Source organism: Lethenteron reissneri, chromosome 41, assembly GCF_015708825.2.
Source record: "Lethenteron reissneri isolate LAM-NWPU_2019-01 chromosome 41, ASM1570882v1, whole genome shotgun sequence".
In the NCBI taxonomy this organism is placed as follows: Eukaryota; Metazoa; Chordata; class Hyperoartia; order Petromyzontiformes; family Petromyzontidae; genus Lethenteron; species Lethenteron reissneri.
This window is the reverse complement of record NC_083819.1, coordinates 1,347,266-1,469,161: the sequence shown is the minus strand read 5'-3', so window position 1 is coordinate 1,469,161 and position 121,896 is coordinate 1,347,266. Positions and strand designations below refer to the sequence as shown.

At 46.1% G+C, this 121,896-nt stretch overlaps 2 protein-coding genes and 1 long non-coding RNA gene across 3 annotated transcripts; 1 reads left to right on the top strand and 2 right to left on the bottom strand.

Annotated features, from left to right (window-relative positions):
* Positions 1–14,246: 14,246 nt before the first annotated feature.
* LOC133352710 (uncharacterized) lies at positions 14,247–19,247 on the bottom strand. Its single transcript, XR_009756290.1, has 4 exons — positions 19,114–19,247; positions 16,716–16,798; positions 15,627–15,774; positions 14,247–14,763 (listed from the first exon to the last, which is right to left on the bottom strand). It is a non-coding gene; the product is annotated as an uncharacterized LOC133352710 (long non-coding RNA).
* Positions 19,248–19,454: 207 nt separating this feature from the next.
* On the top strand, positions 19,455–22,972 carry SIVA1 (SIVA1 apoptosis inducing factor). Its single transcript, XM_061568355.1, has 4 exons — positions 19,455–19,676; positions 20,230–20,457; positions 21,311–21,458; positions 22,584–22,972. Exons 1-4 carry the CDS (start codon positions 19,559–19,561, stop codon positions 22,630–22,632), a joined length of 543 nt encoding a protein of 180 aa, XP_061424339.1. The 5' UTR covers positions 19,455–19,558; the 3' UTR covers positions 22,633–22,972.
* Positions 22,973–25,819: 2,847 nt separating this feature from the next.
* LOC133352571 (neuroblast differentiation-associated protein AHNAK-like) lies at positions 25,820–96,569 on the bottom strand. The gene is given in 14 exon segments (XM_061568300.1): positions 25,820–29,587; positions 29,590–32,077; positions 32,079–32,744; positions 32,746–41,577; positions 41,579–42,550; positions 42,552–45,751; positions 45,855–46,551; positions 46,939–47,055; positions 48,128–48,498; positions 49,187–49,402; positions 51,097–51,173; positions 93,860–93,990; positions 95,964–96,102; positions 96,444–96,569. Coding segments are annotated over 10 exon segments (19,395 nt in total). The 5' UTR covers positions 49,356–49,402; positions 51,097–51,173; positions 93,860–93,990; positions 95,964–96,102; positions 96,444–96,569; the 3' UTR covers positions 25,820–27,704.
* Between the last annotated feature and the right edge of the window lie 25,327 nt (positions 96,570–121,896).

Below are 121,896 nucleotides of genomic sequence, written 5' to 3'. Positions count from 1 at the left end.
TCTGAAGAAGTGTGATGCAGTGACCATGTCGCCAGTAGGGGTTGTTTGACCATACTTCATCGTGCTGTTTCATCAGGGGCTTGTGAAGCAGGACCTGGTACCGGATCAGATATTGTCCTCCACTGTTTCTGCACATTGCTGGTGATCAAACGCAGGTGGCCACATTCCGGTTAATAGCACAATGCATTCAAATCCCCTGCCCCACCGCAGCACCGCTCCACCAAAGAGAATGTGGCAATCACTCGTTAAGAAGGTGGGGTGGGTGGCCGTAGTGGTTCGCACACGTGTGGCTTGACAAAGTGGCCTGTTCACACACGAAGGAATTGGTCAAAAATTCCAAATGCAGGACCTTCCTCCAAACGTCTTAAGGTTTCCCTGGATAAGTCATTGACATTATTATTGCAACAAGATTTGTAGCAGTGTTCAAATAAACAAAATCAATTATGGAGGCAACACATCATCTCTGAAGTCCAGCGTCTCTGGAGACTCCTGATATTGTGTGTGCTCCTCCATCGTCTTGACGGGATAGTTCGCAGGTGCCCTCTGCCCGTTCTGGTGTTGGAAACCTTTCAATGCCGAATATGACCACCCACCCACACCTGTGCCGCCCAGATTCAGTCTGCGCTGGCTGCCGGCTCACTGCATCATTCATGCAGCATGCTCATAATGAGGTGGCTACCCAGGATGTGCTCCCTTTTAAGTCTGAAATTGCAATGCTGTGATAACACCACTACTACTGCATTGTAATGTGCAATTCTTACACAACCTCCGATGAATAATCATCGTCATCAGCCAATGTTGTCTGAAGGCCTCCCCAAGCCTTTACCATCTCTTACAATCCTGCACTGTAAAATAATCCACCTAGCACCTGCATACAACATAATTTCATCGCTCTATTTTCCTGGTGGACCTTCTCCCAGATGCATTCCATTCCTTCGCTACCGCACCGTTACTATTCTTGCTCAACAGCCACCATCCCTTCTAGCCGTGTGATGCGTCCTTCACAAGGGCACTTACTTTTTTTTTACATTTTGAATTACGTCATTAACCTGCATATGTTCGCTGATCCGTGTCTCCCTCTTTCTGTCTCTTAATGTCCTTGCACGTCTAAAAATCCTATGAAAGGAATGCGGCGCTTTGTACAGGACGCTTAACCCTGTGGGTTTAAAATTGCTTACAATTAGTTCTCTATAATGTCTTCCCCTTGCTGCGTACGGGCAAAAAATGTCTGGATTGCTACCCCGGATGATAAATTGGACCGCGCTCATTTCAAGCCATGGGGATGTCAGGCTTCTGGATTCTACATTCGACTTGTTGGTGCTGCTTTTCGGTCGAGTGCTCCCACAAAATCCCAGCGTCATGGATTTTAAATATAGTATTTTACCACCAGCAGCAATTTCTAAACACCTGGGGTTTCTTTAACCTTATGTTTCGTCCCTTGTTGCTGTCCTCTCTCTCTCTCATTAAAGCAGAAGGCACCGTGAACATCCTGAGTGTGCAGCTCAGCCCAGACACGGCTATGATTCCTATCTCGCACTCACCATCAGGTTTGAACAGATTCATCCTCCTGTGATAATGAATACAAGCTCTGGGTTAACACCGTAAATCAAGATCAAGAAGTCACCAAGGCCTAAGCCGTAGGAGTTGCCACCGCACCTCGCCAACGCTTTCTGCCCTCCTCCGGAACCTGCGGCTGGAGCACAGTAAACACGCGACCTCCCTGGTCTGCCCTGAACGTCTCCCACTATCTGGCCTAAGGTCGCCGGACTTGTGGAGATCATTCCAATGCCTGTCTCGGTAGCTGGCCCTCATAAACCCCTGCGCACATGGCAGGAGTTTATGAGGGTAGTAAGCACAACAGCATATCTAATAGTTGTACAGTGATTCACAACCAATTATAATGTACAGCCCCATGTCAAGCCACTTCTGGATGAAGGTCTCTCCACACCGCATCAGACACGGGGGTTGTTTTACCATACTTCACCACCCAGGTCAGTACAACTTGGTGAAGGATACAGATATCACTCTTCACTGATGTTAGCCGTGTTTGAGACTTAAACTCAGTTTACCGGGTTCATAGCACAGTGAGATTTTTTTTTACTATAAAATAAACTGTATTTCTTTTCACATACAGCACGTGTTTGCTTTTGCGTGTGTCAAATTTACCACGTATTTGTTTGTAGATTAAGCAAACAAATTGCACCCTTGCAGGTCCCTGCTGGAATGGTTCTCTGGCTTAAAGCGACAATTAACATGTGCGTCCGGCAAGAATGCTTGCCAATTTATGTATTCACCTGTTCTAATCCCACCTCGCGCAATAACACCGACATAATTGCGGGGGTGGCGGTGCGGGCGGTGCCGGCGTGCGGTCAAGCTGCTTACTTTGGCAAGGCAGAGACAGCGAGAGTGAGGAACAGCCTTGCTATCAGGTGGTTTGTGGCTGGCGGCGAAGCGTGAAACAGCTGTCAGAGCAGATAGCCAATGATATGCATCACACCAACCCCGTAGCGTAGCACCATCGCCCTCCTTTCCCTCCAAAGCATGGGCGCACACGCGGGCGCGCACTGCAACACGGAGCGTGCCGCATAATCGACTACATGAGCGCTACAAGCACCGAGGGTTCAAGATGAGCCCGCGGATGGACAGCGATACAAGGACGAGCTCGATATGTGTGCGCTGCGTGAGCACACGCTACTGCAGCGGGCGTCTTGACGTGTTGTTGGAATTCAAATCGGGTTACAAGGGAACAAATAGGTTATCTCGCGGGTGGCTGGCTGCACGGGGCCTATTTGGCCAGGTTTAATAGTGAGCGCGTGCCATCCAGTGGTTTACAGGAAGACATCTTTGCCGGATTAAATTTGGCGAAACTCCGAGGCATGGCTTCCGGCCTGCAAATAGCCTAGGAGATGCGTCCTACTGCGGGATGGTTGGGTTGTACCGCATGCACGGGCTGATTGCATCGCTCCGTCTACTTAGGGGCCGTCCATAAATGACGTCACGAAATTTTGGACGATTTTTGACCCCCCCCCCCCTTCGTCAATAGGCGTCACAAAAAGGCAGACCCCCCATCTAATATGACGTCACAAAGCTCTGCCCCCCCCTAAAAAAATATATTAAACATGCTTCAAGTCGCTTTAAACTATTGTCATTGTAGTGCGTATTTAATGTGGCACTCTGATGTTGTAGGAGAAAACATTTATTAACAAGTAAACCCGTAAAAACAATATTTTTCACTCTAAATCCTTTATATGCGTGGCGGCTAGAGTTCTCTCGTCCTCTGGCTTGAGATGGCTGCAATCTATGGGTCAGATGATTGTCTGCCAGTATTAAGCAATTGGTAATTAAATATTTAATTAGTTTTCCCTAAACAGTGTAAAATTTTGGAAAAAAAAATTCACGAAAATTAATTGTCACACACAACGAGTCTGTGTGGAAAATGTCAGCTCGATTGGATCACGGGAAGTGGGTTAAAAAACGAGCGAAAGATTTGCACGGTCCTAAGCAAGCAAGCGAACTTAAATATAAAGGATTTAAAAATATATTCGCCTGTGGAGGACGCGCGGGATCGATCCCGCGACCTTTGGCATGGGAAGCGAGGGCGCTACTAACTGCGCTACTCCACCACGGCCTGTGGAGGGGTTACGCTCTGGGCTCTTGCACTGTGATGTTCAGCCAAAGCTATGAATGCGTTCTATTTGAATATATGTAAAATAAATTTTTTTTGCCTAAAAAGTGTAAACTTTTGGGAATTTTTTTTCACGAACAATAATTGTCTGACACAACGAGTCTGTGTGGAAAATGTCAGCTCGATTGGATCACGGGAAGTGGGTTAAAAAACGACCGAAAGATTTGCACGGTCCTAAGCAAGCAAGCAAGCACGCGAACTTAATATAAAGGATTTAAAAAGTATATTTAATTAAGTAGAACGTGTTGTTTATACAGTATTTATTTAAAGTTGCGCATTTTGATGTGACGTCATATTTCTCACCCCCCCCCCCGTCACACATCGTCACAAATGTCTGACCCCCCCCCCCCCTAGGTGTGTGACGTCATTTATGGACGGTCCCTTAGTCAACGGAGCGATCAGAGACATTGTATCCCTTGGCTGTCACTCCATCATTACGATGGACCACCGGCCATCATCCATTTTAACGATTCGTCTTGCCAGAGCCTAATTAACATTAGAACGACTTCCTCATGCAGCACCGTTTCAATTTCAGTTACAGTCATTTAAACAGGGAAATACAATGCTTTTGTTTTCGTCATTCAAATGTTTGAAAGTCAGAGCAAATCTAATTTAAAATATCTATATTGATGTTGCTTACATATTGTATTGCTTTGCTCCAATTCTGCTTGCAATATTTAATATATTCTGCTCAGTGGCATGACATGGCTTTTTCAATTTCTGGGTCACTGGCCAATTTTTTAACGGAATAATTTTCTCTTTAACCCACAAATGCACATGCACAGCCCTTTGACAATCCACTGCTGGACAACGGGCCTCCCAAATCCCATACGGGTCGTGCGGGTTATTTGACCATATTTCACCATGCTGGACAGTGTTGGTCCATGAAAGAGTAACAACAAAGATGTGCGCGCATATAAGAAGAGTACAACAATGTATTTGCTGCACTGACCTGGTCACATTGAATGAAGTACTAACAGTACTTGTACTCACAGTCTACTCCAAAGCAACAGACCTTCTTATCGATTGTTTTTTAAATATATATATATTTTCTGTGATGGGGCCCAAATCAATTCTGGGAAAACATAGGCAATGTTGTACGATGACATTTGCAACCGCCTAAGAACAAAGAGAAAATTGATAGCGTCTAGGCAGTTCGTTAAGGCACAAGCCAAGCTCCTTCGGAGTGTTGCTGAATGAACGCCTGCAATTCACTACGCTGATTATATTGTCCGATATCGAGGCTGCATTGACAAATAAATAAATAATTGCATCCATTCATGCACAAAGGGCACGCAATGCACAATCCACGTCCTGTGCTGTGAACTCGGTGACCTGAGTTAAATTCCTGCCGATGATTAATAACAGTGGGGTGTGGTATAATTTCCCCTAGGTTGACTCGCATTGAGTACGTGGTGCAACGTGTAAACATTCACACCAGGCTCAGGGTGATGCTGGCCACACCACCCCCTTGCACTCGTTAATAGTCTCTATAGGCTGCTGGGGGACCTTTGCCTTTGTTTAGGTGAGTCTATGCGTATGCTAATGTGTGTGCGTGCGTAGATCTGTGGGGGTCAAATGTTGTCTTTGGTGGGGTGTAAGCCGTGACATTTTAAAGACTTATTTAGCATTTCAAAAATAAAGGATGACTATTAGCTTGAAATAATTCGGGCTGGATAAGGCCCAATACTTAAAAAAATACCTAACCTGGTAAATATTTTTATTAATCTTCACATGGTCTTCTTAAACATCCACTCAAAATATGATGTTTCTACTCAGCCAACTGTCGCACATCCGCGTTAAATCGCGTGACTTCATGAAACCTAATAACAGAAAAAATAAAACGAAAATCATTCCCAATACCCATTCGCCTGCACGGGGAGCATTCTATAAACACCTCTACAACGCTCGACTACGATCGGAGAATATGGAAAAATGCCACGACACAATTCGCACGTGCTACCGCGGGTGTGCATCACTACGCTCTCAAGACGGCGCACAGCCGATGAGCGGTCGCTTTTCCGCGAGGCGCTTCGGCTATTATGGGGGCAAACACAAAGGTTATGAATTGTTTTCATTAAAAACATAACAAAAATGCCCCGCAACTATACATGGCTCCCCGGTGGTGCATTGTGAACCTGCTGAGCGCAAGCAACTGCACGTGGACATACATTTGAAAGGTACAGTGTGCAATAAGGTTATTTTTTTCGGTTGACATAAACAAACCTGTCCAATATGCCTCAAGCTAATGCACTGCTGTTGTAAGATATATCCGTACACAAGTAAGCGGCCGATATTTCAGGCGCATGCAATGCATATTAACAAAACTACCTATACATAGGAACACACACATATACACATATATACTGCATGGACATGTAAGGCCCATTTTGTCAATCCACTACGAAATGAGTACATTCCCAAATCTTTCCAGGTCGTGGGGACTGTTCAACCACACTTCTGGTTAGTGGGAGTCAGTGAAGGTGGGGAGCAGAGATGTTGGAGTAAAATTATCATTCGTCCGTTCGTTTCTCAGCCGGCTTGTCCTGGTGAGGGTCGTGGCAGCAGCGTGTTGAGTAGTGGTGGTCCACACCTCCCTTTCCCTGGCGACAGACTCTAGCTCTACATTACTATACACTACTACACTATACACTGAACTGCTATACAGTACACCACTATACACTACACTATACACTACACTGTTATATACAGACTCCAGTTCTTTCTGGGGAATTCCCAAGCGTTCCCAGGCCAGCCGAGCAATAAAGTCCCACCAGCGTGCCCTGGGCCGGCCCCGGGATCTTCACCCAGTGGGACGTGCTGCTGCTGCCCAGTAAAGTTCCAGGGGGAATCTACCGGGGGGCATCCTTACAAGGTGCCCGAACCACCTCAACTGGCTCCTCTCGATCCGCAGCAGCATCGGCTAGACTCTGAGGCTCTCCCGGATTCCCGAGCTCCTCGCCCAATCACGGAGGACCCTCAGTTTGGTTCCTTGTACCCGTGACGTCATCCTGTCGGTCATTACCCAAAGCTCATGGCCATAGATGAGGGAGGGAACGTAGTCGACCTGTAAACCGCGAGCTTTGTTCGAGAGCTCAGCTCCCGCTTCACAACCACGGGGCGTTACAGCGCCCGCAACACTGCGGACGCCGCACCGATCCGCTGGCCGATCTCCCGCTCCCACTGACCATCACTCGCGAAAGAGACCCAGATATACTTAAACTCCTCCACTAAGGGCAGCCGTTCCCCCTCACCTGGAGAGCACAATCCACTGTGTCCCGAGAGTGAACCATGACCTCAGATTCGGAGGTGCTGATCCTCATCCAAACAGGAGAACATCGTCGTCTTCAAAAAACAGCGACGCCATCTCCATGCCCTCGTGCTGGATATTCTCCACACCTCGGCTGCGCCTTGATATCCTGTCCATGAACATCACAAACAGGAGTGGAGACAAGGCGCACCCTTGGTGCAGTCCAACACCACAATAAACACAATTTATAATGCGCACATATGTCGCAAATCCCACTCATTGTTTCGATCGAGAACTCAGAGGCAGAACTTGTACTCCAACTGGTCCCTCATGCCAGCCTGAACAGGTGAACCTTGGGCAATATACGGCAGCACAACGATGGATGGATATTGCTGCAATGCTGCCATCTGCGATCAAGGTAGCTTTGCAGTAGCCGACAGCACCCATTCTATGCATGGCGGTCACCCATCCTAGCACTATCCAGGCCCAGGCCTCCTTAATTTCCGAGATCTAACAGGATCGGGCGAAGTCCATGTGCTTTGGTCCTGGGCACGCATGTGAGTATATCACATCGTAAACATACACATCATCATTGTGGCCACCTCATTACACACGTAACGAACAGCGGTCATTACTGTTTTCGAAATAAGATAGAAAAATCTATCTAGTACAGAACTGCATTACAATTATTAGAAGTTACACCATTGTGTACTTTATATAAGTGTAAATTAATGTTATTAGAGACTTACTATATATTTACGTATTATGTCGAAAATAAAAAAATAGGGTACCTTGATGAGTATAATTGGGACACAATTGGAAGAAAACAAATCTCACAAAACTGGAATAAGCGGAACTGCATGTGAACTGCATTGTCTTGAGTAGCGTACTATTACACAACTCACAAAAAAGTGGACTTTTATTGTCCCAGGAATACTTGCACATTTTCCAAGATGGCTGCCGCTCCGGGATAGCCAGGACAATTGGAAACATCTCGTTACCACGGGAACCACAGCTGACTCCTTTCACCTAGATACATTTACGTACGTTGTTGAGACGTGTCAAATGTAAATCGATATTCAGTGCAGAATCCTCCTAAAAAGCATCTTAACACGTTAAGAGAACCATTCCCATATTAAAATATATTATCGTTATTATTGTCAAATAATAACACACCCACCCATATGGCGGTATCAGGGCAGATGGCAACCCAATGAGTGTTTTTATTTTACCATAATTTCTCTCGATAGCTGTGATCATTTACCTTACATATGTATACTAAATAAGAGTGGGTTGGTGTGCTCTACATTGGACCACTCATCAACACTGCATCTACAAAACATCATTGCGCTTGGCCTAACCTCACGTGCATATCGCTATGGCAGCTGCTTGAAGGCAGGGCAGCAGAAGTAGATGGGACATTTGTTAGCGGTGGGTCAATCTTGACACGCGGTGGAGACATTTTATGAGACTTAGTGGGAGAGTAAGCAGTTTATGCATTTGAAATGCTTTCTGCACCTCTTGGCTTGGAGCAAATCTGTGTTATTATTGTCACAAGGCAGTCAGACGGGACGGCTTGGGACGTTTCTCCCGCTGCTTATAAGATTTTCTGTAAGTTGCTTTCATTTTGGCTGTTGGAGCCTTTGGGATTTACTGTTATCATCGTAAGAATCTTGAACAGGTTCGGTGTGATTTAGGGTAAATTGTAGCGGAGCAGAGTCATTTAAACACACTGGCTGCGAAGGTGTTTAATTCGCTTTCTTGAACGAATTATTATTGGCGGTATTATTACTCGGGCGTGGCGTGAAACGCATTGAGCACAAAGCGCCAGACGTGCCATCGCTCGCCACCATCATGCAATCGGCAGATTCTCGTGTTTTTGTTGATGTCGCATTAATATGGGGGGTATCCACGCTTTACCCCACCAAACGCGACCTGTCGATCAACTAACTGTGGGAACTCGTTTACAATGCCGAATGGACAGAGGCGGGTGGGGGTGGGCATTTAATCTGTCAAACCATTGATTCGATTGCCGCGCCAGGAGATTGGAGAGACGTTGAGAGGAGACGTTGAGAGTATGGGGAGACGTTGGGATTGAAAGTTCAGTACGCTGACCACTAAACAACGGTGGCATCCCCGATATATTAACAGCTGCTGTTCATGTCTCTAATTACATTGTGTAAACATCAGTAGCAATTACATTTAAAACTTATCCATAGACTCCCTATGATTAGACTTATATCATATATACGGGAAGGAAATACATTTTAATTTAATGTTAATCCCAAAAAGACCTCTTGTCGTGTTCCAAATTGAGCTGAAAATGTAACTTTAATGTGCTTTTCTCTTTGGTTGGCAATGCGTTTCAGGATTAAAGCACTCTTCTCTGTAATCCGATTATATTGATGAGATGAAGCAAGCTTTTACATCTTAACATGACATGCTAACTTGTGTACAACCTATAATTGGCTAAGAATAGTAGCCACAGGCAAAAAAAAAATCATTCGTGTGGTGCAGCCAGACTAGTTAAACTAAAGCTCCCTTCCATCCAAGGAATTAATTTATATTATAAAAGTAGTTTATGACCAATAATTCGTTTGGCTATCATTTGTGGTCAAGCCGCTCCTGAAAAGGGGATTTTTACCTCATTGGGCCTTGCCTGGTAAAATAAAAAATAATTAAATAGTTAGCTTGTTATAATTAGTCTTGACTCTATAATCAGCAGTGATGCAATCGCCACGTATTCATTTCAATACAAGACGACCTGTCGGAAGGGCACATCAGTTTCAGTTCAGATACGAGTCAAGTAGCAGGTCGCATTTGGCAAAGTAAGGAAAGTTGTAGGCGTGAAAGAGTAGGCCAAAATCACCTCTAGGGAGGCTCTTCACTCAAAGGACTATTCAGAGCGCTCTCGATTGGAGGTCTGTCTGCTAGCAGTGGCGTAAGAAATACGTTTCGGGGATGCACCTTTAACTGTATCCACTGACAACAGTGCATATGTCCAAAAATTGCACTCCGCCTGCAAAAATTGTAGGACATTGCACTCACCACACACTAGGTTCTCACATACACGTGCACTTTGAAAGAGACATCACTGTTCTTTTGTGACCAATTATATTCAGAATCACGGGCAAATCCAGCTAGAAATCCCACACTTTATTTCTCTTTTGTATGGTTGCAGTTTCATGTAATGTGTCGGTGAAATCATGACTTCCGCTATGATGAATATGCATTAGGGTGTATTGCAGCGTGCCTGAGTCGTATAAACAATTCCATGTGATCACAAATACTCACGTATAAGTGTCAGTATGTCCTTACCTGTCCTCTAAAAGCAATGACATTGTTCTCACTCCTCTATTTTGTGACCGTGTCTGGATCAATAAGCCATGGTATGGAACATATTTTATTTACAGGGTTATTTCATTGTCACCCAGCAAAATAGGCCAATGTTTCTCTTGCTTGGTGCTTATTGAGTGTGTCTCTTGTGTGCCTATGGCTGCCATTAGGACCCACGTGAGCTTTCACAGTGACCCCCAAAGGTCATATTATAAAGGCTCAGCTGTGACACCACTGATTTAGTTTGCAAAAATGAAACCTGTAAATTTAACATGCTTTTTCTCCATCATAAAAAAAAACTAAATAAAATATTGCCATGAATTTTTAAACGGAAGGCAATGCAAGGGGGGATAACAGTCCTTTTGATATGAATGCAAGAGCGCTAAATGTCATTGCTTATTAGCTCATTCACATGTAGTGGACTGCAACTTGTGCATTGTATTGCCTCGGTGACCTCATTTGAAAACAAAGAATGGAGCAGTTTATTTTGGGACTGCTAAACAAATATTTCACTCCCGTCAATGTCATTCTGCACAAAGACAAGGATTCATTTTTTTAGGATGGCGAATTAACACCGGGAATGCAGTCACGTGAAAGCAGTCACGTGACTACAGTCACGTGAATGCAGTCACGGTGTCATGGTTAGCACAACTTGACTTGCAATCCAGAGGTCATTGATTCGATCTGCCAGCACGGCAATTGAAATGTGCAGGTTTCTTAAACCTCCCCACCGTCTCTGTGCCCACCCAGCAGCAATTATGGGTACGCTGCAGTTAGTGAATCGGCAGGTCGCGTGCGGTGGGGTAAAGTGTGGGTACTATTCTCTCAAAGTGTCTGGCCAGGGTCCAAGAGAAGGTCGAATGCTCTCTAGAGGGGTTCTCTAGAGCTCCCTTTTGTGGAGGCCCTTCTGCCAGCAATAGGTGTTGGCCAGCAATTGCAGGCTGCACACTTTCCACCTCTATCTTGTCAGGTGACCAATGCGTGACACGTACACACACACAAAGGCAATGTCTCCATGCAAACAAGGTGGTGTCCATGACAATTAGTGTTGCTCATTTATAAAATCCCATCTATAATTTTTAATGTTTGTACCTTATATCCAACACAATTGAATTCAACTGTTGAATGCTAAGTCATTGTTTGGATCGTTTTCCGTTTATTTTATTACCACGATAAACATGAGAATTCTAGCAATATATGCGAAGCGCCGAGCGAATTTTCTTACAATCAGATTCACACAGGCATGTTTAATTACACATGTAATCGGTTAATGGTGGAATTATCTATGCAGCATGTACAATAATATATTGGTGCATTAAACAACGTTCAGATACGAATCTCTTATCATTCCAGATATATGAGCAGACATAAATAATGGACATGATTGCTGCTAAAAAAAATAAAAATATATACAAACCTGATGCACTCATTTCTCATTTCATATGGATGTGTAATAAAAAAAATGGATATATTAATGATACATTGAAAGATTAGCCATTTCTCAGTCCAAAATGCGGATTTATTATTCCATGCTGTGTGCATAATTGTGCATTAACGTATTTACATAAATAATGTTAATGTACCGCCCTGTGTCAATTTATCACTGGATAAATGCCTTCCTATGCAATGTCAGTCATTATTTGACCATATCTTACCAAAACAGTGAGTGTGGGCTGGTGAAGGTATTTATATATTTAGTGATTAATAGCATTTTGAGCAAACTTTTTCTTCATGTAATGAATTAAACACGATTATTAACAATTACAAATACAATGCAAACTAAACTATGTATACCACATTCGCCAAAAAAGGCGATTCACCGGTTAAAATAAATTATCATGCTCACTCTACGTAGAATGTTGCAGTTAAGAATCAAGTCATGATTCATGCGAATTCTATGCAAATGTTAACTTTAGTATAATAAAATGAATGAAGCACAACAAGACAGATAATACAAACAGGGCATGCAAAAAAAAAATCTATATTTGAATTGAATTGTGACCCTGAATAGTGACAATCGATTGAATTGAAAGATAATTTAATCATTATCCAGCTAATATTAAGTATCACCGACTGTGTATGTGCATATATACGTACTAAATAAATAGTGTATACAAACACCATGCATAATTTACATGTGCAGCACTTTCACAGGAGACACTGCTGATATACAAAAAATATATTACAATGAGGCCCCGATGATGGCAGTGTCACCCTGCATATGCCAGCTACACAATACAGATTTTAATCAAGTTCACCAGCATTTCGACACACGTATGCCATACAATACTAGGCAAATAAACATGCACATGATATACCCAAACATATATGTCCATTCCATAAAAAGAACACGGCAATATTATTAATGGAATAGTGCCAGAGTGTGAGCTGTTGAATGGAACGGTTCTGAAAGGAAGTTTACCGAGGAGATAGAGTGATAAAATCAGCTCGTATGCAGAAGTTGACTCGATTGTGGGAGATGGTGGTGGCTTTGGGAGACCTTCATCTGGCAGTTGATTGATCATAGCTGCTGCTGATTATCAGTAAATGGTTCGGCACCCCATGTCACATCGAAAACATATGCCAACATCCTGCCAAATTGACTAAGCCTCCTGCAGGTCATGACCTTTAGTGTGGGGTGCATTGTTATGAAGGCATGCCCGCAGGTCCATTCAAGCTGTCCGAACGATCCCAATAACATGGGACGATTCGTCATGGCTGTTCACGCATTAAATGGGGAACCCGAAAAAAGGAGTGCTTGAAAGAACTGTTCATTGCCACCTTCTTGCTCATAAAGGGAGTAACCTTGTGTGTTTGTCTGTACACGTTGGGATGAGTTCATTTCAGTGTTTCCATCATGGTGCTGGGATAATGTGCCAGGTCGAGGGGTTACCAGCCCCTCGCACACACTAATGAGTGGACTTGCCAAATACTGGTACCAGCTGTGTCAAGATTGGCCTCTATGGAGAAGGCTCGTGAAAAATGCTACTGGGCAGTTGGAGGCAGTCGTCCTCCAACAAAAACGGAGGACAGAGTAGTGACGCTGACAACGAGCAGAGTTAACATTCAGCAAGGTGGCACAACAGGGGCCACAGCTGGAGCATCTGCCAGTCATTTTAGTCAGTCAACCGACGGCACTTTGGTCTGTCCCGTGATCTCCTGTCAGAGAGCCTTCGACACTTCACGTGGCCTTAAAGTGCACCTGGCCTGGCACAGGCGCCGTGGTGATGTCACAGCCACTTCGTGGAAAATGGCAGCTGTTGTTGTTAGGGTGAGTTCTAAAATCAAATTAATCGCTGGTGTTTTGTCTTCGATGGTCAAAGTCATGTAAATTTAGAATGATTTAAGGCACAAAGGTGGCATTGAAAAAATCCTATATTTTTGTCGTGAAAAAAATAAGAATTTTTAGATGGAAGATTTAGCATTTTAAATATTCTTCTTCAGCATTGCTGTCAGTGCCTCTTCATTTTGGACCTGTAGCTACACATCTTTGACCTGTGACATTGTGGAGACAGTGCTCACAGCAGATGCTCCAGCCTCCAGGATGGTTTGATATATGGGACAGCGGCTAGACAGCAGGGATTTCATCTCACTCGCCGGCTTCCAGAATTAACTTTTAGGATGTCTCATGCATGGAACAGTGATGGGTTTTCATATTTCAGCAGCTCAAAAAAGGTGAATATGTTTCTACTGCAATGGGATATAATGTGACTGATACGGGGATATCAATACCGCCCCACGATGTTGAGAGCTTGAGTGTCACACCACTGCCACCTCCTGACAGATATCAAGAAATGCATGATAAAGCACACCAGCAACTGTTGTGTATGCCCCAAATAAAACACTGAAAATGTTGTAGTCTTTAGGCATGCAACATCTTTGTAAATGTAACATTTCATAATAATGTATACACTCATATTCCGGGAAACATGAGCAATGTGACTCAATTATAATAAAACAAATTTACAAATGCGATTGAAGAATATCAAGGGATTGTTTTAATGTGCTTTTTCAAACATATTGCAGTGTAAAAATCAACAACTGTTATTTACCATGTATGACTGCTGATGAGAATCAGAAAGGTGAAACTGGTTCAGCGTTTCACAAAAATGCTGCTGTAAAACATCCAGAAGGCCCATAATCATCCAGAAGACCGATCATATGCTATTCAAAGTGAAAATGCCCCTTTACAATAATCAAGTTGCGTAGATTTCTGTGGCGTACCAACAGCTTCATAAAATAATGCAGAAAGTGGCACTGCATGTGACTTTCCTTATCTCTTATTGCATCTGTATTTTAAATTGTTGCTCATTATTTTGCTCCACAATTAACAAAATATCTCTACAGCTAAAGTAAACGGAATAGTGTATGTATAGCAATGAGAGCTTTCACTTTAATAGTATCCTAAATTGGTTATGAATTATATTTAGGTTTGACAGCCAAATAGCTCATCCATGAACTTATTATGATAAGTGCTTCGGTTTTAATGTCCCTGCAAACAAACAAAACAAAGAGGTTTTTTTAAATGTTTACATCAATTACACTGCATAACACAAGCATGCAGATATCTCGACACAACACAGACAATTCACCAAGTCATATTAAGTTATATCATCATCATCAGTAATTGACCATCCATTGCTGGATGTCCTGAGTGACAGTGTAGAGATGAAGGCCTCCATAGGCTGGCATCATCCCTCATAGTTTTGCGATGCCACAATCCGGCTTGAGATATTCAATCACTCTACCATCACAGTAGTCATTTTCCCAGGCTCTCTCTCTCTCTCTTTTGGCTGCGATTCTGTCACCATGTTCATCAAGGCATCACAGCTGCTCGCCATGTGTTCTGCCAAAGTCCACTTATTTAAGAGTTTAATGACATTTCTGATTAGTTTGTTCCTTTATCCATTTGTTCCTATTTCGGTCTCATATTGTACGATTTGCATCTCTCCAATCTTCTAAGCAGACTTTTTTTTTACTTTAGTTCCATTTTATTTGTCAAGTGTCTCTGATTGCGGTGTGCACTAAAACACCTCAAGGCACAATGGCATGCTCCTTTTCATTATAAAACTCCCGTTTTACAAAACTCCTAATTGCTCTCATTCACGTGTATTTCACTATTTCAACCGCTATATACTTTCAATAAATGTCTTTACGTATCATATTTTTCCCAATGTTGTCTGCCCAATAATTATAAACTCGTATGTCACCAAGATGTAACTTTTTATACACAAAACATGCACACGTATGAACATTGAGTAACGTCATCACGAACATTTGTTACACATTAGCAGTGGTCAAATCGGCAAAACTAACATCAGCATTATGCCTGCATTGTTGTAAAAGACACCACACCTCTGTGTGTGGCATGTAGGCTTCTCGGTAGGTGGTGATCCAGCGATAAGTGTCCAGGATTCCGTACACATCTGGCTGGGGGGCACTGCGTGGCTCAGCACGTCCCAACACGCTTGGGGTTTTGGGGCCCCCATTCACCTGAGCAAACCTACAGCACAATACACACCACTCATGTTTTGCTACTGTATTTCTACAATTATCTATTACATTATAAACATTATGTTTATATATGTTAAAACCTTGTAAAACTTTTTAGCATGCACTATAAACAATGAATCATGTATGCAAGCCACAATCTGTAAACACATTTTAACATTGGCCACTGATGTAGTTGTTGCTTATGCATGTAGGGCAGTATATGGGAAAACCAGACGAGTTAGTGGGCCACACAAACGGCCCTCCATCACTTCAGTAGGCCGTGAGCTTGACACTGTGCTTGTGTACTCATTGTGACCCCACGCATCTCCCCGGAGACACGCCGAGACCAGGCCACCACGAGGGGCCCCAGAGCCTGCACGCAACCCACGGGCCACCACTGATGTAGGGTATTATCCACACCATGCCCTATAAACCTTACAGGTGTTTATTAACGCCCAATTAAAGCCATTACAAGTTATTGGTCAGCGACCAAGGGGAAATATCATAGTTGGGATTTAAAGAATGTGTTGTGATACATCACATTGTAAATACTTGGGGAATAATTACTCATAATCATCATTCTCACACAAGCAATTTTATGCAAGTATCGTGAATAATCTAATAATAAAAACAAATTAATTAATCCATGCATTATTACCCCTACTACTAAAGAATTACAAAAATATATACAAGTGTATGAACTTGCTGGCTGCCATGTGCTCTAGTTGTCCTCTAGATAAACAGGCCCTGACCATGGAAATTTGACATTATACCACTGACTGAGGACTACCAACAGACATGGGCTCCAACTTATATTCATTGAGAATGTGCAAAATATTCAACGTCTTCGATTCCCACTGTTGTACAGGAGGGCTGCAGCAATTACGAATGAGTGGAGTGGCTTGTGTGCAGAATGAATGACGAGGGTTTTGAAGTATTGCATGTCGGTACCGGTTGGGAAGCATGTACGAGGGGTGGGTCGCCACAAATTTGTTCGGAATGCACTTTCCGGGCTCCATGCTCCACTGCTCTGTCTGTCAGAGGGCAACAGGTCTGCAAGATTAATATTTCACACGTGAAGCGTGGCCGCTAGGTCCTCGCACTGGTGCGAGGTTAACAGCACTTGTTGTTTTTCACAAATGTATTTTATTTATTCTTCAGTGGTATTTCTTTGGGATTTATGAAAAAAAATAAAAATGTTTCAATGAAAGCACAAGCATGCTTGGTAATTCACGATGCAATACTGCAGTGCAGTGGATAATTTGGAATTTAAATTTGTACATGAATCACAGCATGACATGCAGAGAATGCAAGCTTGTTCTAAGGTATAATTACGATATTTCTGAGCAATAACACACTCATACATGTGTTCATTTATTCACCACGGTTGCAGTTCAAACAGCGTTGGAAACCGTCATATTATGTTCTGACATTGCCCTTACAATGTGCTGCTTGCTTCAACTCTGACTATATTATGTTTACATACTGTACAATAAATACTTCAGATGTATAGTGTATGTGCAAAATAGTGCATGCATTACTATATTACTGGTAGGAACCTCCTGGTTACACCAGCCCACAGTGGATTATTGTGTCCGTCCGTCGTGCAGGGAGGGGCTGGGTGGGGAGGGAGGGGCTGGGTGGGGAGGGGAGGGTGGGGAGGGGCTGGGTGGGGAGGGTTGGGATGGGCTGGGTGGGGAGGGTGGGGAGGGGCTGGGTGGGGAGGGTGGGGCTGGGTGGGGGGTGGGAGGGGTGGGGCTGGCTAGGGGAGGGGCTGGTCACCCCGTGGTGCTCTTATAAAACTCAACGTTTAACCTACTCACGCCGGCTTGACCCTGGCCATTGACCGAGCAACCCAACGTTCCTACCAGCTCCCTCCGCAGGAATGTGTTAATACATTAACAAAATCTAAATCGTAAGCCTGGACATCTAAAAATCAGTTTTATTACAATATATTGTATATTATTGGTTCTTTCTTGGTTATTTCGGTAAAGTCACGTAACTTTACCGAAAGAACCAAGAACATGAATCCCTGCAGTCACGAAAGCTTTAAATCGAAATATATTGTATAGTATGCAAATACTGCACAGGGTGGTCCAGACGTCCTGTGGCCCCCATTTAATTATATAAAACGTAATATATTTGTTTAAAGTATTGTATATTCAAAACTGAAATGAATATACAAAACATTGTTGGAGGTCAATTAATTGCGGGTCACAAGACATCTGGACCATGCTGTACAATGTCAAGATGTAGTGAGATGCCCATAATCGAGGTTTGTGGGTTAGATCGTGTAAGTATAAATGTTGTGTCGAAACCCTCCACCACCCGACACAGCCAATTAGTAAGGGATTTGCCACGTAAACAAAACGCCAAATAGTTACTACTTCAGCCCACCGGTGTGTTGGAGAGTAAATCCACAACATTTACGTAATATTGGTCGCGAAAGCCTACGTGTAGTGAGATGTATTGATAGTTTATTCTGTTCAAATTAAAGCAACAATATAAAATACATTTAAATATTGAGCCATTCCAATTTTAATATACACCACAAAGTCAACCTTTGCTGATGACGGCAGGACGAATTCTTTAAGTATTGTATTTACGTGATGAAGTACTGCACTGAACTCGAAGCACCACCTAAGTGCCATGGGACAGCAGCCCATGATGAACAACGACTGTGCATTGAATATGACACCACTGATTTTCCTGCACATTAGCACTAGTTAATGATATAATTGCAATAACAATGATAATAAGTAAAAATCAACGACGGACACATTGACCCATGTTCAGGACTGGGTCTACCTGTTCCGTCTAACCCACAGGACTCATCTTCTTGGTTCTTTCGGTAAAGTCACGTAGAAGGGAAGTAACAAAATAATAAAAATAAAACATAATAAAATAATTCTCACGACGTTTCGGCCACAACGCAAGCAGCCGTCCTCAGGTGAAGAATGAAACACCACCAATCTTGGAGCGTATATTTAAGCTGGTTTGGAGGGGTGGATTGAAGAGCGCCTTGACAAAATAATTTGCATATCAAGAGGAATTTTAGCATATTTATGGCTAATGCGTAGGAGGTGAGCGGGGGGTATCAAAGTCATATTATGCCCGTGCATTATGCAGGATTAGCAGCATCAAAAGTACTCAACCACACTATACTGCAGGTCACAACTCTTACCAACACTGATGACGAACTTACCCCGAAGTCAATAATCATATTAACCAGCAGTGGATCGATCACGGCTGGCAACACAGCTTGTGAAACTCGATCAATATTAATGACAGTGACACACAAACAAGCCACGTAACAGAAACAATGTAACGCGCACAGAACCGTACTTACAAACCAGCTGTCGTTAATAAACCAGAGGGTAAAAAATAATAATTAAGTTTTAAAAAGAGACAACCATCGATGATGTGCACACACGTGAAGACCAGCGGACAACAAACGCACGTGGTTGCCCGGGCAACGGGCGACCAATCAGAAACACAACTTATTTTCAGCATCTGTCGTCAAATGACCCCGTGTCTTCTTGCCACCTCGGACACTGAATTGCGGTTGGGAAAACTCGGAGCCGTGAGCTTTCAGACGCTGTGGTCCACCGGCAGCGAGCAAATAAATAAATAAAGCGCCCACAAGCGTAGGCGGGGCGACGGTGACGTCACGACGTTAAAGTTATTTTTCGCGGGAGACGCGGAGCCACACGCGCCCCTGACTCAAGTTTACAACAACAACAACCACCGACCATCATCGCGACTCTTGACGCGCTCAGCAGCGACACGACGCGATGCCAAAGCGGCCCAATCCGTTCGGAGACTGCGCGCCGCTCCAGTGGAAGACGCACGTGTCGCAGAAGCAGCTGAACGAGGGCGCGCAGTCCCGCCAGCGAATGCAGGCCGTGTATGGTACGCGCACTGTACGCGCACTGTACTAATGTAGTGCTAAATCTGATGTTATGGTTGTTTTCTCGCGGCTTTCTTTCAGTATCCCCTCTCTGATTAATATGAGTTCGCGCGTTAAATGCTGCCGTGGTGTGAATAACCAGCACATCCGAAGGTCGGCGGTTCTACCTCTGGTAGCGGAAGTTTAAATAATCGGCAATAATCTTCCATCTCCCCCACACCGTCTCTAACCAACCAGAAGTATAAAAGTTTTCTTGGTTCTTTCGGTAAAGTCACGTAGAAGGGAAATAATAAAATAAAGCAAAAAAATAACTCTCACGACGTTTCGGCCACAACGCAAGCAGCCGTCCTCAGGTGAAGAACAGTCGTTCACCACAGTCGATCGGCAGATCAATGTGGGTACTCCCCACCTGTTTGGAGACGTTTGGCCGGCGTGGAAGACTTAAGCCTCGACAGCTCCCTGTATACGTGACACTTGCCGGCAAGCGACGCGACGAGCGAGCTACAGATCGCAATGCCGCATTCACCCCCATCCCCCCCATTACTTTTGTTGCAGAGCGCACCAAAAGCCTCCTCTTCGCCGGGGCACAGGCGGCGAGTGCGGATCCTCCCCTGGCATCCGCCGGGGGGGTCCCAGCGTCCCCGAGGGAGAAGGGACACTGCGCCGCGCCTGATGAGAGTGGTGCCACTGTGCCGCGACCCGGGGATGCTGCGACCCGGGGCCAGATGTACCTGGGCAGCAGGGGGCAGCTTCTGCTCAAGCCGCCGGTCGACGCCCAACAGAGTGAGTGTGGGTTGTTGGGATTGTGCGAACGATGAAAACGTCGTGCAGAGAAGCTGCGTTGAGTCGCATGGCTTTGGACAATTCGGTCACAGTTCCCTATGATCACTGTTTCATTGCTTTCATGGCTTTGTTTTGGTGATTTTCGGAAAGTTTTTTGGTTTGGCCATGTTTGTTGTAGTACAGAGTTAGACTGATGGTCTCAAGCCCTTAATCTAAGTTATCTTGTGGTTGTTGTTGTTTGACTTGCATCCCACTGGGATTTTTGCACACAGTGTTGGTGTACGGTGCTTTTTCTGCAATATTTTGCTGTCTTTTCTTGGATTTTCTGTTTGCACTTAGTCACTTTAAGATGTTTTCTCGTTCATGTTTTTTGTTTGTTGCGGTTGCACCCGATTCAAGAGCCGAATGGCTCGCAGGGCTATACCTAATAAATACACTTGCACTTGTTTTCGAGGGTGCTACGTCGGGGATGTTTTGGCTAATGACCGAGATTACTGCCCCTGCTGATGCTGGACCAGCAGAGTGGCCGTGAGGCACTGCTGTTCCGAACTTCAAATCCGATGCCCTCAGCCCTCGTACACAAAAGAAAGAGAGTTCCTTCATATTTCATCAGCTGAAATCTCGCTAAGTTTGAATTGGAAGGACTGCTTTTGGGTCGGCACAATGCAAAGAATGTCTGTTATGGGGAGAAAAACTATTTTGGAATTCATTAGTAGTGCCAGAGCCTGGATGATGATGAAAAGTGGCTTGTCATTGTAACAACATTGTTACAAAGAGTGTGTTTTTGAAATGGACCTGTACCATGCTCACCTGCATGTTTCCCGCATCTCTGACCCCTTGTTTGCGAACACAGCAAGCACGCACCTCGTGTGCAGCACGTGCACGCGGACCGACGGGGTTCACGGCCGGTGCAGCCGATGCGACCGCCGCGTGTGCCGGAACTGCTCTCAACTGTGCATCGGCTGCGCATCGACCTTCTGCACAGTGTGCTCTGCCGTCGAGTCAGTTGCTACGTAACATTTTCTTTATTTCTGTGTCTTTTATATGATGTAGCATCCATTCAGAACTGTCACAGAGCGTTGCAACTCTACATGTCAGCAAATGGGCGATGGAAGCAGGTTTCACGGAGGTGCCATCGTGTGTCGGCACTGGTTGTGTGCGGCGTCTTGACCCTACCGTCCCCTTGTGCGTTTTGCTGGCATTAGGAGCAGTTTAATAGCGGCACATGCTTCATAAGTGTAACTGGGCATGACAGTTCCCGTGGTTTGACGTGGAACAAGAGGCCAGGCCGTTTACCCATTTTTCAACTGTTTGACAGACGAGGCAAGTCGTATGCAGTGCCTTCTCAAATAAGTGTTTAAGGGCCTCCCTTTGACCCCCCCCCCCCACCATGGATGTCTCGTAAAGCTTTACCAAATACGAAGACATTTTTTTAAGAAGGATCCTGCATTGGGATGTTTTACCAATTCTTTGGAGAAGTGTTTTTAATGTGGGAAGAAGCTGCATTACTCAGCGAAAACCTGAATATACGAGGGGTTAACACTGAACGCTTCATACTCACGAGTTCATGTACCCAGATGCAATGCTGCTACCTCCTGGCCACCCCCCGCAGCCCAGCAGGCTTAAGTTTCACAAACGTACAGAATCCACCCAACCATTGCCTCTAAACTGCTGGATTATAGGGATGGACACCATTCCACGTAGCTATAATCGTTCTCACCTACCTGCTCGTATGTGTGTATATACATGTAACGGTGTACAACTGCCATTAAGCAAGTAATGTCAATACTTGTCACCAAATCACCCACAATGTGATAGATCCCACAAGCTCTCAAAGTTTCCTCTACTGCCCACTTTGTCACCCTGCTACAGGACCACAAGGTGGGCAGTAGAGGGCAGTGCAGGAGAATCCATTGTTGTACTGTACTCCCCCCGCCCCTCACCAACCCACATTTACCGGTGTGGTGATGAATGGTAAAATATGCCTTGTAACCCGCATAGTGTGGCCGAGATCGAGCAGTGGATTGACAAAGGGCTGTACATGTGTGTCTGTGACTGAATTTGTGGTCGTGCAAGCAATGTTTCTGATTGTCTGACATGTTTTTTGTGTGTGTGTGTGTGTGTAGCTATAACAACCACTGCGATGCTGTTTTCTGCTTCGACTGCCGGCAGTAGAAGAGACGACAAATTGTACAATTATGAAAATCCATATTGGAGGAACTTTTGATAGTCGCCTTTATTACGCCTTCTAACTTAGGCAGCCATACACTTTATTCCTAAAAGGAATGCAATAGCGTGTTCTGACAAAGGCTAAATGTTAAAATTAACTTGTTTTATTCAAAGTGACGTAAAATTCACGGGATTATGTGTAGGGACTATATATTAAATGCTACTTGTAAATATCGGCATTGAATAAAAGCTATTTTTGTATGTGCATTATGTTAGATGAAGATAAAACTCAAGGCACTGTTGTGGAGAAATTAAAATTGAGTCATGTTGTGGACTGGTTGTTTGAATAAAGTATATTTCACAATAATACTACTTTGCATTCTGTGAGTTTCAACTCATTTTAACTAATTCTGTTAATGAAGCATGAACTTAACTTTAAATAGATTAATTAATAAATTGGAACCTGGTCTATTTATGGAGGGAATGGTGGTGCAGTGGTTTATGCAATAGAAACGCATTTACCTAATTTAAATCCTGGCTACGGCTACCATCAGTTCCAAGAAGTATCTGAATATCCTTGCCAACCAGCACTGATTGTAAATGGGAACGTGTGTGATTATCCACATGGCAAACACTGGCCACGTGATGTTATCGATTCAAACCGTCTTAGGATTGTTGTGATCCATTATCTTGCAAGGAAGATGTAGATGCTCTACACCTGTCGAGGGTTATTTTTTGCTCTATAAACCTGGCGACCATTCAATTCCCAGCCCCACATGAACCTCATCATTTATATTTACAACAACCTGTATGGTTCAATATAGCTACATACTATGACGTGGCATGGCGAGTACTGCATCCTGGAGTTGATGAACACGGAGCTGAAAATGGTGATTTATTGATACATTTCTTCCTGTAATGTAATTCACGTAGTATTATTTGGGAAATAAATCGTATAGCTTTATGCGATTGTGGTCATCCTGAACTAAAAGACTGAACATGACAAGCAGGGCAGTTCAGTGTGCTGTTTCTCCCATTGAATACGAGTTGGGCGTATTGCATTTTCATAAAAATACTCTTGTGCGATGTACGGGTACGTTAATGCGCAGTTAGCAAGCGGATTCGTACGTTGACACCTTTGGCATACGTGGAATAGAAAGATTTGCACCGGCCTGGGCCCTAGAGCTGGAGCAGTTTGGCAATTTTTGGTGTCTTGCTCTGGAGATTGGAGCCGGAGGCTGAGATTCTGGGTGCAACCCTGGTCCTTGCTCTTGGTGTATTAACCACAGGAATAGGAATATCACGCACCGTCTGTTCCAGACTCGATGTGATGTCACGGTGCACAAAGCACACGGTGATAAGGGGCCGTCCATAAATTACAGTCACGCACCTAGGGGGGGGGGTGGGGGGTCAGACATTTGTGACGATGTGTGACGAGGGGGGGGGTTTGAGAAATGTGACGTCAACATAAAAATGCGCAACTTTAAATAAATATAGACAACACGTTCTACTCAATTACATAGAATTTTTTATAAAGGTTTTCTCCTACAACATAAAAGTGCAGCGCCACATTAATACGCACTACAATGACAATAGTTTAAAGCGATTTGAAGCATGTTTTATTTGGGGGGGGGGGGGCATATTTGAGGGGGGGTCTGACTTTTTGTGACGCCGTGTGACGAGGGGGGGGGGGGGGTTCAAAAAGTGTCCAAAATCGCGTGACGTCATTTATGGACGGCCCCTAAGTGCACTGAATAAGCGGTCAGGTCCGGGTGCACAAAGCGCACGGGTGTTCACAGCACAGCGCGGTGTCGTCACAGAGGCCAGAACACGCTGTGAGGTCACAACACACGTGGCAAGCTATGCTCATTAAGAGTCCACGATCTCAGACCAGACATCAAACCCTTGCCGGTGCCACCCGAGGAGGTGGCATACCTTTCGTGGTTCCAACATTGTGTGGCCAACGGTGGTGAATTACGTGATAACCATTTTAGGAATGGGTTATCAGATAATTTACTCATAAGCCATATAAATAATTGAGTACATTAAATATCGGTACCAGCCAAGGTGGCACAACTTCAATGGTGCCATTGTATTTGTTACACCAACAGAAGTAAAATAATACATAACCTTTGCAAATGAGCAGCTGTTTATTTTTTTCTCGCAGGAAACCTGTTTTTGCACCTATCGCAATCACGCCTGTTTGCCCAGACGTTACAAATAGAACATTCCAACACCTCTGCTGTTCATGAAGACAATACATAACTTACAAAATGGATGTTTGTCCCCAAGGCATGTATTTCATACAAATTCTTGCATTTATTCACGCTTGTTCTTCAATGTCAGTGACTTAGTTAAGTCTGGAAGAGATTGGTGCCATCTGTTTTCCTTCTGTTTCTAGCAGCTTGTCTGCTCATGATCCTTTACTGGCAGGTGAGGCAAGTATTGGTGGTTCTGTATTATTTCTGTTCAGTAAAGATATCTAAAGTGCTAACTTTACCCTCAATGTATTGTTCATTGTACCTGTTAAGATTATTATTTCAGGCCAGCTACTACAGGCAAAAATAGTTATTTTGTTCAGTTTGTCAATTTTTTTTTTTTTATATTTTGCTTCTGTAAATTGTAAACTTTCATAACATGCACACAATTATTACCAATAACTTTAATAATTGATTAAATAATAAAAACTTTTTTTTCTATTTAATAAAGTTCGTTTTTACGATTTTATACAAACTTCGCAAAGTAAACAAAGTTTATAATATCCAAGTAGTTCCTTACCTCACTATGGTATTCCTTATTATCGTGTGTTTTCATTGTGTATTTAAACCAATTAAGACCAGTTCGTGACCTAACTGGCTTTGGTCTCGGTAGTTTTTCAGTCATAATGCCCATTTCATCGTTCCGGACGCCTGTCATAGGATATGGGTATAAAAGTCATGGTAACTGCAACTAAGCTGCCACTCTGCAAAGGTTATCATATCAGAATATGTCTCACACACGTGGAGGATTACAAAAATCATTACTAGACTTTGCCACCTCAGGTGGTACCAATAAGTGATTTTTTTTTGGGTAAAAATAAATAAAACGGTTGTAACAACGTCAGCTTTGGCCCATAAAACTATGAAAGGGATTTCTCAATTAAACTACCGCGAGATGTGTGAACAAGTGTCAACAAACAGACAATACAGCAGTGTAATTATGCTTCTCTTTAATGGTAAAGACCCCAATACATGAGTGATGCAGGAATATTTACAGAAAATTAATTACAGAGCCACCATTGAACACCAGCATTAAGGCCACGTTGGACATTCATAAAAGACACCTCCTTACCGACTGCAACTGCTTTAATTGGGTGGAATATTGGACGTCACATAAAAAAAGTCGATTAAAACTACATTATTCAGTTAAGAAAAATATAACAAGGCAAAATACTTGTTTCTATTACAAAACACCATACACCCCAATGTCTTATATTGTGATTTGGTTACTAAAAATGTTCCATAAAGCGAATATGAAAGAACTTAAAAAAATATACGTCCAACCATCGAAGCAGTTCAAGAAGCAGTAATTTAATAAACAAAGTGCAAATATATATAAACAAAAAAATAATAACAAATAAGCATCCCCATTACACAAACAGTGAAGAGCTTACGTAATAAGCATTTTTTTTATTAATATTAAAAGTGAAAAAAAACATTGTTCTGTCGATCACATTTAGAAATAAAAACCGATCAAACGTGCCACTCGCCTTATCCTTAGACTTAAAACTTTCGTGAATGCAGGAATTCATGTTCTTGGTTGTTTCGGTAAAGTCACGTAATAGACAACAACAAAATCTAAATTAAAAGCAATAAAAACCCCACGACGTTTCGATCGCAACACAAGCGGTCTTCTTCAGGTGGAGAAGACGGCTTGTGTTGCGATTTTTTTTGTCTATCACGTGACTTTACCTAAAGAACCAAGAATATACTTATCCTGTCTACAGACACCTTCACAACATCCATGGACACCAACAAACTAATCTTTTAAAATTGTGAAGTGTACAGCCTTAAATTGCAAGGATTTGTTTGGACCGATATTTATTATTCTAAAGTTAAGAATGTATGCCAAAGTGTAGGTTTTCCAGGAAGAACACAATGTTGCTTTTAAAAATGAAGATCACAGTATGAAGACATCTTTGGAATAAGCCCTTGGCAAATCTATCAGCGTGACCCACTACATTGAAAAGGTCCTCGTATTATCGGGTGGATCCACTCAACGTTTCACATGTTATATACACCCTTGCTTTCCCCACCCGCTTTGCATGGGAGTAATGTTGCAACAGGTGGAGAGTTCTCATTCGTCTCTTAAAAGGCAGAACTAAAAAAGTAGATACCCTTGGGCTGGAGGGAAACAGTAGTCAAGGCCTTGTAAAAATAACCCTTTGCGTTAAGATACATTTTATTTAGCATCTGCTGAGACCCAAGTTGAAAGCTGCTTTAAAAAGGGTTTGTATTTTCATCCAACAGAACTGCCAAAACACACCTGCGAAACAGCTGTATTAAAAGTTATTCGTAGCAAAAAAGACAACATTATTACAATATATTGTACGAGTAGGTGATGTTAATGTGTTTTGCGAATAATAAAATGTAACAAGTCGAATACTAATCATCCACGAAGAAAATCTTAGCATGTAATAAATGTACAAACTTACTTTTCTAAAAACTACACTACATTACCAACTACAGCCAATAATAAGTGGACCATTTGTACAGGGGTTCTGTCTTCGGATAACTGAGGCTCCCACATTTTATTCTTAGAACTAATCACCCTCGCAGTATTTTCTATTATTCAATTACAAAACAAATTCATAGCTTGGACAATACAACGAAATTTTATTTATAGATTTGTGAGTACGTGAATTGGTGTTTAAGAGGAAAAAAACTACGATAACTTAACAGGTATGCCGATACTTATAGATTTTTCTGTATTTACAAATTGATTTATTAGGTTATCAGTTTCTCCAAATGTAGACAAACCAGGACCAGATGAGCGCAAGTAACCCTATGCTATTACTACATTTTCAGGGGAATCACTGCTCATTCCTTTGGCTTCTTGAAGCCAATCTTTGGAAGGTGCAGCTTTGCTGAACCTGCCGCACCCGAATCGGAGTCGTGCTCGGAGTTTGACGAGGACATTCGGACTTCCGGCGCGCCAAAATGGAAGGAACCGCCCTCTACAGATCCGTCAAATTCGCTGCTTCCAGAGATGTTTGCGGAGCCCTTTTTCTTAGTTCCAAACGAAAATCCTGGCAATTTTATTTTACCTTTGCCTTTCCCGTCGGCATCATCTTGGCCATTGCTCGATCTTGCAGCGAGGTCCGAGCTACCGGAATGTACGCCTAATAGTGTGGGGTCACACTCGGCACCACCAGATGCATATCCACCGATGGTATAGGAACCCTTAGAGGAAATCCCAATACCTGGACTTTTTGAAGTGGGCGATTTTACCGATAAATGTGCATCATCAAAACTACTCAATGACCCATCACCTCCACCCTTGACTTTAGGTCCTTTGAATTTTACTCTGGAGGATGAAAATTCTACTTCTCCTTTAGCTTCTGGCAAGTCAAGATCTACATCTGATTTTGGCTTGCTTGTTTTTCCATGAAATCCAAACTTAGGCATTTTCATTTTGCCCTTTTTCACCTTTCCTTCTGCACCCTCAATGTTAAAATCTGGGGAATCCATACTGACATTTACATCTGGCATATCCACATCACCTTTAAATGATGGTCCAGAAAAGTCCGAACTTTGGAGGTCAACATCAACTTCAGGACCTTTTACTTTGGGCAGATTAACATCAAATTTGGGAATTTTAATTCTTGGCATTTTAAGCTTTGCATCTGGCCCTTCAATATTCACATCAGGCCCATGTAAATGTATTCCACCTTCTGGGGTTTTAATTTCTCCTTTCACTTGACCAGATACATCTATATCATGTGAGCCAACACCTACCCCTGCTTCTGGTTGTTTCACTTGTGGAAGGTTTATTTCAAACTTTGGTAATTTGATTTTTGGCATTTTCAACTTCCCTTCAGGACCTTCAATATCAACATCAGGGGCATTTGCATCAAATTTAATATTTGTTCCTGTATTCCAATCACCTTCAATATTTGAACCGGATATATCAATACCTCCCTTACCTTTTGGCATCTTAAGATTCACATCAAGGTTTTCACCAGATATTTTGGGCCCTGAAATTGCTACAGAAGGCATGCTTACTTTTGGACCTTTGAATTGTCCTCCTCCTCCTTCAATGTTCACTTTGGGTGCTTCAATGTTCACTTTGGGTGTATCCCCATGAAGGTTTGGAATTTTAACATCGTAATCTCCTCCTGGTGTAGACATGTCAAATTCTCCTTTTGGAGGGCTGAAGTCTAAATCCACAGTTGGGCCCTGAACTTTGGAGCCTGAAAACCCAAGTTTTGGCATTTTAAATTTAGACTTTTTGGATTTAACTTCAGGTCCTTCAATAGTTAAATCTGGCGAATGGGTATTCACACCAATGTCTGGTGCTCTGACATCTCCTTTTATTTCCAGACCAGACACATCGGCACCACCTTTTGCCTTTGGCAATTTAACATCCACATCAAGATCTGGGCCTGATATATTTGGTCCAGAAAGATTGAACGATGGCATTTGAAACTTTGGGCCTTTGATTTTTCCTCCAGGGCCTTCTATATCCAAATGCGGTGCACCAACATCACCCTTCACTTTTGGACCTTTAACGTCAATGTCTATGTCACCTTTTGGAAGACTGAGGTCCACATCTACATTTGGACCATGAACTTTAGGACCTGAAAAACCAAATTTAGGCTTTTTAATTTTGGGCATTTTAAATGTTGCATCTGGTCCTTCAATATCAACACCAGGTATGGAAACATCTCCTTCCAGTTTTGGCCCTTTAATGTCAACATCAGTTTTGGTGAAGAAATATCAATGTCAGTTTTTGGAATGTTAACATCCACATCCACATCTGGTCCTTCTAATTTTGGACCTGAGAAACCAAACTTGGGCATTTTCATTTTGGGTAGATGGAATTTTGAATCTGGTCCTTCAATGCTTATGTTAGGTGCATGGACATCAATACCCATATTTGGAGACTTAAGATCACCTTCTACTTTTGGTCCAGATATGTCCATACCCCCCTTTATCTTTGGCATTTTAAGACCCATATCAATATCTGGTCCAGAGATCTTGGGTCCCGAAATATCTATTGTAGGCATTTTAACTTTTGGACCTTTTATTTTTCCTTCCGGTCCTTCAATGTCTACACTGGGTGCATCAATGTCTCCTTTAACTTTTGCTCCTTTAACATTAAGGTCTAGCGAAGGTGCAGAAACATCAATGCCACCTTCTGGTAAGTTTAGGTCAACACCTACATCTGGTCCATGTATTTGAGGTCCTGAAAAGCCAAACTTGGGCATTTTCATTTTGGGCAGATGGAATTTGGAATCTGTGCCTTGAATATTCATGTCAGGTGCATTGACATCAATGTCCATATTAGGAGCCTTAATGTCACCTTCTATTTTTGGTGCAGATATGGCCATGCCCCCCTTCATCTTTGGCATTTTAAGACTCAAATCAACATCTGGTCCAGATATCTTGGGACCTTTGATTTTTCCTTCTGGTCCCCCAATATCCATATGTGGACCTGCAATGTCCCCATGAAAGCCTGGCCCTTTAACTCCAATATCTACTTTAGGTAGAGATGCATCAATCTCACCTTTTGGAAGACTAATGTCTACATCTGGAGCATCCAATTTGGGCCCTGAAAGCCCAAATTTGGGAAGTTTGACAGTAGGAAGTTTAAACTTAGCATCCAGTCCTTCCACATCAATATCAGCAGCACCAACATCCAAATCAACACCTGGAACATTAATGTCACCTAATGCTGGTCCTGACACATTAACACCTCCCTTTATCTTTGGCATTTTGACATCCATGTCAAGGTTAGGGCCAGATACTTTTGGTCCTGAGAATCCCAAGGTAGGCTTCTTTAACTTTGGACCCTTAACTTTTCCTTCTGGGCCCTCTATGTCTACATTGAGTCCTGAAAATTCCCCTTCAAATTCTGGCCCTCGAAGATCAATGTCTAATTTTGGTGCATTGAGATCAACTTTTGGAGGACTAAGATCAACATCGATGTCTGGGCCTTGAACTTTGGGGCCTGAAAATCCAAACTTCGGCATTTTAAACTTGGGCTTTTTCAATTTATAATCAGGACCTTCAACATTAATGTCTGGTAACGAAGTGTTCACTGCAATATCTGGACCTTCAAATTCCCCTTTCATTTTTGGACAAGATAAATCAGCTTTTGGGATTTTAATGTCTCCTTCAATTGTTGGAAATGCAATGTCAACATCCCCTTTTGGCAAGCTCATATCTACATCTAAGGTTGATCCTTTGACTTTGGGGCCAGTAAATCCAACTTTCGGCATCTTGAACTTAGATTTTTTAAGCTTAAAATCAGGCCCTTCAGCCGATAAATTTGGGGACTCTACATCAAAATGTCCCCCTGCTGTGCCAGACACATTCATTTCTGGGAGACTTACATCTGCATCAAAATCAGGAGATTTTAGATCCATGTCAATATCAGATAAGGAAGGTTTTTTACCAGACAGACCAAACTTTGGAAGTTTGAACTTAGAACCTTTAGCTTTCACATCCGGTCCTTTTAATGATATATCTGGTGCATCAATATTTATGTCAGGAGCTCTCATGTCACCTTTAATTTTTGGTCCAGATATATCGATGTCAGCTTTTGGAGAACCTACATCAAGGTTTAAATCTGGGCCTTTAATTTTTGGAAGATTTACCTCGAACTTTGGTAGTTTTACTTTGGGCATTTTAAGGTGGCCTTCGGGACCTTCAACATCGACCGAAGGAGCATTAATATCAACATCACCCTGCAATTTTGGCCCTTTGAGATCGATATCTATCTTAGGTGCATCAATATCAATGTCACCTTTAGGGAGACTGAGATCCAAATCTACATCAGGCCCATGAACTTTAGGTCCGGAGAATCCAAACTTTGGCATTTTCATTTTAGGAAATTTAAATTTAGCATCTGGTCCATGGAGATCTACATCAGGCACTTCAACATCCATATCAACATCTGGCACATGCACATCTCCCTCTAGTTTTGGGCCTGACACATCAACCCCTCCTTTAAACTTTGGCATCTTTACATCTAAGTTAAGGTCTGGAGCTGATATTTTGGGTCCTGAAATATGTGGCATTTTTATGTTGGGACCCTTAATTTTCCAGGCTGGACCTTCCATGTCTACATCAGGAAGAGATGCATCTCCCTGCAATTTTGGGCCTTTAACATCAATGTCTACTTTTGGAGCAGAAACATTGAGATCACCTTTGGGAAGATTGACATCTAAATCTAGATCAGGTCCAGTGAAGCTTTGGTCCTGAGAAACCAAACTTTGGCATTTTCATTTTAGGCATTTTAAATTTAGCATCTGGTCCATGAAGATCTACATCGGGCACTTCAACATCCAAATCAACATCTGGCACATGCATATCTCCCTCTAGTTTGGGTCCTGACACATCAACCCCTCCTTTGAACTTCGGCATCTTTATGTCCATGTTCAGGTCTGGAGCCGATATTTTGGGTCCTGAAATATGTGGCATTTTTATGTTGGGACCTTTAATTTTCCAATCTGGTCCTTCAATGTCCACATCAGGAACAGATGCATCTCCTTGCAATTTTGGGCCTTTAACATCAATGTCCATCTTAGGAGCGGAAACATTAAGATCACCTTTGGGAAGATTGACATCTAAATCTAGATCAGGTCCATGAAGCTTTGGTCCTGAGAAACCAAACTTTGGCATTTTCATTTTAGGAAATTTAAATTTAGCATCTGGCCCATGAAGATCTACATCAGGAGCTTCAGCATCAAAATCAACATCTGGCACATGCATATCTCCCTCTAGTTTTGGGCCTGACACATCAACACCTCCTTTAAACTTTGGCATCTTTACATCCATGTTAAAGTCTGGAGCTGATATTTTGGGTCCTGAAATATGTGGCATTTTTATGTTGGGACCTTTAATTTTCCAATCCTGGTCCTTCAATGTCCACATCAGGAACAGATGCATCTCCTTGCAATTTTGGACCTTTAACATCAATGTCCATCTTAGGAGCGGAAACATTAAGATCACCTTTGGGAAGATTGACATCTAAATCTAGATCAGGTCCATGAAGCTTTGGTCCTGAGAAACCAAACTTTGGCATTTTCATTTTAGGCATTTTAAATTTAGCATCTGGTCCATGAAGATCTAAATCAGGTGCTTCAACATCCAAATCAACATCTGGCACATGCACATCTCCCTCTAGTTTTGGTCCTGACACATCAACTCCTCCTTTAAACTTTGGCATCTTTACATCCATGTTAAAGTCTGGAGCTGATATTTTGGGTCCTGAAATATGTGGCATTTTTATGTTGGGACCTTTAATTTTCCAATCTGGTCCTTCAATGTCCATATCAGGAAGAGATGCCTCTCCTTGCAATTTTGGGCCTTTTACATCAATGTCCATCTTAGGAGCGGAAACATTAAGATCACCTTTGGGAAGATTGACGTCTAAATCTAGATCAGGTCCATGAAGCTTTGGTCCTGAGAAACCAAACTTTGGCATTTTCATTTTAGGAAATTTAAATTTAGCATCTGGCCCATGAAGATCTACATCAGGAGCTTCAGCATCAAAATCAACATCTGGCACATGCACATCTCCCTCTAGTTTTGGGCCTGACACATCAACCCCTCCTTTAAACTTTGGCATCTTTACATCCATGTTAAAGTCTGGAACTGATATTTTGGGGCCTGAAATATGTGGCATTTTTATGTTGGGACCTTTAATTTTCCAATCTGGTCCTTCAATGTCCACATCAGGAAGAGATGCATCTCCTTGCAATTTTGGGCCTTTAACATCAATGTTCATCTTAGGAGCGGAAACATTAAGATCACCTTTGGGAAGATTGACATCTAAATCTAGATCAGGTCCATGAAGCTTTGGTCCTGAGAAACCAAACTTTGGCATTTTCATTTTAGGCATTTTAAATTTAGCATCTGGTCCATGAAGATCTAAATCAGGTGCTTCAACATCCAAATCAACATCTGGCACATGCACATCTCCCTCTAGTTTTGGTCCTGACACATCAACCCCTCCTTTAAACTTTGGCATCTTTACATCCAAGTTAAGGTCTGGAGCTGATATTTTGGGTCCTGAAATATGTGGCATTTTTATGTTGGGGCCTTTAATTTTCCAATCTGGTCCTTGCATGTCTACATCAGGTAGAGACATATCTCCTTCCAGTTTTGGCTCTTTGATATCTCCCTGCAATTTTGGGCCCTTAATATCAATGTCCACTTTAGGAGCAGAAACATTAATATCACCTTTGGGAAGATTGACATCAAAATCTACATCAGGTCCATGAAGCTTTGGTCCTGAAAAACCAAACTTTGGCATTTTCATTTTAGGAAATTTAAATTTAGCATCTGGCCCATGCAGATCTAAATCTGGAGCTTCAGCATCAAAATCAACATCTGGCACATGCACATCTCCCTCTAGTTTTGGGCCTGACACATCAACCCCTCCTTTAAACTTTGGCATCTTTACATCCAAGTTAATGTCTGGAGCTGATATTTTGGGTCCTGAAATATGTGGCATTTTTATGTTGGGACCTTTAATTTTCCAATCTGGTCCTTCAATGTCTACATCAGGAAGAGATGCATCTCCTTCCAGTTTTGGCCCTTTGACATCTCCCTGCAATTTTGGGCCCTTAACATCAATGTCCACTTTAGGAGCAGAAACATTAATATCACCTTTGGGAAGATTGACATCAAAATCTACATCAGGTCCATGAAGCTTTGGTCCTGAGAAACCAAACTTTGGCATTTTCATTTTAGGAAATTTAAATTTTGCATCTGGCCCATGTAGATCTACATCAGGCACTTCAATATCCAAATCAACGTCAGGAACATTGATGTCACCTTCAACCTTTGGTCCAGATACATCAACTCCACCCTTTAACTTTGGCATTTTTACATCCAAATTTAGGTCAGGACCTGATATTTTAGGCCCTGAAAATGAGGGCATTTTGAATTTTGGGCTTTTTATTTTTCCCCCTGAACCTTCAACATTTATATGTGGTCCTTCAATATCTCCCTCGATTTTGGGCCCTTTAACATCAACATCTACTTTAGGTGCAGCAATATCAATGTCACCTTTTGGTAGACTGAGGTCTAAATCTACATCAGGCCCATGAAGCTTAGGTCCTGAGAATCCAAACTTTGGCATTTTCATTTTAGGAAATTTAAATTTAGCATCTGGTCCATGTAGATCTACATCAGGCGCTTCCACATCCAAATCAACATCTGGTACATGCACATCTCCCTCTAGTTTTGGCCCTGACACATCAACCCCTCCTTTAAACTTCGGCATCTTCATGTCCAAGTTAAGGTCTGGAGCAGAGATTTGGGGGCCTGTAATATCTGGCATTTTTATTTTTGGACCTTTAATTTTTCCTTCTGGTCCATCAATGTCTACATCAGGTAGAGACATATCTCCATGCAATTTGGGTCCTTTAACATCAATGTCCACTTTTGGTGCAGCAATATCAAAGTCAGCTTTTGGAAGACTAAGATCCAAATCGACATCAGGTCCATGGAGCTTAGGTCCTGAGAATCCGAACTTTGGCATTTTCATTTTAGGAAATTTGAATTTAGCATCTGGTCCATGGAGATCTACATCAGGCGCTTCAACATCCAAATCAACATTGGGAATATTGATGTCACCTTCAAGCTTTGGTCCTGACATATCAACTCCACCCTTAAACTTTGGTGATTTTATGTCTACGTTAAGGTCTGGACCTGATATTTTTGGTCCTGAAAATGAAGGCATTTTGAATTTGGGGCTTTTAATTTTTCCTCCTGAACCCTCAATATTTAGATTTGGTGCTTCAATATCTCCTGCTATATTTGGCCCTTTAACATCAAGATCTACTTTTGGTGCAGCAATGTCAACGTCAGCTTTTGGAAGACTGAGATCAAAATCTACATCAGGCCCATGAAGCTTCGGTCCGGAGAAACCGAACTTCGGCATTTTCATTTTAGGAAATTTAAATTTAGCATCAGGTCCATGGAGATCTACATCAGGCGCTTCCACATCCAAATCAACATCTGGCACATGGACATCTCCCTCTAATTTTGGTCCCGACACATCAACCCCTCCTTTAAACTTTGGCATCTTTATGTTCATGTCAAGGTCTGGAGCTGATACTTTGGGTCCCGACATTGAAGGTAGTTTCATGTTTGGGCCTTTTATTTTCCCTTCAGGTCCTTCTATATCCAAATGAGGTACATCCACATGTCCTTCCATTTTTGGCCCTTTCACATTAATATCTAATTTTGGTGCAGCAATATCAAAATCTACATCAGGCCCATGAATATTTGGTCCTGAAAAACCAAATTTGGGCATTTTTGGAAATTTGAGTTTACTCTCTGGTCCCTCAAGATTAATATCAGGACCATCAACATTCACATCCACATCTGGTACTTTCACACCCCCTTCAATTTTTGGTCCTGATACATCAACTCCTCCTTTCAATTTTGGCATTTTCACATCAAAATCAAGGTCTGGGCCAGATATTTTGGGCAATGAAATTGAAGGCATGGATATTTTTGGACCTTTGATTTTCCCTTCTGGTCCTTCAATATCCACTCCTGGAACATCCAGGTCCCCATGAATTTTTGGTGCTTTAACATCTATCTCTAAATTCGGTGCAGATGCACTAATTTCACCCTTTGGGAGACTGAGATCTAAGTCTACATCAGGTCCGTGAAGCTTAGGACCTGAAAATCCAATCTTTGGCATTTTCATTTTGGGCATTTTCAGCTTAGCATCTGGACCTTCAATGTTGACATCTGGTGTCTGAATATCCAGTCCACCAGCAGATCCTTTGATATCTCCTTTAAATTTTGGAGAAGACATATCAACATCAGCTGTTGGTAGATTCACATCAACATTTGCATCTATATCAGGACCCTGAATCTTCGGTCCAGAAAATCCAAACTTTGGCATTTTGAATTTAGGCTTTTTTATTTTCATTTCTGGTCCTTCAATATTGACATCAGGTGCACTCACATCAATTCCTGCACGTGGTCCTTTAACTTCTCCTTTTATTTTTGGAGAAGGTAAATCAATGTCAGGTTTTGGAATATTAGCATCAATATCTACAGTGGGACCATGAACTTTAGGACCTGAAAATCCAAATTTTGGGAGTTTAAATCTAGGCAATTTGAATTTTGAGTCAGATCCATCAATATCTACATCAGGTCCAGATAGATCAGCTTCTAATTTTGGCCCTTTTATGTCCGTATCTAGTTTAGGGGAAGAAATGCTAACATCAGCTTTTGGGATATTTAGATCTACATCTATATTAGGACCTGCAAATCCAATCTTTGGATTTTTCATTTTTGGCAATTTAATTTTCCCCTCTGGGCCTTCAATGTTGACATCAGGTGCCTCAATGTCCACGTCAAAATCTGGAACATTTATATCACCCTCTACTTTTGGTCCAGATACATCAATTCCACCCTTAAATTTTGGCATTTTCAAATCTAAATTGAGGTCTGGTGCAGATATATTTGGTCCTGCTATTGAAGGCAACTTGATCTTTGGACCTTTTACTTTCCCCTCCGGTCCCTCAATGTCTATGTCTGGAAGAGACACATCACCATGCCCTTTTGGCCCTTTGAAAGAAACTTCACCTTTTGGAAGACTGAGATCCATATCAACATCTGGTGCATGGATTTTGGGGCCTGAAAAACTGAGGTCAGGCATTTTCATTTTAGGCAGTTTAAATTTAGCATCAGCTCCTTCTATGTTCATATCGGGACCTTTGATATTTACATCAACATCTGAAACCTTAACATCACCCTCTACTTTTGGCAAAGATGTATCAATGTCTCCTTTTAACTTGGGCATCTTTAAATCCAGGCCAAAATCAGGACCGGAAATATGTGGTCCTGACATTGATGGGATCTTGAATTTCGGAATTTTTATTTTGCCATGTTGACCTTCAACATCTATATCTGGTGCATTAATGTCTCCTTCAAACTTGGGGCCTTTTACATCAATGTCTACTTTTGGTACAGAAACATCTAAGTCGCCTTTTGGAAGACTAAGATCCAAATCTACATCTGGTCCATGAAATTTAGGTCCTGATATTCCAAAGCTAGGCATTTTCATTTTGGGGAGCTTAAATTTAGCATCTTTTCCCTCAATGTCCACATCAGGTGAATTCAAACTCACATCAACATCAGGAACATTCATTTCCCCTTCTATTTTGGGCACAGATACATCAATACCACCCTTTACCTTTGGACTTTTAACATCGATGTCACCTTTTGGAAGGCTTACGTCAAAATCCACATCTGGTCCATGGAATTTTGGGGATGAAAAACCAAACTTTGGCATTTTAAATTTGGGGAATTTAAATTTAGAATCAGACCCCTCAATGTTCAAATTTGGAGCTTTAGCATCAACATCAACATGGGGTCCTTTAATGTCACCCTCTAATTTTGGACCAGTCATATCAATGCTACCCTTTACCTTCGGCAGCTTAACATCTAGGTCACAATCTGGGCCAGATATCTTTGGCAATTGCACGTCAATTGATGGCACACTCACTTTTGGGCCTGTAATTTTCCCTTCAGGACCATGAATATCTACATGTGGCACATCAACACCACCATGAAGTTTTGGAGCTTTGATATCAACATCTACTTTTGGTACAGAAATGTCGATATCACCTTTAGGGAGATCTACATCTACATCGGGTCCGTGAAGCTTAGGTCCTGAGAAACCAAACTTTGGCATTTTCATTTTCGGAAATTTAAATTTAGCATCTGGTCCATGAAGGTCTACATCAGGAGCTTCAACATCCAGATCAACATCTGGAACTTTAACATCTCCCTCTAGTTTGGGTCCTGACACATCAAACCCTCCTTTAAACTTTGGCATCTTTATGTCCAAGTTAAGGTCTGGAGCCGATATTTTGGGTCCCGAAATATGTGGCATTTTTATGTTGGGGCCTTTAATTTTCCAATCTGGTCCTTGCATGTCTACATCAGGTAGAGACATATCTCCTTCCAGTTGTGGCCCTTTGATATCTCCTTGCAATTTTGGGCCCTTAACATCAATGTCCACTTTAGGAGCAGAAACATTAATATCACCTTTGGGAAGATTGACATCAAAATCTACATCAGGTCCATGAAGCTTTGGTCCTGAGAAACCAAACTTTGGCATTTTCATTTTAGGCATTTTAAATTTAGAATCTGGTCCATGAAGATCTACATCGGGCACTTCAACATCCAAATCAACATCTGGAACTTTCACATCACCCTCTACTTTCGGTCCTGACACATCAACCCCTCCTTTAAATTTTGGCATTTTTACGTCCAAGTTAAGGTCCGGAGCCGATATTTTGGGTCCCGAAATATGTGGCATTTTTATGTTGGGCCCTTTAATTTTCCAATCTGGTCCTTGCATGTCTACATCAGGTAGAGACATGTCTCCTTCCAGTTTTGGCCCTTTGACATCTCCCTGCAATTTTGGGCCCTTAACATCAATGTCCACTTTAGGAGCAGAAACATTAATATCACCTTTGGGATGATTGACATCAAAATCTACATCAGGTCCATGAAGCTTTGGTCCTGAGAAACCAAACTTTGGCATTTTCATTTTAGGCATTTTAAATGTAGCATCTGGTCCATGAAGATCTACATCAGGCGCTTCAACATCCAAATCAACATCCGGAACTTTCACATCACCCTCTACTTTCGGTCCTGACACATCAACTCCTCCTTTAAACTTTGGCATTTTTACGTCCAAGTTAAGGTCCGGAGCCGATATTTTGGGTCCCGAAATATGTGGCATTTTTATGTTGGGCCCTTTAATTTTCCAATCTGGTCCTTGCATGTCTACATCAGGTAGGGACATATCTCCTTCCAGTTTTGGCCCTTTGACATCTCCCTGCAATTTTGGGCCCTTAACATCAATGTCCACTTTAGGAGCAGACACATTAATATCACCTTTGGGAAGATTGACATCAAAATCTACATCAGGTCCATGAAGCTTTGGTCCTGAGAAACCAAACTTTGGCATTTTCATTTTAGGAAATTTAAATTTACCATCTGGCCCCTGGAGATCTACATCAGGCGCTTCAACATCCAAATCAACATCCGGAACTTTCACATCACCCTCTACTTTCGGTCCTGACACATCAACCCCTCCTTTAAACTTTGGCATTTTTACGTCCAAGTTAAGGTCCGGAGCCGATATTTTGGGTCCCGAAATATGTGGCATTTTTATGTTGGGCCCTTTAATTTTCCAATCTGGTCCTTGCATGTCTACATCAGGTAGGGACATATCTCCTTCCAGTTTTGGCCCTTTGACATCTCCCTGCAATTTTGGGCCCTTAACATCAATGTCCACTTTAGGAGCAGAAACATTAATATCACCTTTGGGAAGATTGACATCAAAATCTACATCAGGTCCATGAAGCTTTGGTCCTGAGAAACCAAACTTTGGCATTTTCATTTTAGGAAATTTAAATTTACCATCTGGCCCATGGAGATCTACATCAGGCGCTTCAACATCCAAATCAACATCCGGAACTTTCACATCACCCTCTACTTTCGGTCCTGACACATCAACTCCTCCTTTAAACTTTGGCATTTTTACGTCCAAGTTAAGGTCCGGAGCCGATATTTTGGGTCCCGAAATATGTGGCATTTTTATGTTGGGCCCTTTAATTTTCCAATCTGGTCCTTGCATGTCTACATCAGGTAGGGACATATCTCCTTCCAGTTTTGGCCCTTTGACGTCTCCCTGCAATTTTGGGCCCTTAACATCAATGTCCACTTTAGGAGCAGAAACATTAATATCACCTTTGGGAAGATTGACATCAAAATCTACATCAGGTCCATGAAGCTTTGGTCCTGAGAAACCAAACTTTGGCATTTTCATTTTAGGAAATTTAAATTTACCATCTGGTCCCTGGAGATCTACATCAGGCGCTTCAACATCCAAATCAACATCCGGAACTTTCACATCACCCTCTACTTTCGGTCCTGACACATCAACTCCTCCTTTAAACTTTGGCATTTTTACGTCCAAGTTAAGGTCCGGAGCCGATATTTTGGGTCCCGATATATGTGGCATTTTTATGTTGGGCCCTTTAATTTTCCAATCTGGTCCTTGCATGTCTACATCAGGTAGGGACATATCTCCTTCCAGTTTTGGCCCTTTGACATCTCCCTGCAATTTTGGGCCCTTAACATCAATGTCCACTTTAGGAGCAGACACATTAATATCACCTTTGGGAAGATTGACATCAAAATCTACATCAGGTCCATGAAGCTTTGGTCCTGAGAAACCAAACTTTGGCATTTTCATTTTAGGAAATTTAAATTTACCATCTGGCCCCTGGAGATCTACATCAGGCGCTTCAACATCCAAATCAACATCCGGAACTTTCACATCACCCTCTACTTTCGGTCCTGATACATCAACCCCTCCTTTAAACTTTGGCATTTTTACGTCCAAGTTAAGGTCCGGAGCCGATATTTTGGGTCCCGAAATATGTGGCATTTTTATGTTGGGCCCTTTAATTTTCCAATCTGGTCCTTGCATGTCTACATCAGGTAGGGACATATCTCCTTCCAGTTTTGGCCCTTTGACATCTCCCTGCAATTTTGGGCCCTTAACATCAATGTCCACTTTAGGAGCAGAAACATTAATATCACCTTTGGGAAGATTGACATCAAAATCTACATCAGGTCCATGAAGCTTTGGTCCTGAGAAACCAAACTTTGGCATTTTCATTTTAGGAAACTTTAAATTTACCATCTGGTCCCTGGAGATCTACATCAGGCGCTTCAACATCCAAATCAACATCCGGAACTTTCACATCACCCTCTACTTTCGGTCCTGACACATCAACTCCTCCTTTAAACTTTGGCATTTTTACGTCCAAGTTAAGGTCCGGAGCCGATATTTTGGGTCCCGAAATATGTGGCATTTTTATGTTGGGCCCTTTAATTTTCCAATCTGGTCCTTGCATGTCTACATCAGGTAGGGACATATCTCCTTCCAGTTTTGGCCCTTTGACGTCTCCCTGCAATTTTGGGCCCTTAACATCAATGTCCACTTTAGGAGCAGAAACATTAATATCACCTTTGGGAAGATTGACATCAAAATCTACATCAGGTCCATGAAGCTTTGGTCCTGATAAACCAAACTTTGGCATTTTCATTTTAGGAAACTTAAATTTACCATCTGGTCCCTGGAGATCTACATCAGGCGCTTCAACATCCAAATCAACATCCGGAACTTTCACATCACCCTCTACTTTCGGTCCTGACACATCAACTCCTCCTTTAAACTTTGGCATTTTTACGTCCAAGTTAAGGTCCGGAGCCGATATTTTGGGTCCCGAAATATGTGGCATTTTTATGTTGGGCCCTTTAATTTTCCAATCTGGTCCTTGCATGTCTACATCAGGTAGGGACATATCTCCTTCCAGTTTTGGCCCTTTGACATCTCCCTGCAATTTTGGGCCCTTAACATCAATGTCCACTTTAGGAGCAGACACATTAATATCACCTTTGGGAAGATTGACATCAAAATCTACATCAGGTCCATGAAGCTTTGGTCCTGAGAAACCAAACTTTGGCATTTTCATTTTAGGAAATTTAAATTTACCATCTGGCCCCTGGAGATCTACATCAGGCGCTTCAACATCCAAATCAACATCCGGAACTTTCACATCACCCTCTACTTTCGGTCCTGACACATCAACTCCCTCCTTTAAACTTTGGCATTTTTACGTCCAAGTTAAGGTCCGGAGCCGATATTTTGGGTCCCGAAATATGTGGCATTTTTATGTTGGGCCCTTTAATTTTCCAATCTGGTCCTTGCATGTCTACATCAGGTAGGGACATATCTCCTTCCAGTTTTGGCCCTTTGACATCTCCCTGCAATTTTGGGCCCTTAACATCAATGTCCACTTTAGGAGCAGAAACATTAATATCACCTTTGGGAAGATTGACATCAAAATCTACATCAGGTCCATGAAGCTTTGGTCCTGAGAAACCAAACTTTGGCATTTTCATTTTAGGAAATTTAAATTTACCATCTGGTCCCTGGAGATCTACATCAGGCGCTTCAACATCCAAATCAACATCCGGAACTTTCACATCACCCTCTACTTTCGGTCCTGACACATCAACTCCTCCTTTAAACTTTGGCATTTTTACGTCCAAGTTAAGGTCAGGAGCCGATATTTTGGGTCCCGAAATATGTGGCATTTTTATGTTGGGCCCTTTAATTTTCCAATCTGGTCCTTGCATGTCTACATCAGGTAGGGACATATCTCCTTCCAGTTTTGGCCCTTTGACATCTCCCTGCAATTTTGGGCCCTTAACATCAATGTCCACTTTAGGAGCAGAAACATTAATATCACCTTTGGGAAGATTGACATCAAAATCTACATCAGGTCCATGAAGCTTTGGTCCTGAGAAACCAAACTTTGGCATTTTCATTTTAGGAAACTTAAATTTACCATCTGTTCCCTGGAGATCTACATCAGGCGCTTCAACATCCAAATCAACATCCGGAACTTTCACATCACCCTCTACTTTCGGTCCTGACACATCAACTCCTCCTTTAAACTTTGGCATTTTTACGTCCAAGTTAAGGTCCGGAGCCGATATTTTGGGTCCCGAAATATGTGGCATTTTTATGTTGGGCCCTTTAATTTTCCAATCTGGTCCTTGCATGTCTACATCAGGTAGGGACATATCTCCTTCCAGTTTTGGCCCTTTGACATCTCCCTGCAATTTTGGGCCCTTAACATCAATGTCCACTTTAGGAGCAGACACATTAATATCACCTTTGGGAAGATTGACATCAAAATCTACATCAGGTCCATGAAGCTTTGGTCCTGAGAAACCAAACTTTGGCATTTTCATTTTAGGAAATTTAAATTTACCATCTGGCCCCTGGAGATCTACATCAGGCGCTTCAACATCCAAATCAACATCCGGAACTTTCACATCACCCTCTACTTTCGGTCCTGACACATCAACTCCTCCTTTAAACTTTGGCATTTTTACGTCCAAGTTAAGGTCCGGAGCCGATATTTTGGGTCCCGAAATATGTGGCATTTTTATGTTGGGCCCTTTAATTTTCCAATCTGGTCCTTGCATGTCTACATCAGGTAGGGACATATCTCCTTCCAGTTTTGGCCCTTTGACATCTCCCTGCAATTTTGGGCCCTTAACATCAATGTCCACTTTAGGAGCAGAAACATTAATATCACCTTTGGGAAGATTGACATCAAAATCTACATCAGGTCCATGAAGCTTTGGTCCTGAGAAACCAAACTTTGGCATTTTCATTTTAGGAAACTTAAATTTACCATCTGGTCCCTGGAGATCTACATCAGGCGCTTCAACATCCAAATCAACATCCGGAACTTTCACATCACCCTCTACTTTCGGTCCTGACACATCAACTCCTCCTTTAAACTTTGGCATTTTCACGTCTAAGTTAAGGTCCGGAGCCGATATTTTGGGTCCCGAAATATGTGGCATTTTTATGTTGGGACCTTTAATTTTCCAATCTGGTCCTTGCATGTCTACATCAGGTAGGGACATATCTCCTTCCAGTTTTGGCCCTTTGACGTCTCCCTGCAATTTTGGGCCCTTAACATCAATGTCCACTTTAGGAGCAGAAACATTAATATCACCTTTGGGAAGATTGACATCAAAATCTACATCAGGTCCATGAAGCTTTGGTCCTGAGAAACCAAACTTTGGCATTTTCATTTTAGGAAATTTAAATTTACCATCTGGTCCCTGGAGATCTACATCAGGTGCTTCAACATCCAAATCAACATCCGGAACTTTCACATCACCCTCTACTTTCGGTCCTGATACATCAACCCCTCCTTTAAACTTTGGCATTTTTACGTCCAAGTTAAGGTCCGGAGCCGATATTTTGGGTCCCGAAATATGTGGCATTTTTATGTTGGGCCCTTTAATGTTCCAATCTGGTCCTTGCATGTCGACATCAGGTAGAGACATATCTCCTTCCAGTTTTGGCCCTTTGACATCAACGTTCACTTTAGGAACAGATACATTCAGATCACCTTTGGGAAGACTGACATCTACATCTACATCAGATCCATGGACTTTAGGACCTGAAAAACCAAATGATGGCATTTTTACTTTGGGCAATTTGAATTTACCTTCTGGACCCTGAAGATTTACATCAGGTGCTTCAACATCTAAATCGACACCTGGCACTTGAACATTACCTTCAAATTTTGGTCCAGATACACCCAATCCTCCTTTTCCGCTTGATTTCTTAAATTCGAGATTAACATCTGATCCAGATATTTTGGGCCCTGAAATATTTGGCATGTTTAATGTTGGGCCTTTGATATTCCAATCTGGTCCCTCCATGTCTACATCAGGTACAGAAAAACCCCCTTGCAAGTTGGGGCCTTTAACATTCATGTCCATTTTAGGAGCTGAAATATTAACATCACCTTTGGGGATATCAATACCCAAATTTGCATCTGGTCCATGAATTTGAGGACCAGAAATGCCAAACTTTGGTAGCTTGAATTTTGGCATTTTAAATCTTCCATCAGAACCTTCAATGTTGACATCAGCCCCTTTCAAACCTGCATCAGTGGTAGGAATTTGAATATTTCCTTCCTGTTTAGATCCAGACACATCAATACTACCTTTTACCTTTGGCAGCTTGACATCTACACCTTTAGCAGACACATCGGGTCCCGTTATGTGTGGCATCGTAATTGTTGGACCCTTGATGCTGCCTTCTGTTCCCTTCATTTGCACATTTGGTGCTTTGACATCTCTGTGAATTTTCAGTCCATTTGCATCAAAGTCCAGTGTTGGTGCAGATACATCAATGCCTCCTCCTTTAGGAAGATTGATGCTGAAGTCTCCATCTTGTCCATGTATTTTCGGATCTGTGAAGATATAACGGCATGTTTAGTTTGGACACGTTACATGAACTACTGCATGTTCAAGTTTCCTTTTTGAGTTGCACGAATTAACAAAAAATGTACGTACCCTTGACAGTGCCTTCAAAGGCTGCAGACGTTCCAGCGTCAGCTCCCGATCCTTTCATTTTCTGAAAGCTTACTTCATACTTTGGTATTTTCATTGTGGTTATGTTCAGGTTTCCAGGAATTTCCACACCAGGAGCATTCACATCCACTTGGGCCGACTTGGTCTTGGCATCTAATTTTGAATCGGCTATCTCCATACCGCCAGTTACTTTCGGCTTCTTCACATTCAGGTTCATATCTGCGCCAGATATTTGGAAACTCGAATCTCTCACTTCCGTCGTCGTTATTTTTGTTCCAGAGACTTTCCCTCCCAGTGATCGTGTATCAAAACCGGGGAGAGAGAAGTCAACACCCTTGCCGTGGGCATCAGTCTCACGTAGACCAGATGCATCGGTTTGAACACTTGGGCCAGAAATGTTCAATGTCTTGGATGTAAATGAAAAGCCAGCATCTGGTCCTTTTATCGTTGGTCCGCTGAGCTTAATGCTGTGATCACCGTTCTCTGCTTCCTGTTTTATTTTAAAGTCTGGACAAACTCTTCCACCGTCGCTGCTGAACGAGTAGCTGGATGAGCTAATTCCACTCTGGAATGTGTGTTCCATGTTTGGGTCAAACTCTCCTGAGGTCCTTGAGCCTCTTTGGCCCTTGAAGAGTACAGTGGTTGCATGAGTGGATGCTCCTTTATGAGATGTAGAAATCTGAAATGAAAACACAAACGTACTATTTTCATATGCTTCCACATTTAACTAAGCGACTGTTAGCAAGTACAGGAATTCAAGGACCTTGAGTGTAAGTATGTAATTGTAAACTCATTGTTCAGAATGTAACAATCATTGCACTATAAATACAGGGGGGAAACCCCACAACTAAAATATTGGCATGTAAAAGGTAGTGTAATATTCATCATTTACAAACTTGGAACAATAATTAGTAATTGCAAATAACCGTACTAATTGTTATTCTGCCTTCTGTGCAGCGTAGTAGTCGCGCTATGCCACTAGGTGACAGCGCCGCTGCGTTTGCCATTTGTGCGCTCGCTTGTATACTGGCCGCGCCGACGAAGCGGCGAGTCTCATGAATCATACCCCGTGCTCAAACGCCGATCCGCCTGTTGGACCCCCACTCGCATCCAGATCCTCGAAGGACAGACGAGGTTTGATCTTCTTCTCGAAAATCTTTGTATACTCTTCATTGTTGGCACTCTGCGGAGGGCGGGGTAAATGGCAAAAAAAACGACGAGGGTGTTCACACGGAGCCGCACAAACAGTTCAAGCACAGGGGTATACATAGAACTTCTTTCGCACCATACGTAGCCAACCGTGCTAATCGGAGGTGCGGCGGAAGGGCAACAAACTAAACACAAAAATGTAATGGTGAAGCCGTGCATGCGCCACACGATTGTAAAATAACTACATTTTAATTACATACAAAATGTAGTTGACACCCAAGGCAAGTAGTTCACATACCTTAATGACAATCAACTAAATATCTACAATTGAACCGTGGACCCCTATGCGACCACCACTATTGTGAACATCATCTCGCACATTCCCCTTCCCCCCGCCGCCCCTCCAGAGACTTGCACGTACCCCGGGGATAGGCGCACCATAGGTTTGGGGACCCACTGACCCACTGGCCTAGGCACTATGGTATATCTGCAAGTGTGTGGGGCTTCTTCACCGATTTATTATTGCACGCATGTGTGGCCGTTTTTATTCTTATCGTGAACGGGGGCATCCCACACACGTGCGCGTGTGTGTGCTTGAATATACTATTTTCATTACGTTGGGGAAAAGAACCCTACCGGGCCGAACATGTGCACCGTGAACTTATAAAACCTCCACCAGGCCATGTGGTTGTCTACGCCAACAGCGGATGTTACGGATCACATGATATTCTTACAGTCGGCCACTCGTTTCTTCAATTTACGGTATAAAACCAAATTTATTCAATTTGACCAAGTAGCAACGTAGCCCCCTACTGGCAGACTCATTTGTGAAAGCAAGCAATTTCGTGATATCCTTATGCTAAAGAATGGCACGACTAGAACACGTGCTCGAAATAATAATTATAATCGCCACTGCACAGGTATCATGTACGTATTCGTGTTGAACTTCCTCCGCACCGTACGTAGCCAGCCGTGCTAATCGGAGGCGCGGGGGAAGGACAACGAACCGAACACACGTCTCGTAGCTTCGCGAGGACGCCCCATTATCGGCGACGTGCACAGCCACCACGGCGCTCAACCTCCGCGCGCGACGCCGGGGCACCCACCCCTCCCGTCGGGCTCATTGAGCCAAAGTTGAAGTCGCGTGCCGTCGGGGACGTGGACTCGGCGCCGCCAAACTCCAGGTGTCGCGGGTGGCCGGCTCCGTGCATGCTGTACTCCACGGTGGTCGCCGTGCCGCCGCCGCCGCCCCCAATGCCAACGCCCCCGAGCGAGCCGCCCTCCAGCGAGAAGCCGCCCGCCACTTTGCGGGACGGGTGCTCCAGCGTGCCAGTGGGAGAACCGGCGGGCGAGGTGGTGCCGGAGGTGCGGCGCAGGCGCAGGCCCGTCGTGTAGTGCTCGGAGAGCGACAGGAAGCGCACCGCGTCCTCGTACTTCATGTCCTTGAAGTAGACCGTCGCCGAGATGATTTGGTCCCCTGCAGCGTTAAGAGAGTAAGAAAAAGAGAGCGTCAGTTTTGCTGATACACGGGGAAGCGATTAAAAGCGGCGGTTACATTGGGGATGAATAATGTAAATAAATGAAAATCCAACAATGCCGACCATTCCCGATCGTGACTCATCTCTTGCCATTTCCATTATCATCAACGTTGTTGTCAATTGTCATTAAGGTCATGTTTTGTGAAGTTGCATAAAACATTTAATGATTTAGTCATCGGCCTGTGGAATTTCCACATCAATAATATTCAGTTTAATAAGCCCGGTGATGAAACCGGTCCAAAGCTTTCTTCCTTAAATAATATTATGGAAAGCAAATATAAGCCGAGCGGCGAACGCCTATTTTACTTGTACGCGGATCGACATGGCTCGCACACGGGTGAGACGGTTTGCTGGATGGAGGAAGAACCTCTCAGGATCAAGGCTGCGAAGCCGACGACTCAAGTTCCATTCCCAGCCACGGCTAACAACGCACACCGGCGGCAAGTGATACGGAGCGAGCTCTTAAAAACTTTTTATATTTTACCAGCCAAGCTCCACCGAGTTGTATGTAGCTCTTTTTCAGAAGCCACCTGGCCACAATGATAGCTCAACAAAGTGGCTCATCAGGCACGATGGGAATTTGCACGCGGCAAGAGTTCAAGACGGCCGGGTCATCGTCGTCGTCACCTTCGGCGAGGCGAACTTTCTTGGCGAGCGGAGACTCCTTGTCCAGCTCCTTGATGTAGATGCCGCGCTTCCCGCCGCCGTCGATGCTGAAGTCGCGCGACGACACGCCCTCATCCCCCTCCAGGAGGATCTCCACCACGCTCTCCGAGCCGTCCCCTCCCTCCGCCATCGTGCCGCTCGCTGCCCACGAGGGCCCCGCAGGGCTCCTGTAGATTCCTATCCACGCACGCACGGGTGAGAAGGAATTCTGGATTTATGTATGTTGAACTTCTTTCGCACCCTACATCGCCAACCGTGCTAATCAGAGGTACGGATGAAGGGAGAACCTCTCCAGGATCAAGGCTACAAAGCCGGCAAACCAAGTTTGATTTCCAGCCACGGCTAGATATGGACGAAGCTATTAAAAACTATAAACTATTATTATTTTACCAGGTAAGGCCCACAGAGCTATATATCCCTTTATCAAAAGTTCAACGAAGTGGCTTATCGTGTTAAGATTTATAGCAAATACTCTACAAATGACCACAAACCACCGCGTCCTCCTCCCACCCTCCGCAAATTCACCATCCTGTACCGACCAGCGTGGTGAAGTATGGTTAAACAGCCCCTGTGACCAGCACCGAGCATTGCCTTGTGATGGTGTACCTCGTACACAATTTATACACGTTCCAGGTAAGCCAAGGTCTGTCGTTGCAAATACGGTGTGCGTTTAAGCGATTAGCGCTTAGCGCTTACACGCATATAGATGCAGCAGCAATGCGTGCCTGTCTATGTGTGCGCTACGTACAAAATCTTCAACGCGTCAAGCGGGAGCTCGCTCAGTGGCACGCTATGCGCGGATGTCCAGTTAACATGACTTGCGTATATATGCGAGGGGGGTTCAAGATAAATATGAGTCAGGTGCAACAAGAGTTTGCTAAATGACTGAAGAGTTCGACCGAAGGGACAACTGGGAAAACCCATACGAGTCCACGCAGAGGGATATGAGGGCAGGTCGGAGTGCTGCTGAAAAAAAAACTTAACTTAACAATGAAAACGGCAATAAAAAAGAGGGTGTTTAACCAGCGTACATTTACTGATATGACACAGGAATCAGAAACATGGACATCGACAACAAAAATAGAGAATTGAAGCTGAACAGTGCATGAAGAAGCAAGGATAGGTGCATGCTTGGCATTACACAAAAACAGGAATTAGCAGGACATATCCGTATTCATGTTCGCACCGCACGTAGCCAACCATGCTAATCAGAGGTGTGGGGGAATGACAAACTAAACACAAATAGCAGTTCTAAAGAAATGAGCGCTCAACCTAGATCATTTAAAAGTACATAGCTCCAGTGGCTTGATAATATTGGCAGGAAGAGCATTCCAGACGGCCGCAGAAGCGCACGTGAAAGCGCGCGATGCAGTGACCGTCTTTGTCCAATGGTTAGCCAAAAGCCGCATGCTAAATACGTTACACTAACTTAATAATGCAAGGGAATGGAATGAGGCCGGACAGACGTCACGGGAAGGGACGGTGTCCCGGTGGTCGAGACCCAGGAGGCATTGGCAGCCCAGGGGAGATCATAGGCTGACGACAATGCGAAGAGCCTGTACTAAATCCAATTAGTACATTTGAACTGCATTTTCAAAATGAAGCCAAATCTCGTTAGATGTGTGCACATCCTTTTTTTCTTTTTTACGAAAAAAAAATCCTATTCTCAAAAATCCTTCTGCTGCCATTTGCACGGAAGGGAAATGGATTACCGTCCACTTCTGTGCATCCACATCTCCAGGTCACCAACTGGCATGACCCTCAACCACAGTACACACACACGTAATACACAACAGTGCGGAACAATTACTGCAGCTTTGCATACGGCAGCAGCAGCAGCGAGAACTGAATAAAAACGTATTTATTATTACCTTAAAGAACTTTGACAGTGAAGCAGCCTAGGATTCAGAAGTCCTCATATCTCGTCCCCAGCATCCACTTGAGTTATCTGTGAGGCAGACACAGAACACATCCAACTTGGCACCGGCGAGACCAGAACTCCTCCATGCACGCACACACAGCAGCACGGATCGCTCGCGTCACCACCAAACCTGCCATCACGGGCGTGGACTTGCAGTCGGTGCAAATTGAACTTTTTAATAGCGGCATCGCTCGGGGCTCAACCCGCCGAAGACGTCTTTGAGCAATCGTGTCTCCCTCTCGCTGGCGATCGAGAACCTGAACTGGCCGAGTCACATTTTTCTGCATCACTTTGGCGTCTCGGTGTGTCTGGTGTTGCACAGACAGCGACCGGTCACTGTTGGCTGGGATGTTTGCTCGTTTTTTCAGCGAAGAGTACGGGCGCGTGATGTTTTTGGGGGCACAAAATCCATTCGCTACAACCGTGGGACCTTGCTACAAACAACAAGAAAAAACCGAACTCCCGCGCACACAGTAGCGTTCATTGATTGGGGCCGACTGAGAAATGGCGATCGCTCCAATTTCACCGCGCGCGAGGGGGTGGCATATCCTCTGAACCCGGGCTCCGTCACGCACACATTTTTGTGAAGTCACGGCAGCGACGCATGTTGACCCGCCGCCATCTGCGTTCCTTCCGTGCCTTATTAACTTTATGTGGTCCGTGCGCGTGACATATCGTTGTGGAAACACCGACGCTCTTTGTTGCCGAGCCCCCATGCAAATGCTGCGATCCGCGTCAGCTCGATATGCATCTGTTTCACGTCCAATTCTCCGATGTATTTATAAGGTCAACACAGACGCCGTGTTACATCGCAGTTTGCCGCCAGAAACATAATCAAATTAAATCTTTAAAGGGCGTATAGTTATATTTAACTCCTTGTTATGTGCTACGGTTGGGTATGGATGATTCCAATTCCCTAAATTATGACCAAACCCACATCGCAATTGAAAAAATTACGACCGGCTGGAAACAACAACGCATACATGAATGCATGTGCAGGCCAAGAGCTTTTGCACTCGCAACGAAAACCTTTCGTGCGTTGTTAATGTTCAAGGTGTTTGTGATCACACGAGGCTGATAACTCTTTTGTGGAATGCGTGTTTCTTTACGTACACACACACACATTCACGTGTGCACGAATGCACGTGAGAGACCCATGATGCGGTAAAACATTTTGCACTTTAAAAAACACGGGTAATTGACAACGTGAAAAATTTTTCGTTCCATGCGAAAAAAAAAACGAACTCTCGGCATCTGTGTAAATTGTCCATCTCCAAATAAGTCTTTTGCGTCTGGCATCCCAACTCTTTCCTTTAATAATCAGCCGAGTGAAGCCTGTTAAAACTACATGTGACAACTGCCCGCTAAAACTGCCGCCTTATTGCTCAAGTACAAGATGAAATTTTCCGCGGTTAAGTGTGCGCGTGCACAACATATATCATCAGGAACAAATATAATATGAACCTGACCTGGGTCGCCCCAATGTTGACACGGTCTAAAATATATTGGAATCATTGCATTAGATAGAGCTCACTTATTACCGGCATTTTGTACAATCTACAACAGTCGATAGAAATATATTTGAAGATGTACTGGCATTGCGAATACTACTTCGCAAATTGAGAGTTTAGTACAGTAACACCTCGGTGGTTTACATCGAGGGAGAATGCGTTCCCGAAAGGTGCGACGCTAAATATCGAAACGACGTCAATCAAAGAAGCGATGTACAGGGTAATAGTTAGTGGGTGGCGGTGGTGGTGGCGAAGGCTGAGAGGCGATGGACAACGAGAATGGACGGACGATGCCGTCAGCGACATGAGCATGTGTCGAGGCGACGCAAATTGGCTAGCGGTGCGAATAATAAAGTGGCGACGTATTTGCAAAACGACGTTAAAGGGAGTCAAATCGGGGTCATCCCTCTTTTACGAGCCACGGATTAAAATGTGAGAATTTCCAGGGAGGATGACGACTGTACCCAGCAGAGGGTGCTGTGTAATCACTCGGCAGCTGCCTGGGTGAATTACCGACCGCTGGGTCAGGACGAGACCCGCCCAACAGTTGACAAGAGCGGCTTGCCAGCCCCACCTTTTCATAACCCACATGGCACATTCATCTAAAGTGGCACCCTGCATTGGCAAAAAAAAAAACCTCAAAGCGCCACTATACTCTAACGTGAATAATTTCAACTTCTGCCAGGGTCCAAAAGCCTCCAGAAATGTTATAATTTTTTCCTACAAAACAGCACTCGCATTCTTGAGTAGTGTGATAATGTGCGTGCATAAATGGCAAGCACTTGAGGAATGCTGTTTACGTGTACAGTAGTGTGGAAGAGTAGGCAGAATACCCTACAGAGCTACCTGTATAGCGGAGGCCCTTCCACCGCCTGCAGTGTGCGCGAGTAATTAAAGGGCAGCACCTGTACCTTTTATATACGTGTAATCACACAGAAATGTATCAATTATGTTCACAATACACAGGGAATTGCCGGTGAGACTCAAGAAATTACAATGTTTCCACACTCTACTCTTTGATTCTTTCGGTAAAGTCACGTAGGTAGAAATATTTTTTATTTTATTTTATTTCTACCTACGTGACTTTACCGAAAGAAGCAAAGAGTATGGATTCCTGCAGTCACGAAAGCTTCAAATCAATCTTTCCACACTATATAGAAGAAGACGATATGTGAATATTACATTCAGGCTAAATGGGCTTGCAGAACGGCGCAGAAAAATCGAGTAGCAAAGACGGCGGTATCCAAACAAGAGGGGACAGATTCCCAAACTGAATCGCGACACCGGATTGCGACGATTCATTTGGGACACGAGTATGATTGACATTCGACACACTGGTTCCCAGACGATGTTGCTGCTTCAACGTCGGCTACAAACCTCATCTCCCTAAGCACTGTCGCTGCACGGCGCCCAACATGGTCCCCGCAGTATCATTTGCAGTATAAATTGAGGTGATATTTGTAGTGTCGGCACAGTCCAGTGTAGCGCAAAAAGTCCTTTAAAAATACCGGTTTGTTTTCTGAGTCTCTTCGATGATAATAAAATTGGTGCCAAGCCATTACCTGTTAATGTTTAAACTACCTTACAAACTGCCACTTAAGTCTGAACATTTACACAATCAGCCCTGGAATAGACAAACAGTGCCCAAATACGTGAGCCAATTTTGAAATCTGCCCAGTATTTGTTTTTGGCAGTGTTGGGCAAAAAAAAAGGTTCCTTGTAAAAACACAAATGAAAAAAGTGCACACGCAAGCACAATCAAATAAAACACGGGCTGCATGAGCAGCGATGCAGTCCCTCGGTCCACCTGCAGGTTGCGTGTGGTGGGGCAAAGTGTGGGCGCTCCTGCATCTTCCAAAGTATCTGCCCATCCATGGGAAAGTAGGCCAAAATACCCTAATCGAGTGGTGGCCCTTCTGCCAGCAGTTGTGTAAGAAAGTAATAAAAGGCACGTCATTTATAGTAAAAAAAAAATGGTCCCTTATGTTTGGGATTAAAGTATGGCCATCCAAATGGATCTTACATTTTCAGAACATTTGTCAAAAGATGCAGCACTTACATTACTAATGCCTTTTATTTACCCATGAAAGCCTCACCAGGTGTCGAGACTCATTTTTCCAGGTGTGTCCTAAAAAGTTTGGGATGTTTGGTCAATTCAATCAACGAATGTTTTGGCTTCACGTGTGAGGAAACTCAAGTATCCCAATGAAAACCCACGCAAGTACAATATTGGGGCAATCGAAAGGAAGAATCGACTTGCTGTACTGCCATCTCCCTGACGAGCAAGTTTGGGAGGTTCACAAGTCCACACGATCTACCCCCCAGGCCTTGTTGCCTCCTAGGCGCTCCGTGTCACAGAGGTGTGCGCAACAACCACACAAACGTCCGGCATGCAGCAAACATGGGCAACCAATCCAAGGTAACTTCTGGGCCGCGGATCTTTATATATATTTCGTGAAAATAATGTTCATAAACGCGGAGACGGTCTATTCATGCGTCTAGGTCCACACAACGGAGGCGGTAGAGGAGGCAAAAAAAAAAACCTGTCCTTGTTTACACCACGCCGTGTGAACAGGGTGAGGTAGCCGGCCTGCAATCTGTGAACAATGCAGTCGTTTCTTTTCATTCCACGTCCAACAACAATGCCAGCCCTGAGAACTTTCCTGCGGTGCTTTCCTCATTCAATTTTTTTCGCCACCACGAAGGACACCCATTACGGTCGTACGCTGCCGATTTTGATATTATTATTATTATTATACACCACCGTGTCCTTGTGATGGTGCCGTGGCGTAACGGTCAGCACACGAGACACGCAATCAGTGCAGGGGTCGCCGGTTGAATTCCATCTCCTTGGCGCGCGGTCGCATAATACATGGTATACTACTAACAGTTGATAGGCACGGCACGTCGCGTCTCCCGGGGTAACACGGGGGTAACCCAACTCTTCTTCCAGGATGTATGGAAGAGAAGGCCAAGTACCCTCAAGTGGAGTTCCTTCTAACAGCGGTGGCATGAGCAACTGCAGAACGGCACTTTTGCCTTTTCCTTTCTGGATCCTTCCATTGTCCGCTCACTCTGCCTCCTCGTCCCATCTCTGGGGTATTGCATGACCGGTCGTGGGCATGTATCCTGTAAACCCCCTTACTAGCTGGCTCTGCAGGCATCGTGTCACGCTGGGCCACACCAGCGTTCACTTCTGCTGGCGCTCGTTAAGACTTGCACAGTGCCGCTCGGAAAGTGATTTGGCACGAATCTTTCACGCCGAGTTGAGGGGGGGGTCAGGGGTTCATGCTTAATTGCAAGTCGGCCAAGCTGAAATTCGGCTCACGCAAACGCCTGAGGGATACCCCAGTAAAAAAAAACTGCCTAAGTTGTCACGTGCTTGGAACTGTTAGACCAACGTTTGGCCGATGAACCGCGCTTAATAGGAAGAAGAACCTCACGGTTTGTGGAACGAACGGCAAGGAAAGAAGGAGTTTAAAAAAAAAAGCCACACATCTGCGTATGGTTGCAACGCCATTTTGTGAGACAAGGCACGCTGTGGAGTGCTGTGTGAAATGGCGACTGGTATGCATGCATACAGCAGAAATCTTATAAAAAAAATAAAAAAAGACAAACATCACATGTGCGCGGATGCCTCTGGGACATTTTCCGATGAATGTCAGGATCTCTGGGATTTTATAAACAGCGGGCGTGGCTCAAGCACGAGTCAGTCTCCAACGACCACCACCACCACAACCCTCACCACTCACCACCACCACAACCCTCACCACTCACCCCCCCCCATCACTCACCCCCACCATCACATCCCTCACCACTCACCCCCACCACCACACACTTCTTACTCTCCTCCAAAAACTTCTGATCTCTCCCAACCCCGCTCCCTGCGAGCTCTCTCACCACCCTCACAGTCCCACCCCAAGCTCACCACGGTCCACTCCTCCCTGTAGCCTCCACCGCCAATGCACAACACATTTAAGACTCCCGCAACGGGGGGAAGAAAACCAGCGGGGGAATAAAACCAGCGGAGAAAGCACGTGCGTAAAAAAATGGTTCGATATCAGTGTAAAAAACCTATTTGTTCCTGGATAGTAAGTGTTATTTCCGAATTGATTATGCTTCATAAGTACAGAAAATAGCTATTATTCCCCACAAACTTTGCTTTTGCGACCAGGACATTGATATTTTGAAATGTACCTATTTTCAATGAGAAAACGTGCATTTGTGTCATTCCTTCACATAAAGTCCCGGTCACAAAAGCAAAGTTTGTGGGGAATAATAGCCATTTTCTATACTTTTGACGCATAAACAATAAAAAAATAACACTTACTACCCAGGGACAGAAATCGTGTTACATCGTGTAATCTCAAAGCTCAAACCAGTTCCTCTGGCCTTGTTGAAAGGGAGAGAATCGTCACACCGCGATTCTTCCACGCCGCTCTCACTTGAGAAAGTAAACAGGGTGGTGGACACGAACGGGAACGACTTCAATCCCCCACTGCTGTATCCAGGACATCCCCATGCCGTGCAGGATCGTTGTGGTTATTTCTAACCACGCTTCACCACACTTTTGCCCAGCAGCAGATGCGACGTGACTATCAACTGCTGGTTATAGGCCATTTATTATACCACTGGGCACCAATGAGATAGAATTGATCCGGCGATCCTCTGCGCCGGATTTGTTCGCGCTGCTCTTGGATGCCCACAACGTAGCACCGCAGCAGCCCACAGCACACTGCTCCATGCATCTTGGCACTATCCAGGCTCCGCTCTGCTTAGCTTGCGAGATGTGACGATATCGGTCGCATTCCAGGTTGATACGATCGTGGGCGGAAATCAAACATTCAGCCTAATTTGCATTAATATGTTTGCGAGTTTAAAAAGTGTAACCCGTAATTGCATGACGTCCTAAGATTAGACGCCAAGCAAAGTAAACATTCGTTATTAACCCGTTGACGTAAAAATGATCATGTCTTAATTCAACTATTAAAACATCAGTCAACCCCATGTGTATTTTACATGCGGAGTGCTGGGGAAAGTCCACGCACATGAGGAGATAATCTAAACAAATACAATGGACTGGTCGGAAAACCTACCCGCCATATGTACGTCGAACTTCTTTTGCACCATACGCAGCCAACCGTGCTAATCGGAGGTGCGGGGTGCCTACTACAGGCACATCTTTTCACCCCGGGTGGATGTGGCTGCATCATTACTTGACCCACCAAACCTGTCTGCGAATAACCAGATTGCAAGCACAATCAAACAAGGGAAATGTGAATCTCTGCAACTGCTTGTTAACACCACTGCTGGTGGCAGGGACTCCACTAGAGGGAGCATCTCGGCCCACTCTTGGGCGATCGCCAGACATCTCGTACGTACGCTGAACTTCTTCCGCACCGTACGTAACCAACCATGCTGATCGGAGGTGGAAGAGATGGGAGCACACCCACACTTTAGCTCGCCACGCGCGCGACCTGCCGAGCGGCGAACCGTGGTTTGCCCGTTTATAACGCTGGGTGGACAGTCAGGTGGGGACGCAGGGGATGCAGAAGGGGGGGGGGGGATAGTGAAGAGTATCGCCCAACATTTAATCTACCGCGCAAGTCCATCGCTCAAACAACGACGACTCCACGGAAGCTCTCCCTTACAAAACACAACACTTGCAGTAGCCAACCGTCGGCCAACGAACCATGCAGACCTTTCTGGACTCCTTCCAAAATAGCAGAACACCAAACGATTGCTCGTAAACGTAGTTTTTCTTCTTTTTTATGCTCGTAGATTCTAAAACAAAAGTTTTAATAGCAGGTACTATAACAATGTTGTTTTAAGCCTGCTGCAAGTTATATATTTTTTTTAAGGAGCGTGTATGCGTCAACTGTGCCATGTGGCAGCATGGCGCGCGTAGGTCGGGCAAAACATCCTGTTCGCATTCCACGATGCTTTACAATCGAGTTCTTCGGCCGTAAACGCACGCAGCTAGCCTCGGTCAGGAAGTCCCCGTGCGTGTGCCGACTCCAGTGCCGCCTTGCGCCAAAACGCACTGAAGAACAACACGCGGCTACGAGCGTTAGTCGCGGTTGAAGCCGTCGGTCGCCGTCTCGTAAAACCGATTCCCCAATCGGGCACTCCAACCTCTCCCCAACATTGTCCCACCAGCGCACAAGAGGACGCCAAATTGCCCTCCCACAGGGGCTCTTTCGGGTCACCCGGAGGCACTTCCGACAGCAGTAGTACGAGCAGCAATTGCAGGGCTGCACCTTGACCTTTAACTGCACTGTAATTAGCTGGGTGACCGCGGTGCATTCCCTCGTAGGGTAGACATCTCCACACCAACCAGCACTAACCAGCTTGGGGAAGTATGGTCAAATGGCCCCAAAGCCCGACCAACTAAGATTACGGCAATCCACAAGTCGCGGCATGGGCCAAGAAGGTGACGGAGGAGGTACAAAGAATCACGTGGTAGGAGGCAGGACATCCTCTGGATGGAGGACGTCCCTCTCGACTTGTCGCGGCAGGGGGCAATGCTGCTGTGTGCAATCCCAAGCGAGTCATTTGGAGGTAATTTGTCACCGTTGGAATGTTTGGCCGATGACCAGTTGCAATCCACGTTTTTTTGTATTGAAATATGGGAGGAAGCCCGTGCAATACAGGGGGAGAACTTACAAATTCCACACTCGCTCAAACAGGTTATATTATGACCTACAGTTTCACTGGACTTTCAAGCAACAGCACAGAAAGCGACAAAAAAACAATGATTGGAGGCACCTGCTCATAAAGCAGCAACAGCTCTGCCTGAAGCCAGGCAGCTGCCCGCCACGAGTTCTAATCAGGGATTGGGAACACCTGCGTCACCTGTGTACATCACCTGTGTGCGTCAGCTGTGTACGCAGTAGCAATTTCAGAAGCTGGACAGGTGCGGCTGGGGCCAACTTTGCAGCATTTTGTCAAATGGGCCTCCCGAGCGAGAAATCTCAGGAGTGTGCGCGCATGTGGCCGCTAAGGTTGATCCACAGCGTGATGTTTTTCGGCATTCTTTCGTGTTGCAAGTTTTGGTGTGCACGCCTTTTAGTTCAAACAGGACTTGATAATAAGTCAAATAATCACGGCTCTGTGTGCCAAGCTGAGAAGCGTTTGAAGAGGGATGAATGATTGGCCATGTGACATCTTGCTTTCTTGTCAGTGGGCCAAATACCCAGCTGTGCCACACGAAGAACCGAGTGTAAAAGGGACGCAGTAAAAGCAGTCAAGGCGCAGCCCTGCGATTTCTCGCTCACGCGACTGCTGGCCAGAAGGGATTGCACCAAGCGGAGTGCCCACTGAGGGCCAGTTCTGGCCTCGACTCGTACAAGCCTTGGCCTGATGGTCTCGGGAGAGATGGAAGGACTCACACTTTACTCCACCACCACCACGCACGACGACAATGTCGATAGACGTTTATGCTGCTGGGCAGACAGAGGCGGACGAGAGAGCTCGTCACGCACTCGTGTGGAATTTCCTTCACGTCGTGTACACACACACGCACGCACGTGTACACGTGTGTGTACACGTGTGTGTGTACACGTGTGTGTGTGTGTACACGTGTGTGTGTACACGTGTGTGTGTGTGTACACGTGTGTGTACACGTGTGTGTGTGTGTACACGTGTGTGTACACGTGTGTGTGCGTGTACACGTGCGTGTGTGTGTACACGTGTGTGTACACGTGCGTGTGTGTGTACACGTGTGTGTACACGTGCGTGTGTGTGTGTACACGTGCGTGTGTGTGTACACGTGTGTGTGTGTGTACACGTGTGTGTGTGTGTACACGTGTGTGTGTGTACACGTGCGTGTGTGTACACGTGTGTGTGTACGAGCTACTTCTAAACAACCACAGAGGTGTTTGGGGGGGGGGGGAGCTGTTACGATTGGTAGTTTTGCAATCACGATGAACAAGGGCTGCGATATGCGACTCTTACAAAAGAAAACTCGTTACGACCAAAGTTGCAATGTAGTCGCAATGTACGTATGCAAGTATGAATGTTGCACTTCTTTCGCACCGTACGGTAGCCAAGCTAATCGGAGGCGCCTAAATGACATCGTGTGCAAGACGTTACTTGCATGTGTGGCGACGATTAATCACTCGAGTCTCAACACATAGGTAAGCTGGCTGTCACAGATGCCCCGAGGAGCGAGTCACAATAGCAGCAGGCACACAGGGTGTGGAACTTCTAAGCATCCGTGGCGGCCACACCCAGTGTGTGTGTGTGTGCGCACACGATCATTATTGCATGGTGTGTGTAGGGGGGGTCGAGGGCATTCGGATTGTAAGGCTGCACCAGAGCATTGTCAGCCCTACTGGTTCGGAGGACAGTATTTCGGATTTATGTGTCTCCCAGTGCTTCAAGTTACAATTGGCTCATGCAGCAAGACACTCAGACGTGTAATAAACACGCACATGCACGGTTGGGGAGCGGGGGGGTGGCAGTTGTTTTGGACTCCGCGCGATGACTGCACGCAGGAAAACGCCCTCTCATCCGTGATGATGTGGGGGGGGGGGCGATGCCACGGATCCCATTATCCGTGGGGTTATTATCCATTACTCATCCATAGAAATCCGACGAGCTATGAAGCTCTTTGTCATACGCGTCCAGTCGGGGTGGGCCAGAAGGTAAGCAGCTGAACATTGCATACAATGTGCAGGTGACTGGAAGAAGATGGTTGTGGGACATGGGAGTTCTCGCGGGGCCATACAGCTCTCGCGGATAATAGGGGTCGCGAAAATAGGGCCGACGATGAGAGGAGTTTGAATAAAAAATATTTGCAGTTATTTGTGTAATTCTGATTGGTCAGACACTCCTATTAATACGGCATTCAATTATGCAATACGGTCTGCGCTTGCGATGGCGGTTCAAAATACGATCTCAAAGTAAAAAAACATATTTTATAGTTTCTTAACTTAATTATTGGACCATTGATGAAGTAATATGTGATCTGTAACCCACACGGAAGACTATCCACAAGGAGATGGGATACTGCATTTACATGGAAAGATAACAACATGGGCGGGGCGGAGTGGTGGTGTCATGATCGGCGGCGTAGTGCGTGCAACAAACCCGGTTACCCGAGTTTGATTGTCACCCATGGGCTAATATCAGTGTGGAGTGACATCTGAACCGGTTCTGGTACCCCCTTCACCAACTCACACGGACCAGCGTGGTGACGCAGAGCCTAGACAGACACAGCGTGCGAGGCCTTCATCCAGCAGTGGAATGACAAGGGTGACACGGTGCCGATATATTAACTAGCTCGCCTGGTGCACAGGAGGTTGTGGGTTCGATCCGGACCCTGACGCCGGCTGTATATTTGTAATCTGCGTGTTTCTCTCCCCGTGGTCGTGTGGATGTTTCTCCGGGTCCTCCGGCTTTCCCCTCCACATTTAGAAACATGCATTGAGAGTATTTGGCTGCTCTACATATCCACGTGATAATAAGCCACTTCGTTGAGCTGTCATTCGTGGCCAGGTCGCTTCTAAAAACGAGCTACATAGCTCAGTGGGCCTTAGCTGGTAAACTAAAAAAAATGTTTCGTTTATAGTTGAGACAAAGGGCTGAACATTAGTAATCGTTATAATTACAAGCGCCACATCCGGACAGGTGGCGCTGTTGTTAAAGCCTTCGACTACCAATCAGAAGGTTGCAAGTTCAAATCCTACATGGGGATGGACTCCAACTATGAACGCTAAAATGAGTATCACTCTGTGGAAGATCACGAAGCGGTATAACTATGGACAGATTGCCCATAGTCACGCTAATGTGTAATCCCACCATCGGCTCATGGTGACCAACTGCACAAAAGTGTTCATTAGGAACAGGGAGTCCGACTTGCATTTTTTTGTTACTTTGGCTTCACGTAAAATATAGCACTGCATATCATTTGCATTCATCAAAAACAGTGCTATTTTGAACACAAACACAGGACTAAAATTGTTAAGTGCAATCCGCATGCCTTTGTAGAACCAAGATGAGCCCAAGCGACTAAGCCCCACCAAGTTACCCTGAGCAAAACATAAACACTAAACTCCTGACCACAGTTTTTCACATTTCAACCTTTGCCAGCTTACTGTTTATCAAGCTCTGTTGTCGACTGACAGCTGACCTTATCATAACACTTTTTTTATAGCCCTCTGCAGGTCACGTAATAGATGAAGGCCTCTCCCCCCGTGTCGAACACCAGGGGGGTTTCGTTTGACCGTATTTCTCCACGCAGGTCCACTGCGGGTTGGCGAGAGCAGGGGAAAGCCCAGGAACAGATCAGACATCAACGCCCGCCACTGATGTTAGCCGCTGATGTTAACCGCGATGTTAGCGGGGATGTTAGCGGGGATGTTAGCCGTGGCAGGCAAAGCCGACTCACAGCGAAGAGCACAAACCACTGCCCTACCGCTCCCACCGCTCCTACCATGAGCTCATTTTACGATCGGGCACAACAGTAGTGCACCGATACAATCTACACCGAATGAGCGGATACCCGACAAGTTACATCTCCCTTAAATGCAAAGTACCGCACAGTCAGTTTACACGAGACAATTTACCACCGCTATAAGCGACAGGAACACAAGACGCCGTTTCAATCTCGTGCGAAACACCGCGCCCATCCCGCTCACCTTACAGGCAACAACAAGCACGCAACAACAACAACAACACTACTACGGAACCGATCTGCACGCGGCGATAGAAGTACCGCCAACGTGGAGAACAGTCTCCAATCTTGGCGGTGCGGGTGTAGCCCAGCATGCATAAAACACGTTGCACAAAAACGGTCTAAAAAATCGAAACATGTTTGCAAAGTTTCCCTTACAGGTCTTTGGTGAAAAATGTTAAAGGCGCCATCGCCGCTTTGAACGACGAATAATGCGACTACACTAAACAGCTATATTGTAAATCGATGCATGAGTAAAGCATGCAGGTAGAGGCGCAGCCCTGCAAGTATTTGTTCACACCAGTGCTGGCAGAAGGGCCTCTCCCACTGCAGCGAGAGCCCCTGTGTACGGGCCATGAGATCACAAAGCAACGACAGAAACCGCTTGAGAGGACACGAAGCATTCGTACGCAGACTTGATGTGCCTTAGTGCACTCTACAATATGTTTTGCGACGATGCTCAGGCTTTAAAGCGTACAGCAGTCTAACTCCAGACGAATCGCATTCCTAGGCAGACCTGTCATGCCCACGCGATTGCTTTGGGACTGGGTGTGTCCTCTCCTCCACCACCACTGTTATGCATCAGCTCCCGTGGAACATTGCCTAGTCTCTCGCTGCGCTTTGCTTGAAGAATTAAAATAAACAACTAAATATAACAATGGCAAGACAAATCTAGTCACCCATGTGGGGTCGTGCAAGTCACATTTGAGTGACAAGGAGCGATTAGAAGACGACAAAAATGAATCGCAACCTAAGGAATTCGCTGGGTGGTTTCGAACTCAGACAGAGACACAAAAGTGAGATTAGACTTGATTTATGGCACGGACTACGTGCTACGTGACGATGTGTACCAGGAAAAGGGGAACGTTGATCTCCTAAGGCAAAGTGGAGCTTTGCTTCTTTCTCATCAAGATGAGCCACTGGGCCCCAACTGCCACCACGTGGCCCAAGATGGTGCCGAGAATTGTGGCGTTAGGCACGTGACACAATGAGCCACCGATTTACTCCGGAGCTGGGCCATCCGATTATTTAAGCAACCGATTACCCGACCGATTACAATGGTCCAACACTCGACTGACCGGAGAACAAGGAGAGAGAGTTTCACTTCCATTCGCACATGTGTTGCTGGACGGGAGGTAATGTGTGGCGCTTGATGATGATGACGTTCTTCACGACATTATCATCAGATGAATCTCGCTTTCGAAGGTAGCCATCAGTTTTAAAGGAACCCAAGTAATGAACCACAAAACAGAGTAAATTTAAATTGTTATCGATTCCTTCGCTCCAACTCCAAGTTATTGATTTGTTACAATCACGACGCACGTGTGAAATGGCAATTTAGGGCTCATGCCAATTTTATACGGTTACATTTTAGACAATGCTGAGAACAAAACTGTACAAATATGGAAAAAAAACATGACTATATAGACGGGACACTTAAATGGAATTGTGACTCCAAATCATTACAATCAAATTGGTGGGGGTGGTATAGGGGCATAATACGACATGTCGCGTGTGTGTGCATGCGTGTGCGTGTGTGCGATTGCACGCGTATATAATCCAGTCAACCCGTAACACCAGAATCTGTCCCGGCACCTCCTGCCAGCAGCGAACCCTGAACACTTCACGTGCCCTCAAAGTGCACCTAACCTGGCACAGGTGCCGTAATGACCTCACCATCACTTAGTTTTGCATGACCGCTGTTGTTCTTGTAAGCCAGTATGCACACATGAACATGGAATATTTTTCACCAGTTTCTTATCCACTCATGGGTGATTACCACGTCTAAACTATGTTGGACATTGGTGCACTATTGACTAAGACGGTTAACTGAATTCAGTTCAACTGCACTTTAAAAACACGACGCATGAGAACATTTAGCGAAATCAATGAGCAACCACTAGCAACTGTGCGGCATGGCCGGAAGGCTGGGCCGCACGCTCGTGTGGGGAGGACTGGTGACAGATTGTCCCCTGGGGTGAAGGGCTTGCTCTGCCTGTCTGGTTGGGCGTTGCTGGCCACACTGTAGCCATCGAGACAGTCATCGTGACACCCAGGCGTGTGTTCCTGCGGTCATACAAAAACACAGTGGTGGACTCAAGGCTGGAAGATCGCTGAAATCATTCTTTGTCAAACTGGGGGACGACGCAAGAGTTCCCGAGGATATTTTGTCAACAGGTTCCCCGATTGTGGTGGTTTTTTTATTTTGGTCAAGACCGTTGGATTATTATTTTCAAAAAATGTTTTAAGAGAGAGGGCAACCAAAAAACGAACTTCCTGAGAAAACCGCCACAGCAGAGTTCACCTGCTGGGATCGCTGCCCCCTTACAGGCAACTATCTTGTCTTACAGGTAGCAAGACGGTGGCACACACAACGACCGCCCACCTCCCCATCTATTTGTGATCTCACAATCCCACATTCAAGTCACTGGATCACCAGGCATTGTGGCCACCTCTGCCAAACATGAATACGTACGAGTGTGACACAGGGCCTCATGCTCTTTAATATCCACTGCCGCTTGCTACGCCCATAGGCTTCCTGCGGTTGTGCTGCGCAGCTCTTGTTTGTGTTTTAGGGGTTTTGCCGCGTGTCGTTCGGCAAGATGTCCGACGTTTCAGCCGACGTGCTGGCAGCTTCTTGAGGAACTCGGGAACTCCAAGTTCCTCAAGAAGCTCCCAGCATGTGGATGTGTAGGGAAACGTCGGGCATCTTGCCGAACAAGCGAGCGGTACGACGGCAGAAACACATCGGTAGCGCTTACACTGCGATTTAGTTTCTCCAAAAGTCAGGCAAACGAGAAAAACAAAACCGACACTTGTTTTAAAGTTGTTCATTTGATTATATAGCGAGACATTGTATCTTGCATTGTGATCCACATTTTAAAAGGCACACCAAGTGTGTGAAGAGGAAGCAATTGGCTCGAGCGTTTTCCCTTGCGGAGCTGCTGGGCACCATGGCACTCTCCTTTGAAGTGTGTTAAGTATTTGGCATGATGTACATCCATGAGGCATATTGTGGCAAGGTAGAGAGAGGCGCGATTCTGCCTCCGTATAAAACGTAATGGGTTTGAGTGAACGGAAACAACAACTAAAAATTGTATGAATAAGTATTGGCCAGAGGCAGACAGAGGAACGAGTCGGTAAGAAGGTTACGCGAGGACTGCGCCGTTGCGCAACTGCAGCCCCCCCCCGCCCCCCATTAATCACCGTAAGACTCGAGACGCATTGGAACCATACGAAAGCACCACCTGTTGACAGGCACGCGATTATTGTACAACACGGAGCCAACAGCCACGGCGCGTGTGCAGTTTATATATATATAAATTAACTGGAACAAGCAGCACAATGTTTCAGAGGCAAAAAGGTATTTAAGGACAATTTGGGCTTTCTGCTGCCGAGGTTCGATTTTTGCTTGAAAGTGCGCGGCGCTGATGAGGGGTCCGAGAGGGGGCACGCGTGAGAGCAGAGCGAGAGAAGCCGGGAGGGAGTCGGGGATATTCGTGGAGTGACAGAGGGTCAAGAGGAGCTGGGACACTGCCAGGGAGAATACAGGAGGAGGAGGAGGAGGTGGCACGAATCTCTTGACTGATTACGAAAGTCTCTGCTACGGCGGGATCCCGAGGTCACTGACGAAGCATTCCCATAAGTAGAAATGCTTTGCATTCCGCACCTAGAATTTAAACCTCAAGTTACACTGGGTGGGAAATTTAACCCCATTTCAGTTGAGTCAGACACTGCACCCTATTAACCCCCCTACCCCGCCACACCCCCCCGCCACCCCCCCAAAAAATGAAAGGCAACTCCTCGGTAAACAAGTGGGTTGCTTACAACAGTAGACCTATAATTGCCATCCCTGCACCTGCAATAAAGGAATATTAACATGAAGCACAATCGTCACTGTACGGTGGAAACTGAATACGTGCTGTTGACGAAAGTCTCACATTGCTATGGCACATGTGACACACGGTGACCATCGTGATCACCGTCCGCAGAGTCGATCGCGTTATTGCTGCGACCTTCAGATAGCGGGAGGGCATTTAAATGGCATTTGTTGGTTTTACGATGTTTGTGGGCCAGATTTCCCAATTGCTTCGCGAGGCGAGTAACCTCTCCTTCTGCTGTGCACACAAAGCGGTTTCCAAGGTCTCTCTAGAAGCTCTCAGACTCCGAGGTCAACCTCCTCCCTCGCTCCGCCAGCAACTCCTGTTTTACCTCAACCCCTCCCCTCGGCCCCTTTGAGTAAACACATTCAGCTGTGTGAGTTTTATTACGAACGTACATTAAACAAGCACCCAAACAAGTTGTCCCGATTGCATAAACCAAAAAGATCTTAAAGCTTCCCTGCCGCAATAATTAACAAAACATATTTGGAATGACAGTCAACAGGTAGAGATCATTCAAAATGTGTGACTGCGGGACTAATGACAGCCGAATAAAGGCACCAACTTTCCCCACGTACCTAACCACTTAATAAGCGCGTAGGGACAAACGTGTGCACACTCCAAAGTGGAAATTAGCGTGCCACGAGTTCGTTCGTATCGGTGAGGCCGTTACAACCCCATGGTACGTCCGTTGGTGACACGCACAATATGCGCGCTCGTATTCCATCAACTACTTACACTCGTCACGCGCCGTGCCGACACCAGCGTAGCCTTACAACTGCTTGGCACCACAGGTGAGCACACGCACCAGACATGCATGCACTGCAGCCCAAACACAAGAGACCACCTGACACGGATTTACAAAGATCCCCCATATAGCCCTAGATTACTTTTGGGCCAAGTGCCGTTGTAGCGAGCACCTATGAAAGCCGGCATGGCACACTGAGGGGGTTGGGGGGTGGATGACCGGCACCACGCCCGGCCGTGGAAAGTTCAACCTAAAAAGTAGGAGCAGCATTTGTTGAACAGGCTACATCCTGCTGATGATACTCAAGTCGAAACAAGCAAACGCCACTGGAAAACGCCGATGCGGAAGACCGACTTCCGGCTGGCAGAATTGAGTGTCATTCTGTTTCTATGTGCCCGAGATACGCACACACACGCCCAGAGCAACGGTTGTTTTACAAATAATTTTCATCGCCCGAAATTCACGAATGAAATGAACGTCGCATCAACGTCGCTACAACAGCGGTGGCAGCGGCGTCGCACAGCCTTCCCTCCCCTCTGTCTGCCACCTTTTCTTTCAGGTCCATCTGCGGCCAAGCACCGCATGCACAGACTCATGCTCATGCTCATGGACAGAGACCGGACACGCACACAGCCATCGCCCCAAACCCCCCTCCCGTGCGCTGCGACCACCCGTCTACTGCTTTCATCTGCCAAGCGCGCGTGGCCGGATCGAAGAACCAGGGCCAGGCCTCGCCCAGGCCAACAAAAAGCAAGGAATGCCAACCACCACCGAGCCCTGTTTAGTCGCAGTTTAGTCAACGTGTTAGAACGCGCGATGCCACCGTATCACCTGCCGCGGCTGTGTCGCCTGACTCTCTCTCTTGTGGTTCCACCGCTGTGCCGGTGTCCGATGTCTGCCCGAGCAAAGGGAGGATGTGAGCCGCTCAATGCATTTGCCAAAGAAGCTCCCGAGCACGGTGGACCGAAACATTAAAAATTGCGCGGAGCGACACGCGGCACCACCCTGAACCACGCCAAAGAGCCGTGTTAGAATGAGTCATCGGCGGCAAAAATGTTTTCATTCAAACTGATTATTACATAAATTTATTGCATTCGGCCAATTAGCGGTACAGTACTCTCGTTCAGCCCTCAACAAAGCACTCCATTTGCTCAAGGCCATTGGCATCAAAGCAACGTTTGAAGAAATGGTGAACACTACACCGCCCGTGATTTCAACGAGTGGCCCATATGGTGGAGTGTTGAGAGAGAAAATGAAATGTGCCAACGGGGTTGTTTTTTTTGTGGGGCGATTTTGGCTGCCGGGTGTTCCCAAACGCAGCAATGTGCCCATCGGTTCTTTGTGTTTGGACGTGATGGGTCAGTTCGATTGTCACTCCTGCAATTCATGCCACTCAGCAAAGGCCTTTTACCGGCAGCAAAGTTGGTTACCAGCCATGCCTACACCATGCCCCATTCAAAATGCCAATGCTACTTGGCAACATCCCACAGTGATCAGAACTTGTGACATTGTGCGCTCAGAATTTTATCGAGGCTGCATATGCGGGAGACACGTTCTTGTCCTAGTAAATTGTGCGTGTTCGCAGTCACATGGTCGAACCGATTTCCGACTCAAATGGGCTTTGAGGCATACGTGCTCATCTCCTGCCGATAGTCCTGAGCAAGTGGCGGGTACTTATCACTCCTATGGCGGGGACGAGTCTGTCCATGACAACCACTGTTGAAAGTGGAACTCATTGATGGGCCGAGTCAAACCCCAACCTGGATTGGAACTCGCGACCTTCAGCATCGCGAGCCGCTCACTCAACAAGCAGAGTGTTTTGTGTTTGTATATTAATGACCTGCACATATTCATGAGAGAAATATTCACTTCAGACAGACTCGTGGTGAGGAAAGGGAAGCAGCAAACGCCTCATTGCAATCGTCACCATTTCTCCACATTTCTTCGGACATCAGAGATTCATCGATCAACACCAACCACCCACGTCCCCTGCCATGGGGGCACAATTCTAAAACCACAAACCTCGTTCCGTCAACGGTTGCAACTCTTCACGCGGAATTTCAGCTAAATTTTTCGTCAAATGAATCCTTTTTCGTGGCCATGTGCATCGCATTAGGAGCCAAGAACAAACGGCGATGCGGCATATGGTTTGGATATTCTCAACCGTTTTCACGAAGTCCATTTTCTTAAAGGCGTATTTTTTCTACGGTGCAAGCCTTATGAGTGTACACCCACGTGGCTGATTCGATGGTAGAAAATAATAAATATTTCCTTCCAAGCAAAGCAATGATTTTGTTACTCGCTGTGCTTCGACGTTCACTACCGCTCGCTCGCCACATTCCACAACTGGATAACGGATGCACGCGGAAAGGTGAACCGGTCGCCGTCAAATGGGAAACACGGGGAAATGTTTTTCGCTGCTTGCTTTACACGTGCAAAGATCCTTATATTTCATAGACATACTAATTAAAATCGACGCAAAGCAGGTGCCACGTGGAAAGCAAATCACTTCACAGATACATACGGATTCCATGTTCTTATTAAAGAGTTTGGCAGAATTAAAGTTTTATCAAATTGTCTCAATGGCGCGATAACAGGCAACACAGGTCAAATAACAAGCGTATATCGCCATGCAGTGTACGTGACGGATTCTAACATCGCCTATCGTTGCCGACTCTCAAACGGACTGGGAAAACAACACGGCTCACGTTTTCTTCATAATGCGAACCAAACAAGGAATGCTGTTGATTCACACGACCCTGTCGTTGATACATAAATGGATGCACTTTAACGTGCAGAGCTCCCCATTGTAATTCACGTAACCATTAGCATAGGTATCTACACGTTCAGCCATTTTGTCGATCCACTGCTGGATGAGAGCCTCCTCTGCACGCGACGCAGTGGGTGGTTGGGATTATTTGACCATACTTCCCCGAGCTGGTCAGTGCGTGTTGGTGAAGGCAGGGGGAGAATGGATTCTGCTCAACTGCTCTCTGCTGCCAAGAAGTGTGGAGAGATGCAAGTTTGGAATGTTACAGAGAGAGGCGTAGAGAGGGACACTTGGATTAGAAGACACACAGGTTAAAGGCATCATTAAAAATGTTAATAAAACAAAGCGGGCTTGGGGCAGGCCACATCGCTGGAAGAAGCCAACCCCAATCGTCAAGAATTTATGATGCAGTGGCTACCAAGGAATGGAACGCGACCGTTAGCACATCTACAGAGGAGATTGAGTGATGAGGTGGGTTTGTTTGCAAAGTACTAGTGGATTGTTAAATCGAAGGATAGTGAGCGATGGTGGCAGCTTGAGGAGGCCTTCATCCAGCAGTGGATTAACCGTGGCTAATGATGATGACCGGCCTAAGGCTTTGTCTATTTCCTTCACTGCATGTGTGCAAACACCTTGCGGATGAGTGAGAGATGGGGTTTACTTTACACGAGTCATACAGCTCACTCATCGGCCACACCCGAAAACCGGAGCAAAGCCTTTAAAAAAAAAACCCAACGCTGGGCACATTTCAGCTAATCACAGAGGAGGCTTCAGGGCTAAAGCCTCACAAATATGCGCAGTTAACAAACTCTTGCAAGAGTCAAGCAAATCGTTGCTACAAGACCCGAAAGGCCCCAACCACCGAAGCCTGGCCCTCGAGGCCTGCGCACGCTTCGTCGAAGCGAGCTAACAAACTGCAACGAAATGTAAAATGCCTTCGCCACCAAAAATAAGCAACATATATTTAAAAAATCTATACTTCTGGAAAATGCTTTGTTTCCACGTGGATCCCATTTGGGGAGCAGATGTGCATACTTTAAGCCCCATATAAACAGGTTAAAGGGGCTCTGTGCAATAGGCACCTCCTACATAATAATCACCACAGAAGCACGTGTGGACCCTGATATGGCCTACTTTCAGCTTATTTTCTCTTGTGCCCCCCCCTCCTGCTTTCTTTCCACTACCATCTCCGCACCCCGCATCCTCTTCTCCCTCGGCCTGCCAAGTTGCTACGCTAAATGGAAATCCAACAAACGCGTTGCGAAGAAACAACCCTCCCCCCACACACACCGCGGGGTGACTTGTTGTCGCGGCGTTGGCACGCAGAGCCCCCAACCGAATTGGGGGCGATACGCAGATGGAACGAGGTGGCCGCGGCCTTCAACAATGCAGGTCAGCCGTGCCTAATCAAGTTTTCCTCCGATCACAGTTTGAAGGCACTTTACAGGAGTGGCTGTAGAAACGGGAAGAACCACCCCGACTCCAACCTCGCCTTGTTAATACTGATTCACATCGCATAGCGAAAACATCCACCCCGGACAATACACAAACAATTAGAAGAAAATCTTTCGTAAACAAATGGACACAGAATTCACGGTAATTGCTGGCTCCACGCCCACGATTCGTGCCTCGTGTTTGGGGTTCACCCCCACCCCCTCTCGTTGGGGAGTGCGGCATTCCAGAAAGGTCACCGCGGGTTTTTCTCAAGAAATATGGCTGCGGCGGGGCACGTGGTGCGACTACGCATCAAGGATTCCTTGGTGGCTCCTGCCAGCGATGGTATCTCCCAACTGCACGAGCGTGCGCCACTAAACCCCCGTTCCAGCCAGATACACTTCAGAAAGCCGTGCGGCGGTGGCAGCACCTCCTCGACACGTTACACCCCCCCCCCCCCACCGGCATCTCTCGAGCGTGACCTAATCGCGCTCTTATAACGCCACTTTTCGACGCAGCCTCCCAAATGCCTCGTGTGCCTGCGTTAACGGGACCCGTTCCGACGTGTGTACTACGCATGCATGCGAACGCACGCGCACCATTGGGCACGCCCGTACGCGGGCTGCAACAACAACAACAACAAATAATAATTATTTGTTATATCTACGTGGCTTTACCGAAAAACCCATAAAATATAAAAACAAATAATAAAATAATATATTTCCTTGCGCGCGTGCACGCCCGCACGCACACGCGAGACGTATTATGACAAGGCGATTGCGGTGTTGGCATGCCAAGCACCCGTGCACGCGGGCGCAGAGGTGTCGAAGTGATGAGCACACGCAGACACTTTAGTGCGCACAAAGCCGGCACACAGAAGCGAGCGGCGGGTTCCGTGCAAGCTCGGAGCGGGCGCAAGCAAGCGGGAGGACGACACATCTCGACTCAACACGCGGCGATAAGGGCGAGGCTCTTGACAAGATTGGCTTAGCTTCTCTTACTGAGCAGGGACTGTAGAATCTGTAATAGCCACAGAAGCTCTGTATCTCTCTCTCTCTCGCAGCTTGCAACTTGCTGCATGAGCCACAGTGGATTGTGGCGTGGTACTTTGGGTCAAGTTTGTGAAACTTTTCCCCGACACACCGTGCACAAAATCGGGCTTTGCTTTTGTACCTCCCCACACGTTGCATTTACAGCAAAAGCCAAACCTTAGAGATTAACTGCAATGACTGGAATTGCTTAACCTATTCTAGAGGCAGTTACATGACCAATGCTGCCCACCCCTCTGTATTTTATTCCACATACTTGTTTAAAAATAAAAGAGACTTACGAGGTCATGTGCAGCCGTGCGCTCATACATCACGACACTCACAAACCGAGTTGCACACTCACCCGCACGCCTACACTCAGGGAGACTCCCTGACGGACCTCGCACGTTCACTCACCAAGCCGCCGCACAGGCCACGGCCGCGTGGCACGGACGCACGCCCTCCCACCCCCCCCCGTTGCGTCGTGCACTCGCAGCGACCCACACTCGTGCGTGCCCCTGCAAAGCTCCACCCCCCCCCCCCCCCCGGTATAGCCTCGACCGACAAATGGGGACAGTTTCTGCGAGTGAGCAGCTATGAAGAAGCCCGGTTGGTGCGGGCTACACCACCACGCCCGGCCGCCTAATCTTTGTTATTGCATGCCAAACCACATACACGTTTAAGTCTGAGTGTACCTAAGAGAGCGCCAGAAAACAGTGAAGATAATCACCACTGTTGTCCAACGTGGTTGGAAATGGAACTCGGTTCACCGGGTTCGTGGTGCGTTGCGCGAGACGCAACAGCAGCGGCCCCCTCCCCCCATGCACGGGCACGAGCCCCCGGTGAGAGGGACCCCCCCCCCCCTTCACGGCTTCCCCTGCACTGGCAGCCCCTTGGGGAAGTGAGCAGCGAGCGTGGCGGCTGCCCCACGGTGGTGCGTCGCTGAACTCGGGAAGAAGTTGGCGTGTCTAACCGGGGCCTTCCCACCACCGCTAGACGGGAAACGAAGCGCTCCTAACAATACACGTCAACGGCTCCCACACGCGGCACTACATCACACGCACGGTGCAGGAAGCGCCAAGCAACGTACCCTCGCTTCCTTTTCCACATTAAAAGAATTTGGATGGAATTTTTCCCCGAACAATGGGCGATTTTTTTCATCGTGGCTTTCTTTAAAATTTACGACGGCATTTCATTTTGCGTTTCCCCTGCGCTGCTGCTGGGGTTTTTTTTCAGCCCGATTGAAGATGGCGATATATAATTTAAATGTTTTTATCTCTCTTTTCTTTTTACCCCATTCCAATCGGCTCCTCTTTGTTGTGTGTAGAGGAGCTGGGTAGTGGCGAGTGCAAAAATGTCCATTTTAAAAAAATGCATCGGAATCGTGAATGGGACTTACATTGCTTTTGCTCAATTGGCAGAAATTCATTATCCACCGCAACTATTCTAAAAGGCAACGCATGATGGATAGGTGAACTTAAAATTTGCCAACAATTCATTAAAGCTCGCATTTGCACTCGATGGGCCCGGATTTTTTGGCGATCAAAAGCATTTTAGTGCCACGGGCAGTTTTCACAAGCACATTATTTCACGTCATGCACGCACCCAGGTGCGTTCACAATTACTTGCATATTTAGCACCCCCTCCCCTTTTTATCCTTGCAAAAATGTAAAGTTTACCAGCGTAGGACAGTGGCAGTGGGACAACACTTGAATCGGTGTTTAATCCCCGATATGAAAACAGTACACTTATATGTAATCAATCACTCGCATGCATACATGCAGTCACCCACTGGTTGGTGTCGTAGCAATGCTTCTATTGGCGGGGGTGCGGCGTGTTATTGGGGTACCATGATATCCACTAGGGGTCGGGGTGGTGGAAGGTGAAATGCAAGGTAGAGGAGAGGGCATATCCAAACGGATTGGTCGTGAGTTTGCGTCCATTTAACCCTTTCGCATTCCGATGACGTACGTGTACGCTATAATAGAGTGCGGTCGTGTCGCTACACTTCTCCGCGGTGAGCACAATGTCTTTAAAAACAACGGCGCTACGCCTCTCTAAATAACATCAACGCTGAACGGCTCGCAGATTCGGCGGTGAACGGGGGACACACCCACCCGGCAACTTGCAGACGTCTCTGAATGGGGAAGGGTTGACGGCCTACGTACAGGCCAAAGATGTGGTGACATATAAAAGAGCATAACAGCAAGTACGCGCACAATCTCATTGTGCCCTCCCAAGTCTCCAAATACAACTTAAAATATGATATTATCATAATTATTTTGGGATTCGCACACCAATATTATCAAGCAGAATTTGTGTAAACAGGCAAACTCTGTACTGGTTTTGATCAACAAGCCTGACTTTGCTGAACGCACAGCAAGTAGGCCGACTAACCTGTGTGCATTGGTATCAATGCATGTGTTTTAGTTCGGCAACCGGATTTCTTGGCACACGAAAAAATATTACTCAAAAGGAATTGGCCCACATGCTAAAAGTCGGATCCCTCCTGGAACAGTCGAGAGAGCGAGCGCAGGATTTGCTTGGTATGAGGAATATTGTTCTTACCAAACATACCGGGGCCCCATTCTGGAGTCTATTCGTTTTCTCACCTTTATTTTCTCTCAACACAAGGTGAATATAGAGACGTGGTGTGCAGTTGCTGACGTAGCCTTAGTGACGTAGTGTCATTGCAGCAATAAAATCAGATGAAATTACTTTAAGCTTAAATAACACTGACCTGTGCATGTTTATGGACTTTATTGCAGAAAGGTAAAGGTGCGGCCCTGTAATACCTTGCTCATGCCACTGCTGGATGATGGGCCTATACGAGAGGTTATTTGGCCTACTCTTCCATGCTGATCAGGCGTATCCACACATTAACCCACCACACGCGACCAGCCCATCAACCAACTGTGGTGTCTCCATTTATACTGTTGGGTGGACAGGGACGGGGGGTGGTGCGGTGGTTGGGAGTGGATTTAAGAGACCTGGACCGCTGTTTCAACTGCCGCGCCGGGAGATCGAATCCAACCGCCGACCTCTTGAGTTGCGAGTTCAGTGTGCTGAGCATCACACCGTGCCAGTGCCAACCGCTTTGTGTCCACTGTTAATACCAACAAATATCTGCTCCTTCTCTAGAATGCGCAGTGTGGGGGTAACCTCTGAGGATATAACTGGAGCATGTGCAGAACAATGCGGCCTTCAGGAGGAGCCAAAATGGGAACCAATCCAGTGAACGGCATTATATAAAACCGTTTTTTTTATTGAGCCACTGCGAAGCACTTTCAGAGCGTCAATGCCACGTGGAGAGTAGAGACCTTTGCAAAGGCCCGTCGTGGACGTGCGGCTGCTATCTTCTCGTGCGTATTTCTCGCACTGCTTTCGGCCGGAAGAATTACAGCCAGACGCTTTCTGTTGAAAGAGCCAGTCGCTTTTTGGAATCCTCCCCGAACTACGGAAAAAATGGAATTTCAACTACGCCAAGCAGGTGCGCTTACCAAAGTCAATGTTTGTATATTGCAGGGGGCGGGGGGAAGCCACCACTGCCGCCGCCACCGCCACCATCGCCACCACCATCGCCACTTTTCTTTTTTAAAACCAAGTCGGGCGAGCACTGGCCCAGAGGGCCCACAACTTCCAATCGCCAGCGATCGACGGCACAAATTAAAAGTTGTAGTTGGTAAGAGTTGCATACGGGTTTTGGTATAAGAGCTTTAAACAACAAAATTATACAAAGATCAATGGGCAAAACTTCAAAACAGCGACGATATTATCAGGCTCTTTACTCAAATTATGCCATCTTAAAGAGAATGCACACAACACGCCACCACAGCTATCCTGTCAGAAACCTTACTTGCTGTACTGTATTCTCAAGTTGGGCAGTTCACAAGCAACGTGCGGTTTCCGCCTCCCACCAAGCCCACTTCTCCAATCCTCCGGACTGAAGTCATGGACACTGCCGCTACGAACTTCACGACCGCATTTACAAAGGGCCCACACTGGCCATCGCAACAAGCGACAGAGTTCAAGCTACGCTTCATAAGGAGACGGTTTGTACGGGGGGCTTTTACCTGGAGACTCTCACACGTGGGTGTAATGTCGGCGTCTTTGAGATCCCCCATATCAGCCTCGACGATAATATCGCTCTGCAGGTAACGATACATGCTCGCAGAGGCGGGAGAGGCTAATCTAGAAATCTCCTTTGCTTCCTTTGCATAACAAAATCCAACTGCACTTTTGTCGGAAGGCGAAGCCCATTGTTGTGGCAGTACACTGGCCGAGTCAAGAGATACGTTTTCTTTTTAAAAATCGGAATGTGTAAAAAATGTCAAATGAAAAGTTGCCTTGGGTCAACTCTCATTCAAGTAATGCTTCTGGGCCAGTGGCTCACAACTTATTTCTCGCTTACAAGACCTCCCCTCACCCCATGTGGTCAGCGTAAACAGCGGACCAGAATGCCCACTTGACACAAACATAATGAATGTGCAACTCCACGAAAATAAAGCACGTTTTTCGCATTTACATTGAGTTGCAAAACCACTGTTGGATGAACACATCCCCATGCTGCGTTGTTCACGGGGATTGTTGGACCATACCTCACCACGCCCGTCTCTGTGCAAGTTGGTCAATTGGAGGCGGGAGGTCCCGGTCCTGCCCAGATATCACTCGCCACTGACACTATAGCCGTGGCAGGGAATCTAACTTGGGTCACTGTGTTCATAGCGCAGTGTGCTAATGACTGCGCCATAGCTCCACCCCGTGGCTTTGCATTACAGTTGGCTAATGTTTGTTGTATTCTATTCGATTGCAAAGATAATGAAGGGTTAGCACAGGAAGATGTGGGCATTGTGGTAGATAGCGCATGTTGGTGATGGATGTGATACAGAAGGTCGCCCGTTCACATCAACAATAGAAGGTATGCTGCTACAAGTTATATATAAATATACAGCTATGGCATGTGAACAGGACAAACAAGATCAGCTCCAAATAACAGTCAATTGACCAGTGTGGTGAAGTATGGTCAAAATCCCCAAGGCCAACAGGCATAGGGTGACCTTCATCCAGCAGTGGATAGACAAAGGAGCTGCACAAGACAGAACTCCACACCACGTTACTTTTAAGCCACTGCAAAAAATGAGTCAATCGGTTGTCGTCCGAGTGGGAACTTCCCACTTTCCAATCCCGACCCCGCGCCCTCCTCTGTCAGCGTCCAGATCCACAAGCAGAAGGCAGCGTGTTAACAGAGTGGCGATGCAAGCCCGGGGGAGTTGCGGGACCCTAACCGCCCGGGCACTCGCCATCCCGCCGACCCTCCTCCGCCGAGTAGGGAACAAGCGCGAGATGTGCGCCGCTCCGCTCAAGCCAACAGCCTTTTCCACACCCGCCCACGCGCACTCCGCCACGCCACCCCCAGGCCCCCCGCCAGGTGATCCCATACCCTCTGCGGAGGGCAGAATGGAATGTTATAACTTTGGCGAGCTACGATTTTCATTTCATTCCTACAAATCTCACTTGCGAGCGCTAAAATGGAGAGCGCCCTCGCCTGAGATGCGGTGCGGAAGTGGTTTCGCACGACGGAGTTCACGATCCGGAGGTCGCCGGCGTCGATTTGATCTCCCGGCAGCGGCAGTTGAAATGGGTAACGGCAAAGTCGGTCTATCGGCAGGTGGCGCGTGGTGGGGACAGTTGTGGGTACTTCCGCATCTTCTACAGCCCCCCAAAGTCTAGTGGAGGCCAATCCACCAGCCATGGTTTAAGCGAGACACTGCAGGGATGCCCCGTTAACTTGCGGGTGTTTAGGCAAGTTCAGGGAGGGGTTGGTAGTTGTTTTTGTTGTTGCTGCTGTTACGTTTGTGTAAAGCGTGGAAGCTCTGGGTTTTTTCCCCCCTTTCAAACCTCCACCAATTTTCCATCCCGTCAGACCGAGCGCAAAACTATAAATCCATTGTTTGTTTATACTCGAATGGTTCGTGCTATAAAAAGGGCGAGTGGGTTTTTGTTTCCCCATTTCCATTTTCTATTGCAGACTGAGGTTACAAATCCCACAGAGCCGTAAAACCACCGGGGCGTGTGCGTGATGCCGCACACGCCCCTCGCTCGCACACCACCGTGCCCGAGACTTCCGGCCAAACCCGGGAGAGAGTCCCGTACGATCACGCGTCCCCTGCGCCCCAAGCCGCAGCCACCATTTCAGCTCTACGCAAACACCCCCCCCCCCTCCCAGCTATCTTCTAAACACAGGAAAGGGATTTTTGAATGGGTTGCTAGGACCTAATTTTCCCCATTTAAAGATAAAAAGGTGGGAGGGGTGGGAGAGTGGTGGAGCAGTGGTTAGCACAGTGCGCTCGTGAACCCTGCACATTCGTTAGCGGGTGACATCTTGAGCAGTACTGGATGCCCCCGGCCACCTGCAACACCTTCACCAACCCTCACCGTTACAAATGTGGTGAAGTATGGTCAGACAATTCCCAGTGCTTACAGGCGTGGGGTGGCCTCCATCCAGCAGTCGACTGACGACAAAGGGGACCTGGGCGAGATAAAGAGCTTCATCCGATTTTCTCGCCGAGCGCGACCCACGGGAAGGAAGCTGCCGCGCGCTCCAACAGGGCCCTCTCTGTTCGCCGAAATGGGAACTTGAAACGTTCACCACACACGCAGCCGCCGGTGTGATTCGAGTGGGTCTGCCCCCCCCCACCCCCCTTCCCCCCGGTGGTGCTGCCTGCACCAGTGGGCACTCATTGCCTGGTAATTTTGCCACTTGATAACAATGGGATGCATTGAACGAGGACAAAAAAACACACAAGAGGTCTAGAATTAATTGCAGGTCAAGGTGACTGGGCAGACCTCAGGATTTTGTAAATGCTGGAACACAGCCCAGGTTATCTTACAGCGAGATGAGTGTACCAACCTCTAATCCCACACTTGGGATAGATAAATAAATGTGGTTCGTTACCCCCCTCTTGTTCGTACGACGAATGAGGGCGACACATACGTTGGTGTCGAGTGGACGATAAAAGTGGTGGCATTGTACCACCCGTGCCCTGTTCATGTCCCACACAACTTCTTCCCACGCACACAAGCACACAAGCGTACACATGCACAAGCAGCTGCGCTCGCCGTTCCTCTGCACAGTCAAGGGCCAGTGTGCGTGTACGACTCGCCGCTGTGCATTCCCGCTGGGCTTCTCTCTCGGTGGCATTCGCTATCATCCGATGCCAGGATTTCTGTCCCCCTGCCCCAACCAGTTCCAACTTGTAATTCTTTCATGCCGCATCCAAAGGGTTACCCGAGGGGGGCCTTTCATACTTCTGTGGTTAACCACCCCAGCACATCGGTCCCCCCTGCACCCCACCCTCATCACGTGGGTTGTCCCCCCCCCCCCGACTCCCCAGACACCACACCCACTCCGAACACTTTGGCCAAATAAACTGCCACCACCGCTGCCCCATTACGAATCGTGATACAATTTCCTTTTGCAGTGTCTCAATCGGATGACCCTCGATTGCAAATCTGGGCGACCGGCACGACAGTACGTTGCGGCGATGAGGAAAGTTGGCACATCACTTGCTCGCTTAATCCCAACCCGTGGCACGTTTAGGTCACATCCATTCCCCGACGTTTCCAAACACGCTGCCCCTAATCTACGCTCTCACGACAACCAAACCCATTCCCACCAACGCTCTTTTCCGCTCACCCTCTCCGCAATGTGCAATTGGCAAAACCGTGGCTTTTCTCAATGGGTAGCGACATTTCACCGCTGTTATTTCCAAGGACAATGAGATGCCCATTTAGACCTCGGAAAGGCTCCGTGCACTATCATCACACCGCATTACCGGCTGGATGCAAATTACGCCATGAAATTGCTTAAAATTGCCATGAGAGCAATGCACAATTGTGGTTTTACGAGCTTCAAATGTCAAATACTCTGTGGGTAAAAAAAGGAGAGCCCGTGGGTTGTGCGTGGTTGTTCTTACAAAGGTTCTGCTGGCCGTACAATGCCGTGTCAACGGTGACCAAAGCTGGAGATGATGTTTCGTGTCTAAATGGACAGCTGCATACATGGGCTTCAACCAAACTAAATGCACCGGTGCTGGTGGGCTGCGTGCCAAACGCGTAAACACTGGCACGGGAAATGCTCACCATTCAAAACGAATGTACCACTGCCCATTTCAGTGACACTCTTCAAAGGCACATCGCATCACTCGCTCTGAAACCGTGAAAACAATATCCCTTTTGTACATCGGCGTTACCGCCGTGAAAAAGCGTGTGCTTTTGGAGTGCGACAAAGGCGTTGTACACAAACGCACATTCGCCCTACTGGGTTGTGTTTTTGCAGTTTCGGATGCATATATTGATATTTTACAACTGGGCTCAACTCAAAGTCCCCCCCCACCCCCTCAAAAGGAGATATCCAAGGCAGCATGCAACACAAAAACAAAGCCAAAATAAACACATTCCGAATCCCAGCTCCCAAATCATTTTGTGCACAGATGGCCCCAGCTGCAGCTGACATGCATAACGTCTCGTTAAATTGTTTTCGTTTCGTTAAGGTAAATGGGAAAAAGTAGATATTAATATAAAATCCCATTCATGGCGTTTATGGGGCACCAGATTGATTCCTCACCCCCGCGGCCACTTCGTTGTGGTGAGGGGGGGTGCTGTGAGTTGGTCCGGGAAAGAGGGCGGAGGAGAGAGAACCAAGTCTGTACGTGCATTGGAGTAGCGTGGTAGATTGATGGAAACGTAATTTGCTTTCTGTACAAAGTCCCCACAGTATATACATTTCAGGACAACTCAGAATGTTTACAAGTGTGTATCAAAACTTTACACGGTTGTTATAATAAGCCTGGGAAAGGCACGTCAATGCTACACCTCCCATCTCCATGTGGGACCCATGGATACCTTCAAGTACACAGACACGCGCACACGTGGCGGAGCCAGCAAAGCGGAGAGACGAAGCAGTCTCACAGTGACTGACGGGAGATACATTGCAGACGCACGCAAATGCTCTGATCGCTCAAACCAGCGTAGAGATTCTTGTATGCAAGCAATGAAGTGATATATAACACAATTTGAAGGCCTTTATAAATCCACTGGTGGATGAACGTCTGCCAATGCCTTTCAGTCATGGGGGTTGTTTGGTCATTCTCGTCACTATACTGGTTTACTGGTTGATTATACTTCACGATGACAATCAATGCAGTGTGCTTTTTAAAATGTAAATAATTTACACGTCTCTGTCATTCCCGCACCCCCGATTCGGGCGTTTGGCTACGTGCGGTGCGAAAGAAGTTCAACATACATACAATCCACTGCTGGACCGAGGCCTTCTCACACCGTATGACCATGATGGTCGGTGTAGGTTGACGGGGGAGGGGGGCTGCTTCAGTTATCACTTGAGACTGATGTGATCTATGGCCAGGCAGCCAACTAAGGTCGCAGTGGTTTCTAGTGGAGTGTGATCACTGAACCCGATACCTCGTATACACTCAACGTCTTATTTATAGCCTTTAACATTCACACAGTCGAAGCACTGCGCCCTGCTAATGTAACCTTCGTGATTACCCAATAAGTTGGCAAAGCTGAACATCCACATCTCTCGGAATTTGCTCTTCAACTCAACAGCAGCAAGAACCTCAACCACCCAGCCCCCTCTCACGTCCCTTCGCTAATATTTGTCCGACTCCAATCCTCTCTTCCCTCCCCGTCCCTTGCCTATTCCTGGGAGGAGAATGTGACAACAGATGTCACCCCGAGCGCACGAGTGGGGCCATCGGCACCAATCGTGGACGTTCGTCTGGACGGCCCCATTTTGTTCCACATGGAAGAAGCTCGAATTTACAGATCCGTGCCACAGTGGCGGAGTTGCTCGTGGCGGAGTTGCCCGTGGCGGAGTTGCCCGTGGCTGAGTTGCCCGTGGCTGAGTTGCCCGTGGCGGAGTTGCCCGTGGCGGAGTTGCCCGTGGCGGAGTTGCCCGTGGCGGAGTTGCCCGTGGCGGAGTTGCCCGTGGCGGAGTTGCCCGTGGCGGAGTTGCCCGTCGTGTGGCAGTGCGGTGTTTTCACACGGCCACGCCCCAGGCCCTTTGGCTGACTGTGTTTGTTTTTAAGTTCTCACCAGAACAATAATAATGGTAGAAACTTACTGGGGGGGGTGCGGGGCGAGAACCAAAATGAAAAAAAACGCACGAAAAAAATCGAGTGAATATTTTAAACATCCTCTTTCAAACGTACACTTTCTGCGCATTTGTGTTTGTGCGCGCAACGTTTGCAGAAACGTCGCCGGCGCGCACGTTTGTACCGCGTTGCTGCTAAAATAAAACCTCAATCGTACTTCTAAAGTCGACACTTAAGTTCGGCTTGCGCTTCAGTGGCATCCATTAAGCTGGTCGTGCTGCACACTGGGACCGTCACGGAGCAAGTTGGATGTGACATTGTGCTGTTTTGCACTGCATTGTACTAATTAGGCTTTCGTGAAATTGCTAAATTGTATATAGTTTATCGAAGAGGTATGTTCACATGCATTACTTTTTGTAAAAAAAAAACGACTCCTAAAAAGTTAATATTCACCCTGGTAACTTATTTTTAGGACGCTTAAACTATCCTGCAAGCCGTTATAGACCCCGCAAGTCGTTTAGATGTTATCTCCCTCGCCTGGAATGCAGCAGGTTATAGGGGGGGGGGGGGTGATCCCGCCAATGATATCATCCATTTCCTCGATGAGCTACCATGTGTGGCCAGGTCACCTCTGAAAATATAGCTCAGTGCGCTTTAGCTGCTAAATAAAACAAATAGTTCACGTATCCATTAAGAATGCCCCTTCCGAAAACATTACTTGCAATATTTGACTCGCACAGCATGATGAGGCCTTCAATCAGCATCTGACTGACAAAGGGCTGCCATATGCTAAACCCAAATGGCTTTTGTTAGTGAAGAGACTTAGGTTATGCAAGATATTATTGCATTTCTAAGTGTGCCGAGTTAATAGTGTTACGTGATGGGAGCTTAATATATATTTAAAAAGACACATCACATGTTCATATTTAATACACCCAAATATTTTCGGCGAACTGCAATTCCAAAAGGAAATTGAAAAGCAAACCACGCAGCATCTTCTAGATATTTGTGGCCATATTCACACTTTCAGAGAAACAAAGAGAATGAAAACGAACCACTTGCATCTGCTGTGTGACCAGACATGGTCTTCTCAACGGCATTTGGGCAACTATCTTAGTTCTCGCACCATTGGCAGGATTCTGGCAATGATTTGGGGCGGTTTTTCCCTACCTACAAATCTTAGTAATAACATTAACCTATTACTTTTCCAGCGCTGTAAATAATGTAGATTGATGTTTCAAATTTGTCGCTTTTCGATTTTTCATAATCTACAGCCTTACACAAACAACCTTCAATACAATTCATATTTGAAGACGGGTCAGCCCTAGGGCTGAAGTCTCGTTATGAGACTGTGTCTTTATTTGATGTATATATATAAACAATTATATTGTGAGGCACATCGACGTTTGCTGCATGTTGCAACATTGCAGAACAAGTGCGGGCACTTCAGCGGCAGGCTAAGTGACAGAGCCAACCGAACGTTCGTGACATTTGTACGCGCTTCTGGTGTCATCTGGCCCTACACCAATGGGGACTAGGCTCTAAAGAAAGCCGTCTCGGGTGTGGGCCAATCAACTTCAAGGACAGTGCATATTATCATCCTTATCAGAGTTGCTTCTTTTTGTTTGCTTTTTTGACTACTTGTGTTGTGGTCATTGCAAACATGATGCCTTGAATAAAGGTGTCAGTTTTGTACCAGTTAAAAGGGTAAAAACCTACTATTATATTTTGCCACTGGTAAAAGAGATCTCATAGTGTTCGTGACATCATTTCATAAAGAAAAATCCACAGGGATAATTTACAGAAAGAGCACCAAGACATAACTCTATAAATCCACATCGGTATCAATCAAGTACATCATGCAAGTTAGCTTTAGACAGTTTCCAGACCTGCTTGGAATGGGAGAAGTTTTTGTATTCTATATTTTCTAAAGCTCATTTCAAAACACAACCTGGCTATGCTGAGAATGCTCTGTTGTTGCCAATTGACCCGCACTCCTAATGGCAAGCGTTTTTAGGCAACAGAAAAGCGGTGTGAAAATGTGAACAGTCATGAGCAGATATTCTATCTGCAGCGAATATATCCCTGCACTGCGCACGAGGAATTGAAAAAATGTCCACGAGGGCGATTGGGCCCAAATGAGGCAGCTGTGTCCGTTGCTCACAGGCTCTCCATTGGGCCACTTTGGTTCAATGATTTCATTCCCATGGCCACCCGGTAAAGCTGTGGAACATTACCAAAGTGCATTGTAACGCAAAAAAAAATACGACGGTAAAACTTATGTTATCCGCGAACCACTAATAAGGCAGTTTCTGTGAAAACGACTATTATCCACACTGAATTGCAATTGCATTGTTTTTGCTGTATTGTGTTACAGACTAAAGTCCTGGTTACAGACAGCGTGTTTCATCAGGTGCTGCTGAAATAATATTTACATTAAGTCCATCAAATGCGACGATCGGGCAGAATCTATTTCATCGCCAAATTTCTGGCCCAGTTTTGACTTTCAGCGTCTCATCAGGAAGGTACGGCTGTCAAAAAAAGATGCTGCTCGGTTGCCTGATGTCACGTACAGTAAGGGGCCCTCCCTTTGATACCGTGAGGTCTGTTCAGCGCAGTGGAGCAAAATTGTACAAGACATTACATTACCGTGGCTTGTTCGATGGCAACGTGATGTCATTAAGCGTGCAAGTTAAATAAATGTAATGCAATTGAGCTGCTTGACACAGATTGCTGCAGCTCAACCAGACAGGTTAGGGCTGGACAGTACAGACCAGTTCTGTCACCCCACACCGACAAGGTGTGGTGTTGTCTGCGCCATACCAAGGGAGGATTAACTACTGTACCAGTGGTGGGTCAAGCACACAGACACGTGCGGGAGTGTCTGGGAGTGTTCCGTTTACAAATCCGCGTGTCTGTACCCGCAAGTTAAATGCAGACACCGCAGCGGTACCGACCGCGGTTGTAGCGCGGTGATGGCACGCTGCGCTATAAACCCGGCCACCCAAGTTCGACTCCTGGCCACGACAAACATTGATGGTAATTGATGTTTGGAACGGTCCTTGGTTGGCTTGATCAACCCGTGCTGGCCAGCACGACAAAGTACGGTCAATGAACCCAATGGCCAATATGACATGTGGGAAACCTTCGTCCATTCGTGGATTGAGGACGGCAGGAAACGGGTGATCTACCGTGCTCTAAAAGAAAACAAATATATGATCGGCAAGGATTCGGGCAATTGCCCTGCTTCATAACACACGTGCCAGAAATGTCACCTATTATATCTTTGTTTCTGTAAGGCCACAGTGTTACCACCAAATTGTGTAATATTATATTTCTTGAAAACGTGTACCATTCAACCAACAGAGGCTACAGACAAAATGGGTGGTTGAGACTCAGTGTGGAATGTGGACATGCTGGAATGTGCTATCTGCTACTGGCTTCGATGTGTTATCCCAATGCCGAAGCAACACAAATCAAGGCATTCTGGGAGATCCGATACACATTCCTCTGGGACACCCTTATATAACAAAAACAACTAAATTCACCCTCATATGCAAATGAAGCATAAAGTGTACAACTGAATGCAAACTTTGATGAGAGGCAGAACTCGGCAGCAGCACTTGGTATGCTAGAACTTTGCTGGCTTTAAATTTGTGTTGCCAAGTTAAGTCCAATTTGTGGTTTGTTAAAAACTTGACCATGTTTGGCCTTTTATCTGTATTTGGCTATACCTGACAGTTTCTAGCATGAATACATATTTTTACGAGTATTAATGTTCGGGTCAAGTTTCTACGCATGAAGTTGCCGGGAGAAACTATATCTGGGCGGCAGGAAAAAAACTTTAATTCCTTTTGTGTGGTTGGATTTCAATTTCCTGGCTTGTACATCAGATAATAAATATAGCACGCCATGCCAAGTGATGGACAGCTATTGAATTCCATAATTTTTCGGTGGGCATGATCATCGTCTTGGTATTCCCATGCACCCTATGGTTAAAAAGGAACCCGGCTCCTGAACGACTAACAACAACATGGAGTGTTCTTCTTAAGGCGTGTGTAAAGCGAGTGCACACAAGCCTTTGTGTGGAAAACAAGTTTGCAAAGATGTAAGAGACATCCATGCACCAACACACTCACAAATGCGGAGTATATTTACTGCAAGTCTGCTCTTATTTTAAAATGGGTTTGCAGGGGGGGGGGGGGGGCGGGGAAACAACTAATTGCTGCACTTTTCCAAATGTCAGGCAAGGAAGCCGATAGCTATGGAATTTAAAATTCAGAATGTTTATGCGACCCATGTCTGAGGCCTGTGGGAGGGCTTCCTGAAGTTTTTTTAATGTCGAGAACCAATGTTATTTATTTATTTATTCTATATCAAAAATTCACTTTGTAAAGGTTGGGGTGCAACTCTGGGGTCTTGCTTGCTCCCACCATTGCTGGCGGAAGGGCCTCCACTGGAGGGGGCTCTAGAGCGGCCCTCTAGAGGGGAAGTTTGGCCTCCCTCTTCCACGCTGGTCAGACATCCTGGAAGAGCTGGCAGGAGTATCCACGCTTTCCCCCACACCACGCAACTTGCCAATCAACTACATGCGGTGTTGCCCCAATTAATCTTCTGGTTGGACAGAGGCAGGGGAATTGAATAACACTTGCACCGCTGTACTCATCTGCCACGCCGGGAGATCAATCCGGCAACTTTGAGATTACAAATCCAATGTGACAACCATTATACCACGGCAGTATCCCTCCCTCCTCCTCCTCCTCTCCATAGTATGTGAATACAGTGCTCTTTGCTGTCTTGCCAAGCTAACTTCACTTACCGCAGCGACAGGCAAATGGGCACCGCACACCAATGTCGGCAGAAAGCTTGAACCTCCGGTTAAGCATGGTTGGCTACGTACTGTGCGAAAAAAGTTCTATATACATACATATGTAGTGACATACAATCGGTCACGTAGCAGCACAGCGCGGGCTGCTGGCAGGGGAGGGGAGCGCCAGCTCACAGCAGCCCTGACGGACAGCAGGCCACGTGATAGACCCGAGGGATGTTCGGGAAAGGTCACGTACGGAAGGGTCACAACGAGAACCCGCTAGACGGTTCCAGAAGGGAGCATGGCCGATGGCGGAGCCAGGCCACGTGACAGTACAAGAGGGGCTCCGGCAGGGGAGCTCGGGGCTGTCGTTTGGAGTGGGGGGATCCCCGTTGTGCTGCTGGGGTCTTCACCGTCTCGGCGTCGCCAGTCAGGCAGCCTACCAGCTGTCCTTACTGGGAGCCGTAGTTACCAAGTGTTACCATCATGCCGTGTTAATAATCAAGAGTGCCTCCTACTCGTAGTGTCTCTACACATACACAGAAACAAGCACACAGCCAACAATCTCGAATTCCAAGGCTTATCTCTATCTCTGGAACCAGCACCCCAACCCAATCCGCGAAGAAGCAACGACGGATTGCATTATAATAAATTACTCTTCGGTACTCATTATACATTCTGGAATGCACTAACGTGTGAAAATGTATTCATTGCGAGGTGTAAGTCCCATTTTTTTATGCTGGCGGGTTTGGGATGCATAAAATGGCATTCCATGTGGATACTGGATTTATTTTACATTTCAAATGCTATAATGTACTGTCTGTACATATGCATATGAATAAGTCTACTGGTAGGTGGGTGGCGGTGAGGTAAAGTGTGGACACTCACACCTTTTCCCGCACCCCCGATCGGCACGGGTGGCGACGTACGGCGCGAAAGAGGTTCACACATACAGTGCGTACGCCCAAGACGTCTTGGCCATTGTGGAAGAGTGAGCGGCACCTCCGAGAGGGGCTTCTCGCCATCAGTCGGCGTAAGAAATTGTTAGGGCTGCACGAGGTACTCGCAGACTTTACCGCAAATGTGGCTCTGCACCTGCAATTTTTTTTTCCTCCACCGCCGATATTTTACGACGCAGCCATGGAAAGTGATTACAAACACTTGACGCCAATGCGGGGACAGCTGATGAATTACATTGCCCGTGTAAATCTAGAGCTGGAAAACACAATTCCCTTAGGTGGGGGTTTGGGGGGCGGGGGTTGCGTGCTGGGGTGGGGGGGGTCTCCATGAATCTATCACTTGCGCACGGCTTTGTCAGCCGGGACACCGAGGATGTGCCCCCGTTGGGGGCGAACCGCTCACGCAATGCCCAAGTTGGAACGTGCGGGAGACTCATCAATGGGCACCGACGACGAGGGTCTGGTGACCGCGGTGTTGTTCTTGTGCAAGAGCGTCAGGAACGCAGGATGCTTCAAGCGAACGGAATGATTTGGGTCATGACAACCTCGCACGCCAGCTCATCCTGTGGCCTTGCCATAGATATATCTTATCCGCCGCGGTGGTGTTTACAAGAATGTTCAAGTATACAAAAGTACATGACAAATTGACTGCCCGCATCATAGCAAGTAAGACGAATACGCCAAATGCATGGCATACCTGAAGAACATATCTTACTCCTTCGTGCGGTGTGCGGTACACTAGCAGGGCATTTACAGGGGATCTTTTCCTGAACGTTTAATCTAAAGAAGTCTCTGTTAATTATTCATATGTCTCACGGACGTATTTCTTGTCAAGTCAAACTTATCGCTCTCTGGTCTTGCAATGCTGCACACATCTCGCCAGCAAAGGAATACAACGAATTGTCTTGAAGGGCCAACTAATTAGCCCTTCAAGACATTTCTCTCAATCCCATCTGCAGATCTCATCCTGCAATGCCGGATGAATCATGTTTAATTAAAGCCACTGATTTTCATAAATCCAACAACTTGTTTTCAATCAGGGATATTTTTTTCATTTTACTGCATTTCATCGTTCTCGTTCTGCTGAGGTTCAACCGATTATCAAAATATATTTGCTTTCAGGTCTGGAATTATAATCTGGCATTATAATCATCTATTTTAAAAACTCCTGCATAAGATTGTAAAATGGCACAAACACTATACTTGGTATTTTATTTCAAAGACCCCGCACAAAATAACAATGTTACGTCCATCCACATTTTAAACCGCACTAAAATCTGTTCACTGTCCAACGTTTTCAAACTCTGAAGCATAACTATTTACGTAGCTAAGGGGGGATTATTGATGCTCCGATATACACGTGTAAACACACGTGCAGCTATGCAGTCAGGACATGACTTGACCAAACTCACGAAATAAATAGTTCGCAATAGGTTTAGTTCATTCCAGAAAGGTCTTTAGCTGAGCCATGGCGCCGCGTACACTATGTGCAGTTTACATTTTTGTCCACGTTACATAATTTAGAAAATTTGAGCACAACACGAGCTCATTGTGAGAGGCCAGGGCTGTAGGCGGGGGGACGAGCGAGGAGGCTCGCCACAGTCTGTCACTACCACCACCAACAACACACCACCACCAAACCACCAACACACCACCACCACCACCACCAACACACCACCACCACCACACCACCCCACCACCAACACACCACCACCACCAACACACCACCACCACCACACCACCCCACCACCAACACACCACCACCACCAACACACCACCAACACCCCACCACCACCAACACGCCACCACCACCACCACGCCACCACCACCACCAACACACCACCACCACCACCAACACACCACCACCACCACACACACACCACCACCACCACACACACACCACCAACACACCACCACCACCACACCACCAACACACCACCACCACCACACCACCAACACAACCAACACACCAGCACCACCAACACACCAGCACCACCAACACCCCACCACCACCAACACACCACCACCACCAACACACCACCAACACCACACCACCACCACCACACCACCAACACACCACCACCACCACACCACCACACACACACCACCAACACACCACCACCACTACACCACCAGCACACCACCACCACCAACACACCACCACCACCAACACACCACCAACACACCACCACCAACACACCACCACCACCAACACACCACCACCAGCACAAACACACCACCAACACACCACCAACACACCACCAACACACCACCAACACACCACCAACACAACGCCGTGCACCACGCAGAAGTGAGGGGGGGGGGGGCGGACGGGGGTGGTCATCGCAGCCGAAACTGACGGCGTGTTTACACGATCCTTAAAGCGGACATGCGAAGCGCCTCTTCACTGTGCAAACACGAACTCTCAGAGAATTCCAAGCAGCAAGTCGCCCGTTTCCATTATACAAAATGAAAAAAAAAGAACATTGTGGTGGCATTTTGGCGAAAAGGGAGCCCCCCGCGTTCTTCACATGCCCTTTTGCAGGCATTCAACTGCCATTCTGAGCGCACTTTGTGGACATCCGCCACTGCAGAATGTGCTCTTGTTCGGTCTCTCGCTTGCTACACAAGCCACAAGCACGAGTCACAACCTCAAGACATTTTCAGGACACAGTCATAACGGCCGCTATTGCAGATGCAACTGTAAACTCAGAATTCAGTAGCCCATGAATCACGCCGTTCATGGGAAATGGGTTCACTCATTCTTGCCCCGAATTTTTTTTTTGCCTCTTGTCTGTCCATCAAATCTGCCTGTCCGCCTACTTACTTTTCCAGATTTTTATATTTATTTCCCTTTGAAAATGTGTTTTTATCTTCTAAACGTTCTGCATGCTTGGGCCTCGTTTTGGCAAGCAGGTTCGATTTTAATGCCACCCAATCCACCCTGCATTGCTCCCTCACCCGGACTTTCTCAAAAAGTCGTATGTCCTCCGCCACCCATGCCACGCCCTGGCCTCGTAGCAGATGCCCTGCAACGACTTCACGCCGCTACTGTTGAGGCGTCGCTTTGCTGCTATACGTGGCCACCGTGCCACGCGGCAAACCCATTTCACCGAGGGCAGGGTATAAAAAGGTCGCATATCCGACCGCCACGTAGCCACTGTGACCAATCAATAGACCAATTAACAGACAAATTAACAGACAAATTAACAGACAAATTAACAGACCAATTAACCGAGTGCCGAGGAAATTGTGTCCGTGCCCGTGTCTGCGATGTCCACCACGACGGTTACCGAATGAAAGCGGCAGCCCGCGCGCAGGCGAAGCGCAACTCAGGGTCGTCCCCATCGCCGGCGATCGTGACTTGCACAGCAGAGGTCCTGAAATGTTACTCTCCATTGAATTCCCTTTGCTTTAAACAAAAATGTTGTTTGGGGAATATTTCTGGTCCTATCATGCAAACTGCATAGCGATGCACGTACGTCACAGTGTTACTTCGGAGCAGTTTCTCAAGTTGAAAGCAGTTTGCACTTTATTTTTGTCTCGTAACCTATTTGCACGCCGTGCAATGTCATTGTCTACAGACGTTCGCGTATCTGACCGATGTCTCACACATCCGCCGAAATCAGAGACCCCGGCTAAATCAGAGATGCGACATTGTTACTGTACAGCGATCGTTCTCGGCCCCACACAAGAGGTCACTGTCGAGCTCCATTCTAAACAAAAAACGAAAATGCAACCTTATTCGCCAAATTCATTCCTTTGTTTTTACTTCGCAACCGCATTTTATCTGTTGCCATTCCACAGCCGACTTCGCAGAAATGTTTACATTTTTTCTGCTGCTGCTGCTTCTGAGCGAAGTTGTGTATCTGCAAGTCAGTTCCAGCAGCATAAATCAGCAGCAGCGAGTACACCCAAACTACAGATGTATTCTGCTTAAAGTAACTTACACCTCCAGTTGGTCCAAGAGAGATTCTCAGTGATCGCGAACATCAGCGCTGAGTGATATCTCAACAGCTCTCTGGTTTTAGCCTTCAGCATGCAGCGCCACACTGACCAGCGTGGGGAAGTAGGGCAACCCCCACACCCGCCTAACCCTCGCCCCAAGCTATCGGGATTTTTTTACCAGCTGTGGGAATAAAAACAAATCTCTAAACTAGCCATCTTGCCTATATTGCAAAATGTATTTATGGTAACACTTTTATTAAAAATGGGGGGGAAAAATCTCTGCGGAAAGAATGAATCAAGAGTGTCTAGAAGGTAGATGGTGCATGCACCACACCTCTTCATTAGCAGACTTAAATGCTTCTTCTTTCGTATGGCTGCTGATGTAGGCTCAGAGCAATAACCTCAGTTTCACATTCAAGCCCAGATAGACGCGTCAGGAGCAGCGAAGTGCCACATCGCTGTGATGCCTCCTTCGTGTTTGTGGATCGGGGTGTTGCGTCGTGAAACGTCGTTAGGTCTGTTCTGGATGACCACCAGTCGCAAACTGCTACTGGAGCGTTTTAAATGTTCCATTTGTGAATGCTGCCATATAGTGATGAGCCAACGCCCAGTTAATGTCCCTGGGCTCCACATTGAACCCGCACCCACCTTACACCACACCTACAATCACCACTTCTCCACTCTCCACCGCCTCTGAAGCCACTGAACAACTCCCTCCACACCCCCATCCAAAGCATACAACTCAACTCTCTTCACTCCACTCCCACCCACCCGCCCGCCCCCTAGCGCACTGCGACCTGAGCACATGTGGCAAGTATGCGTGCAGCTTACCGTGCTGGGGGGGCTTTTCTCTCCCCCTCCCCTTCTCTCGCTTGCTGCAGGCAGCACTCTTGGGAGGGAGGAGGCGGATCGGAGCGTCTGGCAAACAAACGAAGGAAGGAGGAGGAGGCAGCGGCCCCGAGCTGCGAGGAGGGGGAGGAGGGAGTACATCGGTACGTGTCAGGACTCACGGTCGAACGTACAACTTGTTTTTTTTTTTAGATGGAAACCACGTGTAACAAAAAAAATGTCCACGCCCCAGCAATGCAATGCTACGGAAGCGTCGTCTTTTTGTTGTTAATAAACTCGCTCAAATCCCGAATAAAACTGTAACTTCGATAGCACGCGTCAAAAGCTGTTTATCCTACCCCCCTCCATCGATAAGCCTGACCACAAATATGTTGTGTTTCTGAATGGTCTTACACAAACATGAAGACCCACGTGCAGGGAGTGGCCGGGGAGACTCCTGTGTAATGGTCTGGGAGTCTGAATCACCCCGCTGAATTTGAGCAGTTCTAGATTTTTGTCACAGAATATATGCCGTCGTTTCACTCCGATGTATATTTACTTAATTGCAATAACTTTATTTCATTGGTTTTACGTTTAGTAATTTGGTGGCCCAAACCACTCCTGCCAATGGGACTATACCGACCTCTGAGTTCTCACAAGTTAAACAAAGTCAACTTAACGTGGTCTTTATTAACTTATTAACTCATCATCAGACATGATCAATCCACTGCAAGATGATGGCCTCCCCAAGCTACCAGAATTTCGCACGATTCAGCCACAGAATAATTAAACGAGTACAATACACGCGGCCTTTGATAACCCCGTTGGACCTCGCCTATTATCCCCTATGCGATGTTTAGCCAACAATAAATGTAACTGATACAGGAATACGCCTGCGATATAAGTACTGTACGGTGAATTCGATATCCCCCCACTCTATAGCTGTATGCATGGGGAATTAACTTATCAAGTTACTTGATATTAATATTTTAAGGCTTTAAACTACTTTCGGCAATTACGTGCCTTTCAATTGCATTAAAAATGCATTAATGTTTACCCAACTAAACAACTTACCTGTCCTTTGGCCTATACTCTTAACGAGTAGCCTCTATAGCCTGCACAAGACGACACTATTTACGCATTGCATTCACGCAAACACAAACATTTGCCGTACGGGGACATATTTACCGGGCAGGATAGAATTACACAGATAAGCTGCACATTGGCACGTGGTGCTCAAAGCAGGACGCCTCAGGGCAGGTAACGCTATACAGGTGAGAAGAGAGCCACACACCTGTTCATCCAACACGCCCCACCCGACTCCCCTGACACTTGGGATGCAACCTGTGTAACGTCCCTTCTCTACACCCCTCCATGCGTGCGAGACTAAGACTAATCATCCAAAGTATCCACGGAAAGAATCGCCGTTCCGTCTCACTCGTTTTTAAAGAGGTCCCTGCATTGGATTGGGTGGGGAGGGAGGCATATTTGGCCACTTCCTTCGAGGAATATGGAAAGACTTCCCCCGCCACGATAATATGGAATTCACATCACTGACAGAATTGTGATGAACGCTAATCGACTTGCCTTGAGAGCAACTGATTCTTTCATCTGTCTGCTGGCCGCTCTGGGCGTTACCAGCCTCCCCTTGTGCGCGCGCGGGTTTTCTCCGGGATCTCTCCGGTCCCCCTTTGCGACTAAACAATCCGTCCCACGACACTCATCCTGAACAGCTGTGGCCAGACATCGGTGGGTGCAAAAGCCCCTTTTCCTGAACACGAGTCGTGAGACTCAGCGAGACTCGCCTAGGTAACTGAAATGACATTACGCTAATTACGAGGAAGCCTAAGGTATCACTGGTATACAGAACAGCAACCGCATTTTCAATTGACTTTTGACAGCTGCCTTAGCGCGCACATCCCAACAAATATAACAAGCGAGCCAACGTATCTCAAGCAACTTGTAAACAACAACAACAACAACAGCAAAGGGTTGCATCTGATAGGGAGATGTCTTTCGGCTTATAAGCACGAGGCAAGCCCGCCAGAAGATGTCCAAATGTGCAGTGTCCCGCGTCCAGGTGGTTGGTCGTGCGTGGATAAGATACCTCGCGCTCTCGCCGTGGTGGTGGTGGAGAGGGCGAGGCGAGAAATTGACGCAGCGACGACGACTCGGGACACGGACGCCGCGGGCTGATGCCCCCCCCAGCAGCACCACCTCCGGCGAAGTGGCGAGAAGTGTCTGCGCTGCGTTATTTGCGATAGAATTATTACGAAGCGTTAGAGGGGTCTGTGGCTACGACTGAGCAAGCATTTACATGTTCAAACAGACACACACTTTTGTTTAGATTTTTAGCACAGAATAACAACGCACGTACGGTATAGAATAATAGAACTGCGCAGTCGCCACTTGCTTTACTTATTTATAGCGCCGTCAGCAGCAGCAGCATCAGCAGGGATATAGAGAGAGCATAACGTGGCAAGCGGCAGAAAGTGAAGTTGAGAGAGTGGTGGGGAGGAGGGGAACGAGAAGGGAGGTGGGAGAGGGAAGGAGTGAGCAGGCAACAGACTTGAGGAGCTCCGCTTACTCGACGCAGAGCGAAACTTCACGCGAGAAGAGTGGACCGTCGCTTCTGTGTGGCTTTAAGAGAGCCACGAACGCAAGACAGACGACGATGCCCCACACTCACCCAACACCCACGCCACTTCCTCGCTTCGGAGCGGGGCTGGGTGTGGCTCGGAGTCTTTTTTTTTCTATTTTTCACTTGGTGCAGGGAGTGGATGAATGGGGTTGTGGGGATGGGTGAGTTGGGGGAGCAGGGTTGTGTTGGTGGTGGTGGTTGGGGTGGGGTGGGGGAGGATGTTGGGGGTGGAGAGAGTTGGCGAGGCGTGGTGGTGGTTGTGGTTGTGATGAGAGATTCAGGGCTGGGCTTGCTGCGAGACCTCGGGCTGAGGAGTCCTGTTTTGGGTGACTCAGACGAAGTGTTTTTATTCAATCACGGGTTGCTGTGCACAGGGCCCAAAGGTCCCAAAACGCCACGCGGACAGCAGCAAACGGCACTGTTGAAGGTGTAAAAGATGGGAGCGTAACACGTTTTCTTGAATTTAGTAATGTTGATGAGGACTTTGGTAAATTCACGTTGCGAGGAAATTCCAAAGTGGAGCCGTGTTAGGGAGGAGACAGAAAAGGAAGCATCGTGACCTGCAGCAGTGTGATGGATGGACACTGTGGATGGGATGATGATGCAGTCAGCCTGGTAGACTAAGTCCTGAACACGGTTGGGGGGGGGGGATGAGTGACGTTCGTGGGAAAAGTAACCATCGTAGCAGCGATAGAAAAGTAGAACGCGGCGGATTTTACGTAAGATTGTATTTCTTGTATTCACATTCCTATTGTGCTGTTGGTGTCAGGCCATGTATGTTGAACTTCTGTCGCACCGTACGTAGCCAACCGTGCTAATATCGGAGGTGCGGGGAAGTGACCACGAGGTGCATCACCCCGTGTTGATGAATGGCCTGCAGACACAGGTTTTTTAAAAATCCTTTATATTAAGTTCGCGTGCTTGCTTGCGTGCTTGCTTGCTTGCTTAGGACCGTGCAAATCTTTCGGTCGTTTTTTAACCCACTTCCCGTGATCCAATCGAGCTGACATTTTCCACACAGACTCGTTGTGCCAGACAATTATTGTTCGTGAAAAAAAATTCCCAAAATTTTACACTTTTTAGGCAAAAAAAATTTATTTTACATATATTCAAATAGAACGCATTCATGGCTTTGGCTGAACGTCAGAGTGTAAGAGCCCAGAGCGTAACCCCTCCACAGGCCGTGGTGGAGTAGCGCAGTTGGTAGCGCCCTCGCTTCCCATGCCAAAGGTCGCGGGATCGATCCCCGCGTCCTCCACAGGCGAATATATTTTTTAATCCTTTATATTAAGTTCACTTGCTTGCGTGCTTGCTTACGACCGTGCAAATCTTTCGGTCGTGTTTTAACCCACTTCCCGTGATCCAATCGAGCTGACATTTTGCACACATACTCTTTGTGCGTGACAATGTATTTTCGTGAATTTTTTTTCCCAAAATTTTACACTTTTTAGGAAAAAATCAATTATATTTAATTACCAATTGCTTAATGGTGGCAGGCAATCATCTGACCCATAGGTGGCAGCCATCTCAAGCCAGAGGACGAGAGGACTCTAGCCGCCACGCATATAAAGGATTTATAGTGAAAAACTTTGTTTTTACGGGTTCATTTTTTACAGACCTGATTCAGATGTCATATTCAAGTGATAGTATTCGTTTTTGTTTTATACTCGAACAAGGGGCACACCTTTCCACTTACTCTGCAGCACAGCAATGTTGTCACAGGGCAGATGCACCAATTTATCTGAATTCCCAATGCTAGCATTTAGCCAGAGCAAATTAAACTCATTTAGACTTGTTGTGCTGTCATTAATGCATGGGTTAAGTCCATCAACTCACTATGCTTGGGAAGCAGTTTAATTGCATGTGGCTGAAACCAGATTTTAAACGCAGGATCTCAGTGGTACGCAGTGGCATTGCGTGGTTCGAATGAGCCCTGATGCAAGGAATGAAATCGGCTCCCTTGTTCAATTTCCATCCACCTCTGTAGCCAGGCAGCATCTGAGTCCTTCTGAACCCATGGCTCCGATGCAGTTGCACCACCTGCACGCTGATGGCACCGGCACGGGCCTATGATCCCTGAGTCACTTTACCGCCGCTGACTTCTGGAATGTCTGAGAAAAAAAACCACACCGTACATTCACCCGACCGGGCGGGGCTGTGATTAAAGCCCTTGACTCATAATCGGAAGCCAAAAAGAGTTCAACTCCTGGTCGGAGATTGGAGATCAACTCAGCCTTTCCTTCCTCAGGGCTGAGGTTTCCTCCACCATGGGAATGTAAAATAGTCGCATGAAGGGCCTCCGTGCTCATTTGATGTGGATGAACTTTGAACTTAACCTCAAGTATATTATAATAATGTCCAGCAAAGCGTCACTGAGTCTTGAGAACTTTGGACAATTCCATTCATGCTGTATGATTCTCCAACGTGTTTTTGGGTCTTACATCTAAGACCATGTAAGACGCAAAAACGCACCCTTGATTAGCGCGTTTGGTTACGTACGGTGCGAAAGAAGTTCAACAAACATGCGTGTGCTGTTGGGCATGATGTCCGACCTCTTTACAACTGAAGTGGCTCTGAGCAAATTGTCTGACGTCACGCAAAGCAACATGTGGTACAATCCCAAAACGCATTGAAGAGCAAATCTACGAGTGAATGTTCGGCATGTAGGAGAAACCTGAAGGAAAACTCACTCATACGAAAGGGTAACAACACTCAAAGGTATTCACGATAGGAGTCAAGGATCAATTACTGTCCGAGCATCCATTGGTCACCTTGTAGTGTTGGGTGATACCTATAAATATCGCATACCTGTAAATATCGAATTCCAATGGCAGTTTTGACGGTGACTTGGGGGCCCAGCAGTAGCGCGTCCGCTGCTTGTTGCAGACGTTTGCTGCTCCAGGCAGGCAGGCAGGCAGTCCTGACCAAATTTGACGAATCACTTGCAAATTGGTCAAATGGGATTGCATGCAACGACAATGCTCCCGACTGTGAAACGACTGTGGACTGTGAGAAACGTAGCAGCAGCCTCGTAATAGACTTCCAGCATAAGAATGGTGCGAGCCACAAATGCACTCGATGATTATTACGGACTGTACGTGTAGATTCGGTACCGCATTGTACGAGTATATCAATCCAGGTCTCCATTGGAAGAGACCTGCGCTCTCAATGGGTTCTCATAATAAAATAATAAACAGCCCCTTTGCCACGGGGACTGTTTTGCCATACTGCACCACACTGGCAAGTGGATTGGTGAAGGCGGTGACAACCAGGACCGGTTCAGACATCGCCTTCCACGATTGTCGACCATTGGCCCCTAACTGAACACGAGTCCCCGGATTCATAGCGCAGTGCGTTATCCGCCGCTCCACAGCGGGTTCTAACCTGGTGATAATTACAGCAAAACGGTCAGCACCAGGTAACGCAGCGGCACTCTCGCTCTTGTTGACGATGTTTCTTGTGCAGCTCCGACCTCAATAAAAACCGATGAATACCAACACTGCATGCGGTACTGAGAGGTGTTTGTTCGGGTCATATTTGGATTGGCGGGTTTGACCTCTCTCTGTGGTTTCCTATTCAATGTCGCATGGTCATACCGCACCGTTTCCCCCACCGCACGCAAAGTGTTTTGACTGATATAGTTGTAAACCTCAGCGGAGCTAATTTCCGTCTATGTTCGCCACGATTAGCTTTTGTTATGAAAAATAAATAAATGTTGTTTAAATCACTTTGTAAATGAAAACTTTATATTGGCAGCGTCCTACACTGTCACCGTACAGACGAAAACCTGTTGCACAATCATTGGCAGGCCTTTGTCAGTCCACTGCTGGATGGAGCCCCCCTCCCCACGCTGCGTCGATCACGGGGGTTGTTTGACCATACTTCACCATGCTAGCCGGTGCAGGCTGGAGAAGGGAAGTTCCAGTCATGTTCATACCTATTGCTTGTTCATACGTTGGAATGTTTGCTGTGTTTTTGTGCTCATATAAACCAGCATTTAACAAGAAGTTTAATTTGAATGCACTCTGGCCTAGTTAGATTCCAAATAATAATTTACTTCTTAATCCAGCAAAGCCACGATGAGTCATATGACTCCTTTTCCAGGTGGGTCTGCGCATTGGTTTATTTTTATTGTAAAAGTAGTCAGCCCATTGATGATGTTTATACGTGTGGGGGGAAACCAGGTAACCCGGAGAAGACCCGCGCCGCGTGTGAATGGGCAGCACTCTGTTCCCATACGGATGGAAACCATTGTGATTAGTCCACTTGCTGTACTGCCTTCTGGAGAGCCACGATGTGGCACATTGACATGCACAGGGAGTATCGCAACATTACCTACTATCAGTTTAACACGTAGGCTTTCGCGACTAATATTATTCATAATCAACGTTTTTGGGCTTAGATCGCGTTATTTATAAATGTAAATGTTGTGGTTTCACGCTTCAACACACCGGTGGGATAAAGCAGTGAACTATTTGTCTTTTGTCAACGTGACACTTTTTGCTGATTGGCCGTGTCGGGTGGTGGAGGGTTACTACACATTTATAAATAACGCGATCCAAACCCAAAAACGTTGATTATGAATTACCTACTATAATCACCCAGAAATGTCTGTCCGTCCCGCGCATGACGTCACTCCACATGAGGCCCACCCCTCGCGTGACGTCACTCCACATAAACCCACCCTCCCCCTCATTAATATTCATGAGTGGGTGGATTTTTACACGAACGCAGAGGAAGATGGAGCTGAATTAAATCATTTATTCTGCAAGTCGCTTCAAATATGACGACGTTTCTTTACAGAAAGTGACGGTAAAAAAAGAATCTACGCAGCACAGTGCTACCTCCGTGCGTGACGTCACTGCAAAAGAGCCCCCCCCTTAATTAATATTCATGCCCGCGTGGAAATTTACACGAACGCACAAGAAGGTCGCGCACTCCACATGCCGCACCCCTCCCCAAGAACCATGAGGGGGTGACGTCACTCCACATGGGGCATCCCTCCCCAAGAACCATGAGGGGGTGACGTCACTCCACATGGGGCATCCCTCCCCAAGAACCATGAGGAGGTGACGTCACTTCACATACCGCATCCCTCCCCAAGAACCATGAGGGGATGACGTCACTCCACATGGGGCATCCCTCCCCAAGAACCATTAGCGGGTGACATCACTCCACATGGGGCAACCCCCCCACCCTCTCATTAATAATCATGAACTGAACAATTTTTCTATTGAATATTTCAGATTTACTGCAATATACACTCGTCCTTGGACGGGCAAAAAAGCTCGTTTGTGTTACCCACCAACCCTCGCTGCCTCCACGGGTCTGGATTACAGGCCACGTGCAGCATCGGCACCACCGCCTGGCTCGTTATAGACGTAATCTGTGTCTGCTCTGTGTGCAGTATAGCACGTCTACAGGGTTGTACATTTACAGATACCTCACTTAAAGAATACGGAGACATTACACAATTATCGATTTTGATGGGGGGCTGCTAAACGTGGCATCATGTACATGTGACCACACCCGTCTCCGCTCTTTTGGTTTCCGCTCTGTTTATTTTCTGTACATTTTAAAAGAACCTGTGTCCGAATTTCCATTGCAATGTGTACATTGTTTTCCTTTGCGGTGGTGCATGTCCAAATATATCCTGGGCGTCTGCACCCTCGCCTGCTAAGCAGGAGGACGTGGGTTCAATCCCAGACCTCGACGATGCCTGTAGTATATTCGGAGTTCGCGTGATCTCACTCTCCCCATGGTCGTGTAGATTTTTCTCCAGGTCCTCAGGTTTCGCCCTCCACATGTAGAAACATGCATTTAGATTATTTGGCTGCTACTTTACCTTCCCACATGATGATGAAAAGCCACTTTGTTGCGCTATCATGTGGCCACATCACCTCTGAAAAACAGCTGCAAGCTAAGTGGGCTTTACCTGGCAAATAAAATAGTCGTAGTAGTTTGGAATAGACGTTGTGTGTGAGTCACAAACAGAGGCTACCACCTTCCTTCTCGGTCGCTCTGGACTATATGGAGCCATCACGTTCACAATATTCAATTACCAGAACTCAGTAGGACATCTATTAATGGGCCACCCCATATATAAAATAATACTGTATTCTGTATTGTCGCCTGATTCACAGGCCATGCACATGGTTCACTCTATTGTTCATTTCAGTTGTGTTCTTAGCATCATCTCATGAGGCAATAGCGTAAGCAGTCTGAACTCTCAGAGAGTGGCGCATCGACTCGTATCAGTCAGTCTTAGAAGGATTATGTCACAAAACTACTCCTGAGACACTTACGAGTGGCCTCCCGTTCACACCAGGCATTCGACTTTCTCAAACGCCCTACTATAGAGACATTTGTCACATTACAATGAAATTAAAACGTTCATTTTTATTTCTTAGAGACACTTTCCTTTTCCCAAATTCGAGTGAAGAAGACAACTTTGATGGATTTTTTTCCCGTTCAGTCGTTGTTGATCGGGCTGAGACCATACATTCACTGCACTTGAGAATCTGAATTCTGGATTCAAATCCTGGATCTCAAATGTGCCGTAGTAACACTCGGGTCTCGAAGCAAGAGGAGGCCTGGGTTCAATTTCCGACTCGGTTTCCTCTCTGTGCAGTGTGTGTGTGTTCTCCCCCTTGTTCTGGATGGAACTCCTCCGGATTCTCCCATTTCCTCGCATAATGTAACGGGCATTGGACAAACATTGACATTGCTGAAAGATTATCTGCCAATTACTCAGTTGGGATTGCATACAGTGGCAGCGCCCCCTACTGCAAACACTTTTCAGGACCCTCCTGAAAAATATATTCCTTAGACTCAGTGAGGTCTACCTGGGTAAACACGCGTAATATAAAAAATAATAACCTTTCACATACACTCTTTTATTTGATAATAAAACTGCAATACTTGTCTAGAATACCAGTTGTTATGATTACATGCAATCGTATGTCGTATTTATATTATTGTGAAGTGTACTACATTAAATCAAGTTTGATTTATTACTTTATTGTCAAACCAGGTTTAGCTATAATCTAACAGAGTCAGCCCTCAATTCAATAAAGCATTGCATTGACCAGACCACATGGAGCAATCACAGACAACAATCTAGGCATGAATATATATTTTCGTGGTCTGATAAAACTATTATAATCACATGACTGTCGGTCAAAGGTAATGGTGCAGCCCTGCAATCGCTTGCTCATGCCACTGCTGACAGAAGGGTCTCCACTCGATGAAAACAGGGTTTATTTTGGCCTACTCTTCCACTCTGGCGAGACCCCCACTTTGTCCACAACAAGTGGCCAGCCAAACTGGTCACTTGTGGTGGATGAAGCTGGGTGAAGCTGGGTTCATCGAACCGGCGACCCCTAGATTTCCAGCACAAGTGTGATAACCAATACAACGATTGGCAGTTTCCTCATAATCATTCTACTAATAATACGGGTACGATGTGTAATCACAAAAACTTTCAGGGAAACACACAACTGTAGAGAAAAAAATGCCCACATTTGAAACTGCGGTGGAAAAATGTGTATCGACATTGCGCGAATGCACAGGTCTCCACCACAACGAGCAGGTCGCGGGCAGGCGCAGCGTGACGCGCGCGGGCGCCTGCTGCCAGGGAAACCTGCCGTGTTTTTGTCGGCGTGCGTTTGTAAACATGACAAATCAGTAACAGTCCCACCGTCAGACCGTGATCCTGTACACAAAGCTGCTGTTTGCTGACAATGAGGGACAAACAAGGCCATCGCCGCATAGCCTCTCCGACCACCACCACCGCCACCACAGCCCGCATCAACTGACTCACCCACACCGCTTGTTTGTACCCATGATTGCCACTTATTGGCAAACGGCAAAAGTCACGAGAGGCATTCTAAATCCACCCGGGGACACACGGACAAGGCGTTGAAAAGCAACCCGCAGCATTTCACCAAAGTGTGAGAATATTCATAAAGGTACCACACTCAACTGCGAGGGGATAGAAGCGGACATACATGCGGCACTCCGTTGAGGCCACGGTGATGTGGCTCACATCTCGAATGCATTAGCTGGGCAAGGTGGGAGTTGATGAATCACCTCCACGTGCATTCTTCAAGGGGGGTAATGAATCGCCTGCGATGTGGGAGTCAGTGTAATGGGTAGCACACTGACGTCACAATCGAGAGATAAACGGTGCGGCCTGCTGGCGCAGCAGTTGAAATAACGGACAGGGTCGTCCAGATGTCTTGTGACCCACCTTTAATTCTGCAATACTTCATATTATTTCTGTAAGTAAGGTTTATGTAAAACAGAAATGAATGTGCAAAGGGGGAAAAAAAGTTAGGAGTCGATTAATTGGAGGTCACAAGACATCTGGACCACACTGTGCGTTGATTATAAATGTCCTTGGACTGTACAGCAGTCTAAGTGGGCACAGCAGAGGTCGTGGATCAACAGGTTGCATGTGGTCGGGTAAAGTGTGGGCATTCCCACATCTTCCAAGATGTCTGGCCAATGTGGAAGAGTAGGCCAAATGCCCACTCTAGGACCTCTCAGGAGGTCCCTCTCGTGCAGGCACTGCCACCAGCAGTAGCGTGAGCTAGACATTGTAGGGCTGCAGCTAATCCCCTTTTTAAAGAAAGTAGGCTTCTTGCCTTTCCATCTTGATTTTGAGAACTACCCACTCTGTTATGTGGGTACTCTTACTGATTTTCGTCCAATGAGAAAAAAAGTACAAAGGGGAAAAAATGTACGAATTCATAACGTAATTGAATAAGTGCATTTGCAACCGGCATTTAAGTATTACAGCATGTATGTTCATCCATGTTTTAAAATTGGATTTCGTTTGCGGAGGGGAGAACGCGTCTTACTGGATGAACATTGTGGAGGCGGAGCCATGAGATCAGTTAATATGCTGGAGTAAGATTGGGTAACCATCGAACAAAGACGCTCGCTGCATCATCACGCATTTTCAGATGCGCGGTCGTCTGGAACGTTCTTCCTTCCGATATTAGGATCGTAGCAGCCAAAGACCACGAGGAATGGGGATGTTGTGTGGAGGACTAGCAGCTTCTGTTTATTAAGATGAAAATTGGATATAATTTCAGACGACGCCTTTTAAAATTGTCATCAGTAAAACCACTTACTGTTCTCTGAAAAAAAAATCACATTGAAACATTTCTATCCTCATTGCGGTTCTTAGGAACAGTACCTAGTGATGGAGAACAGGCTGGCTTCATATCGGAATAATCTCATTTGTCTTACTCGGTTATGGAAACAAACAGGGAAATACGTATTGGAACAGCTAAGAAATCAACACTAATTTCTTAAACAACCTAATTATCACAGTGGTGTAATCGCAACACACACATTTTCAACTTGCATAGTAAAGTAATTGTATTGTTTCGTTTGCTATACAGCCAGATAATACGACAAACCTTAAACACCCAGTCGTTCTAAAAAAGTTGAAGGAGGTATAGTACCATAGTAATAGAGCAAGTGCAGAATCACTGAATCGGAATTGATAGTTTGAATACATTTAGTGCGAGGCCCTTGAAAGTGCGGGGCCCGTAGCTACTACACATGTAGCTGTTACATATGTAGCTACTTGTGCAACTACATATGTAGCTACTTGTGCTACTAGGATCATCCGGCATTCGGCCCATCCATTTATTGCTCTCGCCGCTTGCGGCGGTGACGCGAATCTGGCACGGGACCTTAAAAGTCTCAGTGTATTGTGAATTGAGTAATAACACACCAAGTGATGCACATGAAGTTATCCCTTCTAGTTTTTTTCAACCCGATCTTTAACCACATCAAGATTGTAGGGGGACAAATTCTGTAATGTCAGGTGGAACCTGGCAAAAGTTTGTTGATCAGAGTGTGCACGGTGCAGGGTTGTGGGGGACACGGAGAGGCTAATTTAGAGTTCAATCTACCGACAGCAAAAGAGGGAACGTGACTGCTGGTCACTTAAACTGGTAAGGCGAGTTTTCAGAACGCAGGTAGAAAACAGTGCAGCTCTGTTGTCAAATGTCCCCCCCCCCACCTCACTAAAATGTGTTGATCGAGATATCGCCCGTCTCCATGCCTGCCCCGTCTTGTACTCGTGAATTCCCCACGTACACTGAACACTCATCCACCTCCTCACGAGCCACAGCCACCTCCCCACTTCCTCACCCGAACCACAACAACAGCTCCCTCCCCTCCTCCTCCACCCCCACAACTGAGGGCCTTGCCCTCTTCCAATCCTTTTACACCCCGAACGCCCCACCCTACACCCCTAATGCCCCACCCTACACCCAGAATGCCCCACCCTACACCCCTAACACCCCACCCTACACCCAGAATGCCCCACCCTACACCCCTAACGCCCCACCCTACACCCAGAATGCCCCACCCTACACCCCTAACGCCCCACCCTACACTCAAAATGGCCCACCCTACACCCCTAACACCCCACCCTACACCCAGAATGCCCCACCCTACACCCCTAACACCCCACCCTACACCCAGAATGCCCCACCCTACACCCCGAACGCCCCACCCTACACCCAGAATGCCCCACCCTACACTCAGAATGCCCTACCATCAGAACCTTCCTCCTCTTCTCTCTCCCTCCCTCCCTTCCCCCATCATCATCAACCATCGTCATCATCCCGTGTGGTAATCCCCCCCGACGCCCCGCCCTGGTGATGGGGCCAGGAGCCGTTTCTGTGGGTTCCGCTTGCTCGGTCAGCAGCTGCCAATGCAAGGAACGCCACACCCCGCAGTGCTGTGCTGCGTGCTGTGTGTGTCCTCTCTCAAGTTGTGAACACGCAGTCACAAATGTTCAGTGCCTGTGCCCCCCACCGCCCCACACCCCCCAACATTTAAATGAGTATTGGCGTCGATGACGTGTTCGTTTGGCAGTTATAGAGCTCGCACTTACCAATGGCACTTTCTCGTGGTGAGAAACGAGGCTCTCTCTCTCTCTCAAGACAAACCACACTGGACTTGTGCACACGCAGTGCTTCAGATCAGTTGGGACACTCCGGAACGCCGGTTATTTTTTGGCAGTAAACGTCCATCTCGCCGAATGTGGTCCCCATGGTTCTGTATGCATAGCTTTTAGGGTTGCCAGATGTCTTTAAATGACAGTGCTTGAATGTAGGGTGCAATAATATATCGGGTTGTTATGGAAAGGCGCCCCTTGTATTCTCGTGGTAGTGCCTGACGACATTAGTCCCTACGCGAAGCGTGACAGCGTTCTGGAAAATATCGAGTGACAAATGAAGCCCTCTGACCAAGTGGTAGAGCCGTTATCAAGTGTTGCTCACTTGTTCAGAAATTGTGATGATATATCCATCGTCGGGTGGAGCGGTGGTGCAGTGGTTAGCATACCATGCAATGAATCCGGTGACAACAGTCCCCTTCACCAACAAATACCGGCCACCGTGGTGAAGTATGGCAGAGCAACCCGCATGACTGACATGGCATGGGGAGTCCTTCATCCAGCAGTGGGTCGACAAAGGCCCGTGAATTCATCACCACACATCATCAAACATCCATTATCCCCTGCTAGATGAAAAGGGATAAAGAATCGGCCAATAATAGACTCACGGGTCTCGAGACTTAATGACGCACCTCTGAAAAAATACTGATCTATGGGCAATCTACTGCTGGATGAAGGCATCTCCATGCCGTGTCAGTCATAGGAATTGTTTGACCATAATTCACCAAGCTGATGAGTGCAGGTTACTGAAAGAATGGCTTGAGGGAGCCAGGACAGACCGACTCAGATATCACTTGCCACTGATGTTAGCCGTGGCTGGGAATAGAACTCACGTCATCGGATTCATATTACAGAGCTCTAACCACTGCACCACCGCTATTTGCCATCGTTACCCACTGAGCCAACTGGCCAGTTTAACGGCGGTAGAGCGAGCAACTCTTAATGCGATGATTGCAAGTTCCGAGTTAGGGGTTGACTCAGCCCATCATCCGTCCGGGCTGCTGAAATGAATACCACTTTGTGGGGAAGTCAACAGTGGCTTCGTCCTTTGGATAGACTAACCCCCACCATAGCAATGTGGATTTTCCTCCAGTGGCTTAGGGCCGTAAACAGAAGATGAGCAACGCCTCAATGTTATACTGGTAGGAACCTCCGTGCAGGGAGGGGCTGGTGGGGAGGGAGGGGCTGGGTGGAGAGGGGGGGTGGGGAGGGGCTGGGTGGGGAGGGTGGGGAGAGGCTGGGTGGGAGGGGTGGGGCTGGGTGGGGAGGGGCTGGTCACCCCGTGGTGCCCTTATAAAACTCAACGTTTAACCTACTCACGCTGGCTTGTGCCCGCCCTCACAGTCGGGCATATTTGCGGAATACACCACGCCGCCGTTGACCCTGCCCATTGACCGAGAAACCCAACGTTCCTACCAGCTCCCTCCGCAGGAATGTGTGTTTTTGAGCAGCAAATCAACTCTGGACCTTGAATACGAATTTGTGTGTGTTTTAAGGATAAAATCATAGCACCGTGGACTGATACAACGGTATGAAAAATACCCTTTCTGGCAATAAAACAGGTGTTCAGATGTTCAAACGCCAAGTAGAAACTTTTTGCAAGGGACCAAGTACTGCATTAACCACACGTACTTGCGGTGAACATGCAAACAAACATACTCTGATAAGTTTAACACGTAAGGCTTTCGCGACCAATATTATTCATAATAAACATTTTTGGGTTAGATCGCGTTATTTATAAATGTGTCGTAACCCTCCACCACCCGACACGGCCAATCAGTAAAAAAGTGTCACGTTGACAAAAGACAAATATTTTAATCGCACTGACAGGTACAGGCTTAGTGCGGCCTGGAAGCGTATTATTAAATAATACGTATCACAATTCCTTATAGGGGAAACACATACTAGTTAACTGATTACTAACGTAGTATATAATTACAATAACACACATTACAAATAATTACTAATCTACAACTTATTACTAATCATAATAATTCACTGATTGCTAATCTATTAAACAATCCCCCCCCCCTCACCTTTAATTTCTGAACTTGAGTGGCCGTAGTAATTGGGTTCAGTTATTAAATAATACGCATTACAACTAATTACTCATCTACAACTCATTGCTAATCATAACAATTGACTGATTACTCATCTATTATATAATTACAATACCCCCCCCCCCCCCCCCCGCCGCCTCAAATCACTGCACCTGAATTAGTTCAATGATGACATCACCCTGCTGCTGCTCTATTTAAGAACGGTCGCAGGTGCGGGGAGATGACAGAGATCGAACGTGGGCCATAATAGGCGCGACAAAGGAGGCCTTGTGGGGAGCTCGCAGAAAAGAGTTGGATGGGTCCCCTATATCACCGTTGGAGGTGTGCTACTGGGCGAGGAGGTTGCTAGAAAGGGTGATGGAAGTAGACCGGGTTAGGCTGGGATACAAGGCCGCAGGTGTGAAGTGGAAGTGGCCCCTACCCGGGGTGGGGTAGCGAGGGGACCGGCGGGTATAGGGAAGGGATAGTGAAGGATGGCCACGCACATTTTAGCCGGCCTGCTAAATCGTGTGGGCGAGGAATGTACGTGTTCGATCGGGGGAAGGCGATGTGATGGAGCAGCGCATGGGTGAATGGTGGTGATGAATGTGAATAAGGGGAACGGGGCGGTGTGCGTTATGGCGGCGAGCTTTTTTGTTGCATTGTATGTGGGTGGAGCCCGCGGATGTGACGGAGACTCGAAGGGGCCAACCGGGGCGCCCGGGAAGGAGTGGTTTTCAGTACTCTCTTTGGTTTTCCTTGTACCCGTTGAGAAGTTAATAAAAACCTTTAAATCGTAATTGCCAGCGAAACGGCGTACTCAATTTTTTTTGTAAATGTTGTGGATTCACTCTTCAACACACTGGTGGGCTAAAGTAGTGAACTATTTGTCTTTTGTCAATGTGACACTTTTTTTTAGTGATTGGCCGTGTCGGGTGGTGGAGGGTTACGACACATTTATAAATAACACGATCTAACCCAAACACGTTTATTATGAATACTCTGATAATTAATCTGTGATGCATTGTATTTGAAACTGATTGTCCTACACCAGAGACGGCCTTATTTAGGGCCCAGTGTCAGACCAGCGAGCATTTGTAGCTTGGGGTGAGCAGCTCGAGAATGGGACCTTTTTTTCCCCGTATCAAAATATATATATTGGCAACAAGGTCCCCTCATTTTGATACAACGGTGTTGTTGAGTGACGGTTGCATCCTCCCTCGAACACTAATGGACGCGTCTTCAAACCTCCCCCAAAACATATCCCCATTGTTATACCGCGCGTCGTATTGGCACGATGATTCACGGCCCCGTCACGCGCTCCCACTGCGCCAGGTGTGAGCAGAGCACGGCTCGCAAATTATCCTCTTGCTCGTTCACAAGCACCGATGTATTGGGGGGAGGGGGGGCACTTGCAGGGATGATGGCAACAGCACACGGAGGCATATGACAGTGTCAAAGGCGTGACATCTCACGTGGCATTGATTTCACAGCCTTATAATACATTTGCAGGCGAGCGTGCAAGACTCATCTTATGAAGTGGACATGTTATGAAGTCCCAAGAGACCGAGAGAAGGTTGTGAGTGTGTTGATACGTACATCGGTATTTTGTCAATCCACTGCTGGAAGAGGGCTTCTGCGCGTCGTACCAGTCGTGGGGGGTTTATATGACCATACTTCACCACGCTGGGTCAATGCAAGTTTTTAAAGGCGGGGAGCATAGACGTTGGAGTAAGGTAGAGTACAATAATTGATGTTGCTACAATGCCCACCACGTCGCCCCACAGCACCCCGCGTTATGCACGGGGGTCACCCATCGAAAGCGCTCTCCGAGATCACAACCCGCTTAGCTTCAGATATCTGATGGGATCGGGAACATTCTGATTGATTTGCTCATAAGACGCTCATAAGACGCTCGTTTGCAGTCAGTCTTTAAAGACAGATCCATAAACGTTCTCAAATATCCGCGAGTGATGATAAACTGAATATGAAGTTATATACGCGCTAGTTAACCCTAATTCAATATCTACACAAAATGACATGCAATGACCAGGTAATGATGTATATATATCAGCTTTCATGGTTAACACTTCAATGTGGCTCTATTAAAAGAGCTAACCTCTTAATACGTTGGTGAAAAAACAACTGTAAGTCGTCGCCTCTGCTCCTCGGATTCTGCAGCATTTGGAAAGGGAACGGGGCGACACAAGTTTGCCGTGTAAAACGAGGCGTGTCAGAACATTCGGCGTGGCCGCGTTTGATCAGCTCCCCAAGCTGAACCGACTGGTAAGATCTCTACTTTACAAACAAGTACGAACAAAGGGCTGTGCTTTTTTTCTTTTGGCTCGCAGTCAAAGCCAGGACATAAGTACACGGGGCGAGCCAGTCACGCCAATGTTCGCTGACTTAATTTCTGGCGTAATTGCCAGAGAGAAACGCCTGTGCGCAGCGATCCGCCAGAATTTAAACCGGAACGCCGCTCACTGTGAGCACGTGCGAAGCCATCGTAAAAGCCCCCTCGTTCCTACTAATCTCAACGATCTCACCTCACGATGCACCTGACGTCCCCCCCCAAACCACCACCGACCCAAGCTCCTTCCGATAAATAATATGTTCTCATGACCACTTCTTTTCTGCTACTCCAGGGACTTAGATCAAGCTTCCACAAGCTGCGTTTACTTTGGCCTCTTGCTGTCTAATTAAACCCAGCTCCAGCGGACCTATGTTTAAAAATAAAGTATAGAAGTTTGAAAAAAGGGTTAAAGGCGCAGTCCTGCATGTGCTTGCTTGCCCCACTGTTGGCTGGCAGGGCCTCGGCTAGACGGAGCTATAGAAACCCCTCCCTCTAAGGGTAATGTTGGCCTACTCTTCCACACGGGCCAGACGTCTTGGAAGAGTTGCGAGTAACCACACTTGACCCCAACGCGCGCGACCTGCCAATCAACTAATGGTGGTGATACCCCGTTATTTTACTGGGTGGACAGTGGCAGGTGGACTCGAAGTGCCACGCCTGGAGAATGAAAAGACAAGCTGCGGATTGAAAATCGAGTGCCCAAACCATTACACCACATCAGAACATAGAGAATATATGGTGATGACGATGTTAATTATAATATATAAATTACACCAATTCGTGTTCCTGCTATTAAGCCATTATAATTAATTTAATTGTAATTATTGATATTCTTTGGTTCTTTCGGTAAAGTCACGTGGATATAAAAGTAATAATAAAAATAAAGTGAATAAATAAAAAATAAAAAACCAAACACCATTCATGGAGACCGTAGCCTGGTTCTTAATCGGAGTGAGTGTACTGGCAGTCTACACTATAGACTGCCAGCACACTCACCAAACTTAATAGCCAGGCTACAGTCTACGTTATAGACTGTCAGTACAATCACTCCTATTAAGAACCAGGCTTCAGTCTACATTAATGGTTTTTCATTTTTTATGATTTTTATTTCATTTTTAGTTTTATTCACTTTATTTTTATTATAATTTTTCTATCTACGTGACTTAACCGAAAGAACCAAAGAATATGAATTCCTGCAGTCACGAAAGTTTTAATGAAAAATGCAATTATTGATCACAAGAAAAAACTCTGCATTGAAAAAGTGTGTAATCCATCTTCATAAGCCTCTTTTAAAATAACAATTTAGATAAGCAGACAGTGTCTCCGATCGTATATCTTTCTCTCTACGTAAAACATAACAGTAAAACAAATAAAAGTGCCTCTTATACAACCAGAAGCGTCACGACCTTCTTGGAGTGCATATTTGTGGCAGAATTATTCGAGTCATGCTTGCTTGAATCAATACTGGTGGATTTCCAGATGTTATAGCCAAGCATTGCTTCAATACAACCAAAATCTGGAGCTGATTTGACACAGTGTCTCATCAGCAGAGTCGGGCCTCCCAGTAAACATGCAACGTTGGACCAACGTCAGCACGTGGTCAGAATCATGGACCCAACGTTGGCATATTTACTGGGTTACTTCAATCAATGGCCGTGAATTGCCAGATATAAGCAACGAGCCTCTCTTTAAGATATGGGTCTTATTTAGATAATCAATTATATAAAACAAAGGAAAATTAATCATTTGTATCGTGTTACAATAGTCGGGGCTATCACTTCAGATATGGACCTGCCAATGCCACAAATTAAGTCGGGCACTTCACACACAGGCATGGGCCATTCTCTTGTATATTCAGTCACAACGCCACTTATCCGACTTTCTGGGGACTAAGGTATAGGCGCGTAAGTATAAAGTTCAGATATGCAAACATCTATAGAATACCCGTGAGACCGCACTGACTCGAGGGTGGGCAGTTAATCAGTGCCGGATGAAGATAGTGCATGTGGGGCCTGTAGCATAGGTTATAAAGGGGCCCTAAATAAAAAAACACGTAAATATTCAAACACAATTTTTTTTACTTGCATAGTAAAGTAATTGTATTTTTTCATTTGCTATACAGCCAAATAATACGACAATCGCTAACCTTAAACACCCAGTCGTTCATAAAAGTTGAAGGCGGTATAGTACTATAGTAATAGAGCAAGTGCAGAATCATTGAACCGGAATTGATAGCTTGGAATAATTTAGCGCGGGGCCCGTATATGCACCCGTTGTAATGGGCTGTTGATCTCAAAACGCCTTTACTGTATTTGGTGACGGCGAGTGGGTGGTCAAAAGTTAAAAAGAGCATTTGTTGGGTCCATAAACCCCAAAAAAGTACACGTGTGTGCGCGTGTGCTGATTGGAAACGTTGAGCAAGCCGGAAGTTAGGGCTTTGTGCACTGTTCTAATTCCACGAGATTTGTAGCGTTGTGTCGAGAGATACACACCACGGATGCTACAGTGCCTGGTTCGGGCAAGTGGCAAGCATGGGCAGTTCAACCGCAAAGGGCCCTCTCGCCGCGCCAAACGGCTCAGCCCGCGGGCGGAAGGACGGGGGCGGGCTGGAGGGAATTGCTGGGTGTGAAAAGGGGCAAGAGAGGGGCCAACGAACCAAAATACACAAACAAAGATCCCCCGTGTAGTCTTTCGCAGACTCTTGGGACAAGTGTTGTTAGCGAGAACCTATGAAGGTCGTCACGACGCACAAAAGGGGTGGGGGGGGGGTCAACACCACGCCCGGCCGCCTTTGTATTCCCAAGCGCCGATGTTTACACATCGCACCAGTTACTCTTTTAAGGCTGAGTCAACCTAGGGGAGGACCAGAACCAGTTTAGATAATAGTCACTGGTGTTGACCGTGAGCGGGAATTGAACGGAGTTTGCTGGGTTAGTAGTGCAGCACGCTACCCGCTGTACAACCCCACCGGCTACAGCAAAGACGGACACACACATAGACAAATACACACATTAACATGCACACAGTAACCGGCAAGAATGCACAGCGAATTAATCATACTTTGTAGCGATTCACAGGCTGATTTGCTGGAGTTACAATCAGAAACCCATTGTGGCGTGCACCATTTGGCACATCGCAAGAAGTCGCAAGTGCAGCATTAAACCTTGGAACGAGGATTGGGGGGGGGGGGGGCATTGACAGGTCGGAGAGGGCCTCGTGCTGGAACCGGTGCAGGTGGCTCAGCCATCAAAGTGAGCGGCTCGCAATGAAAATGCCGCGAACTCAAATCCCGGGTGGGAATCGACTCAACCCATCATCCCTCCGGGGTCGATAAAATTGGTTACTGCGATGTGGGGCGAGTTAACGGCGGTTGTCCTATGGAGAGACTCGCCCCCGCCATAAGAATGAGGAATTTCCACCACTGGCCCAGGGTTATAATCTGGAAAGGAGCAGCAATGCTTTGATGTTCGCTTGGGCAAGAAACCCCACTTCGACTTCGAGTCTTGGAGGTGAGTTTGGGTTTGAGGTTGAGTAAAGGTCACAGCCAGAGTTGGACCTAACCTCAATGTCTCTCATGGGGTTTTTTTACGCACCCATTGTTTGAATCGCATGCCAGCTATTTTTCTTATTATATCGTTGCATATATTCACTGAGTGAAGTGGTAACACAGTAGGTATATGTCATCTGATTTTTATGTGTTTAGTTTGTTGTCCTTCCCCGATTAGCACGGTTGGCTACGTATGTTGCGAAAGATGTTGAACATACATACTGCATTGATTTCCTTTCCTTCGATGTCAGCATTAAATGTCGCCTGCAGTGAAGGGAGCCTGTTCATTGGACCTCAAGTATGTGCCCTCGGTAATGGTTGGTTTGCAGTTTATTGCTTCACGCGATCGTTTATGTGTTTTTTTAAATAATATTTGGCTATCATTTGTAATATTGTGTCCACATGTGGACACGGTCACTGGACATAGCCATGTGCATCCACTGCTCACCCCCTCCCCGCCACACTGCAATCTCTGAGGATGTGGAGTTACACAAAGGACCACACCCATTCCGTCAGCTCAGCACCACGTGCTGGCCAAAGTAAACAGAGAGTATGATATATTACTCATCGGCCCCCTCTCTCTCTCTCCCACTCTCCCCCATGCACACATTCACGTAAACCGGTTACGCTCTTGCGACACAAGACAAAGATCCCCGCCGTATAGCCTACATTGACGCATATATAGAGACAGACAAACACACGGATACACAGACGCCGTCATAGTCGAAAGAGACTGTTGGGACAAGTGCGGTTAGCGAGCAGCTCTTTAAGCCTGCACGGCGCACCAATGGGTCGTGTCGTCAACAGCACACCGAGACGTGCACTCGTTTAAGGCTGAGCCAACATGAGGGAAGCCCAGGCCCGGCCGCTGATGTTGGCCATCAGCAGGAATCGAACTCGGGTGGCTGCGTTTGAAGTGCGGTGCGCTGACCACAACACTGCAGCTCCCCGTCGCCTCGACACGTGTACAAAACTACGTAGCATTTGGCGCTATACCCACCCAGAGGCTCTGAGGGTTACTGATTTACTTTAAATGACAACCGTTTGTCCACGAGGCTTTACACGTGACAGCGAGGCAAGTTTCTTCATGCGCTCATTTAATTGCATTTTGCCATCATCTCAATATAAATGAGCGATGAGCAATTCCCGTTTGCCAACAGGTGATCACACGCGCATCACGCGCGTGATCTCCACGTACACGTGGGCCTCGTCAATGTGCCTCGCGCACGAGGTTGTCCGTGATTCCATCAACCCGGGTTCAATTCCTGGCCATGAAGCTGAACAGCAGACGATATGACTTCTAGCACGAGCACCTGACGAGCCGCATGAACATCGGCACTGCGCTGCCTTCTTGCGAACATCCCCATTGGAGAGACAACTGCGGAGAGGCGTCATGTTGGGTTCGCCACCATTCATTGTACCTTACTAGGCGCTTGCTAAGAGCGCTTGCACCGACAGTCTGCATGTACGTGTACAGCCCGCATGTCTGGCCACTGCTGTATGAGGGACAAAAACCAAACGAAACAATGTTTGTTGATTTATTTTACCAGGTAAGCCCCACTGCCCTATGTAGCTCTTCTTCAAAAGCGACGTCGCCACAAATGACAGTTTAACGAAGTGGCTTATCAAGTGGACATTTATAGCAGCCAAATATTCTCAACGCATTTCCCCCCCGCCGTGCAGGCAATGAGGCTAATTCTCTCACACTTCACCACGCCGCTCAGGGGAGCAGGAGTGCACTGGCTAGCGCACTGCACTGCGCACTGCACTGCGCTACTAATCCAGCGACCCGTGTTCGACTCCCGCTCACGGTCAACACCAGTGACGATCATTTGAACAGGTCCTGGGCCTCCCCTAGGTCGACTCAGCCTCAAATGAGTAGCTGGTGTGGCTTCTAAAAAATGACCACAATGGAGACAATGCCGAGCGGGCGTGGTGCTGGCCACCCACCCAACTTGCCCAAAACGTCTCTTGAGGCTATAGGGGGGATCTTTGTCTTTCGTGAATGTGCCGGGAGAACAGAACGGCGATGTATTTTTCTGCACTCCCCCCTGCTGCTCACAACCCCGACTGCACCCATTTTATGCACTGGCGGTCTCCCATTCAAGTCCTGCACAGGCTCGAGCCTGTGGAAGTTTGACAGGGGGGGTACCGCGAGCAATCAGGGTGATTTATTCAAAAGCACCAACAGTCGATATGGCTAAATGGGGGTTGGGGGGGGCACGGAAGGCCGCCTTTGTCTGCATGGGCGACTAAACGATGGTGACGCGAGGCATCGTCCGAACGCTGCCGACGCGCGGACTGCGAGAGGCGTCAATGCGTCAACCAGGGCCTGCCGTTTAAAGCCTCAAATTAGTCCACGCGGCTTCATTCGTTCTGTCGCCCCAGTTTCTGCAGCCACATGGCCAGACCGCATGGTATTTTCGTGGTGTGGTTGGCCGCTGGTATGATGCGTGTGTTCTTGTCTTGTGCCCTGTCTTGTGACCTGCATCACATGCGTGTGTTTTTCGCTATTTGCGCCTGATCTCTATTTTTTTTCCGTGGGGTGGGGAGGGGGTTGCCATGACTCACTGGTTCCATCTCGGTTGGGGAGCACCTCCAGGTCCGCGTCGTGGTAAATCGTGCCCTAGGGCGATGGCGTGCAGTTGCACGGATTTGGATGTACCACGGCCCCTTTAAAACCGAACGCACAATTAGACCATTGGCCAAGTGGCTGGTTTACAAGAGCGCGTGCCACCGCAGCTCACTAAACATTACTAACAAGTGCATTCGTAACTTAGCTTCGTTATATAAATGCACTGTAAATTCTTCGATGGTGTTTACAGTTACAATATACGCTGCCGTGGTCTAGTGGTTGGCAGCGCACAGGCCTTGCAATCCCATGGTCGCCGCCTCTATCTCCCGGCGCGGCAGCTGAAACAAAGTTTTCAGGCTTCTCAAAGCTCCATTGCAATTGTCCACCCAGCAGCAGAGATGGGTACAACCAGAGTTAATCAATCAGCAGGTCTTGTGTGATGACATGAAGTGTGGCTATTTCCAACTCTTCCAAGCTGTTTGGCCAGCGTGGAAGAGTAGGCCAAACCCCTCTCTAGAGCTTGCCCCTCTAATAGAGACCCTTTCGCGAACAGTGGCATGAGAAAGCAAATGCAAGGCTGCACCTTTACCTTCTACAAATATAACACAAAATGTACAGTGGCTTGAAGAGCTTTAGTGTGGCCAGAGAGCCATCTTTTTCTCGACAGCGTGAGGCTCACCCGGCCACGCCTCAACCCAAGCGAGGCCCTCTGAGTCTGAGATCTGTGGCATGGCTCTCTGAGTCTGAGATCTGTGGCATTTTACCAAATGAACCCCACCCTCGCAGCTTTGGGCTATTGGAGGGTGTCTTACTCAAACAATACAGCTGTCATTTCAATTACATCCCCAAGCAAAGCGCGGTTTTGCCTAACCAAGCAGTTATGTTTACAGTACACCGAAAGCTTGTGTAGAAACACCAGTGTTAATTTAGTTTTTAAATGATTTATTATTTACTTTTAAAATACTATTTCGTAGTCCTCAGTCTTTGTCGAGGTGGCCGGTTTGTGTCAAGTGTCAAGTGTCAGTCGAAGTCTGTGGTTTCACTCAGCCATTCTCGTAATCGAGTCAAATAAAACAGTCATAATTGCAATGCGCTCTTAGTTAAGTTGCTACCTCTACTGTCCGTGTGCCGTGCAGAAGGGCCATTGCCCAACACATCTCCTATTGTACACGTTTTTCTTTTTCTTTTTGACACCACACACTGTTGCTGATGAATGTGTCGCGCAGTTTTGTTTTCGTGGGCATCCACACCGCTGCCAACGCAGCAGGAGCAGCAGCATCACCAAGTGATACACTCAGCGATGAAATGTTGGTGTGAGTGCTAAACAAATGTGTTCACCCTCACACCAATATAACACTATGTAACACAATTTTTGTTCCTGGGTAGTAAGTGTTATTTTGTAATTGCTTATGCCTAAATGTACAGAAACTAGCTATTATTCCCCACAAACTTTGCTTTTGTGACTTATTTTCAATGAGAAAACAGGCGAATTTGTTTTTTTTTCGTTCACATAAAGTCAGAACAAAACAACAGCGATATGATTGCTACGTCCATTACAATTAAGTAATTTGAATAAATTGCAGGCAAATTTTTTTACATTGATGAAATTAGCACCTTCACGCCAGCACACAATGACCCACTCCTTTACTGCTTTTAAAGACAATAAGCCTGTGTTATTAACCAGGGCGCCTTCTGGAATACGAACCGCAAACTTCTGCAAACAAGCGGTGCACCCACTACTATGGCTAACCCATGTCTCCACCACAAATTAATTTTAAGAACTTTAAATAAGCCGAATTCACTGAAAAGATAATTTTATAATGATTGTGTTTTTTTTGCAAGCAGTAATTGGTTATCAGTGCTGATACTATTTACTCGCTACACTTGACAAGTCAAAGCAAGTACATTTTATTTTTGCTTCAACACGTGGCGCCTTCCTGGCACCAATCCGCCACTCAAAGCCTCTTCAATCGCAGGTGGCTGAGACCTGGACGCAAACCCAGGGGACTCAGCCGTGCTGGCACATTGCGCTCTGAATTGTATGAGCCACCTGCGGGAGTCAACCAACCGCCCCGACAGGAACCGCAGCGTGATGCCTTTCCCGGTGTGTACGAAAACATCAAACTGATGGCAAAATATTTGCATATCGGAGCCAGTACAGAAAGCAGGTGTCTGGCCCGTCTTGTGGACATAGTATGATAATTCTCTCCTCCAATGAGTGGAGAAGGTGTTTTGTTCTCGGATTTCTGTTTTACTCAAGGAAATATAATGAAGCCTTACTGGGTTTGTGGGGCTCACCGTGGGTAAAAAATAAATAAATGTGGAAATGGAGGTGGTCATGCAAAATAAATCATCAAATTTTACGAGCCTTCATATGTGTGGGGTTTAGTTTTGTAAACACAGTTGGCCACGGAAATAAATAATGTAGTTACTATAGTTTTGTAACCTGCTACATGTTAGTCACGTTTAAACAGCCAGTGGATGAACCTGTAGAGTGTCATAGATGTGGTTTTGATCTGGTGTATGGATTATTTCAGAGGAAAGTGTATCAATATCTCAATCACTCTTGCGTATGATTGTCAGATTATTTTTTTATTACGAGCAAATCTTGTCGTGTAACTTTGGTGGTGGTGACACCGTATTCACTATAGGGTCACTGCACTTACCCTAGAACATCGATTTTATTGATTTATGTTTGGTCTTTTTTCCCAATTTACTTCAAGGGTGCTCTTGATGTTTTGCCATAAGATGAAAACATATTTTTGGAAATAACAAATAGATGTGCATTCGAGATTGGCCCGCAGAAAAATATCTTTGGTAGAATTCCTCCACTTAATAAAAGCCTTCAAGAGGCTTTTAATTCTCTACACACAAGATTGTTTGTTGCCACAAAACAGCAAATATATATTACATTTTGAGAACTAGAATTCAGCTAAATCTCGTGCAAAACCAAAAGTAATTCGGTGGCTTTTTTGTGCAGCATTTGGTGAACGGGCTGTGACCACCATCAACACATTACATTTGAGAGCTCATATTAAAAACAGGTGGGTGTCCACGTTCAAACCCAAGATCTCAAGTATTGGCACAGTTTCTACAGCAATACTGATTAATACGTGTACAACACATACACACGTTGCACCGTAAAGTCTCGAGTGGCAATAGCCTATACTATAATACACTCATATTATTTAAGTAAGATAAGATGGTAAAAGCATTGACAAGATTATCAACCACATCCCTCCGCAGACACCACAGTCTCTATTCAGAACAATAAGTGACAGGTGGCCATGTGTCTGAGTGATCAGAATCCTGCTGAACTTCTGGATTTGAATCGGCTGGGTTTCAGCTGCCAGTGATTTAACCAGAGCTAATGGAGCGCCACAGCGGCGAGATATCAACTATCTCGCCTGGTATACAGGAGGTCGTGGGTCCGATCTCGACCCTGACACATGTATATTTGGGGTCTGCATGTCTCTCTCTCCCCGTAGTCGCGTGCATTCGTTGCCGGGCCCTCCAGTTTTTCCTTCGACATTTACAATCAACACGCATTGAGAGTATTTGGCTGCTATAAATTTCCACATGTGATAAGCTACTTCGTTGAGCTATCATTAGTGGTCAGGCCACTTCTGAAAACGAGTTATATAGCACAGTGGGCCTTACCTGGTAAAATGAAAGAAAGTTTTTTAAATAGTTTAGTCTCAGTCTGGTCTGAAATGACTTTAAAAAAATTAACCCGCAAAAACAAAGTTTTTCACTATAAATCCTTTATATGCGTGGCGGCTAGAGTCTTCTCGTCCTCTGGCTTGAGATGGCTGCCACATATGGGTCAGATGATTGTCTGCCAGTATTAAGCAATTGGTAATTAAATATTTAATTTGTTTTCCCTAAACAGTGTAAA

Bases quoted from the DNA above. Each gene is read 5' to 3' on its own strand.
- SIVA1 (XM_061568355.1), top strand. From the start codon at position 19,559: ATGCCAAAGCGGCCCAATCCGTTCGGAGACTGCGCGCCGCTCCAGTGG. The intron at 19,677-20,229 runs GTACGCGCACTG...CTTTTGTTGCAG, and splicing joins GCGAATGCAGGCCGTGTATG to AGCGCACCAAAAGCCTCCTC. The intron at 21,459-22,583 runs GTCAGTTGCTAC...GTGTGTGTGTAG, and splicing joins ACAGTGTGCTCTGCCGTCGA to CTATAACAACCACTGCGATG.